At 44.8% G+C, this 144,179-nt stretch overlaps 3 protein-coding genes across 4 annotated transcripts in view; 2 read left to right on the top strand and 1 right to left on the bottom strand.

Moving 5' to 3' along the window:
* The window catches only part of LOC129336086 (sulfotransferase 6B1-like), a 14,883-nt gene extending 9,347 nt beyond the window's left edge, over positions 1-5,536 (top strand). For both annotated transcript variants that reach the window (XM_054989069.1, XM_054989068.1), the window contains exons 4-6: positions 548-642; positions 870-1,056; positions 4,869-5,536. In XM_054989069.1, coding sequence (XP_054845044.1) covers positions 548-642; positions 870-1,056; positions 4,869-4,984 — 398 coding nt within the window. In that variant the 3' untranslated portion in view covers positions 4,985-5,536. The remainder of the gene's footprint in view (positions 1-547; positions 643-869; positions 1,057-4,868) is intronic.
* A 4,577-nt stretch (positions 5,537-10,113) lies between these two features.
* Positions 10,114-32,534, bottom strand: CMAS (cytidine monophosphate N-acetylneuraminic acid synthetase). The gene is made up of 8 exons (XM_054989363.1): positions 32,299-32,534; positions 30,088-30,230; positions 29,553-29,708; positions 29,076-29,209; positions 26,587-26,681; positions 24,362-24,533; positions 22,177-22,330; positions 10,114-13,031 (listed from the first exon to the last, which is right to left on the bottom strand). The coding sequence occupies exons 1-8, from the start codon at positions 32,508-32,510 to the stop codon at positions 12,838-12,840; spliced, it is 1,260 nt and encodes a 419-aa protein (XP_054845338.1). The 5' UTR covers positions 32,511-32,534; the 3' UTR covers positions 10,114-12,837.
* A 12,503-nt stretch (positions 32,535-45,037) lies between these two features.
* On the top strand, positions 45,038-138,567 carry ABCC9 (ATP binding cassette subfamily C member 9). The gene is made up of 39 exons (XM_054988299.1): positions 45,038-45,132; positions 52,653-52,822; positions 56,494-56,635; positions 57,634-57,755; positions 63,975-64,141; positions 71,446-71,688; positions 73,143-73,337; positions 76,989-77,147; positions 77,969-78,124; positions 80,541-80,675; positions 82,365-82,527; positions 83,469-83,509; positions 85,713-85,855; positions 87,716-87,824; positions 89,173-89,283; positions 91,034-91,106; positions 93,016-93,121; positions 96,687-96,725; positions 99,533-99,631; positions 102,002-102,086; positions 103,736-103,816; positions 104,563-104,700; positions 105,916-106,041; positions 108,733-108,829; positions 111,027-111,286; positions 113,883-114,031; positions 114,303-114,372; positions 115,731-115,888; positions 116,329-116,421; positions 121,418-121,520; positions 122,676-122,777; positions 124,813-124,933; positions 125,506-125,636; positions 127,180-127,258; positions 129,159-129,267; positions 132,086-132,189; positions 133,116-133,249; positions 134,333-134,395; positions 138,259-138,567. Exons 2-39 carry the CDS (start codon positions 52,678-52,680, stop codon positions 138,394-138,396), a joined length of 4,689 nt encoding a protein of 1,562 aa, XP_054844274.1. The 5' UTR covers positions 45,038-45,132; positions 52,653-52,677; the 3' UTR covers positions 138,397-138,567.
* Positions 138,568-144,179: the final 5,612 nt, after the last annotated feature.

The raw sequence follows: 144,179 nt of genomic DNA, 5'->3' as shown, positions 1-144,179 counted from the left end.
TCACTCTTCCGCTCAGCAGCAGCCCAATCCTGACCACTTTGGGCCCCTTTTCAGCCATTTTTAGCTCCTTTTTGCCATTTTGGGCCCAATTTCGGCTCTGGCCAGGATTGGGTTCAAAACAGCCATGATAGGTGATGTCGGGGTGTGTGGCATATGCAAATCAGTTATGTTAATGACACACCTCCGGTGCTGGCAAGAGGTGTGGCATATGCTAATGAGTTATGCTAATGAGTTTCTCCAGCTCTTTTTCTATGAAATGACCCCTGGTCACGTAAGCACTGGAAGTGCATGTGCGAAAACAAGCGTGCGAGAGACACAAGTTAAGTGCCAGGTCCCCCCCTCTCCCATTGGAAGGGGATAGGGACCTGGCAATGCTACACTTGGAGCAGTGGCAGGCAACGGATAGAATTCACAGAGGTTTGCCCGCTTTAAGTGGGCAAATGGTAAGCCTAATTTTGAGAGCTTTGTGCAGGTCTTGAAACAGTGGTTTAATGTGGGCCATAGGCTGCACAGAGTTCAAGCAAATCTTGGTTTGCTCTTCTTACAGTTGTCTGTGGATCATGGTTCGATCACATTTTGAGTTGGGAGGAATACACAACTGACAAAAACACGCTGTTCTTGTTCTACGAAGACATGAAAAAGGTAAATGTTAAGATTCCTTTTTTCCTTCTAAAAGCAATAAAATAAAATAAAACCATTCATCCCTTGATAGCAAAACAAATCTGCAAAATCTAACCCATTGTGCCCAACCCCTACTGAAAGGAACGACAACTGTGGTGGTTTTGTGCACCCTCAGTCATTTCTCTGGGAGACTGAGCCGAATATTAGATGATTGATGAATCATGTCATCCGTTGTCCGCACGTTGCAGGATCTTCCAAAAGTGGTGAAGCAAGTAAGCAGCTTTCTAGGGGTCAACACCAGCGAGAGTGGAATTAATGAAATCTGTGCAAAATGTTCATTCAGCGAGATGAAAACCAACACAGAGAAAGAAAACTACGATCCGAATCAGACAGTCTGTGCGCTCACGTCCAACCGGAGGCTGATCTTCCGGAAAGGTCAGTTGGGGCGTCCAGCTAATGAGACTTCACAGGTCACTGCCAAAATTCTTTGATTGCAAACAGAGAGCTGATTCATACATTCTGGAAGGATGTGTGACAGTGTCATTATGTGACTATTCTGTAGGCCCAGTCTGATACTTGGCAAGAGATCTGGATCAGGGAAGATCAAAAAAGGGAAGTTGCAGATGGGAGGGGAGAAATGCTCAACTTTCTCCTCTGCTTTTCCCCACCCAGGGCCAAAGACAAGTAATAATAATAATATTCGATTTATATACCGCCCTTCAGGATGACTTAACACCCACTCAGAGCGGTTTACAAAGTATGTCATTATTATCCCCACAACAAAACACCCTGTGAGGTGGTTGGGGCTGAGAGAGCTCTGAGAGAGCTGTGACTGACCCAAGGCCACCCAGCTGGCTTCAAGTGAAGGAGTGGGGAATCAAACCCAACTCTCCAGATTAGAGTCCCGCACTCTTAACCACTACACCAAACTGGCTCAGTAACTCAGGCCCATAGGCAAAAGAGTCTTAGGCCTCCTCCATAAAAAATGCTATCTATATTTAACAGCATATTCAAGTACACAAACTATCAATATAATAAATGAATGATTTGGTTTAGCATTTAAATGTTTTTATATGTAGAATTTAATGATAAATGTATTAATAACCTTGGTATCCACCCACTAGATAAGTAAGTAGGCTTCCTGTTGGAGTCTGTAAGCCATTGCCCTGAAGGTCTAAGGTGAAAGGTCGGATAGGTGCAACTTTGTCCATGAACCATAGGTAGTGTGAACCAATAGGTTGGGGTCCCTAGTGGATTTTTTGGGGTCGTTTCCCCCCTCCATCTTGTTTGTAACCATCACTTTTCTTGAGCCGCCATAACTGTGTTTGCTGTAGCAGGAAGAGGAAAGTGCAGGGAAGAAGCTGTGTAAGGGGGAAGATTCAGCAAGATCCATTCCTCCTTTCCTCTCACATCTCAGCTCTAAGGGTCGAGCTGCAAGTGACAAATGACACTTGCCTGGCAAGTGAACAGACTCACGTGTATTCCTCCCTGTTCACTTGCCCTCCACTTGTGCTCCACTTGATCACAAGCGCAAGTGGAGGGCAAGTGAACAGGGAGGAATACATGTGAGTCTGTTCACTTGCCAGGCAACGTGTTATTCGTCACTTGTAGCTCGACCTTGAATTAACCCTTCACACATGCTCACTGACCCATCTTCCAGTGCTAGGCCATATGGTGCAGGGCAAGGTTGCTCCGCTGATTTAGAACCAAACACAGACCGGACACATTTCCTTCTACAAGTGGCTTCCATTTTTAAATAGTTAATGTGTTTTATTTTCTACAAAGACATCGAAGTCTACCAGAAGGAGGCGAGCAGGTGGCTTAGGAAGCCACTTCCACAGTACTGATTTTTCTGTGATCTTTCTGTGGCAATTTGCAATGGCAATGAAGCACCCACATGGGAACTTTCCCTGCCTCAGTCTGCCCGAGGCCACAAAAGATGTTTTCAGGCTTTTAAAAAAGAGTAACTGACATATCATTATAGTATTTTAACGCTACAATTACATGGCAATTATCGATTCTTTTTAAAGGCCCAGAAAGCCCTCTAGTGGCATATGGGGGTAACAGCTATAATGGACTGAGCCAAGGAAAATGGTACTGGTACAGGCAAGGGCTGTAAAATTGCACACTTTCCTGTCCACAGTGTGAGTCTCTCTACACATTACTAAGTACCTAGGGATGCTCAAGTGCAAGATTGCATGTGTAGTCCTCAATTCACGTGCAGGCTCTACTCTGTTGGCACACGTGAATGCCGCTTTCGCAGGAGCTCCCTTTGTGTGATCGCATCTGCACGTGATTCTGGAGTGCAAAGCGCCAATTCAGCTCTGTTTTCTCTGTGAGAACAAGTACTGCAGGCTATTTTGACTTGCCAATTTGCATTTCTTTAAGGTGTGAGAAAGCGTCAAGATCTGCATTTCAATGAATGGATGCGGGGGAAATTGGGATACTTTTAGCAGTTGAGGAAGAGCTGATATAGAATGTGTGAATGTATTCATGCGAAGCAAATTGAAGGGTGACTGTGTGTGCGAGTGCATGGAAAGTTGAGTGGGGGAAACGTGAAATGAAGTTCAATTGAGCGTCCCTAGGTACTTCGTAACACATAGAGACTGTGTGTCCAAAGGTGCTTTGACTAAGATTTTCTCCAAAAGTTCATACTGAACTAGATAAGGGAAAGAATGCAGTGAAGTGGGGGCAAATTCAAAGAAAATGGCGGCCAGTGGATGCTCCTCAAAGCAGGGCTGTAGCACAGAAGTTAAGGTGAAGTAAAACATCCCTGTGGAAGTATGTAAGTTTGAAGAGATGGGATGGGAAACCTTAATTTAGGCACAGAGCATATGTGTTTCCCATTGAAGTTCTTGGATTTGGTCCCTGATATCTACAGATATACAGTCTTCATGCAGCAGGATTGGTGTGGAATTGCTGGCTGTGAAAATGCTTGGCGATCAGAATAGATCAGGGTCAGGTTTTGTCTAAATCATCCCATTATATATTCTTCTTAAGCTTCTGTTCCACTGGGATCGCTTGGAATCTAAAATGTATGGGAAAAGATAAGCCGAGAGAATTGTGCTTAATGAAAAGGCAAACTCCTCGATGAATGGTTTTGTCTTCATTTTATTTATTTAGATTATTTCTTGGCTGCCTCTCAAGACAACTGCTCGAGGCAGCTTATGGCTCATGTAATGCAAAAGCAATTCCAAACCATCTTCAGATTAAAGTAACCAAGCCGCAGCTTCCAATCTATAAAATCGCCAGCACAACAGCGAAAAAGGCCAAAGCGACCAAAATCAATATGAAATCTACAAAACGGTAGCCGCCAATTAAAATGATGACAGATAAGAACAGGTGCTAAAATAGCCAAGGCAAAGCTTAATTTTAAAAAGCAGACAAAGAAAATCATCTTTTTCTGGCACCTCAAAAAGATAGTAGACACTCGATGAACTTACAGTGAGACAGTGGTGTGCCACCAGGAAAGCCCTGTCTTTGGTTACTTTATCTCCTCCTCCATAGCGCATATGCTTTGTGTGCAGAAAGGACCAGCTTCAGTCTCCGGCAGGCAGGTTGGTTAAGGAAGAAAATACTCTTGTGTGTCTGTGATCTCTGAAGTTTCCTCTCCTCCACGGGGAGCACTGAAACACGAGATCTTTGCCTAACTGCAAAGGGAAATGGTACTATCTTAGAAAAGCTGTACCATACAATTCTCGTCTGTGTGGATTGGTTCTAAGAATTAAGATGACCTGCAAAATAATAAGTAAACCAGAGCCAGATGCAGCCCCATGTGAGAAATTCATGCGCAATTTAACGGAAAAAAGACATACCTGTTAGGGTTAGTCCAGCTGGGGCGTAACGATCCCCGAGAATAACAACTGATTTCCAAGCTACAGAAATCAGTTCTCTGGGGGAAAAGGCTGTTTTGGAGGATGGACTCTATGGCATTATATCCTGCTGAGGTCCCTCCCTTTCCACACCCCACCTTCCGCCCCCCCCCCCAATCTCCAAAAATCCCCCAATCTGGAGTTAGCAATCCTAGTTCATGTTATGAGTCAGGGGATCATGACCATAAGTTATACACATAGTTTTCTTACACAGAAGTGATAGCCTCCTAGAAAATGGCCCACTGATATTCCTTCTATTTTCACTTTATTACCAAAAATATCGAATTGGAGTTTCTTCGTTTGACCCGTCTCAGCTCAGATGGCCCCTTCAGCCTGCTAGCTGTAGCTCTTCATTTCCCCTTCTTAATTCTTCAGGTGCTGTCGGTGACTGGAAAAACTATTTCACTTCCAAACAGGACCGGGTGTTCGAAGAGACGTTTGCCAAGAAAATGAAATGCAGCAAAGTGGCGAAACATCTTGTTTATGAATAATAATGGGGAAAGTACACCTCAACCGGCTGGTGACAGGCTGATGCAACGCGTCGGCTGTAATATTGTAAATGCATATGCTTTCCAAATTTATGTGCTAGGAAAATTCCCTCTAATGAGGAACGTGGAATGTGTATCTAGCAGGGTGTGAAGACAGGTGATGGGTTGGGTGGACTTAGACCGCTGTTTGCTTTTTGCAGATATAAGTTCTTCATGGCTACCACCGGCTCTGTAAACACTTGAAGCTTTTCATACGTAAGATTATATGTGAGTTAGGGCTGTCGGGTTCCCTGGGGCTCAAAACAGGGGACGCTGGGAATACTTAACTCGTTATTTCTGGTGTGACGTGGAAGAGAACTGGAGCATACAAGTGCGCTCTCTTGGGGTTTCTCAACCTGTTTTTGTGCCTGCCCCCACCAGCCAGGTGAGAGGTGGCAGGAGGCAGAGGCTGGGAGCTGGGATCCTTTACCTCCACTGGAGCAACGGGATCCCTAATGCAAGTACATGCATATTATGTACACAGGTGTTTGTGTAAATGTCTGGATGTAAGTTAATTCCAATTTTGTAGTGGTTTATAATAAGTATGAGTAATGATTAATTAATATATTTATAATATAATTATAAGTAACAGGGACAGCCCAACATTTTTGGCTGTGCAAAATCAGGGTTTTTCAGCCACCCCCTATCTCTGGGGCATAGGAGTAACTAAACTCACAGGGCTGATGGGAAAATGGAAAACTCTAAAGCACTTTGTAATTTTTATACGTTTTATATATGATCAACAGTGACTCCAAATGACTAGGTTATGATTGGTTATTTAATAAATAAAGCAGCCTTGGTCCTGTGAAATTATCCTTCACAGTAATTACGACAATGTACTCGAAATAAAAAACTCATTATCCTTTCTGCTATCTGGAGTTCATGTTGCTCAAAGTGAAATTAAATGCATGTAAATCCTCATTTCGATGAGCAACATTCTTATCTTGGTGTTCCACGCTTCTACTTTGCCCTGTCTGGGCTGCAGAGCTGATAACAAGCCCATTCAAAAGCCATTTGTGTCAAAGCAAGGCCTGGCTGCTATTGTTCGCTTGTTCACTCCCAGTTGGCCAGTTTTACATTTGGCAGTTAGGGTGCTTCCTCGCCCAGCTTTGAAATGGCAACGGCCTCAGCTCCAGCCACACTATCCAGAGGTATCACACTGCTAGCCAATCACCGGGGCTGATTTAGGATGCTGCTATTCCCTCTTGGGCCTGAACTGGGAGTCCAAGCATACAATCTGAGATAGTTCACTAGACTAGGCCCCAGTTTCAGACAGGATCCAAACATAATCTCCCTAAACCCAGTAAACAAACTTATAGTAAGGGTCCCTTTCCCCCAATTCCAACTCATACAATCTTATGGATAATTTAGTATTTCTGAACTGTCAAAAATAAGCAACATGGCCATGGGTAGGCAGGTCAAGCCAAAATTCACTGGTAAAGTGTTGTACCCCTTACTCCTTGCTAAATGCTTGGACCCTGGCCTGAGACCAGGGTGCGTGGATGAGACGATGGTGTAGGGAGGAAGGGTTCAAGTTTGTTAGGCACTGGGATTCTTTTTGGGACAAGCGGGAGCTGTACAAGAGAGACGGTCTCCACTTGTCCCGAGAAGGAACCTGGCTGCTGGCACTTAAAATCAAAAAGGTGGCAGAGCAGTTTTTAAACTAAATGCTAGGGGAAAGCCGACAAGAGATAAAGTGTCTCTGGTTCAGGATGGTTCATCTCAGAGAGATGAAGGGCTAGGCATAACACTTCTACAGGGAGATAGATTAGAGTTGTCAACTGAGATGGAGACAAACAGTGCAGATGACCTAACTACGTCTCGAGGCAAAGTGTGCCGGGGAAGTTACAGGTGTTTATATACAAATGCTAGAAGTGTCCGAGGTAAAATTGGGGAGCTGGAATGTTTAGTGTTGGGCGAATCCATAGACATTGTGGGCATATCAGAAACTTGGTGGGATGAGGAAAATCAGTGGGACACGGTGATTCCTGGATATAAATTATATCGGAAGGATAGGGAGGGAAGGGTTGGTGGTGGGGTGGCTCTATATGTCAGAGAAGGTATACATTCCAGTAAGATTGAGAAGGTAACTGAATTAGATTCGCTTCTGGAAATGCTATGGGTTGAAATTACGGGCCCAAATGGAAACTTAACTGTGGGAGTTTGTTATCGCCCTCCAGATCAGAAAATAGAGGAGGATTATAAAATGATGACAGGATTAAAGATGGCTGCTAAACAAAAAAACTGTGTTGTAATGGGTGATTTTAACTACCCACACATTGACTGGGCCAATGGGTGTTCGAATCGGGGGAGAGAAAGTGAGTTTCTAGACTGTCTCAATGACTGTGCTATGGAACAGATGGTTACAGAACCTACTAGGGGAGAGGTGATCCTGGATTTGGTCCTCAGTAATGCTGAAGACCTGGTGAGAGATGTAAATGTGATTGCACCACTTGGGAACAGTGACCATAATGTTATTGAGTACAACGTATGTATAAATAGGAAATTGCCAAATAAGACCAACACAGCCATGTTTAACTTCAAAAGGGGTAACTTTTCTGAGATGAGGGGGTACGTGAAGAAGAAACTGAAAGGGAAAGTAAAAAAGGTCAAAACACTTGGGGAATCTTGGAGACTATTTAAAGCTACAATCCTGGAAGCTCAAATTAAATATATACCGCTGGTTAGGAAAGGCACAAATAGGTTTAGGAAAAGGCCAGCATGGTTAACAAGCAATGTAATAGAAGCTGTAAAAGGTAAAAAGGATTCTTTTAGGCAGTGGAAAACTAGTCGGAGTGAGGTTGATAAAAAGGAGCATAAGCTGTGGCAAAAAAAGTGCAAGTCTGTGATCAGACAGGCAAAAAGGGAATATGAGGAGCATATTGCAAAGAACATAAAGAAAAACAATAAACAATTCTTTAAATATATTAGAAGTAGGAAACCAGCTAGGGAGGCAGTGGGGCCCTTGGATGACCAAGGCGTAAAAGGATTACTAAAGGGTGATAGGGAAATGGCCGAGAAGCTGAATGCGTTCTTTGCTTCTGTCTTCACTGTGGAAGATAAGAAGTGCATGCCCACTCCGGAAGCACTGACTTTGGGAGGGGTTTTGAAAGACCTGAGTCACATTGAGCTGACGAGAGAGGAGGTTATGCGACTGCTAGATAATTTAAAAACTGATAAATCACCGGGCCCAGATGGCATACATCCAAGAGTTCTGAAAGAACTCAAGTGTGAACTTGTAGATCTCCTCACAAAAATATGTAATCTGTCATTAAACTCTGCATCTGTTCCTGAGGACTGGAAGGTAGCTAATGTTGTCCCCATCTTTAAAAAAGGTTCCAGGGGAGATCCGGGAAATTACAGGCCAGTCAGCCTGACGTCAATACCGGGTAAGTTGGTGGAAACTATTATCAAAAATAAAATTAGTGGGCACATTGATGACCAAAAGCTGATGAGGAAAACTCAGCATGGGTTCTGTAAGGGAAGATCTTGTCTCACCAATCTGTTAGAGTTCTTTGAGGGAGTGAACAAACAAGTGGACAAGGGAGACCCGATAGATATTGTTTATCTTGACTTCCAGAAAGCTTTTGACAAAGTTCCTCATCAAAGGCTCCTAAGTAAGCTCAGTAGCTATGGGATAAAGGGCCAAGTCCTCTTGTGGATTGAAAACTGGCTAATTAATAGGAAACAGAGAGTGAGTATAAACGGGCACTTCTCACAGTGGAGGGTGGTGAGCAGTGGGGTGCCACAGGGGTCGGTATTGGGTCCAATGCTTTTTAACTTGTTTATTAATGATTTGGAATTGGGATTAAGCAGTGAAGTGGCTAAATTTGCAGATGACACGAAATTGTTCAGGGTGGTGAAAGCCAGAGAGGATTGTGAGGCACTCCAAAGGGATCTGTCGAGGCTAGAAGAGTGGGCATCCATGTGGCAAATGAGGTTCAATGTAGCCAAGTGCAAAGTAATGCACATTGGAACCAAAAATCCAAAATATAAATACAAGTTGATGGGGTCTGAACTGGCGGAGACTGACCAAGAGAGAGATCTTGGAGTCATGATAGATAACTCACTAAAAACGTCAGCACAGTGTGCGACTGCCATAAAAAAAGCTAATGCTATGCTAGGGGTTATTAGGAAAGGGATTGAAAACAAATCAGCCGGTATCATAATGCCTCTGTATAAATCGATGGTGAGGCCTCATTTGGAGTACTGTGTACAGTTCTGGTCGCCACACCTTAAAAAAGATATCATAGCACTGGAAAAAGTACAGAGAAGGGCAACTAAAATGATTAAAGGGTTGGAACACTTTCCCTATGAGGAAAGATTGAGGCGCTTGGGGCTCTTTAGCCTGGAGAAAAGACGACTGAGGGGAGACATGATAGAGGTTTACAAGATAATGCACGGGTTAGAGAAGGTAGAGAAAGATGTGTTTTTCTCCCTTTCTCACAATACAAGAACTCATGGGCACTCTATGAAATTATTGAGCAGTCGGGTTAGAACAGATAGAAGAAAATACTACTTTACACAAAGGGTGATAAACACATGGAATTCGTTGCCACAGGAGGTGGTGGCAGCTACAAGCATTGCCAGCTTCAAGAGGGGACTGGACAAATATATGGAGCAGAGGTCCATCAGTGGCTATTAGCCACAGGAGATAGATGGTATTCTCTTTGTGGGGAGGTGGTGCTCTGTTGTCTTGGTGCTGGAAGGAAGGCAGTGGGAGGGCTTCTGGTGTCCTGGCCTCACTGACAGTCCTTTAGATGGCACTGGATTTCTAGCCACTGTGTGTGACAGAATGTTGGACTGGATGGGCCACTGGCCTGATCCAACATGGCTTTGCTTATGTTCTTATGTTCTTATGACCCTAAAGCTTCTGTTTGAAGTTCTAGAGCCCCTGCCAACCACCACAAAGCTGTTGTGAACCTCCATGCCCAAGCATTGCCTGAGCTTAAGAAGCTGTATCACGACAAGAGCCAGTCTTACAATGCCATAGGGATTGGGCCCACATCGGCCAGGGGCAGATGGTTCAGCCGAGAGAAAGCACTGGAAACGTCCTCTCTAAAGGGCATCATTTCAAACAACAAAACATGAGACAGGGTTTTATTTTTTATTCTTGAGTTGGAAAAAAAACCTCGAACAATCCTAAGATTGGTAAATCATTATCTGCACATAAATAATCAACAATAAATCAAGTAAAGTCTTCATCAGTATTGATCACAAATGTGAGTATTTAAGGGTAAAAAAAGACTGAAGATTATACAGTCCGGGTCGGTCCATCAATTGCAGTCATGCAGCCTCAATTTGCCTTGGATCACTACATGGAATGGAGTGGGGGGGGGGGGGTTAACCCTTCAACCTCCAGTTGGTTTCGTTAATCAAAACTGGTTCCAAACTTTGCTATACGTATTTTAAAAAGAGGGGGGAAACAACTTGATTTCCCCTTTAAAATACTGATGATAAAGCAGATAACCCCATATGGGCTAGTGAAAGTGACTAGTGGCTGACACCCTCTCCTTTCCCCCACACGGCCCCACTGCAAAGTGGAGCTGCAATTTGCATTTTATACATGATAAGAGAGCTGGGGTATTCATCTCATTTGTTTTTGCCCCAAGTCAAGCCCCACCCCTGCCCCTAGGAATCAGAGATGCTATCAGTTCGAAGTTGATGTATCCTGTATTGTCTGAATACAGCCTTCCGTTTGCAAGCAATCCAAAGCATTTGCATGTCTGCACATTTCCAACAGGAATGGAATAAGACTTAAGTGCACAAGACTTCTGCGGTTCGTGACCCACCAAGCCAAATGCAGCTTCTCCACCCCAGCCACTCACTGTGCTCCCCCCATCACTTGAGGAAACCTCCCACTTCTACCTGCCTAGAACTCAAGCACCTGGCTAGCGGACCGTATTCAACATGGCAAGTCACAGATTGCGCTGCTACCTAACATGTTCCAGAAAGAAAAGTTCCAGCATTGCATAACTCACCGATATTGAGGGCATACAAAAATTACAGGCAACTCTACAGTATTATTTTCCAACTCCCAAAAAGACAAGCAGCCCACGGAAATAAATTATCATTGCCTTTTGAAAGATACAACAAGCAGTAAAAAGAATAGCAACTTCAAAAAGTATAAAACAAGATTGCAGACATTACATCCACCCTGAATCCCTATTTTCCACCATTACCAACGGGCAGGAGAGATGCCCCCTCTAAAAGTATAGACATAGAAGTAAATATCAAATGGAGAAATTCTCTTATCCAATCCTTCTTCCAAGGAGCCGCAAATGGAATACACGGGGCTTTATTATTCTATCACCTTAACAGCCCTGCGAGGCAGGCAGAGTCACAGAGATGGCAAATACATATCACAAAAAAATGAGAACTGTGGCCAGGGACACAGCAGTGGAGTAACAAACAATATGAGTGGGTGTGGGAACAAGGGGCACCGGCACAGAGCAGAACCACTTCAGGGAGGTGTTGCACAACTGAACACTCCATTTTTTTTTTTAGTTTTCCCTGCCTATGGAAAACTAGTGCTTCAGGGAAAGAAGCTAAGTAAAAAAATGTCTTCTCCTGATGTGCTAGTTTTTTTTAAAAAAATATGGGATATGTTAAAATGCAACCACCCCCTACCTTCAGTGAGAAGTGGTACATACCATCGTGGAGTCTCATGTGATTTTTGTGATGCGTACGTGGCTCACCTCTAAGGGCAGCAGGCCTCGTCTCTAAGAGGCAGAGATCTTGCTTTTTAATTATTCCATTGTGAAAGGTTCTTGCCTTTTTAAGCTCAGCCAGTTAGATTAACTGGGGTGGGGAAAGAGGAGGTGCTGAGAGACCCTATGTGGTTTTGAAGGTGTCTCTCCTCTCGCCCAGTTCTAAGTCCTGTTTGCTGGGATTCACATCAAGCCGGGAATCTAAAAGGGCTTTTCGGGTGAAAACGCTTATCGCCTCCCTTGCCAAAGTCTTTAAGAAGCCTTCAGTTTAGACATAAATGGAAGCCAAGGGTTAATTAAACTAATCATGGTTAGTGTGGTTGTCTGAACACAGGCCACTCAGCAGCCACCAAATCAGGATCTCAAATCATGGTTGGTGTATTTAATCAGAGACCAAACTAGGATTTTACATGATGTGTATCAGTACAGACATTCTAGCTTAACCACGGCTTGCATGGCAATCTCAAGCAAAATTTCACTTTGGAAGAATTTAAATCATGCAATTGCAACCGGTCTTTACTAAAACCCTTGCCCGCTCCCTGGTTACAGAGACACCTGGGTAGAACGAAAGCAATGAAAGCACCATTTGCCGAGGCAAAACAAAACACGAGGGATCCCTTCGGTGCTGAATTCAGGTTTCACAATCCAGCTGTTAGTTCAAATAAACCGTGGTTTCACGTTATGTCTGATCCCGGCCGATAACTTCGGTTCATATGAAAACCCGGCAATCGTCTCCTTTGGCTCTTTTTGAACAGGAAACAAACCCAAAATTATCTTTAGTTAGTTCTATTTTTATAGACTTACCACTTTTCAAAAGCCAGGCGTTGGCGCTGTCAATTTCTTAACCTTTTTACAAGGCTCATCAAGCTACGTTGCCTGGGATCAGCTTGACGGGTGGCAGCTTTTGCACTAGCGGGGGGCTGCAGTTGGAAATTAACGTTTAAGTGCTTGGGGAAAAATATATCATGCTGCACAGTCCTTGGTAATGTTCTTTGGATTCCTGAAATGTCAAAAACCAAGTAAACGACAGAGAGACCAGCAAAGGGAAAGAATAAGGGGACAGTTTTTTCCATCCCCAAGAGAAGCGGCAGCTTTAGGCCCGTATTATCATGGTTTCTTCCCAGCTGAATTTACTTTTTCCATGAGGAGGAATATGTGCTCTGCAAACTCCCGGATTGCGCCACGGCCACCGTTACATTTGCAAATGTAGTTCGTGGCTTTCTGTGCAGCCGGGCAGCTGTCGGCCGGGACAGCGCTCATTCCAGCTTTCTTTAAACACTCCACATCCGATTCCTCGTTTCCTGCACCAAAACATACAAAATCAGTTTATTCAAAGCACGTTGCTAGTAGCAAGCACGTTCCAACATTTGATCACAGGGGAACGGAAGGGGTAAGATAGGGAACGTGGTTATCAGTGGTTGTAATGATTTCAAGTAAATGTGTGCATGTGTCTTTAAATGCTTGGTGTGAGATAGGTGAAGAGTGGGGGTGAAAGAGAGGGATGAGTGAGGGATATGATTGGTTGATGACTGAGAGTGTGGGCGGAGTGAAGGCAGTTTGAGACTGGGAGTGGAGAGCAAAGTTTCAGTCCGAGGAAAGCAGGCTAGCTGTGGGCTGCCTGAGTATGCTGAAGTATTTATGAGAGAAATATAACCTGTGTGGAACCTGAACTGAGCATGTTTGTGAAAGGACACTCAGTCAGGGAAAGAGAGGCCAGCTGTGTGCTGCCTGAGGAGTTTTAAGCATTTCTGTGAGAGAAATATTGAGTCTAGAGAAAGCAGGCAAGCTGTGTGCTGCCTGAGTAACTTTAAGCACGTCTGTGAGAAATACTGAGTCAGAGAAAGAGGCTAACTGTGTGTGAAGCCTTAGAAGAGATCTGTGTGAATGAGTTTAAATGAAGTAACTTTAAGAACCGAGAACTACTTTTATGAAACCGATATGCTTATTGAAAAATAAAAGTTTGTTTTGTTATATCCCAGAGTGGCTGTCATTGCTATATCCCATTCCTATCCTCAGGGCCACATAGAACCACAAAGGAGCCTGACGCTTAGGCACGTTACAAAAGGGAAAATTTAAATAAAATATCTTGGAATATAATATTCCTGGTGGCAGGAATCTACCCAGAGCGTGTAAGGGAAAGATTAAAGGCAAAATCTACCCTAGAGAAAGTGAAGGGTCATAACAGTGGTATAACCACTTTGCTCAGGACAGCAAAAAGGGGAGAAGAACAACCAAGGGTAACCAAGGAGGTTGGAACAACGGGGGGTGGGAATTATGGAAAATAACTTGAAATATGCATTAAAAACACCAGTATAAAGTTTAAGTTATTTCCTTTATTTTTTATTTGGGATATTTTTCAAAACATTTTTTTCAATTGGAATGAATTTGGCTGTATTTCTCCTTTTTTATATGATATAATAAAAAGGTAAAGGTAGTCCCCTGTGCAAGCACCGAGTCAATCTTGACCCCTGGGGGATGTCGCATGACGACGTTTTCTTGGCAGACTTTTTACGGGGTGGTTTGCCTTCCCCGGTCATCTACACTCCCCCCCCCCCCCCAGGAAACTGGGTACTCATTTTACCGACCTCGGAAGGATGGAAGGCTGAGTCAGCCTTGAGCCGGTTACTTGAACCTGGCTTCCGCCAGGATTGAATTCAAGTCATGAGCAGAGCTTGGGCTGCAGTACTGCGGCTTACCACTCTGCGCCATGGGGCTCAGTATATGATATATTGCCCTGACTTTATTTCCTGCTGTTCTGGGGCAGAATTTTTAGGAACTCACTCCATTTTAGTTTCAATTTCATCGCAGCATGAATAATTTCATTGAAATATATTTATTTGATATTGGTTTCTTACTTATTTCCCAGGTTTTAACCTTTACGCGTTTTTGTCCCCCTTTCCTCACTCTGTTCCAGATACTTTGTGTGCTAGGTGATGTATGTTTAATTTATGTATTATATTTACAGGGTGCTCTCTGTGAAATTTTTATACCTCTGAGGAAGGCCTTTGGGCTGAAACGTGTCTGGTTTAATTGGTTCTGTACATATGGCAATGAGTTGTTCTATTACAACTGTAGTAAAAAGTCCAGTAGCACCTTTAAGACTAACCAACTTTATTGTAGCATAAGCTTAATTGTAGCATATGCTTAACTGCAATTTATTGTAGCAAAAGCATAAGCTTTTGAAATCCACAGCTCTCTTCATCAGATGCATCTGGTGCTACTGGACTTTTTACTATTTTGCTACTACAGACTAACACGGCTAACTCCTCTGGATCTATTACATCTGTATATTAGTTATTTTATTTCTATACAAGGTTTTAATACATATATGGAGGACTGCTTTATCCCTTCCTCCCTCAGGTTCCTTATAAAGCTTTGTTGTGGCCAGAGAAGCAAGCCCTTGGGCACGAATCACAGGGCAAGGACCAATGGGATCTTCCCCCTTTGGCTCTTAGCCCTGTGGCTCTCAGCTTGTGACTTTGATCAAGCCAGCCGAGGAATCCAGGACCGGCCTGCAATGTACCTGTTTTGCTTTTATCACAGTGCATTGTTTGATTTATGTATTATTTTTCACTGTTTCTTGCACTGGGGTCCTTTTCAGAAAGAAGCAGGATATAAATACTTAAATAAATATATTACAAACGTCTGAGTCGCCTTTTCAAAACACCCCTTCAGCCTGCTCACAGCGAGGTGGGAAAAGAAATACAACATCTAATCACAACTTTAAGAAAGGTAAAAGTGAGAAAGAAAAGAGAGAGTTCACTTAACACACAAAGCGAAGCCCTTATACTCTTCTAAGTTCCGTTGAGTTAATGGGCTTAGAAGGGTCTAACACTGTTTAGGTTGGCGCTGTTGGACAACAGCACCTGCGATCGCTTCTGAGAACAGAAAAGTATTTACGTGCCAAGAAGGCATAAATGGAACGGAAGACAGCAAATGGTGCAAAGGGAAGAATCTTTAATAACAGTATAACCCCTGTGCATTTCGCATACAGCTTCGTCAGGGGGATCTTCCAAATTCCTATTAGTATCTTTCTCGTATATGCACTACAGCAGAGTGAAACACGTAGGGATTATACTATGATTAAAGATTCCCCCCCCCCTTTCTCCTTGCAGGGGTAAAGGGGGGGGTGAAGAGTGCTTTCATGCTTATGGCCACTACACACTTACTTAGTGTAGGATTCTCTTCTCTCAGTGTGGACTGCTGGAAAAGGGGAAGAGCTGCAGTTATTAAGGCAGCTTTACAGAACCAAACTATTTCTCAGGGTCCTGCTGTCTGCCCATTTCCAGTATTGCATCCGTCAGAATTCAGCCTGTCCCTTGTCTCTTTTTTCCCTCTTCTGTCTTTTCCCCCTTCATTTTGCCTTGGTGTGCCCCCCCTTCTTCTTCATAAGTGGAAGGGGCCACCTGGAACACTTTAACAGGGAGTTCCACGGAATCTATGGCACAAAACTGAGAAACAAAAGACGCTCGGACTTCCTGCTCTTACATAACACACAGGGCCGTAGCTGGATAATGAGGTTTCTTTTGAAGACCACTAAAACCAATTAAAAAGAACAATGTATTGTCGAAGGCTTTCACGGCTGGAGAACGATGGTTGTTGTGGGTTTTCCGGGCTGTATTGCTGTGGTCTTGGCATTGTAGTTCCTGATGTTTCGCCAGCAGCTGTGGCTGGCATCTTCAGAGGTGTAGCACCAAAAGACAGAGATCTCTCAGTGTCACAGTGGGGAAAAGATGTTGGCAGGTCATTTGTATCTACTCCGGAGGGGTGGGGTTGAGCTGAGTCATCCTGTAAGAGTTTCCCAGGGTGTGGAATGCTAATGGCGGGAGGCTTCACTGTATCCTGAGGAGGTTCTTTTGCATATGGATTGGTGCTTGATGTGCTAATCTTCTCTGCAGGGCTATTGTCGAGTATAGAGTGTTTTGTTAGCCTGGTGTTTTTCAGAACTGGAAACCATGCTCTGTTCATTCTTAAGGTTTCTTCTTTCCTGTTGAGGTTTTGCTTATGCTTGTGAATTTCAATGGCTTCCCTGTGCAGTCTGACAAAGTAGTTGGAAGTGTTGTCCAGTATTTTGGTGTCCTGGAATAAGATACTTTGCCCTGTTTGAGTTAGGCTATGTTCAGCCACTGCTGATTTTTCCGGTTGTCCAAGTCTGCAGTGTCTTTCATGTTCTTTTATTCTTGTCTGGATGCTACGCTTTGTGGTCCCGATGTAAACTTGTCCACAGCTGCAGGGTATACGGTATACTCCTGCAGAGGTGAGGGGATCTCTACTGTCTTTTGCTGATCGTAGCATCTGTTGTATTTTTCGGGTGGGTCTGAATACTGCTTGAAGGTTATGCTTTTTCATAAGCTTTCCCATCTGATCAGTAATTCCTTTGATATATGGCAAAAACACTTTTCCTGTAGGAGACTGTTTTTCCTTGGTTGTTCGATTCATCCTGGGTTTGATTGCTCTTCGGATTTCATTTCTGGAGTAGCCATTTGCCTGAAGTGCGTGGTTTAGATGATTAATTTCCTCATTGAGAAAGTGCGGCTCACATATCCGTCTTGCGCGATCCACTAATGTTTTCATTATGCCTCTTTTCTGTCGGGGGTGGTGATTGGAGTTCTGTCGGGGGTGGTGATTAGCTAACAAAACACTCTATACTCGACAATAGCCCTGCAGAGAAGATTAGCACATCAAGCACCAATCCATATGCAAAAGAACCTCCTCAGGAAACAGTGAAGCCTCCCGCCATTAGCATTCCACACTCTGGGAAACTCTTACAGATTGACTCAGCTCAACCCCACCCCTCCGGAGTAGATACAAATGACCTGCCAACATCTTTTCCCCGCTGTGACACTGAGAGATCTCTATCTTTTGGTGCTACACCTCTGAAGATGCCAGCCACAGCTGCTGCCGAAACGTCAGGAACTACAATGCCAAGACCACGGCAATACAGCCCGGAAAATCCACAACAACCAAAAAGAACAATGTTGTACTGCAGCGAGAGGAACGTCAATCCTTGCTCACGTTACGGTGAACGTAGGTATAACCGGCCTGTACATGCATACATCTGTTTTTAAGGAAGAGAAGATGGTTGTTGTGGGTTTTCCGGGCTGTATTGCCGTGGTCTTGGCATTGTAGTTCCTGACGTTTCGCCAGCAGCTGTGGCTGGCATCTTCAGAGGTGTAGCACCAAAAGACAGAGATCTCTCAGTGTCACAGTGTGGAAAAGATGTAGGTCATTTGTATCTACTCAGGAGGGGTGGGGTTGAGCTGAGTCATCCTGTAAGAGTTTCCCAGGGTGTGGAATGCTAATGGCGGGAGGCTTCACTGTATCCTGAGAAGGTTCTTTTGCATATGGATTGGTACTTGATGTGCTAATCTTCTCTGCAGGGCTATTGTCAAGGATAGAATGTTTTGTTAGCCTGGTGTTTTTCAGAACTGGCAACCATGCTCGGTTCATTCTTAAGGTTTCTTCTTTCCTGTTGAAGTTTTGCTTATGCTTGTGAATTTCAATGGCTTCCCTGTGCAGTCTGACAAAGTAGTTGGAAGTGTTGTCCAGTATTTTGGTGTCCTGGAATAAGATACTGTGCCCTGTTTGAGTTAGGCTATGTTCAGCCACTGCTGATTTTTCAGGTTGTCCAAGTCTGCAGTGTCTTTCATGTTCTTTTATTCTTGTCTGGATGCTACGCTTTGTGGTCCCGATGTAAACTTGTCCACAGCTGCAGGGTATGCGGTATACTCCTGCAGAGGTTAGGGGGTCTCTACTGTCTTTTGCTGATCGTAGCATCTGTTGTATTTTTCGGGTGGGTCTGAATACTGCTTGAAGGTTATGCTTTTTCATAAGCTTTCCCATCTGATCAGTAATTCCTTTGATATATGGCAAAAACACTTTTCCTGTGGGAGACTGTTTTTCTTTGGTTGTTTGCTTCATCCTGGGTTTGATTGCTCTTCGGATTTCATTTCTGGAGTAGCCATTTGCCTGAAGTGCGTGGTTTAGATGATTAATTTCCTCATTTAGCAAGTGCGGCTCACATATCCGTCTTGCACGATCCACTAATGTTTTCATTATGCCTCTTTTCTGTCGGGGATGGTGATTGGAGTTTTTGTGTAGGTACCGATCAGTGTGAGTTGGTTTCCTGTAGACCTTGTGACCTAACTGAAAGTTTGCTTTGCGGATGACCCAGGTATCCAGGAATGGGAGTTTTCCCTCGATTTCTTTCTCCATGGTGAATTGTATGTTCAGGTGGATGTTGTTGAGATGATTCAAAAACCTCATCAATTCTTCCTCCCCATGGCTCCAAATGATAAATGCATCATCCACAAACCGGAACCATACACTAGGTTTGTGGGGTGCTGATTCTAGAGCTGTTTTTTCAAAATGTTCCATGTAGAAGTTTGCTATAACTGGGCTGAGTGGGCTCCCCATGGCCACCCCATCCATATGTTCATAGAATTCGTTGTCCCATTGGAAGTAACTGGTTGTCAGGCAATGGTGGAATAAGGCTGTTACATCCTCTGGGAAAATCTGATTAATAAGTGCAATAGTGTCTTTTACTGGAACCTTGGTAAACAGGGATACAACATCAAAACTGACAAGCATGTCTTGTGGATTGAGTTTCAGAGAACTGATTTTGTTGATGAAATCTGCTGAATCTTTGATGTAAGACGAGGTTTTCCCGATGTGGTCCTGCAGGAGATCTGCCAGATGTCTAGCTAATTCATATGTCGGTGAACCAATGGCACTCACAATGGGTCGGAGTGGGACTGAATCCTTATGTATTTTGGGGAGTCCATATAGTCTAGGTGGCTGTGCTTCAGTCTTGCATAGTTTTCTGTGCGTGTCGGGATGTAGTGAGGAATTCTTGATCAGCGCATTTGTTAGCCTGGTGATTTTGCAAGTGGGATCTCGTTTTAGTTTTTTGTAGGTGGAGGGGTCCAGGAGTTCCTTAATCTTCTTTTTGTATTCCTCTGTTTTCATGATCACTGTAGCATTGCCTTTATCAGCTGGTAGAATGATGATGTCTGGATCTGCATTGAGGGTCTTGATGACATTTCTCTCCTTGCGTGTGATATTGCTGGTGGGAAGCTTTGCCTTTCGTAGAATCCTGGCTGTCTCTCCTCTTATTTCCTCAGCTTCCTCTTCAGGTAGATGACGAATGGCAGCTTCTACATTTGCAATGATGTCTTCCACAGGAATTCTGGTGGGGGTGACTGCAAAGTTTCCTCCCTTTGCCAAGATGGAGGTTTCTTCTGGTGAGAGTTGACGGTCTGTCAGATTGATGACAATGCGTGCATTGTCGAGCATGGGGCTTGTCTGTCTTTTTTCCTGTAGTTTGTTAAACTTCTGCTTCTGTCTGGATGTGTGGTTGGTAAAAACTTGTTCCATCTTCCTGTAGGTGAGATTATCAACCTTGTCCCAATCCTGACTTCTCATTTTATGGCTGGTGTTGATATGCAAGCAAAATAGCTCCTTGTCTGTGGCAGCAAGTTCTCTGCGGGTAGTGTGGATTCTCTCACGTAAGAGGGCCTGTTCTAGACGGGCATAAATGCGGTTCGCCTGTGTGGTTTTGAAGATTCTTTTAGTTGTGAGAAAAGATGGAATAGTTCTTGTGTCCCTGCAGCGTAGAAGAAAGGTTAAAGAACAGAGTAGATGTGCTTTCTTGTTCCGAAGTGTTTCCAATCTCCGGGTCTGTTGGAATGTTTCCTCCCCGTAGAGGTGTTCGATGTATTGTCGAAGGCTTTCACGGCCGGAGAACGATGGTTGTTGTGGGTTTTCCGGGCTGTATTGCCGTGGTCTTGGCATTGTAGTTCCTGACGTTTCGCCAGCAGCTGTGGCTGGCATCTTCAGAGGTGTAGCACCAAAAGACACAAAAACTCCAAAAGACACAAAAACTCCAATCACCATCCCCGACAGAAAAGAGGCATAATGAAAACATTAGTGGATCGTGCAAGACGGATATGTGAGCCGCACTTGCTAAATGAGGAAATTAATCATCTAAACCACGCACTTCAGGCAAATGGCTACTCCAGAAATGAAATCCGAAGAGCAATCAAACCCAGGATGAAGCAAACAACCAAAGAAAAACAGTCTCCCACAGGAAAAGTGTTTTTGCCATATATCAAAGGAATTACTGATCAGATGGGAAAGCTTATGAAAAAGCATAACCTTCAAGCAGTATTCAGACCCACCCGAAAAATACAACAGATGCTACGATCAGCAAAAGACAGTAGAGACCCCCTAACCTCTGCAGGAGTATACCGCATACCCTGCAGCTGTGGACAAGTTTACATCGGGACCACAAAGCGTAGCATCCAGACAAGAATAAAAGAACATGAAAGACACTGCAGACTTGGACAACCTGAAAAATCAGCAGTGGCTGAACATAGCCTAACTCAAACAGGGCACAGTATCTTATTCCAGGACACCAAAATACTGGACAACACTTCCAACTACTTTGTCAGACTGCACAGGGAAGCCATTGAAATTCACAAGCATAAGCAAAACTTCAACAGGAAAGAAGAAACCTTAAGAATGAACCGAGCATGGTTGCCAGTTCTGAAAAACACCAGGCTAACAAAACATTCTATCCTTGACAATAGCCCTGCAGAGAAGATTAGCACATCAAGTACCAATCCATATGCAAAAGAACCTTCTCAGGATACAGTGAAGCCTCCCGCCATTAGCATTCCACACCCTGGGAAACTCTTACAGGATGACTCAGCTCAACCCCACCCCTCCTGAGTAGATACAAATGACCTACATCTTTTCCACACTGTGACACTGAGAGATCTCTGTCTTTTGGTGCTACACCTCTGAAGATGCCAGCCACAGCTGCTGGCGAAACGTCAGGAACTACAATGCCAAGACCACGGCAATACAGCCCGGAAAACCCACAACAACCATCGTTCTCCGGCCGTGAAAGCCTTCGACAATACATCGAAGAGAAGATGAGTATTCACTTTGCAAAATGAAACTGAGGATGAGAACCTGGACAAATGTGTGGTTTGCACATGCACTGAATGTAACATGAGAATTACTCAATGCTTGTATGAAGAAAAATCAAGTATACACTGTACATGAATTGTATGTACATTCCCTGTAACTTATGAACAAGGCTCAAGAGACCAAGGGGAGAAGAGGGGTGGGTAGCTGCCCTTCAATCCGAGACTCCTGACCGCTTCCTGGTTTGGAATGAGGGAGGGAAAGCCAGGATTTAAAAAAACCCCACAACTATAGCACTTAACATTTTGAGGCAGTGTTTTAATAAATTAATAAAGACTCTACATGGTTCACTATGTGCCAACATGAATGGGACTGCTAGCACCATATATGTTTAGTTTGGAGATTGAGGGGGGACATGATTGCGCACTTTAAATATTTGAAAGGCTGTCATTTGGAGGAGGGCAAGGAGCTGTTCCAGTTGGCAGCGTTTTTTGTTTGCAAGGAGGGCCTCACCTAAGTACGCCACTTCCTTCCAGCACAAGTTCAGTTCCTTCCTCCATTTCTCGACGATATGTAGCTTGTTGGCCACGCTGACTTCTACGGCACAGCCCAGCTTCATGGCGGAAAGGGTCTTGAGCGAGCAGTCTCTTTCAGAGATCAGCCGCACCTGGATGAACCAAAGAGTATTAAGACAACAGCCGGGAGCATAGCAGAGAAACAAAACTTGTGAAACAGCATTTGGGAGGGGAAAGTATGCCTTGGTGGAAAATCACTGCTAAGGAGACAAGACTGTCCGGAACAGTCAATAATGCTAGGAAAAGTGGAAGGCACTAGGAATAGAGGAAGACCCAAAGCAAGATGGCTTGACTCAGTAAAAGAAGCCACGTCCTCCGGTTTGCAAGATCTGAACAAGTCTGTTAACGGTAGGATATTTTGGAGGTCTTTCATTCATCGAGTTGCCCTAGGTTGGAGACGAGTTGATGGGACGTAACACACACAAAACAAGGAAATACCTACAGGCAGGGGTCATTTCATAGAAAAAGAGCTGCAGGAACTCATTAGCATATGCCACGCCCCTTCATTGGGCTGAAATGGCCGGGATTCAGCTGCTGCCAGAAAGGGGAGTGTTCCCCCACCTGGCAGTGTCCCAGTCAGGGCTATTTTGGCCCCAATCCCGGCTGAAACAGGCCCAAAATGGCCATTTGGGGCATGTTTTGGCCTGGATCAGGCCACAAACGGCCCATATTGGGTTGGTGCCGGGCAGGGGAGGGAGTACCCACCAGGCACTGACCCAATCCTGGTGGCTTTGGTCCTGACCCTGGCCAAAACGGGCCCCAAGTGGCCAAAAACTGCCATTTGGGGCCCGTTTGGGCCCAGAACGAAGCCATGTAATTGGAAAAAGAGCCACTGTGAGGACTCTCTGATGGGCCGAATCTTGGACTTAGCCCTTGGTGATCAAGGGTGCCAGGGATGGTGCAGGTGCCATTAATTGGGCCTTGATTGGGGCCAAAATGGCCCAGATCGGGGCTGAAACGGCCTGGATCGGGTCGGTGCCGGGCAGGGGAACGGCCCCAAATGTCCAAAAGTCAGGTGGGCGAGGCCACCTGACTGTTAGGGGAACTGCTGGAACAGTGTTCTGGCGCATTCCCCCTGGAAATGAGCTCTGCCTACAGGGCATCACAGTGTGGTTGTCTCTATTGTACAACACTCAGGGGCTGGCCCGTGTGCTGCTGAGGAAGCATGTGTGCCCTGTTGTTTGATTAAAGACATCCTGTCTCCCAACCACGTGAGTCTGAGCCACATGGTCAGCTTCTGCTTAAGCGAACCCTGCTGAGCTTTGGGGATTTCTAGGAACGCCATTTGGTACAGAATTCTAATTCTATGAAAATTCACACCATGCCAACTGAAGTTCTGGACGCCCCATTAAAAAAAAACTTCAAAAATTCTGCATCGCAAGAAGCTGATCAGCATGAGCAGTCTGAACAAAAGGTTGTGATGCCATGGAGTAGCCAAAGATGACAAGAGTGTGAGAACGACAGTTTGGATCCTGCATCTGCCAGGAACTTTCAGCCTTGTACCCCACCTCTAATTAGGTAACAACACCGACCTACCTTGAAGGACTGTTGTAAGAATGACAACAACATGACATTATGCGAAGCTCTTTGAAATCTGCAAGTAACTTACATATTACTTTTCTAGACAGATGAGTGTCCCATTCAGAGAAGTGAACAAAGTCAGTGTTGTTATTATCCCTACAACACATCTGGGGAGCTAGGGCTGAGAGGAGGGGCTTACCCAAGGCCACCTGCTGAGCTCATGGCAGTAGTGGGAGTCGAACCAGCAGAATCCTGATTCACAACCCAACCACTTACTCAAGGTCACCTGCTGAGCTCATGGCAGTAGTGGTATTCGAACCAGCAGAGTGCAGATTCGCAACCCAACCACTTACCCAAGGCTGCCTGCTGAGTTCATGGCAGGAGTGGGATTTGGACCAGCGAAGTGCTGATTTACAGTCCCACCACTTAACCGCTCTACTACCGCAGCTCTACCAACAATGATTATAATTTCCTTTCTTTCAGCTAGATGTGAACCGCGGGCCTTGAAGCCCCTCTATAAAACGTTCTTCTCAAGACTGAGATTTCCACAACCATCCCACCCTACTAATTCCCCCCCTCGAACGGTCAGAAGCCAAACGTACTTCAACACCCCTTTTCTGTAGCAAATGAATCCCGACAGCATCCCTGACGTCGTAAGAGAGGACCTCTTTTCCATCTTCGGAAACGTAGATGTGACCGGTGGTCAGGCATCCGTCGATGGTGCAAACCAGCAACTTCACCTCCTTCAGGGCCTCTTTTCCAAAATAGCCAAATCTGGAAATATCAAGAGCAGAAATCAAGACTGAAGAGAGAAGCTGCTCGTAATTTGCCCCTCAACACCCTCCAGAAAAAAAGGTCCAGAGAAAGATACAAAGCCAAAAGCTTATATTTCATTTATACACCAACTTTATCTCCAATGGGGAGCCAAAGCAGCTTACTTTGTTCTCTTTTCCTCCATTGTATCCTCACAACAACCTTGTGAGGTAGGTTAGGATGAGAATACGACTGGCTTGAGGGCACCCAGCGAGCTTCCACGGCAGAGTGGGGACTTCAAACCTGGGCTGCCCAGATCCAACCGCTACACCACATGGAAGCACTGCATTTGGTTTTAAACTGGACCGTTCGGACTGCAGACAAGGGCCAGCCTGGCTTTAAACCTTACGGCCTCACAAGCATGCATGCAATTAAGCTCTTTTCTACAGGCTCTTGTCTAGAAGCCTCCCGCACTCCCAGTGTTGGGCAAGCGGCTATCTAACCATCCGTTTTTATCTCACCCTTCCTACAAGAGGTTCAGGAGGGCATCGACGGTTTCCCCTTCCCCTTTGACCCTCACAACAAGCCTACGAGGTAGGTTAAGCTGAAAGATGGCCCAAGATCACCCAGCAAGAGTCACGGCATAGTGCCATCCCAAATCTGCTTTTAGCTGGATATATGATTTGGGGACTTCCGCTTGAAGATCCCCCCAGAAGGAGGCAGCCCACCGTCCGTACAGGTTGTTCATTTGATCGCTGAAGCGCTTCCACTGTTAGGACGTTTCTCTTAACATACATCCAAAATCTGCCCTCCTGGAACTTCAGCCCAGACACCGTTTCACCCTTTCAATGAGAGCAACGCCAAAGCAGCAGGTGAGTTTTTGCTCTGATCTGGTGGGTTGAGCTCTCTTTTAGCCAAACCTACCTCGCAGGGTTGTTGCAAGGATAAATCCAGAGGAAGCAATAACCCTGTACAGCACCCTGAGCTTGTTGGAGGGTGGGGTAAAAATGTGACAGCTCAACTGAGCTGGTTAATTTTATGGGTCCATTGCAAACATCCATTGGGTTCATTTTATGGGTCCATTGCAGACATGCATTGGGTCCATTTTATGGGTCCATTGCAGACATTCATTGGGGCCATTTTATGGGTCAATTGCAGGTGCAATCCAGCATCCCTCCATGGCAACAGTATTAGATCAAGGCTTCACTGGTCATGAAGGAATTTGGTCACAACTAATTTTTTGCTGCATTTGCTTTTAAGGTTTCCTCACGAAGTATTTTAGCAAGAAAAATCTGGTAAGTTTTTCTTGGCATAATAGTTTTCTAGGTACTGGGGGGGGGGGGGGGGGACATGAACCCCAAGCTCGTGTCTGAAAGAGCCTTGTTACTGGATCATTAATTCCCTTTTCAGTATCAAAATAAGCCCCACCCCACCCTCAGTGGCTGTGCGGAAATTAAGAGACAATCCGAACAAGAGCTCAGTTGACTTCTTCTGACCCTCTAGTAGTTCTGTCAATGAATGAATGAATGAATGAATGAATGAATGAATGAATGAATGAATGAAACAAGCCCCACCCCACCCTCAGCGGCTCTGCGGAAATCAAGACAATCCGGACAAAAGCTCAGTTGACTTCTTCTGACCCTCTAGTAGTCGTCAATGAATGACTGAATGAATGAATGAATGAATGAATGAAACAAGCCCCACCCCACCCTCAGTAGCTCTGCGGAAATCAAGAGACAATCAGAACAAGAGCTCAGTTGATTTCTTCTGACCCTCTAGTAGTCGTCAATGAATGAATGAATGAAACAAGCCCCACCCCACCCCTAGTGGCTCTGCGGAAATCAAGAGACAATGGAAACAAGAGCTCAGTTGACTTCTTCTGACCCTCTAGTAGTCCTGTCAATGAATCCAAGCATGACGGATGCGAGCGATGCACGGTGGAGAGGCCTGGGCATTGAGCTTTGCTGATCAAATGAATTTGCACGTTTGGAACTACACCGGGGGGGCGGGGGGGGGGGCGGAATTACCCACAGTGACAAATCAAAGGGTCAAACAAATGCTGCTTGTTTTTTACCGCAAGACTCTTTGCTCCGCGATTGGCCAGTCGATGTCCACATCGATATCCACGCTGTGTTCAGCCCGCATTTCATAATAAGCCATTTTCCCACCCTGAATAAAATGAACACGTATCAGTGAACAGACAGAGGGGGGAAACAATACTGGAACTCTCTATGGGTCTCCGCTGGGGAGAAAAGTGAAGTATAAACAAATTAACAACATAGGTACTCATCCTCTCAAAGCGGAATTTTTAAGAAGTAGAAGCATTCATTCCATAACCCCTGCAAATCACTGACTTCATAGCTTCTGGATATAGGCATTTTTATACCTATTATATTTTCCTCTCCCCATAATGAGTGCAGAGTGACAAACATGGCTTTACCCTTCTTCGTTTAATCTGCACACCAACCCTGTGAGGCAGGTTAGGTTGCAAGAGAGCGTAACTGTGCTAAGGCTTTAGGGCAGACAGGTATTGCATGAGGAGAAAATGGGAGAGAGCCTCGTATGACATCCTGTACTACTCAGATGAAAAGTTGGATTAAAAAAAACCCTCTGGATACATAGATATGGGCCTAACAGTTTCGCCCATGTAAACTGGAACACCCTGGTATTCTCAAGAACGGGGTCCCATAAGCTGCATTAGGCAGACATTTATTTATTTATTTGATTTGTATTCCACTCTGCCTGCAAGGGGGCTCAGAACAGATCACAATATTTTAAAACAGACAATAAATAGAATAACATTTGCAGCAATATAAACATTAACGACACATCAATTAAAAACAGCCGCACACATTTTGCCCCACCACATCAGACTAAATAACCCGCAGAGCAGGGTGGCCAGTCATAGATGTTTACAGAGCCTGAGGGGGGTATACTCCGCTTGTCAGGCCAACCCAGGACCTGGCTGGATCCTGGGAACCTTCTGTTCATTTCCACCCAGTACAAGAACAAATTCAGAAGATTATTGCTTGCCAACTTGGTTCGACATTTCCTTCTGCTACATTATTGACGGCTTATGAACTATATGGACGCTTGGACTTTGAAAGGACTCTAGAACAAACGGATGTTAACTTGGTTTACTTTGTATTGTCGATGGCTTTCACGGCCGGACAACGATGGTTGTTGTGGGTTTTCCGGGCTGTATTGCTACACCTCTGAAGATGCCAGCCACAGCTGCTGGCGAAACGTCAGGAACTACAATGCCAAGACCACGGCAATACAGCCCGGAAAACCCACAACAACCATCATTGGTTTACTTTGTTCCCAGCGCCGTTTCCTTGCTTTTGGAAGGCACAGTCTGTTGAAATTGACTAAGATGGGTCTCTGTACGTACTCTGTTGAGATGTTTCTTTAAAATTTCTTCCTGACATATGTGAATTATTATTGTTCAGTGTTTAAGAATTATATTTTGTATTTACATTTTGGTATGTAATGTTGTCTTACTGATTCATTTTTCCCTGGGTTTTGGTTTGTTGTTTACCCTGGTTCAGTGAACTTAGGGTTGCCTTTATTGTGTTAGTACTGGAGAGAAAAGCAGTGGCAACCAGATGTCCTTCCATAATGCCCCGATGCAGAGCTCAGTAAACATAGGTATTTTCATTGATATTTGTACCAGATTTTTAATGGTTGTATGCTGCTTTAGGAGGCAGTTTTGGCGTAGGGTGGAGGAGAATGATAAATAAACGTACTGCACTCTTCCTAAAGATTTCCATCCTTTCCACTATCCAAAAGGCACACAAGCCCCCGCTCCGCCGTTCAATTAATAAAGTGGAATATAATTCTCAGTTCCAATAGATGGGAAAAGCTCACTCCTTCTCATGGATGCAGAGGAGTTAGCCGTGTTAGTCTGTGGTAGCAAAATCAAAAAGAGTCCAGTAGCACCTTTAAGACTAACCAATTTTATTGTAGCATAAGCTTTCGAGAATCACAGTTCTCTTCGTCAGAAGCATGGTACAGAAACTGGTCAAGTATAGAAGAGGAGGGGAGGAGAGAGAAGATGCAGTTAGGGGGGGAAAGAGAGGGATGGAACCAAAACATCCCTTTGCTAGTAAATGTAAACATCTCTTCTTGGAATGGAGATTAATTGGCTTGTGTGAGGCTTCAAAGGAGTTTGCCGTGTTGGTTAGTGGCAGCAAAACAACCAGACCATCCAATTCCAATGTAGTATAAGCCTTCGATAACCACAGCTCTCCCCGCCAGATGCATCTGACAAAGAGAACTGTGGTCCTCAGAAGCCCACGCCAGGTGCCACTGGGCTCCCCCAGACCCCGCCTCTGTAAAGGAAATCTGTTACCTGTGATAATGTGATAACCATTCATAGTCCCTATTCATGAACTCCTTCTCATGAACTCTGACTGCACAGATGGGAATGGGCTATTATTTAGGAGTAACTAAAGTGCATCAACTAAACTGCACAAGCAGAGAGGCATCTCACAGCTACCTTGGAACGTCACAACGAAAGCCCAGAAAGTGTGGCTGCCTTTGAAAAAGCCCAGCACCCACCTGTAAATACCCTTTGTCAATCAACGATCTTTTGGCAAAGTAAAACGACCCGTTCTCGTACAGTTCCCCATCCCAGTCCTGCCTCCGGGGACGTTTGGCCGGATTCAGGTTCTGGGGTTTCGTCACATCACAGACTGTGAACAAAAACCAAGAAAACACACTGTTAAAGCTTCCTCCTGTATGTAAACGAACAGTCATCTCTACCTCCAGCGGCAACGAATCCACCGTTTTGTTACCCTTTGAGCAAAAGAGTACTTCCTTTTGCCCAACCTGAAGCTACTGCCTATCAACTTCCTTTGGTCACCTGCGAGTTCTAGTATCCATGCATGCATGCACATCACTTCCTCCCTGATCCTTTTGAGATGCTGAGGATCTGCATGCCAAGCGGATGCTCTACCACCGAGCCATGGCCCCTCCTCTAGCATACACACACAAAACCAATGATTTTACCCTAGTTCAAAACTCAAGGATCCTTACCTCCTTTTTTGATTTCGCTCCACCTAAACTGATGCCGCCTTACTACAGAGAAGACTGAGTCGAAGCCATCCTCTCGAATCATTTTGGCCACTCTGATGAGATCCGTGGGATGCAAGCAGGGAGAGGTGGCTTGGATGTTTCCTACGACGTCGACCTCTGGAGAAAACAACACACCCTCCTGAAAACTATCAGATAAGGTTTGCAGCTTTCAATCATCTGTGGATCACCATCAAAAGACCATCACGATGAAGCTTTCATTACACACTTCTACCCTCTTTTCTCCCTTGCTTTCTACATGTTCCTTTCCTGCCCAAGAAAGACGTTTTCTCCCTGCCTCAGCATTCTGTAATGTGTGAAACTACCCTAAGAGAAGACAATAAAGAAACAAATACACACAGAATTTTCCTGCTTCCACAGAAGTATCTTTTAGGTTGGGAAGTTAATCGGAAACTTTTCTAACGTTCCTCAAGGGCCGTACCCTACAAAGCTTTCCACTTCCTGACAACTTCCCATGTTTATCCCTCTTGGGCTGTACCATCATGATATTGAAGGAACTCCACAATAGCATCCAGAGAGGTAGAGGAATCTTTGGATACTTCGGAGCTTCTTCGGTGGACTTGGGCACCAAACTGCTTGGCCACTTTCTCAATTTCATCGTGGTCGGTGGAAACCCAGATGCTGTTAGCAGACAAAAAAAAAAAGGCAGCATTAGAGATCACCTTGAGAGTCGAGGAGGAGCAGGGCTGATTTCCAATGGCTTCACTGCCTAGTGGGCAAAAGTCAATGTTGTAATACAGCCAGTTGAGAGCAATGGGGCAGTTTTTTAAAACTGGCCATTATCTTTTGATGTATCTTTAAAAGCAGGTGCTATATTGTCATCCCCCCCCATCCCCGCCCACATATTGTCAAGTTACAGTTACCAAGGGGAATACAGAAGACCTCCGTATTTCAGAGATTTATAAGGAAATGATAAGCTTCCAGCTGCAAAAACGCAAAGGGCTAAATCTTGGAAAAGCCAGCATACATCTCAGTTAAATGCTTGGTATGATAGGAAATTTTAACAGCTGACAAAACAATTGGACAAACTGACACTGCAGAAAATCCCTCGCGCAAAAATAACCGTGTTGAAAAACGGATCCCCCTTTTTCATCGCCTGCTGACTCGAATAAGAAATCCAGCACAGATCTTCAAAGACTGGAATCCCAATTACAGATTGGATCAAAAGCAAGAGTTCATGGCAGGTTTGGCACAAGGGATTTTTCCCTTTCTTGAGCAACCTGCCATTTCACCCAAATTCCTCTCTGAGGATCAGGAGCAATTCTTTTTTTTTAAATCCTGCTCATGTCTGAAGAAAGGAGCTCTGACTCTCGAAAGCTTATACCCTGAAAATAATTATTGGTGCCTACTGCAGATCAACGGCTACCCACTAGGATTAGTATCTGGGAGACTCAGGTTTAGATCCCCACTTTGCTATGGAAGCTGACTGGGTGACCTTGAGCCAGTCACACTCCAAGCCTAACCTACCCCACAAGGTTGTTGTTAAGATAAAATGGAGGACTGTGTTGCATCCCCAAATGTAGCAAACAGCAGGATATAAATGAAATAAATACTGCATGCATGTGGACAGTTGGTTTTTCACGGCAGGGATGTAAATAGCATCAACAGCTGCCCGTACAGGTGCATTCTCTGTGGTGGCCCCACCTTATGCAACAGCCTACCTGAAGAGGTCAGGAAAGCTCCCCCCACTCCTAGCTTTCTGTACACTATGAAAACTGAATGACTCGAGATGCCTTTTTACTCAGATAGGAGGGCTGTATTGTAAAGAAATGGTCTCAAAGAGGTGCATTAATAAAAGGATAGCGACTATATGCTTTACTACTATGTACTGTCTGTTATTGTAAGTACAATCCTGCTGGGTAGTTTCTATATTGTTAAATTACCAGTCTTAGAATTGCTTTAAGTTCTGTTTTAGCATTTCTTCAGCTCTATATGGGACTTCTGCTGGTCTAAATCTTTGCAAATTTGCACTTATGGACCCTATTGCATTGTTTATTGAAATCTCTTTGAAACTTATTGTACTGACTCATGCTGTGTAATCTGCCTTGAGTCTCAGTTAGAAAGGTGGACTATAAATAACGTGAATAAATTTTAAAATTCGGTCTTGGAATTGCTTATGTACTTTTCAACATTTCTTCAGCTCTGTATTGGATTTCTGCTGAATAAAATCTTTGTGTAAATTTGCATTTATATACCCTATGACACTGCTTATTTAAATACCCTTGAAACTGATATATTAACTCACACTGTATAAATGAATGATGGTGAGAAAAGTGGACTACAAGTAAGGTGAATAAATAAAATACATTTTTCAAATCATCTGGTAAATAATATCTAATTAAGCCTCTGTTTAAAGGAGCAAGATATTTTCCCCCTCCCAGGTTCCAGACAACCCTACTTTTACAGAATCCATTCATTGTACCTGGCCCACAAAAGCTTATTCTAGAACAATTAGTTTTTAAAGTGCAACAGACCTATTTATACCCCTCTCTATAAAAAACAACCTAGGCCTGAAGATGCATGAATATATCCTTTATTTATTGTTTGGGTCAATCACTGCAACCAGTAAAGAGCCACGTTTCTATACTGCTAACACCACCAACAGCACAGAAGCAAACATAACTCGGATATCCGCTTTGGAAACAAAAGAACCCTACCCCTTTACTTCAAAAAGGACGCATGCGCACACCTCTGGAAGACGCCAGAGTCGAGGGCTGCCCTCAACACCCAGCCAATCAGCGGAACTCCGGCCAGCAGCTTAATATTCTTCAGTGGGATCCCTTTGCTGCCGCCGCGGGCTAGAATGAGCGCCGCCATATGTGTGGAAGACCGCTCCGCATCTCCTGAGTGCTGGGGAACCGCGACAGTAGACGACGAAGACGCTCTAACGGCGGCCGCCATCCTGCTCGACTGGCAACGAACATTTCCCTCCCTGCCACGTCTAGGCCCCCGCCTCCACACGTACAAATCGAGGCACGCACGCGAAGAGCATGCTGGGAGATGTAGTTTTCAGCCGGTAGTATAAGAACAACCCCCCCCCCCCCAGTTTGCCGTGTTGTCTGGAAATGGCGGCTCGGCTCTTTACAATGGGTGATGGGAAATGTAGTTTGTTGGAGCAGAGGAAAAGGGAACTTGCTGATTTTTCCCGCTGGATGATGGGAAATGTAGTTTTCGGTAGGTCACTTGTGTATTGGGCAAGAAATAAGAAAATACTAAACTCGTGTGGCAGGATCAGACCTAAGGACAGGCTGCATCTTGTTTCCAGCAGCGGCCTGCCAGTTTTTTTTAAAATGGGAAGCTGACGAGAAGAGAATAAAAGCAACAGGTCCCGCTTTCATTTACATCTGTTAGAACGCCTCTGAATATGTTCCATTGGGCGGACTGCCTCTGAACATGAAGGTTCCATTAAGGAATCAGAAGGCTGAGCAACAAGAAAATAAAATAAAGTGCAGCTATTTATTATACACTGCACAAAAACTTAGCATTAAAACAACATATACGGTACCATTAAAAACGCATCATAATATATGGTCACAAGATGAAGTTGCACGTCCAATAACAAAGAACCACAGAGGGCGATCTTTGCAGCGGCACATCCCTGTTGAGCGCCCTTTCCTCCCTAAACTGCACCCTCCTCAGGCATCGCCTCAAATCGCCAGGAATTTCCCCAGCTAGTATTGGCAAACCTCCCACTTCCCCATCCCATTTCGTTGCATTCAAGAATATAAGGAGCAGATCTAGCATTGTTCTGGCAATGTTCTTGAAATCCAGCAGAGGGCAGACCGATTGCATGGAAAGACTTGATCATCTATATGTAACACTAAGAGCCAAGCTACAAGTGACGCCTTACACAGGTTGGACACTTGTCAGCTTCCCTCAAGTTTTGATGGGAAATGTAGGCATCCTGGTTATACAGCTTGGCTCTCCATTACAGCTGCAAGACCAGGATGCCTACATTTCCCATCAAAACTTGAGGGAAGCTGACAAGTGTCCAACCTGTGTAAGGCGTCACTTGTAGTTTGGCTCTAGGTGGTCCCAATCGTTTTTGAGAATCAAGGAAGAGGGCATATTACTTCTTCTCAAGTTCTTTCTCACATCTAAATTCCTCCCTCTGCTTCAGTTTCAGCATCTTTTCCTTGTTTCCTCCCGCCAAGCTAAAGTGCGTAAAGAGCCATTAAGTTGCAGCCAACCACAGGGTTGCAAACCAAGAGCTGTTCAGAGGTGGTTTGCCATTGCCTACCTCTGTGTAGCAAACCTGGACTTTAGTGGTTTCCCATCCAGAGCCAACCTTGCTTAACTTCCAAGATCAGATGAGATCCATTTCTCATATTTCCAACTCTCCGTGGTTGAAAATGGAGACAGTGTTCTGACCTTCAACAGGACAGGATATTGGGCTAGACTGAATAATAAAGAGTCCAGTAGCGCCTTTAAGACTAGCCAACTTTATTGCAGCATAAGCTTTTGAGAACCACAGCTCTCTTCATCCTGATCAAGAAAGCTGTGGTTCTCAAAAGGTTATGCTACAAATAAGTTGGTTAGTCTTAAAGGTGCTACTGGACTCTTTACTATTTTGCAACTACAGACTAACACAGCCAACTCCTCTCAGGCTAGACTGAGAGCCAAACTACAAGTGACGCCTTACACAGGTTGGACACTTGTCAGCTTCCCTCAAGTTTTGATGGGAAATGTAGGCATCCTGGTTTTACAGCTTGGCTCTCCATTACAGCTGCAAGACCAGGACGCCTACATTTCCCATCAAAACTTGAGGGAAGCTGACAAGTGTCCAACCTGTGTCAGGCGTCACTTGTAGCTTGGCTCGGAGTCATCCAGATCAGGGCAAAGTTGTGATAGATGATTATTTATATCACGGTGTGTTATGGTGAGGGAAAGTGCCGTCAAATTGCAGCCAACTTACAGCAACACCATAGGGTTTTTAAGGTGAGAGACGTTCAGAAGTGGCTTGCCTTACCTGCCTTCGTGTAGCATCTTCCTCAGTGGTCTCCTATCCAACTACTAACCTGGACCAACTATACTTATCTTCCAGGTTCTGATAAGATCGGATAAAAACTCTCTTGCTCATTTTTCCAACTCTCCAACATTTCATGGGTGAAAATAGGGACATTCTTCTGTCCTTGAACATTTCATAGTCTCACACAAGAATCAACATCCAGTCAAATATGTATCGCTGAAAGATGACAATAGGGTACATTTGTGTATTCTGCTATAACTGGGTATATTTGTCCAACCCACTATGTACAGTTTCACCATTTTAAACCTTTTAACTTAAATGAACTTAAAAGGGTGTAGGTAACGTTGCCAAATCTGGGTTGGGAAATTCCTGGAGATTTGTGGGTAGAGCCAGGAAGGACAGAGTTTAGGGAGGGGAGAGAGGTCAGCAGGGATATGCCACGGAGTCCACATTTCAAAGCTAACATTTCTTCCAGGGTAACTGATCCTTGTAGTCTGAAAATCAGCTATAATTCTGGGAGAATGCAAGGCTCCACCTGGAGGTGCTTATGATCGCACTGTTAGTCAAGCAAAAATATCTGTCTTCAAAGGTCAGCAAACCCAAATACCTTCTGTTCTTTTGCCACTTTTCTTTGCACTTCTGTACACTATACTGCCATCCTTTTTCACAACTACTGCTGTCTCGATGTATTGTCGAAGGCTTTCATGGCCGGAGAACGATGGCTGTTGTGGGTTTTCCAGGCTGCATTGCCGTGGTCTTGGCATTGTAGTTCCTGACGTTTCGCCAGCAGCTGTGGCTGGCATCTTCAGAGGTGTAGCACCAAAAGACAGAGATCTCTCAGTGTCACAGTCTGTGTCACAAGATGCCAGCCACAACTGCTGGCGAAACGTCAGGAACTACAATGCCAAGACCACGGCAATGCAGCCCGGAAAACCCACAACAACCATACTGCTGTCTCGTTACTGTTTTTTAAAACCTTGAAAGGACATTAACCACGAGTTTTCCCTGACCCTTATTGCTACGGAGTTTATCTGCATACTGATACATGTTAGAAGCCTCTTTTTATATTTATTAAGAATTTTATATAATAATGACAACAAAATATAAAAGGACATTTACACAAAAACTAATCAAACAAAAGATCAGCTAACAAACAGAAATAACAGGACATACAGACGAAACAGAAAAAAAGAGAAAAATAACTATATAAACTAAAAGAAAGCTTCCCATTTTCTCCGCAACAAATATAAGTATCATTTTCAAATTGTCTCTTACTCTTTGTTGAAGATAAAGGATCTCTTTTTTTTTCTAATGTCGAAATTCCTTAGTTCATAAATCCACAACTCATCAAATCATTCTTGTCTGTCTCATGTAGAAAGTCTACAACGAGTTTCCATTCAACAATAAATGAGCTTATTGTTAATAGACTTTTAAAGCCCCCTGCTGTGTCTGATGTACTTAAAAGCCCGGTCTTGAAAACAATCGCAGACTGAAAAGACTGTTGTTTAAATTCCTCTTGTGGTGCGCTAGTTGGTTTATTGTATATAGCCTTTGGCTGTTACAAGATTACAAAACCTTCAACAATGAGGGGTATGAATTATATGCAAACAATAGATCAGTAAGTACACAAGAAACAAGATGTAAAAGTGGAAACCGATTTTAAAATATGACTACAAGCTCAGTACAATAGGGATAATAAAAAGAACAATGATCTAAGTAGCCTCCCTTCACGTTGCCATTTTGGAGTGTATTTGCAGCAAATGATGGGACTCTATAGGACATGTAAGCATCTGTGTCGGATAATAAGAATGAGATTTTCTTTCCCAGTGAGTGTGACTTTAGTCCGGATAAGATTCCTGCCATTACGTCCCCTGCAAGGTGTTGTGCTCTGCAGACAAGCAACTCCTGGTGGTCCCCGGCCTGAAGGACATCCGTCTGGCCTCAACCAGGGCCATGGCCTTTTCTGCCCTGGCCCCGGCCTGGTGGAACGCTCTCCCGCTGGAGATCCGGGCCCTGCAGGACCTGTTACAGTTTCGCAGGGCCTGTAAAACGAAGATGTTCCACCGGGCCTTCGGCTGAGTGCCAGCGGGTGTCCTCTTCCTTCCATCTAAGACCACCACTTCTTCTGGGGCTGCCCTCAGCTGTCTGCTATGCCCGTATACAGACTCCCAATATTTGTCTAAATAGCCTGCTCCTGGACTATTTTAATGATTTTTAAAAAATTATTGTTGATTTTATGTTTTTGTGATTTTAATGTATTTTTTAATGTTGTTAGCTGCCCTGAGCCCATTTATGGGGAGGGCGGGGTATAAATTGAATAAAATAAATAAATAAATAAAAACTTGTGGAGCACTAATGCACATAAAAGTTTAGATTATCTTTTTTTTAAAAAAAATCTGGTAATTCCCCATAAGTATTTTCATGCCTTTTAATCCCCCACTCCAGATACTACTGAAATGGCCGTGGGGGACTTTTCAGTTAATGAAGAAATATTAAGGAAATTTTCTGTTTGGCAGTCATCTTAATATGCATTAATTTTTGTATCCCGTCATTTCCCCACAGTTTTCCACCACAAGTCAAGGAAGAAACTTTTTTTTAAAAAAATGCTCTTCTTTAGTCTTCCTTTGGGTGTCAAAATATGTGAGAAAGGGTGCAATTAAACATCACTATTTGAAATGAAGGCTATTTTGGGTACTACTCAGCCTTGGTCGTCAGCCCCTGGTACAACCCTGAAAATAACCCTCGAGCAAAGTAGTTCTGTCAGGTTGGATAAATAGCATGGCCAGGTTGTAATTTTCCTTTGGAAAAAGCACACTTGAAAATCCTGGCAGACTGAAGGAAGTTAAGCTGAGGTTTATTAGAATGTCAATCAGAGAAACCCCCTTTGAAGTGAAGCCCTAGCAAGCCAGAGGTCGCCTAAAACGCAGGATTGCTTCTGAAAATTATTTACTTAAAATATTTGTATGCTTGCCTCTTCAAGACCTTTTATGCTCATACCATAAACATCTAACATCATCAAATGTAAAAGCATTAAAATTTACAACCATTAAAAGCTGGCCAATAAAACCATGAGCTATAAAAGCACATTATCAACACAGAGTATACAAGATTTGTCCTCATACTGTCTTCAGGTGAGTCAGGCTAGATAAAAGCAGATTGTAAACGCATTACAAAATATCAAATCCCTTGTAAAAGTCTGGGTTAAAAAAAAACAGTTTTGGCCTGGGGTCTCAAAGAGAGTAGCATAGGTCCCAGAATGGGCTGCCGGGTCCCCTGGTGAGGGTGAGGGATTCCCTGCTCCCAGCCTCCACCCCCGCTGCCACTAACCTGTACTGATGTCATCACGTAGGCTCCCGTGCTTTGCACTGGGCCAGTTTTGGCTCCAAACACTTCGCGGACATGCAAGGAGTGAAAAAAGGTGAGTGCTGGGTTCCCCCACCTCTTACTGGGCAACCCCAGCCCCAGATGAGAATGTGCAGAGGGCCTATCTCTCATCAAAGGAAATAGGAACAGTTCTCCAAACATTTGAATTCAGAAAGAAGACTATTGGGAAGACAGCCCCATATCCAGCAGGCAGAACTTTACAAAGTCCATCTTTACCAGGCCTGATAGTGGGAGCCAAGGATGGGGAGGGGGGGGGATGGAATGTGGCCATTGGTGACTGTGCAACGTCGTTTCCAGGGAAAACCTAGATCTCCAGAAACTCTTACGGTAAAACCATAGCATTTCCATCAATTCCGAGAGAGGACTGAAGTCCTTCCTGGGTTCTCCTGGAAATGATGTCACATCTGCGGTCAAATGACTGTTTTTGAAGTCCTTCACTTGGCACCTCTCTGAGCAGTAAAATCAAATGCGAGAATAAAATGGAAGAAAGGAGACCTATGTATCCCCACCTTATGCTCTTTCCCCCCTCCAAGGGCTAATAACAGTGTTATTGGCAAACTATTATTTTTATTATTTATTTAAATATTTATAGCCGGCCTTTCTTCTTGGCCGAAAGTAGGGTTAAACCCTCTCTTTCCTCCCCTTGCAGTGTTGACCTTTTTAAAGACAAACAAAGATCCATGATTTTCCTCACCCTGAGATAAAATAGTTGGGGAGGGGTCCTCTAGCACCTCCTATAGTCAGAATTAAGCATTGCAGGCTGTTTAAAATGATAATAAACACAAGGAGAAACGGTATTAGCTTTAAATTAGATATTAATTTTGTAATGGTTGGATCTGGGAAGTTTATTCCTTCTCATCCATTCTTGCTTGCGAAATGAGAATCGCTCCTCTGGGATTTTTCATTGAAGATCTGCAGAGCACTGATAGATGCATTGTGTCAAGAAGCTGTGCAGCCAGTTACCTCACAACGGCAGCTAAACCTTGGCTCGGGTGTGTGCACTAATTCAATGTACATGTCACAACAAGGGGTGTTCTGTCAGATATGTTCTCATGTTGTGATGGATGTGGTGAGATTGTACTTCTTTGAGATTAGCCCAATGTTTTTGTCCTCTGTTTACAATCAGAGTATGGCACAAAATCTGAATGCGCGGTACTGGAAAAGGAGACCACGGCATCCAGCATTTGTGCTCGCTCTTCAAAAATGAGAGATTTTTCAAATCTGCTTCGCTTTGGCTTTGAGACAGAGAAGAATCTATTCAGACAGACAGCCAAAAACAGTGAGCAGCCACCTTTTGATTCTAGGTCGAATACAGCCCTGTGCATCTCTGTCCCACAGTTAAAGTTACTTAAAGTCCCAGCAGGTATACGGAGTTATTACCAGTCAGTTTCTCAAGCTTCTGCCTTTTGCCATACCAAACGATTGCCCTAAATCTTTCATCGTGTCTAATCCTGAGTATAGAATAGCTGTCAGGAAGCGGAATTAGGGTGAGTCACAAGCAGGGTTGGCAGGCTGAGCCGGGCAACTGGTGGAAGGGTTGGAGGCAGGGACATGGAGGAAAGCGATGGCCATAGCTCTAGGAATTGTCATAGGAAACCCTATGGTTTTACCATTATGTTGCCCGAAACTCTGTGGTAAAACCATAAAGTTTCCAGTTGTTCCTAGAGCTACTGCCATCGCTTCTGGGGTTTCTCACAAAGTTACATTGTTGTGCACTAGATGCCAATGCATTTAAAAAAACAAAACCCTCTTCTGCCACTTGAAAAAACTGCGGGCAATGGGAGTTCAGAGCAGGAGAATCCCTACAGGAGGTTTGGCAGTTCAGATCTTGAGCCATTAGGCTTCGGTTCCTTTATTTTTTATTTGTTGATGCTCCTCTTTTCTTCCCGGTGGAGACCCAAAGCAACTTACAACATCGCTCTCCTCTCCTGTTTATCCTCCATCCTGACGACTATCCTCTGGTTAGGCTGAGAGAGAATGACGGGCCCAAGGTCTCCCAGTGAGCTTCCATGGCAGAGTGGAGATTCTAACCTGGGCCTCCTAGACCCTAATATGGCACTGTACGCCATGCTGGTTGCCTCCCTTCCGTATGTATCTATTTATCTACAAGCCAAAAATGCTAAATTTTTCTACCACTCATTTTTGGGCATATGTGGGGCCAGATCTGTATATATAAACATACCTTGTATAAAGTAAATAATCTTGCAAAAACCTTTTAAATGTTACAATTATACAAAACTGTGCTGGTTAATACAAATACAGAAATTTAGAGTAAAGGGACAAACATAATACAGTATTCTATTTTGAGGAGGGGAGGAATCTTCCTTCCTCCTTCCTTCCTCCTTCCTTCCTTCCATTATATATAGTTCACCTTTCTTGCTGAGACTCAAAGCAAGTTTAGATGTTGTGTAAAGATCTCATCCATAGCCTCTTATTCTTGAAGTAGTTCTGGAATTAATTCAGGCCTGTTCTTCATTGGCTTGACAGCAGTAATTTCTACAGGTTTTAGAACCCCCACAGGTTCCTGCCAGATAAAAGAAGACAGGGAATTCCATAACTAAGTGTTTAAAGTTGCAGTTATTAAGTTCCAAACAACCTCCATGAATTCCTGTGGGCTAAGAAATAACCCTTTTTTGCTCAGATGCTGCCCTTTTGATCTTGAAAAGTCACTTCCGGAGAGGAGAGAGCAGGAGTGGAGAAGAACAAGCTGACCCACCCTGTGCAGTCCTTCCCCCCAGCCCAAAGGGTCTATAATGTAGGAAAATGTGCATTTAAAACCCATTGGAAAGAAAATCCGCTGTGGGGGAAGGTGCAATTCCAAGAGAGAAACAATGCTCCCTCCCACTCCTGTCTGCCATATATTTTCCCTTTCCCAAATGTCCTTCCATTTTAAAACACATCTAAAACCATGTTTTTAAAACATGTGCTCCTGGCATGGTTACGAACTTTTGGTAGACAGGTCCTTTTGCCCTAAAGAGTTTCTCAATAAGCATTCCCCTCAATTTCTCAGGGAAAACGATGACTTAAGTTAGGAGGGCTGAACAGAAGCTGGAAGGGTTTTTTTTTTTAAGCTGATTGTTTGGTAGGGTGGTTGCTGACATTAGCTGGGAGCCTACAGGGCATTCTCTCCATCTGACAGTACACTAATGGTAGATTAAAGTTTAACATGATTCCCTTCTGGTAGCTTAATATGCACAAAGCACAATCCATCATTGCTTTCCAGGTCTAAGCACTATTCGCGGGGAGGGGGGGGAGCTCCCTGCTTCTTCTCCCTCCCCTCAACTGAGAGAACCATTTTAACCTTCTATTCATGATTCTCAAGCATCTGACATAACAGGTGATATCTGGCTAAGGTTACCAACATCAAGGTGGGACCTGGAGTTCACCCAGAATTACAATTGATCTCCAGACTACAAACATCAGTTCCGCTGAAAGAAACGGCAACTTCAAAGGTCAGAATTTATGGCATACCACAGAGTCTAGGAGAAATGGAAGTCCTAGAGTGATATCACATCCCTGTTGAGTTCCTTCCCCTTCTTAAACTCCCTGCTCCCCAGATACCGTCCCCATCCAAGAATTTCTCAAGCCAGAATTGGCAACCCTGCTGGCTGCATTACAATACACATTTTCAAGCAGAGGTGGGACAGCCTTCAGTCAGTATTACTGTAACTTTTGATCTCCTACGTGTAGAAGACGGTTGGACTCTGAGGTCCTTTCTAACCCTAGAATTCTTTATGAAGCTGCCTCATGCCAGCCATTGGCCTCTCCTCAGCTGAACAGGCCATTTTAACCCTGTATCCAAGATTCACAAGACCCATCGGTCCATCTACCTGAACGATATTGTCGTGTACATGTATCATGTCGTGAACGATATTGTCATGTGTCATCTCAGCTGCAATTCATTTCAGTGGAATCAATTCCTTTAAATGCCCTGATGGCCATTCCAACTTCACCATTCAAAAGAAGCTCTGATATGAGACACACATTAAGGAGGGTTCATGGCTCAGTGATAGGAGAATTTGGCTGGCATACAGGAGGTCCAAAATTCAGTCCCAGGGATCTTCAGCTGAAATGATCAGGTAATAGGTGACATGACTCTATCTGGGACTCTGAAGAGCTACTACCAATCAGAGTAGTCAAGACTAGAAGTGGGCACGAACAGCAATACGGGGAAAAAAAGCCACAAACAGCCCGATCAGCTGTTCGTGAGCAAGCTGTTCGTGAGGCCCTGTTCCCACTGAACATGTGTTCATTCCAAGCCCTGTCCGTGGTGTTCATCAGCCATTCGTCAAGCCAGACAGTCTGGTACCTTTCAAATAATTCCCTTGGCAACAGTAGGCACGGACTTTCTGAACTCTGTCTGAACTCCTGTTGCCCTGGAAACCCCAATCTAAGCCCAGGGGCACTTCACCCCTGACTAAGCCGCTTGTCAGGGAAACCCCTGACAAGTGGCTGAGTGCAGCCTGCCAGGGTGAAACGCCCCTCTCCCTGCTGCTGCACAGCAGCAGGGAGAGGGGCACTTCACCCCCAACTCAGCCGCTTGTCAGGGGTTTCTTGACAAAGTTTCCCCCCCTCCCTTTAGCCGGTTGGAAGGAGGGAGACTATGAACAGAAAAAGGTTCCCCACATCATTTGCAAACGGCATGGGGAACCTTCTTCCCTTCAGAGTCTCCCCCCTCCCTCCCATGAACAGCCAACCACGAACATGTTCATGAACAGTGTCATGTTCATGGTTGTTCGTGATTCTCTGTTTGTGAATGACAACGAACAATGAACATTGTGTTCGGTTTCTTTTCCTTTTCGTGCCCACCTCTAGTCAAGACTAACCTTGATAGTGCCACCCTAAGCAGTTTCAGATAGGTAGCCATGTGGGTCTGCAGTATTTGAGTCCAGTGGCACCTTAAAAACTAACAAGATTTTCAGGGTAGAAGGTTTCACGAGTCAAAGCTCCCTTTTTCAGATATCTGCTAGCCTAAGCAGAGTTTCACCCTTCTAAGCCCATTGATTTCAATAGATGTAGAAGGGTGTGACTTTGCTTAGGATAGCACTATGCCTGACCTTTTTATTGTATTTATTTAAATATTTATAATCTGCCTTTATTACTGAGGCTCAAGGCAGATTATACAATGTAAGACATGCTCTCAGTAGGATGAGACATTCAATAAGCAATGCGATAGGAACAGGATGCAGAAATTAACACCAAGTAAAAATCTGTGACAAAGCTGCAACAAAGTGTAAATATTACCATGGCACATTAAACAATGCAGAAATTACATAATAAGATAATACATGCAACAACAGGTAGCGTATGCTGCACACAGTAGTACAGTCTGCAGTCCCTTTCCCTTTATTAAAGGATTCTTCCTGAATCAGTTTGGTGTAGTGGTTAAGAGCGGCAGGACTCTAATCTGGAGAGCCAGGTTTGATTCCCCACTCCTCTGCTTGAAGCCAACTGGGTAGCCTTGGGTAAGTCACAGCTCTCTCAGAGCTCTCTCAGCCCCACCCACTTCATAGAGGGATTGTTGTGGGGGTAATAACAACACGCTTTGTAAACCACTCTGAGTGTGCGTTAAGTTGTCCTGAAGGGTGGTATATAAATCGAATGTTGTTGTTGTTGATATTGAATCAACCTGTTGAAATAATGCCCTATTCCCATGTAAACATGCGCTCTCGAATAATTCACTTTTGCGTAGTTGGCAGAATGCTGGGGTAGAGGGGCTTCAGGCAGGCTATTTCATAAAGTGGAGGCCACAACAGAGAATGTGTGTGTACAAGCAATTGTTGATCTTGCTCACTTGCAGAGAGGCACCTGGAGAAGGATTCACAAAAATAACGTGTAACCTGGCCCTTGAAATTCCTAGAATATTAGCAGTGCCAGTTCCAAGATTTCTTGGGGTGAAGGATGCATTGGAAAGATGCCCACAACTGGTAACTCTCTCTTAGTGGGTCCACTTATTTGTCACTGTCTGCTGATATGACCACCCTCTCTGGACCCTCCCTCTAGCTGCTTAGAGGGAGAAGTGACCCGGGTTAGCTCCCTTCTTCCACCCCCTCTGGCCCCTCCCTCTAGCTGCTTAGAGGGAGAGGTGACCCGGGTTAGCTCCCTTCTTCCACCCTCTCTGGCCCCTCCCTCTAGCTGCTTAGAGGGAGAGGTGACCCGGGTTAGCTCCCTTCTTCCACCCTCTCTGGCCCCTCCCTCTAGCTGCTTAGTGGGAGAGGTGACCCGGGTTAGCTCCCTTCTTCCACCCTCTCTGGCCCCTCCCTCTAGCTGCTTAGAGGGAGAGGTGACCAGGGTTAGCTCCCTTCTTCCACCCTCTCTGGCCCCTCCCTCTAGCTGCTTAGTGGGAGAGGTGACCCGGGTTAGCTCCCTTCTTCCACCCTCTCTGGCCCCTCCCTCTAGCTGCTTAGAGGGAGAGGTGACCAGGGTTAGCTCCCTTCTTCCACCCTCTCTGGCCCCTCCCTATAGCTGCTTAGTGGGAGAGGTGACCAGGGTTAGCTCCCTTCTTCCACCCTCTCTGGCCCCTCCCTCTAGCTGCTTAGAGGGAGAGGTGACCAGGGTTAGCTCCCTTCTTCCACCCTCTCTGACCCCTCCCTCTAGCTGCTTAGAGGGAGAGGTGACCAGGGTTAGCTCCCTTCTTCCACCCTCTCTGACCCCTCCCTCTAGCTGCTTAGAGGGAGAGGTGACCAGGGTTAGCTCCCTTCTTCCACCCTCTCTGGGCCCTCCTTCTAGCTGCTTAGAGGGAGAGGTGACCAGGGTTAGCCCCCTTCTTTCTTTTCCATAGAGGTAAGCAGGCTGTGACCACTAAAGAGAGAGACAGCTGTATCAGGATTGGCAGTGCCCCCTGCTGGTGTGACCCAGCCCCAGCAGAAGAGCTATGCTGAGTTATTCTCATCTGTTTCAATCCTTGGGAAAAGCAATCTTTTTAATCAGTGAGGGAGGGAGTGTGCCCTCGTCTCACCTCCGTAGGATGTCAGATGGCTGAGGCATAAAGCTTGTGCTCTGGCATTCAGGGCTTTTCCTTTACAGGCACGCATATGATGGCTTTGGATAGTTTCTGCTTTCCCGTCTCCCTGCCTTGAAAAGCGAAAAGCGCTCTTTGCTCTGTAATCAACTGCAGACTGCAATCCTTTTAACATGGCATCCCGTGGCAGATCGCTGCAATAGGTTCTGGTAAGTCCTTTTCTTTAAGCAAACAAGAGAGGTGGGTAGGGGACGAAAAAGCTGCCGAGGATATCTGAGAAAGGCGGAAATCTTTCTCGTAGCACGGTAGTTATGTAATGTGTGGGAAATGGAGCGTGTCATTAAGAAGAGAGTGTGATTTTCACAGAGGTAGGCAGTTTCATCCTCGATTCTCGTACTTTGCCCCACATGCTTGAACTGCTCTGGAAAATGCAATCCCCTAGTTTACTCTATCATCTCCACTGCTCTGGCACCACAGAGAGACTGCAGCATAAGGGATGATCATAAAACAGGATCATTTGTTAACTGCATCGTGAATGACAGACATTTTGAGCATAACTTGGGGCCAGTTGCTTTCTTTCTGCCTAACCTACCTTGCAGGGCTGTTGCGAAGACAGGAGGGAGGAGGGAGAATCAAGCATGCTTCCACGAGTTACTAGAAGGAAAGGCAGGATGAAAAAATGACAAATCAATAGAGCTTTTGGCACGTGACACTAAAAGTTCGTACCATCCTTTGCAAAAACGAACTTTTAGAAATTAATGATTTGTATTGATTTTTGAAATATATACAGAATATGTACTTGAAAATACATTAAAGAGAAGTGTTGTGTAGAAGCTAAAAGTTACAGTTTGGGATGTCTCTGGTTTGAAACTCTGCAACAGACTTGGTTGATGGCCTTAGGCAAGCCGCTTCCTCTCAGCCAGCCTGCCCTGTAAATAAATAAAACTGGGGCTTTCTAGCATCTGAACATGTCATTTCATAAATTACAGAGAAGCAAAACTGATTTTATCTCAGAACGTATACATGGTTCCCTGATATAGTTGTATGATGCACATTTTTACAAGCCTTAAAGTGTTGCATTCATACATCATACATTTAGGCAAGTACTTGAAAGATCCTCCACCACCAATCTGAAGAGTGGCTTTTTAATTTTTTTCTGTTCACCCATAGTTACTTACAGTGGTGAGGGATTCTCTCTCTCTCTCTCTGGCTATGTGTATTTACATAAAGAGCAGTTAGCCTGTTGATCTCTTCCTAGTTTCCTGCCTTCTTGAGTGTGTGTGTGTGTGAGAAAGACAAGAAGAATTTGTACACTTTGGAAACCCGATAGGCGGCAGCAGCTGATCTCCTCATCTGCCTAAAAATAATCCACTGGGGGCTTGCGCTGTCTTCTTGCTGCGGAGTGGGTCGCTGCTGTTTGAATGATAGTTGCCACACCAGGAGAAATTTTGCTTGGCATTGGACTTGGGTGTGTGTGTGTTTGTGAAGGTAAGAAGCTCTACAGAATTTGATCTAACATGAAACCAGATGTAACCCCCTCCCCACCTCCCACTAACCTCTCTCTCCGCCACCCTTTTCCTTATACCTTCTGGGTCCTCTTCCCTTTTTGTACGGCTCTGGTCTTCCCCACTGCACACTCTTTTAACTTTTCTTCCACTTGCTCCACGGAGGCACTTTGCCATCCTATAGAGTGGGCAATAATATTTCTTCTTACCAAAGTTATTCCAAGAACTTTTTTTGCTTCTAGAATGCAAAGCCTGAGATCAGTTTGGAGTCAGACAATGGAGTGTGAACGCATTAGAAGAGCTTTTTTTTAAAGTACATACTTCTAAAACTATTTTCAAAAGTTTGCTTTTCAGTGTGGCATTTGCGTTCAGCAAAGATGCGGCTGTTGACAGATTTCTGTAACTTTTTAGTGCTAGATCCGGTTAGATTCTCAAAATATACAGAAGGTATTATCCAGCCAGAGAAGCAAAGTTCATTTGAAGTTGGTTTTATGGTTAAATAGTTGTGCTATATTCATCTAATGATCTATTTTGTGAGCTGCTCCAAGAGCTTTTTTGCCTGAGGGGTGAAATAGAAAGTTTTAAAATAAACGAATAAAATATAGAACTGAAGAAATTATATCAACATTTGCTGAACTTCACTTCTTGAAGTCAACTGGCTTTTAAAGTCCTTTGATTTGGCTTTCTATCCTCCGGAAGATGACTTAAACTCCAGAGAAATCAGTGGCAGGGAATTCATTTCAGTGTTATTTGTACGCACATATTAAATACAAAATAATACTTTAAAAGGGGGGAGGGGGGAGATAAGAATAAATTACTGTATTTGTTCCTGGTCTGTAACTGACAAATCTAAACAATCCATATAAGAGGTTTTGTTTATAAATTAAATAAAATAGTAGGCGGTACATAAGAGATATAGGATTATTTTTTGAGAGAATACCAATTCCAAGAATATATCCTGTAAATATATACTGAAGCTATTCGAAAAATTAGGTTGAATGAACATAGAGAAAGTGGATGCCATAAAGCAATGAAAATGTTACCAAAAATCGAGATATTTATATAAACATAATCACAAATGCAGAGCCCCGTGGCGCGGAGTGGTAAGCAGCAGTACTGCAGCCCAAGCTCTGCTCACGACCTGAGTTCGGTCCTGGCGGAAGCTGGGTTCAAATAGCTGGCTCAAGGTTGACTCAGCCTTCCATCTTTCCGAGGTCGGTAAAATGAGTACCCAGTTTCCTGGGGGGAAAGTGTAGATGACTGGGGAAGGCAATGGCAAACCACCCTGTAAAAAGTCTGCCAAGAAAATGCGACGGTCCCCCATGGGTCAGTAATGACTTGGTGCTTGCATATCTTGTTTTACACGTTCAGTGCAAGAAACATAGTTTACAGAATTCAGTGGTTAGAAGCCTTCCCCCCCCCCTCAGCTGCCACAAATGGCAGACGAACATTATCCTTAAATGCAGAAAAGATATTTGGCTTTTGCCCCTGGTTTTTAAGGATAAGGTACAGCAATATTCTACTTGTCTGTTTATATTAGAAACTGTTCTCTTCCTGCCTTTCTTTTCCATGGAATACACTGCCTTACAGCTATAAAACAATCTGAAGGCCAAAACATTATCAATTAAATCAAAAGAACAGCGACTAAGACAAATGATTTAAAACTTATTTTGAAAACCGAATCCATTAAAAATAGTAAAAAAAACACAGCAAACGAGATTTCAAATCTATAAAATAATGCAGACAAGGGAAAAATCAATATTCCAAGGCATTCTGGAACACTGCCTCTTTAATTTACTTCAGAAAGCCAAGAGGAAGGATGCTGGCTGGGTACCACTGAGTGCAAGAATTCCAGAATCAGGGGGCAGAAACTGAATCTTTTCTTCCCCCTGAATACCTGACAGGAAACTGCTGCTCAATTCAGACATTGTGCAAAATCATGCTTTAATTAAACTAACATGTGCTAAGTGTGGTTGTCTGAAGGCAGGCCACTCCATTAGCAATAGTGAGGGCCCATCAAACTAGGATCGGAATGAAGGATGTCAGAGTCCCCCCTCAAGGGGGCTGGGGTTCACACCACTGCTCGCCTAGGGGGAGAGGGGGAGGTGTGAGGAGGCTGGCTGTAGCACATGGTGGAATGGTGTGCACATGCTCTGTGCCGCCCCTGATGACATCACTTCTGGTTTAAACAGGAAACTACAGGGTCTCAGCGGGGCTAATTCTATCAGCCCAAAACATAGCAAAAAATGCTATGAAACAAAGAAGAAAAGCAGTGTCCCCTGCTAGGCACCCCCCCCCCCCCCCATGGCTCCTGTTTTCAAAGAAGGCAGACATGGCAACCCTGAATGGAAGCCAAGGTCTCTAAGGACTGATTCCATCTATTGAGGCTTCACCTGGTGTGACATGGTGTTGTGGTTAGAGAATCAGACTAGGATTTGGGAGACCCAGGTTTGAATCCCTGCTCTGCCGTGGAAGCTCACTTGGAGTAGTCATATGCCCTCCACTTAACCTACCCCACAGGGCTGTTGTGAGGATAAATGGAAGAAAGGAGAGCCACATAAGCCGCTTTGAGAGAAAGGTAGGGTGTAAATGAAGTAAGTAAGTAAATAAATAAAATCTTGGTTTAATCCTGGGCTTGTTCTTTGGCGATACCCTCACAGACTACAGAGTGAAAGAGATGATACCTTTATTGTTGAGGCAAGATCTGAGCCCTCCCCGTCAGAGTGGTCCACCATCTAGCTGCTGTCTGGCATATTAGCCACTATATTGAAATTTTAAACTGTTTTATTGCTTTTATGATGCAAATTGTATGAATTGTTTTGATTGAGGTAATCCGCCCTGAGCCTGCTTAGGGGGAGGGAGAAATGAAATTCTACAATAAAATAAATAAATAAATAAATTTCTGTGTGTATGTATGTATATACGTGTGTGTGTGTGTGTGTGTGTGTGTAAATATATGTATGTATGTATGTACGTGCATATGTACACACGTACTCATGTATGTGTGTTTGTGTATGTATAACCCTAACGTAATGGACCAAGTATTCTAGCTAGTTTGTCTGTGATTTGCTACTTTTCTATCATGGGTAGAATATATATCTTTCTTTTGTATGGAGCCTCAGCTTCATGATGTGGTACCCTCAGGGAACAGGTTTATCACCTCATCTAGTGTTTGTACAAACTAGGCCTGATATCAGGTTAAAGGCACAGGTCATATGCCGCAGGAATAGCCCCTTGAGGATAGTAAAGTGGGGTATATATTTTAAAAGAAAAAGCAATAAATGAATGCCGCGATGCAGGATACTTTCCTAGCATTGTATGTATTTTAGGACTGATAACAAGTTTGGGCACCGTTAAGGTAGTCAACATTTTTAACAGCCTCTCGTCCTGTGCTTAAGAACATCCATGTTGGATCAGACCAATGGTCTATCTGGTACAGTGAATACCCTCAGACAGCCTATAAGCAGGGCACAGACGCCCAGGTCTCTCCAGCGGTTGCCCCCCCCCCTCAGACATTTGCAAGAGCAGATTTGAACCCCCATCTGCAAAGTCCCCGGGCTGCACTGGTCACCTGCTACATTTCTACTGGTTAGCTTGTTGTAAAAGGCATATAAAAAACCCTGCAGGCATGACAAGAGAAAAGAAACGTTTCTAAAGCTGGAGACAGTTTTTAATAGAACCAAAAATGTTTTGAGAGGCTTTTCTTTCCCATGGTGTACACAAATATTTCTTTTGCCCTGTCACCTCTGGTCAAATCTGCTGTAGCATAGTGGTTAAGTGGTTTGGCTGTGAATTAGCACTTCACTGGTTCAAATCCCTCTACTGCCATGAGCTCGGTAGGTGGCCTTGGATAAGCCACTCCTCTCAGAGCCAAGCTACAAGTGATGCCTGACAGAGGTTGGACACTTGTCAGCTTCCCTCAAGTTTTGATGGGAAATGTAGGCATCCTGGTCTTGCAGCTGTAACGGAGAGCCAAGCTGTAAAACCCGGACGCCTACATTTCCCATCAAAACTTGAGGGAAGCTGACAAGTGTCCAACCTGTGTAAGGTATCACTTATAGCTTGGCTCTCAGCCCCAGCTCCCCACTAACTTGTTCACTGCTCTGGGTGAGGCACTAATCTGTCTAGAAGAGTGGTATATAAGCGCAGTTGTTGTTGTTGTTGTTGTTATTTTGCAGGGTTACTTACTGAAGGTGAAAGTGGAGTCAGTTTCTCTATTAAGTTTCACCCTCTCTCCAACTGCCTTCTTGATTCTGAATGCTCCCATTTTAAATAAATGGAGGCATCAGGTTGCACTTGGAAGCCATCACCAGGCCAGGAAAGCCATCCTCTTCAGCCTCAGCCCCTCATTGCATTGCTCTGAACGGTTCTGAATATTTGCTTGCCTCCTGCAGTGAGCGCTTGATTGCTTCCCATTCACTGCTTGACTCTTTAAACAGAGCCGGGAACCAAGAGTTCGCTGAGAATCTTAGTCTTATTTTAGCAGGCTGCTGAAAAAACATGAGGAATAAAGGGAGCACGATGAAAGGTCCTATCCTTTACTGTCCTGAAATGAGATCTTTGGGTGTGCCCAGAGGACTGCAGGAGTGTCCTTGCTAAAGCATGTGCCTCCTTAGCTGAGAGGAAAATGACTCTGCTTTGGCAGGGAGTCCTATGCAATGATGCTGGGCTATAGCCCTACTGTCTTACAGCAACTGATTACTTAAGATGCTGCAACACCAGAGTTTGCTTCGGCTTGGGTGCTAATTTAGCAGGTTCCCCCCTCCCTCCCCCATGGTTTCACCCTGCATCATGGTGGATTCCTGCACCTTCTGGCTTCCCCCCAGCTTTTCTACAATCTATTCTAAGCCTGCTTTACTATGATTTGTTTTGAAGCATCACAGCAAACCAGGGGCAGATGCCACGTGGATGGGAAGGACTGGCTCTAGTCCCACATACATCAGCATCATTTCCCATGCCCCCTTCCCTCATGGTGGCCACCGTCCCACCTGCTACCAGATGATATCTTTGACTTTTTAAAAAGTTGGAATTCATATTGCTGTAGCATTATAACACTATGGAAACTCACTATGCACCATATCCCCAATCAAATATGCTCCTGCCTGCCTTAAGCTTCAGTAGGGAAAGAAGACAGGCACAATATTTGTCTTTTTTCCATACCAGGACTTAAAATATCTGGTGAGATGCATTTCCATTTGGGGTATGATGCAAAGGAGAAGAGTCAAGCCCCTATTTCCACAGTGCCATATGTCCACTCTTCCATGGGTTTTTTTTGAAAAAATAGCCAAATAATACATCATGAGTTCCAATCCCAGAATGCCAGGATAACTTAGAGCGTGGCTCTTTGTCGCCAATCTATAGTGGCAAAAAATGGTACTAAATTCCCAAACAGGATGCCAAGAGAGAACTGCTGAGAGAAATAAGACAGCTAATAAGTCAAAACTCAAAGACAAAATCCACAGAGGGGGCTGTACACTGGGTCTCCGGGCTTCCCTCCTTCAAATCAGATTTTTGCAGGTATGGAGTGGAACTGGAAGAGTAATTCTGTTGCCTCTCTTTATATGATGTGGTTTGACTATTCTGTTACCATTATCTATTAGTCCAGAGTTGAAAAGGATTGCCTGCCTGTAAAGAGTCTGCATATGGTATCTCTTCATGAGTCATTATTCTGGTTATACTTCCTTCTGATCAGAGGGCATGCCCAGAACAGTAACTCATGCAGAACACATGAAAGATTATTCATTTCAGATGTAAAAATGAAATCTGCGCCCAGTTTTACCTCACAAAACAATCAGCTTCAATGACTGTGAAATACTGAGGTAGTAATGGATGGCCAATACAACCCAAATCTTTAACTCTGAAGGGATACAATTCCTCATGAATTTAACTATGCATGTAAATTGGAATTGCTGCCTGAAGGCCATATGTTGTGCAAAGGACTCTTGTGGTTGTTTTCTGAAGTTTTGGCTGAAAAGTGTTGTCTGGTAGTTAGACTAGGACTGGGATGACTCAAGTTGAAATCCCCACTGAACCCTGAAGGTCATGAGGCGATTTAGGGCCTGTCTCTCTCTCTCAGCCTGATCCACCTCAAGGATTGTTGTGATGATAAAATGACCCAAGTTCCTGGGAAGAAGGATGGGGTAAAGATGTACTACGTAAAAATAAATGAATAGGAAACTGATTGTTTCCCACACTTTTAAAAACATTTGTTTTGCTTTTGGCAGCGCAACCAACTGATCGCCGGAAGCGATGAAAGTTGCATTTTGTGGCACTGACAATTCTTCTGCTTATGATATCAGCGGTGGCTTCTTAAGGAATGTCTGCTTTCTGGATGCCCTCAACTTGGTACCTCATGTTTTCCTCTTATTTATCACTTTTCCTATTTTGTTCATTGGTAAGTAATCCATTTGTCCGCTTGCTGCGGTGTAGGTACCTACACTGTAGCTTAGAGCATTCCTTTATAATGCTTTCCTATTATTATGTGATATGTATGCTTATGATACTGTTTAATATGTCATGCTTGGCATTCTTCCTTTGTATACCCCGTCACACATGCTTTGGTCAACTCCACACTAGGCTACTGTAACAAGCTCTATGTGGGCCTGCCCTTGAAGATACTTTGAAAATCATCATCCGTACACAAGTATTCTAATCATGAAGCACTGACATAATATAGCTGCAGCTGGACTAGATTCCAGGGGGTTTTCTGGCTCAATTTAAGGGATATCTTTGAACTTAAAACCTGAAATTGCTTGGGTCTAGACTAAAGGACCAATAAGAGAGCTTCCACTTATATCAGGTTGCCTGCCCTTTTCCACTTGGAACTATGGTATTATGGGGGGGAACCCCGTCTCCTTCCTCCCCAAGTAGAGCTCCCAGGTACTCATCGGTGGTGGGCAAACCCCCATTGCCTGCCAATCTGCCAGCAATTGGTGGGAAGTAGCAAGCCTCCCAGAGGTTGCCTGCCAGTGGCCCTGGAAACACACGCAGCATGTACGCTCCCGAGGGTGTGTGTGATGACATCACTTCCTGACATGGGCATGCTCCCACGCTTCACTGGGGCCAAACGGACCAGAATTAGCCCCATGTAGAGTGCAGGGACTCACCCATGGCTGGTGCGATGATATCACTCCCGGAAGTGACATCATCACACGTGTGCCTGGAGTGCTCATGAGGACCACGCCAGAAGCACAAGGGAAGGGCCAGGCCCCCCTCCCTCTGGGAAGGTATAGGGACCTGGCAACCCTACCCCCAAGCCATTTTCAGAAGCTGAAATGGACCCCATTAGGAAGTTATTTCCATAACTTTGGAGCACTACATGAAGTATTCTGAGCAAATGAAGCTCTAAAGATTGTAAATGACTTGCCAGGAGGCCATTTCAGAAAACAGATTGGGGGGGAGCCCCTCCTTCCCCCATTCCAAGGTTGCAAGTAGAAACTGGCTCCCTTGTGATTTTTAAAATGCCATTCTCTGAAGTTGCTGTATATGACTGCAAAGGATACAAGTTGGGTCCAGGAAACCCAGATACAACTTGCCCCCCAAAGTCATGTTTAGTTTGGCTAGAAAGGGAACTGAAAGGAGTTATAATAACAGGGGTGAGTGTTCAAGTCATATAAAACTGAAAGAAAGAGAAGTTATTAAGTAAGTAACCCTCATTTTTTAAAATCCAAGAGACAGTTAAAATGTATTTACCTTCTCATTTGACACAATACCCAAAGAACCTTCTGGTACTTGAAGATGTATTTTATTTCATAAATAAAGGGTGTGGGTGAGTGTGATATAAAACAAACGCAGATAAACATTTATATGAAACTGAGAACAAGTATATGTTGGAACTGAAACCTGAGATCAACAGCGGCCTCCCATTTACAAAGCTGACAGGGATGGGTGGACTGCCCAACATCTGAATTCAGAATTCATTTGCATGTATTATTGTGTATTTTTATATTGGAATGTAAAAGGTAAATCTAGGTACAGGGGATTCAAAATTAGTAATTAAAAAAGCAGTATTGAACTCTTTAAATTACATTCATTTGGAGGGTGTCATTGGTTGCCCAAACTTACTGTTACTCGAATCTAGGCCCTGTGCCACTTCCAATTAGCAATATAAAGTGTGTATAAGATACAGGACTCTCTAGGAAAGAGGAGAGGGAAGCTAAGTCAGGTGAAAATTGTAATTGTCTGAATAAAATGTTTTAAATTGGGGAAAATGTTTAAATACTTTGAATAAAGTGAGAATTTTTCAGAGCAATGATAACCGAGTATTTCCCAATATGGAGTCCCAGACCTGTGCTGCACTTGGAAAAGTTGGGCTACGAGGGGGTATACCAGGGCTTTTTTTCTGGGAAAAGAGGTGGTGGAACTCAGTGATGGAACTCAGGACCACGCAATGATGTCACTTTGGGTTAGCTGGAACAAGGGGGGAGTTTTTTAAAGTTTAAATCACCCTTTGTGAAAATGGTCACATGGCCAGTGGCCCCGCCCCCTGATCTCCAGACAGGGGAATTTCGATTGCCCTCCACACAGCGGTGCAGAAGGCAATCTAAACTCCCCTCTGTCTGGAGATCAGGGGGTGGGGCCACCAGCCATGTGACCATTTTCAAGAGGTGCCGGAACTCCGTTCCACCGTGTTCCTGCTGGAAAAAAGCCCTGGGGTATACTATTATATAATAAATATAAAACAAATGCAATGTCATGCTAGTTCTTCTCATTCCAGACATGGAAGCCAGCAGGAAAATGGGTGAAGAAATGTTGTACAGATTTGTGTCTGATAAACACCAAGGGGTGCAACAAATAGTTGTATTAAAGGCACTGTTCCGTTTATCCACTGTGCTGGCAATGGAGATACCATCTGCTAGTAGAGTGTGCACAGAGAAGGGAGTAGAGAAGGTATTGCCTGTCCTTTAGTGAGGCTACCCCTCCCAGCAAAGACCACCTTGTGTTTCAAGAATCCTGGACTTTGAGCATGCCAAGAGAATAATAATTTAAGAGAATTAAGAGAACAGTCCGAGAACATCTGCCGTTGTTCTAAGATTGCTAACGTAAGATGCAGGAGTCTCAGACCAGGAGCCGTAGTAGCAGGGATAGTAGTAGCAAGTCGCCTTCCTCTTGGCAACACTTTGTGTTTCCTCTGTGCTTTGCCAGAGGAAAGAGTGCCGGTTTGTCCTCCACCATACTTCAGCACCACCACTGCAAATGGACAGAAGGTGGTATTGCAATCACCACCGCCCTAACCTTCAACCAGGTCCCAGACAGGGCAGAACCTGGATGGGAGACTGAGATAACTGTAGGACCTTACTCTTTTCGACTACTTTTAACTTTCCCAGTACATGTACATGGAGGGGGGCACATTTTGCAAAAGCCCGTTTAGCGATATAACCTGTAATCAAGGATTTGTCCTCTACATCGGTCCTCTACATCAGAGAGACAAGGCAAGAAGCTATGAAGAGTCTGATGTAGAGGACAAGGCAAGAAGCTATAAGAGGAAGGGGAATGTCTTGATGGCCTGAGTCCACCCTGAGTTGCCATTACTATGGTTGACAGCTCCAGGTTGGGAAATCCTGGAGATTTGGGGTGGAACTGGGGGATAGCAGGGTTTGAAGAAGAGAGGGACCTCAACAAGATATAATGCCGTAGAGCGTCATCCTCCAAAGCAGGCATTTCCTCCGAGGAAACTGATTTCTGTCCAGAGATCAGTTGTAATTCAGGAGATCTCCAGGACTCACCTGGAAGCTGGCAACCCTATCCATTACTAATCTGGGCATGAAGTCCTATCCAGGAAACCCTGTACCTAATCAGTCTAGGCAGACTGTTGTAAACCACAGAAGCAACCTTAATACTCTTAAAATACAGTCTGAGTGCTTCCCAAACTGGGATTTTGCCCTTTTGAAATGGAAGCCAGTAATACCAAGCTTGACTAAATGTTCTGAATATAGGCCTGGTTCATTACAAGGTGCAGAATTCTGAGTATTCTAAAGTTGAAGTGGGACATAATTGTGTGAAATTGGGAAAAAATCCTACTTGTCTGGGTGCCTTCTCTATTGCATTTCAATTTGTTTATTCCAGGATGGGGAACCCAAAGCTCAAAGGTCCAGATCCATCACAATACATGGCTACACTTCCCTGGGCACAATTTACGATGGATCCTGACATTCACCTTGCTGTTTGTGCACGTGTGTGAAATAGGCGAGGGCATCGTTTCCGATACGTAAGTTCATGGGCTTGGGACCAGTTAAACAGCAAGGCCGATAACAAGGTGCCTGCATTTTCTAAGGGCGATGACTTCACAAAAGCTTTGTGGCTTCCAAAAGGTTTACTTGGTTTTGATTTTGCTGCTGCAATTTACACTTTGGTGCAAATGCCTGATTGATATTCTTCTCTCATCTGAAACTGTCCCGGTCCTTTATTGCCTTTATGATAATGCAATCTCAGTCTGTAATGATGTTCTCCCTTCTATTCGGAGACTTTCTTGTCCTTGGAGTTTATATATGAGATAGCCTACGCTAATAAAATATCAGTCACTGTGATTGGAGGAGGGTCCAAGAGCGGGCCATTCCTCCCCCCCACTCTGTTTTATAGAATTTTACTTAATAAAAAAGACGAACATAAATATACAATTACACAAAAACTAGCCAAACAAAAATAACAAAATATACGGACAGAACAAAAAAAGAAAGAAAGAAAAGAAAAACTAGATAAACTATAAGGAGGCTTTCGATTTTCTCCCAAATATAGGTATATTTTCAAATTTTATCTTGCTCTATGTTAAAGATAAAGCCTCTCTTTTTTCTAAAGTCCCGTAGTCTATAAATCCACAAATCATCAAATCATTATTGTCTATTTCATATAAAAAGTCTATAAGCGGTTTCCATTCGACAACAAACATAGCTATTATCTTCTCTCTGATCAATGAAATAAGTTTTTCCATCATTGCACCAACACTTTTATCAGCCATTCCTCCATTGCAGGCAGTGTTGGACTCTTCCAATTTTGTGCATATAATAGTCTTGCTGCCGTAATAATATAATAGTCTTGCTGCTGCCATAATCATATATAAAAACAAAGTTCCAAAGCTTCTTTCCAACTGAATAGCTATCATTCCCAACGAAAAGGTCTCTGGTTTCAATTGTATTTTAATCTTTAAAATCTTTCCAATTACTCATTGGAAACATAGTCATTCCTGATGTTCCATTTGTTTCCTTCCAGATACTTAAAGTCTCGCCATCTGCACCTCTTCCTCCCAGCTATAATGGGATTTGTAGCTGCCACGACATCTATAGTCTATTACCACAATATCGAGACATCAAATTTTCCAAAATTACTTCTGGGTAAGGAGCTACCATTTCCTGTTCTGTGTTCAAAAAGCTGGTTTCACAAACCGGGGAGTCTTTGGGGAGTCACTCGGTATGATCTGAGAAATTCTGCATATGTTTTGCTACTTTACTTCTTGAGCAGGTACCCCCTGGTAGATAGTGTTGCCAACCTCTAGGAGGAGCCCAGACATCTCCCAGAATTACAACTGATCTCCAGACTACAGAAATCAGTTCTCCTGGAGAAAATGGCAGCTTTGGAGGGTGGACTCTGTGGCAAATTCTATCCCCACCCTACCAAGGCTTCAACCCAAATCTCCAGGAATTTCCCAATTTGCAACCCTAGTAGTCGATTTTGTACTGGCTGCCTCCTCCCTCCAGTTTTCGAGATGCTTTTGCTGGCCAGAGGGAGGAACTGCAGGCAGTACCAGTTAGATGACCTGCATAACAGCCCGTAATCCTGCCCTGGGAAACTGGGTGATATCAGACAAGGAGGAATCCAGTGCTGCTGAAAGTATACAAGCTTGCTCCCTCAGTCTGAAAAAGCAATCTTGGAAAAACCCATCCAGCTCTCTCTCTCTCTGAACACTGGACTACTGGTATTCAGCCACCCCAGTCACCACCCTCTTTGTCTGTAGTCCATCTCCAGGTTGTCTCTGGCCTAGCTATCTGCAGCTTGCCTTTGGCCTTTTGCCAAGGTAGGCGTCTGCTAGGGTTGCCAGCCTTCAGGTAGGTGTACTAGAAAAAGAGTCTCCCCTAGAGGAGATAGGCTGCTATGCTACTCAAGAAAATCTCCCACTATCTCAGTTTATTAAGTATTTTTAACAGTGTGCAAAGTGCATCTAATAAATAGTACAAAATACATACAGTCAATAATAAATACAATAACATGAGTAACAATCCAATTACAAAAGTTCATTAATTGCATAACAGCATAGGGTAAATCATCAGTACAATCCATGTCAGTTTCAAAGGTCGTCTCTGACTGGTTCTTCCCGTGGTTCCCACTATCCTTGGTAAATGGTATTCCACCGAACACTGTCTGTAGTAGCAAATTCTTATATCCTGGCCTTCCAGATGGAAATCAAGCTGTGGGACGCCCCCCGGGAAGACTCTGCCCAACAAACTGCTAGCCACATTTGTTTTGCCCATTGAGCTTCTTCAAGGGCAATTATCTACAAATAAAACAGCAGACCGACCTAGCAAGATACCCTACCGAGGCCCCTCCCCTTCCCAAATCCCACCATCCCCAAATTTCCCAACTCTAGTCTGCCTTGAGACTGGAACAACTGACTTTATTTTAGCCTTTTGTAATCCAGTTGGTTACTGCAGTTTCTTTCACCAGCCTTCTAGTAATTAATTGTGACAGTCAAATTCCTTCTGTTTGCTTCTGGCTCGATAAAGGACGATGTGGAAATTTTCCTTTTGCTTGCCTTTGCAAGAAAAGCAAAACCCCAAGTCACTTGAGCATCCATCTACCCCCTACCCCCGCTTCATTTTAATGACTGGATCTGCCCTGTGCAGTAGGGATGTGCGTTTCGGCATTCAGAATGCCGAAAGAATGCCGAAACAAAAGTGTTTCGGCTTCTTTCGGGGAATGCCGAAACGTTTCGGGGAATGCCGAAACGTTTCGGGTAGCCGAAAGAAAAAAGCCGAAACGTTTCGGGATTCTTTCGGCTTTCTTTCGGCTTTTCTATGGGAAAATGCCTCCGTCTTCCAGGACGTCTGGAGGACACATTTTCCCACCGAATAAGCCCAAAATTGGTGGGGACCTTCCTCTAACCCTTCTCTAACAACCACCCAAGTTTCAGACAGATTGGACTTTGGGGGGCCATGTTATGGCCCCCCAAAGCAGGTCCCCCCATCCTCCCATAAGAAAGCGAAGGAGCAGCATATTGTTAGCATGCTGCTGCTGATCTTTCTTCATTATTTCCTATGGGGAAAAAATGAAGAGGCAGGCTTCCTTTGCCAGGGGTGGCATTTTGCATGCAAAATGCCCCCCAGCCCTCAGGGGCCCTTCTCCCACCCCTCCTCCCACCCCCCACCAAGGCTCAGCCTGCTCCCACTTGGGGGGGCCATTTCATGGCCTCCCCAAGTAGGTGCTCTAATCTCTACCACTGACAGCTGGGGGAGGCTTGTGTTGCCAGGGGTGGCATTTTGCATGCAAAATGCCCCCCAACCCTCTGGGGCCCTTCTCCCACCCCTCCTCCCACCCCCCACCAAGGCTCAGCCTGCTCCCACTTGGGGGGGCATTTCATGGCCTCCCCAAGTAGGTGCTCTGCTCTCATCTCTACCACTGACAGCTGGGGGAGGCTTGTGTTGCCAGGGGTGGCATTTTGCATGCAAAATGCCCCCCAGCCCTCTGGGGCCCTTCTCCCACCCTTCCTCCCACCCCCCACCAAGGCTCAGACTGCTCCCACTTGGGGGGGCCATTTCATGGCCTCCCCAAGTAGGTCCTCTCAGCCCCTAAAGTCCACCCCTTACAGCCCCACACAAACCCAATTCCCCCCCAGCTGCCACACACAGACCCAAATCCCCACATTAGCCCCTCACAGACCCAAATCCACCCCCACCTGCCCCACACCCATAACCCCAGGAACAGGCTGGCAAAGGCCAGCCCTCTCCCTTTGTTCCCTATGCTGGGAACTTCTAAACTCTCTTTCCCTGGGCAATTCTGCACAGCCCAGGGGTGCCACAATGGTGGGCACACTTCTGAGTGCCAGCTGGTCCCTGTGAAAGAGCACCTGAACCACAGACACCCTCCCTCAAATTCCCCCACCACCTACAGAGATGGCTGGCCAGCCAGCCCCATTGTTCCCTATGATGGGAACCAACTGCACAACAAAGAATAAAACAAGAACAACACAAAATAAAGTTTTAAAAAAATTATATTCTCCCTTCCAAAGTACAAGTAGGCAAAGCATTATGACACATTACACCAGCAGTCCCCCACACAGAAAAATTAAAACAAAACTCACTTAACATCAGAGAATCACAAAGCATGATTCCTGTCAAAAACACTTTATTTCTTGAACAGCTTTAGGTTACACAGCAGGGGGGAACACCAAAGGGCATGGCAGCACTATCTTACACAAAAATAACACAACTCACTTCACATCAGAGAATCACAAAGCACAATTCCTGTTAAAAACACTTTATTTCTTGAACAGCTTTAGGTTACACAGCAGGGGGGAACACCAAAGGGCATGGCAGCACTATCTTACACAAAAATAACACAACTCACTTAACATCAGAGAATCACAAAAACACAATTCCTGGCAAAAACACTTTATTTCTTGAACAGCTTTAGGTTACACAGTAGGAGGGCACAACAGGGCATGATAGCAATGTACTGCAAAAAATAATACAACCCACTTCACCGTTTTTGACAGCAATTGTGTTTGTGTGATTCTCTGATGTGAAGTGAGTTGTGTTATTTTTGTGTAGTACACTGCTTTCCTGCTCTGTGGTGCCTTCCTAAAGCAGTTACAGAAATAAAGTGCTTTTGACAGCAATTTTTTGGGGTGATTCTTTAATGTGAAGCGAGTTGTGTTATTTTTGTGTAAGATAGTGCTGCCATGCCCTTTGGTGTTCCCCCCTGCTGTGTAACCTAAAGCTGTTCAAGAAATAAAGTGTTTTTAACAGGAATTGTGCTTTGTGATTCTCTGATGTGAAGTGAGTTGTGTTATTTTTGTGTAAGATAGTGCTGCCATGCCCTTTGGTGTTCCCCCCTGCTGTGTAACCTAAAGCTGTTCAAGAAATAAAGTGTTTTTGACAGGAATCATGCTTTGTGATTCTCTGATGTTAAGTGAGTTTTGTTTTAATTTTTCTGTGTGGGGGACTGCTGGTGTAATGTGTCATAATGCTTTGCCTACTTGTACTTTGGAAGGGAGAATATAATTTTTTTAAAACTTTATTTTGTGTTGTTCTTGTTTTATTCTTTGTTGTGCAGTTGGTTCCCATCATAGGGAACAATGGGGCTGGCTGGCCAGCCATCTCTGTAGGTGGTGGGGGAATTTGAGGGAGGGTGTCTGTGGTTCAGGTGCTCTTTCACAGGGACCAGCTGGCACTCAGAAGTGTGCCCACCATTGTGGCACCCCTGGGCTGTGCAGAATTGCCCAGGGAAAGAGAGTTTAGAAGTTCCCAGCATAGGGAACAAAGGGAGAGGGCTGGCCTTTGCCAGCCTGTTCCTGGGGTTATGGGTGTAGGGCAGGTGGGGGTGGATTTGGGTCTGTGAGGGGCTAATGTGGGGATTTGGGTCTGTGTGTGGCAGCTGGGGGGGAATTGGGTTTGTGTGGGGCTGTAAGGGGTGGACTTTAGGGGCTGAGAGGACCTACTTGGGGAGGCCATGAAATGGCCCCCCCAAGTGGGAGCAGTCTGAGCCTTGGTGGGGGGTGGGAGGAAGGGTGGGAGAAGGGCCCCAGAGGGCTGGGGGGCATTTTGCATGCAAAATGCCACCCCTGGCAACACAAGCCTCCCCCAGCTGTCAGTGGTAGAGATGAGAGCAGAGCATCTACTTGGGGAGGCCATGAAATGCCCCCCCAAGTGGGAGCAGGCTGAGCCTTGGTGGGGGGTGGGAGGAGGGGTGGGAGAAGGGCCCCAGAGGGTTGGGGGGCATTTTGCATGCAAAATGCCACCCCTGGCAACACAAGCCTCCCCCAGCTGTCAGTGGTAGAGATTAGAGCACCTACTTGGGGAGGCCATGAAATGGCCCCCCCAAGTGGGAGCAGGCTGAGCCTTGGTGGGGGGTGGGAGGAGGGGTGGGAGAAGGGCCCCTGAGGGTAGGGGGGCATTTTGCATGCAAAATGCCACCCCTGGCAAAGGAAGCCTGCCTCTTCATTTTTCCCCATAGGAAATAATGAAGAAAGATCAGCAGCAGCATGCTAACAATATGCTGCTCCTTCGCTTTCTTATGGGAGGATGGGGGGACCTGCTTTGGGGGGCCATAACATGGCCCCCCAAAGTCCAATCTGTCTGAAACTTGGGTGGTTGTTAGAGAAGGGTTAGAGGAAGGTCCCCACCAATTTTGGGCTTATTAGGTGGGAAAATGCCTCCTCCAGGCGTCCTGAAAGACGGAGGCATTTTCCCCAAAAAAAACCCCGAAAGAATGCCGAAAGAATGCCGAAAGAATCCCGAATCCCGAATCCCGAATCCCGAAAGAGATTCTTGTTTCGGCTTTCGGCTTTAACGGTAGAGAATCTTGTTTCGGGTAATCCCGAAACAAGAAAGCCGAAAGTTTTTTCCTTGCACACCCCTACTGTGCAGTAAAAAAGAGCAAGAGTCCGGTAGCAGCTATGAGACAAACAAAATTTGTGGTAGGGTGTGTGAGCTTCCATGAGTCACAGCTCACTTCTTCAGATACAGCTAGCTGTATCTGAAGAAGCTGTACAGCTGTATCTGAAGAAGCGAGCTGTGACTCACGAAACCTCATACCCTACCACAAATTTTGTTAGTCTTATAGGTACTACTGGACTCTTGCTCTTTCCTACTGCTATAGACAGACTAACACGGCTCCCTTCTTGCCTGATGCACTTCAGAGCTGATATATAAAGCTTGCAGTTCAAGAGTAAGACCCTAATCAAGTAAATGCCGTTACTATGATTAAACTGACCCTATTGCTTCTATACTGTATGTTGAGTTGCCTTCAAATGCTCAGTAGACTGAAAAGTTGTTTAATGATGCATGCATGTGAAGGTGTGCTTATCTCAGCCTGGCCTAGCGATGTCTCCAGGGAAAACATAATGTGTAAATTGCCCCTGTACTTCAGCCATGCGGTAAATTTGACAGCCAAAATTGCAAATCAAATATTCTTCCAGTATGTAAAAAGCTACGATGGTTTTGGTAAATATGCAAATAGAAATGTGCAGAATGCTTAATCAGTTAACTGGTTAAAAGACAGATGATCTTCAGATCTGGGGGCAAGACTAACAGAAGGCAAAGCAATGAAGTATTTGATTAAAAGATGCAGTTGTAAAAGTTCCCTCTGTAGTCTGTGTTCTGTTACTTTTTCCTGACCCCTTCATGGTTGTTTGAGATCTACCAGATAAACTTATCACAAGATAGTAGTCAAATTGATTTGCCTCCTTTTTTTGTCATTGTTCAAGGCTTCATTGAATGAATCTGCTTTACGTTTACTGAGCTGGCAATTGGCAGGCCCATAAATAAAGCAAAATTTGCAACTAAACCATCAAAAAAAAAGAGGTGTACTTCATTCATTCATTCATATCCACCCCGCAGCTCTCTTCCTGTACTGGGTCATGGCTTTTGTCACCAAAACCATCAAGCTGGTCAGGTATTGCCAAGACGCGGTGCCGTTGGTTCAGCTGCGTTTCTGCATCACCGTCATCATGGTTGTGCTCTACGGGTTGCTGATGGCGGTAGAGATCAACGTCATCCGTGTTCGGGTATGTGTTTCTCTCTCTGATCCTTTGCGGTGTAGACCTCAATCTCCTTGAGTTGGGTTGCCTGAATGTGAGGCTTTGAGTCCTTGATGAAGTCAAGGGTTTTGTTCCCCCGCCCTCAATTTCTAGGATTTTTTTTTTAAAAAAATAATTGATTTACAGCATGCTGTTTTGTGATAGTTCGGTTGGTTCCTAATAAAATGGTATTAGCCCATTACCAGAGATGGGGAATGAGGTGTGGCTGTCTCCATCATGACCTGATTGTGAGCATCATTCATACATCCGAGCTGAGAACTCTGCTTCATCAGACTAAAAATCCCCTTAGTCTAGCATCCTTCTTCCACAGTGATTTTCTCCTGTTTTTCCGAGCACCTAATATTCAGATATAGACCCCTTTGGAACCTGAAGGTTCCATTAATAACTGTTGATGGATCTTCACTAACTGGTCTAATCCCATTTTACCGCTACCTAAGACTATGGCCATTACTTTATCTTGTGTCACTGAGTTCAGAAGTAAATTTTACATTGTACGAAGAAGTACATTACTTTGAGTCTCTCTACACATGACTAAGTACCTATGAACATTCAAGACCAGGATTTTATGTGTGATCCTCAATTCACGTGTAAGCTGTTCTTGCTCAGCACCTGTGCATGCCGCTTTCACGGGAGCTCCCTTTGTGTGATTGCATCCGCAAGTGATTCCAGAGGGCAAAACGCTAATTTAGCACTGTTTTTGCTGCGAGAACAAGAACTGTAGGCTCCTTTGACTTGCCAATTTGCATTTCTTTGAGGTGTGAGAAAGTGTCAAGATCTGCATTTCAATGAATGGATGTGGGGGGAACTGGGATACTTTTAGCAGTTGAAGAGGAACTGATATAGAATGTGTGAATGTATTCACCTGGAGCAAATTGAGGTGTGACTGTGTGTCCTGCTTCCAGAGGTTGCCGAGTCTTAAGAGTGCTGCTGACAGGTAACGAGGTCCAGCTGGCAAGGCGAGGAATGTGCAAAGTCCGTAAATCAAGGGAGTAGTCGAGGACAGGCCGGGTCGGAGGTCAGAGAGACAGTTCCAAGGAGCAAACACAGGCAGTACAGGAGCAGCTTAGAGAACTCGTTGAAGCCACGCTGAAGGGAGCCCTCCCTCTGGCTTTTATAATCTAAGGGCATTCGGTCAGCTCGCACAGCTGCGTCAAGTCTCCTCCTCTGAAGCCCCTCCTTCCTCTGAGAAGGCTGGCCTGTTCAGAGCCCGGAGGCGTGCAGATTGACGTCGGGTCTGTAAGTCTCTTCTGTCCCTGCTACGCCGACGTTGCTCTCGGTAGTCTGGAGATGTTGGAGGGGATAAGGAAGCTGGCTGCATCTGGGCCGGTGGCTCTGGGTGGGGAAGGGGAACTTCTGGCTGGGATTCAGCCTCTGACTGTTCAGCTGTGGTCGGCTGCTGGGAGACAGGCTGCTCCCCCCCAGGAGGAGCAAGGCTGTCAGCAAGCGTCAGCTGTTCCAGTTCCTCCTCCTCAGAGGACTCGTCAAGCTCAGGCTGTACTATGACACCATCCCCTCCCCCAGGGCCCCCCACACTGGATGGGGCCGGTTTCCGTGGATAGGCCCGGTGGAAGCGGCGCACCAAGTCGGGGGCATGAAGATTCTCCGCAGGTTCCCAAGAGCGGTCCTCGGGTCCGTACCCCTTCCAGTCCACCAGATACTGGAGTTGGCCACGTCGTCGTCTGGAGTCCAATATTTGCGCTACTTCATATTCCTCCTGGCCCTCTATCATGACAGGTAGTGGTGGCGCCTCTGGATCTCGGAGAGGATGTGGGGGGGCAACGGGAACAAGGAGGGACCGATGAAACACAGGATGAATACGGAGCGTAGAGGGTAGCTGTAACCGGTAGGCCACGGGGTTGATTTGGGCAGTAACTAGGAATGGGCCAATAAAGCGGGCATCCAACTTTCGGGAGGGCCTCTGACTGCGGAGGTGTCGAGTTGAGAGCCACACCTTGTCCCCAACCTTGAGAGTCTCTCCTGGCTGACGCCTACGATCAGCAGCCTCTTTGTATGCCTCTTTGGCCTGGTGTAGTTGGTCCTGCAGGACCTTATGCAGTGCCTGCAATTCCTCCACAAAGTCATTGACAGCTGGTACTGGTGCAGTGGGCATGACCGGCGGGAAAAACCGGGGATGGAACCCATAATTGGCCATGAACGGGGTCTGACGGATTGAGGTATGCACTGAGTTGTTGTATGCAAACTCCGCCAGGGGGAGCAGTGGGGCCCAGTCATCCTGCTGGTGGTTTACATAGCACCTGAGATACTGTTCCAGTGTGGCATTGGTGCGTTCCGTCTGGCCATCAGACTGGGGGTGATAAGCGGAAGATAAGTGTACTTGGGTGCCCAGTAGGGTGTGTAGGGTGCGCCAGAAGCGGGAGGTGAACTGGGTCCCCCGATCAGAGATCAGGTGTTCTGGCAATCCGTGGAGGCGGAAAACATGGTGTAAGTACAGCCGGGCAGTTTCGCGGGCAGTTGGGAGTCCGGAACAAGGAACAAAGTGAGCCATCTTAGTCAGGAGGTCCACCACCACTAGGATGCTTGTGTTCCCTGCAGAAGTAGGGAGGTCCGTGACGAAGTCCATGGACACAGCTTTCCAGGGGCCATTAGGAGTGGGCAGGGGGAGCAATAGTCCTGTAGGCCTGCCAGGGGGATCTTTGGCTCGCCTGCAGGTGCTGCAGGAGGCTACGTACTGGGCTACATCGGTCTGTACATGGGGCCACCAAAACTCCCGGGTCAGCAGATGTGCTGTCTTATACCGACCAAAGTGTCCAGCGGGTTTGGTGTCATGCGCTAGTTGCAGGACTTCGGTCCGTAGTGGCCCCGGTGGCACATAGACCCGGTCTTGGTGGGTGAGCATCCCCGCCTGCTCTCGGTAACCCCTGGGGGGATTCTGCGTAGGATCACGAAGACACTGGAGCATCTTCATGGCGAAGGGGTCACGTAGCTGTTGTTCCTGGATCCGTTCCTGGAGCGAGGCAGTAGGGGGCACGGCAGCAAACACTTCCGGCGGTAGAACTGTGGATAGAAGCGGCTCCTTAAGGGACGGGGAAGCGAACTCAGGTTTTCGAGAGAGGGCATCTGCCCGCTTGTTCTGGGAGCTGGGAATGTAGGTAATGGTAAAGTTAAAACGGGAGAAAAACAGGGACCATCGAATCTGCCTCTGGTTCAATCTACGAGCAGTCTGTAGATACTCAAGATTCCGGTGGTCTGTGCGAACTTGCACGGGGTGCCGGGCACCCTCTAGGTGGTGCCGCCAGACCTCAAACGCTGATTTAATCGCCAGGAGCTCCCTCTCCCAGATGGTGTAGTTTTTCTCGGCTGCATTGAGTTGCCGGGAGTAGTAGGCGCAGGGTCGTAGAGGGCCCGCGGCAGTGTCTTGCTGGGATAACACAGCGCCAAGTGCGACACTGGAGGCATCAGTCTCGACCACAAAGGGTATGCTTGGGTCTGGGTAACGTAGGAGCGGTTCCGTTGCAAACCGGGTTTTTAGCTGCTGGAAGGCCTGTTGCGCTTCTACTGTCCAGCGGAAGGGTTCTCGGGGCCGTAGCAACTTGGTGAGGGGCACTGTTAGGAGGGCAAAGTTTGGGATGAATTGCCGATAGTAGTTGGCGAAGCCAAGGAACCTCTGAATGTCTTTCCGATTTCGAGGTGCCTGCCAAGACAGCACTGCCTCCACCTTTTGGGGGTCCATCCTTATGCCCTGTGGGGTGATGAGATGCCCTAGAAATTCTACAGTGTCTAAGTCAAATGCACACTTCTCCAACTTAGCATACAGGCCATGTTGCCTCAGGCGTTGGAGGACAGCCCGAACATGTTTGGTGTGTTCAGCGGGGTCCTGGGAGAAGATCAGGATATCATCAAGGTAAATTATCACAAAGTGATCCAGCAAGTCCCGGAAGACATCATTCATGAAGCGCTGGAACACAGCTGGGGCATTACAGAGGCCAAAGGGCATGACTAAGTACTCATACTGGCCATACCGGGTACCAAACGCAGTCTTCCACTCATCTCCAGGGCGTATACGCACCAAATTGTAGGCGCCTCGCAGATCGAGCTTGGTGTACCTTTGGGCCCCCCGTAATCGGTCCAGTAGTTCTGGGATCAGTGGCAGTGGGTAGCGGTCCCTTATGGTGATGCGATTGAGGGCCCGGTAATCATTACATAGGCGCAACTCCCCGGATTTCTTTTTTACAAACAAGACAGGGGCTGAGGTAGGGGAAGTGGATGGACGGATGAATCCTCTTTGCAAATTCTTGGCCAAAAACTCTTGTAGGGCTCCTCGCTCAGGTTCTGATAGGGAATACAACCGCCCAGTGGGCAAGGGGGCATCAGGAATAAGGTGGATGGCGCAATCATATGGCCGGTGTGGGGGCAACCGGTCGGCGCCTTTCTCTTGGAAGACATCCTGGAACTCTGCATATTTGGCTGGGAGTGCAGACAGATCTGAACTGGTGCTCCCTCCCAGGAGCACAGAGGGCGCCTCATGGGGACATGGGGTCTGGAAGCGCAGGTTCTGCTTGCTCCACTCAATCAAGGGGTCATGCTTCTTCAACCAGGACATCCCCAGCACTACCGGGAAGCGAGGCATGGCAGCGATGTCAAAGCTGAGCTGCTCCTGATGGTTCCCTATGTGCAGACCTAGAAGGTGGGTTTCCTGAGTAACTGGACCCGAGCGTAGAGGCCGACCATCGATGGCTTCCACCAAAACTGGCGTCTTTTTGGTGCGTGTCGGCACTTGGTGTTGCCTGACAAATTGGGCATCCATATAGGACTGGGCAGCTCCAGAATCCACCATGGCGTACACCAACAACCAGCGCCCCTCTGGTAGCTGCAGCTTCACGGGGATCAGAAGATGCTGGGGCCCAATGTCAGGAGGCTTTTGGTGTTCTATGGGGGGTCCAGAATGATAGGGGTGGCCTCCCCTTAAACCCTGGGGTGTAATGCTGACAGCCGAGGCTTCCACTTCCCTGGGCTCTGGGGTCAGGCTTCGGGACAAGTAGGAGCAGGGGTTGGATCCCACAGCAGGTGGTTGGCTTTCGGAGTGGCAACGTACTTCCTTGCGGCCCTGCCGTCGACTCTCCAGGCGACCGTCGATACGCAGGCAGAGTAAGATCAGGGCTGGGAGATTTGGAGGGCGCTCAACTCGGGCCACTTCATCTAGCACCTCCTCAGACAAGCCCTCCAGGTACTGGTCCATGAGTGCGGCCTCATTCCAGCCCAGGTCCTGTGCCAATAGCTGGAAGTCAGTGGTATAGTCCCTCAGAGTACCTGGCCCCTGCCGCAGCCGCCGAATGCGGCGGTTGGCCCGCTCTGCCTTCAGAGGGTCTGCAAAGATAGCCTTCAAGTGTGCCACAAAATCAGCAAAACTACTCAGCAGTGGTGAATTCATGAGCAGTAAAGGTGTCACCCATTTGGCAGCGTTCCCCTTTAAGAGGCTTAATACAAAACCGACCTTGGTCTTGTCATCAGGAAAATCTTGAGCCCGCAGCTCCATGTAGAGCTGACACTGTGCCAGGAATACAGGGAACTCTTCAACATTCCCTGCAAACTTCTCTGGAGGCTGCACTGGGCATTTCCGGGGAGGTGCAGGACCTGGCCTCAGGGTTACCTGCTGCTGCAACAAGGCTATGGTCTGGGTTAATTGCTGCACCTGTGTCTGCAGCCACTGGGTCTGGGCAGCAAGGTCAGTAGCAACAGCAGTGCCTTCCTCCATTGTGCTGGAGAATTTTGAGGGTGGCTTCAAACTGTCCTGCTTCCAGAGGTTGCCGAGTCTTAAGAGTGCTGCTGACAGGTAACGAGGTCCAGCTGGCAAGGCGAGGAATGTGCAAAGTCCGTAAATCAAGGGAGTAGTCGAGGACAGGCCGGGTCGGAGGTCAGAGAGACAGTTCCAAGGAGCAAACACAGGCAGTACAGGAGCAGCTTAGAGAACTCGTTGAAGCCACGCTGAAGGGAGCCCTCCCTCTGGCTTTTATAATCTAAGGGCATTCGGTCAGCTCGCACAGCTGCGTCAAGTCTCCTCCTCTGAAGCCCCTCCTTCCTCTGAGAAGGCTGGCCTGTTCAGAGCCCGGAGGCGTGCAGATTGACGTCGGGTCTGTAAGTCTCTTCTGTCCCTGCTACGCCGACGTTGCTCTCGGTAGTCTGGAGATGTTGGAGGGGATAAGGAAGCTGGCTGCATCTGGGCCGGTGGCTCTGGGTGGGGAAGGGGAACTTCTGGCTGGGATTCAGCCTCTGACTGTTCAGCTGTGGTCGGCTGCTGGGAGACAGGCTGCTCCCCCCCAGGAGGAGCAAGGCTGTCAGCAAGCGTCAGCTGTTCCAGTTCCTCCTCCTCAGAGGACTCGTCAAGCTCAGGCTGTACTATGACACTGTGTGAGCGAGTGCATGGGAAGCTGGAGAGGAGACACATGAAATGAGGTTCACTTGAGCATCCCTGAATCTATTGCTCATCGACTTCATTGGGTGGGTGGGAGTTTTAGTTCTCTGGGAGAGGGAGAAAAGGCTTTTTAACTGTTTTCTCTGCACCAAGTATAATGTTATATCCTTGGGGTATCTGTTTGGTCACAGAATACTATGACAGATGGACCTTTGGTCTGACCCAATAAGGCAATTCTTACATAGAGCAAAGCTACAAGTGACTTTCTTCATGTAGAGAACACTTGATTTTTCTCGCAAGTTTACCTGGGAAGTGAAATCCGAGTGGTCCTTCCCCTCTCTGTTAGAATTGCTGCCTGAAGAGCCACAAGAGGGCTTCGTTTGGGGATGGGCAGCTGCTACTTTCTCCCAGGGTGTCCTGTGGGCTGCCTGCTCCCGGGGAGCTGCTCTGGAGAAAGCGGCTGCATCGGTGAAGCTTCAGCCGCAGCGACAGTGGAAGGAACTGCTGCCGATTCTTCCACTGTCGCTGCGGCTGAAGCTTCACCGATGCTTCCACTTCCAGAGCAGCTCCCCAGGAGCAGGCAGCCCGCAGGATGCCCTGGGAGAAAGTAGCAGCTGCCCGCCCCCAAATGAAGCCCTCTTGTGGCTCTTCAGGCAGCGATTCTAACAGAGAGGGGAAGGACCACTCAGACTTCACTTCCCAGGTAAACTTGCAAAAAAAATCAAGTGTTCCCCACGTGAATAAAGTCACTTGTAGCTTTGCTCATAGTCCCTCCACAATTAAGAGCCATTTGGGGAGCAATTAATGTGGAAAACGTAATTTTAGAGAAAACCGTCTGTTTGTATGAGCCTCAGGAGAGAGACTTCATCACATACTGTTTCTCTCTGCTGTTTGTTCCCAGAGATATGTGTTTTTTACAAACCCCCAGAAAGTAAAGCCACCGGAAGATCTCCAAGATCTGGGAGTGAGATTTCTTCAACCCTTTGTCAACCTGGTCTCCAAGGCAACGTATTGGTGGATGAACACGCTGATCATATCGGCTCACAAGAAGCCCATCGACCTGAAGGCCATCGGGAAGCTGCCCATAGCAATGCGGGCACTTACAAACTACGTCTCCTTGAAAGACGCATATGAGGAACAAAAGGTAGCCCATTGCAGGGATGTCGTTTCATATCGAAAGGGCACAATGTTCCTCGCCCATTTCTGAGCCTCTGGATGGTTTTCAGACTTTCTGCCTGGGAGCTGAAATTGGCCTTCAAGAATATTATTTTCATGCACTATGGACTTACATCAACTGTGAGACAGAACCCCCTATCTTGTGGGGAGTGGTGGTATTAAACGACATAGGAACTGCCCAGTAGGAACATACTTATCACAATAGCCATGAACTCCTCCCCCAGGCACAAAATTCTGAGGGGCACAAAATTTCTCCATCCCCACCTCTATACCCTCCCCAGGGCAGCCAAGGCGAGTCCCTCATATCTGTTGGGGACACCCGTTCCTCACAAAAATCCAGCCTCCCCTCCCTGAGCAGCCTCTCATGCCGGATCTACATGCTGTGCCAAACAGAATTTTGCACCTGGGGCAAGAGGTGCCGGAACTCTGTTCCACCGCGTTCCGGCTGAAAAAAAGCCCTGCTTGTATGTTTACACCAGTGGGGCTAAGATGACCTCCCTGGGCTATTTTAAATCAGAAAGAATGGCATGTAATGGAGTCTTAAACCTCTGTTCTCTATCATTGTGCTGTTTCATTACCATGTATAATCCTGATGTGTATTGTAATCTATTGCGTTTAAGGGAGCAATTCGAAGCAGGTCTTCTTGGAAAGAACAAGGTATCACACACACACACACCCCTGCTGCCACCTTTCTCGGGTGGGCTCAGAGAGTTTTTACTTGCTTGAAACTCTATCCCCTTATTTTCATGAAATAAAAGCTTTTCCTCTTCAAAGTTCCCCAGTTTTAGTGTAATTATTGGGCAAAAGCACCAGGTCATAACGACCTGCATATTTGCAACACAGCCGGTTTTATCACTCCATCTCACCCATTTGCCTTCCGTTCAACAGCCCTCATCCCACATGGCTTTTGACCATGCCGTTGTGGATTTCAATGCCAATAGATGTACAGATGGCTTTTATAGGTGATTACTCAGATTCTTGGAGGAGAGCTCCATCAGTGGAGCCACGGTGGCTAAAGAGTACCTCCACGTATAAAGGAAGCAAACGTCCGAATACCGATGCTAAGAGGCAGCATCAGGGAAAGGCCTCGACCTCTATGCCCACTTTGCTGGGCTGTCCATGGCCTTTTTAATAGTTGAAAGGAAAATCCTCCTCCATCTTTCGCTAGTGGGAAAACTGGTTGGGTCCAGCCCTGGTTTATCAGTGCTGGCAGAATCCATATCCGTCAACTGACCCAAAAGCCCGCAAAGCACAGTGAGGCGTGCCAGGTTCCATATTTGCCAAAGTAAAATGGGAACACTGTATGTATAACCCTGAACTTCTGGGGAGAAGTCAGGAGTCAAACACGAACCGCTCATATAAATATTCTTGAGGAAGCATCCTCGTGCTTTTGGTGAATGTCCTTTTGACTTTCTTTTCCAGAAAAAAGTGGCTGACCAACCGAATCGGATCCCGTCCATTTGGCTCGCCATGTATAGGGCTTTCGGCCGGCCAATCCTCCTTAGCAGCATGTTTCGTTACTTGGCTGACCTTTTGGGGTTCGCTGGACCACTCTGCATTTCCGGTATCGTCGATAGTTTCAATAATAGTGAAATCAACGCTACCAAAACCCTAGACGTAAGTGTCATATACAGGGGTCATTTAGTAGAAAAAGAGCTGGAGGAACTCATTAGCATAATCCATTAGCATATACCACACCCTTTGCCATCACTGGAAGTGTGTCATTAGCATAACTGATTTGCATATGCAACATCCCCTGACATCACCTATCCTGGCTTTTTTGGACCCAATCCTGGCCATTCAGGGCCGAAATTGGGCCCAAAATGGCAAAAAGGGGCTGAAAATGGCCAAAAGGGGCCCAAAATGGTCAGGATCAGGCTGCTGCTGAGCGGGAGAGTGATCCACCACCCGTCAGAGGCCCGATACAGGCCGTTTTGGCTCCAATCCAGGCCAAAATGGGCCCAAAATGGCCGAGAGTCAGGTGAGTAGAGCCACCTGACATGACCTCTTTGGGGAACTGCCAGAACTGCGTTCCTGTGCATTCCCCCCTCAAAATGAGCCCTGGTCATATATGCATCTTGCTTATCTGTCATGAATGTGTATTGGTTTTGCCTCTGGTCTCTTGAGAGTATGGGAAGTTCTTTATTGCTGTAATGCCAGCAGGTTATCTCGCAAGTGTTTACATTCTCTTTCTTGCTCCGCTGAGCCAGTGTCCTTGACTGCCAGCTGAAACTGGCTTAAAATGTATCCATCTTGAGAACCAAGGATAAGTTCATTTTTCTCACTGTCTACTCTAAAACAATGTCTCACCCAACCACCCAACCCCGTTAATGGTCTTCTTTCTGAAAGGCGGGAATATTCCCTATAACTAGCAAACCTAGCCCCACATATGTCACTTCTGCCAATTCCACTGTCTGAGCACCTTGTACTGAATGGATCTCTAATAAAGTTACTTCAACTGGAACACCTGTGTGTTGTGGAGAACTTGGGGACCTATGCCAAGGATTGACAGTAAGTGAGCAACGATGACTCGCTTGGAGTCAGTGAATGATGCATTTGTCTATGTTGATATCTGGGTCATTCCATAACCCAAGTATGGAGGGAGCAGAATAGTATCACTTATCGTTATCTGTCATCATTATCTGGAAGGATACAGTCCTATGACTCCTTTCTGTTATGTCTTTCTCCAGTGAGGAAACACTTCCCACAGTGGAGAAAGACGTCCTGCACTGGAGGCCTAACAGAAAGGAATTATTGGGCACAACTAAGTTGGAAGGAATTGTTGGATCCAATCTGCCCTATTGTAACACAAGTGTTAGAAAATGTCACATCTCTAAAAGAGAACTCATGAAGCTGCCTAATACTGAGCGAGAGCCAAACCACGCGATACGAATTACACGTGAATGACATGAAAATGCACTTACATGTGTTCCAATGTCGTTTTCAACTACATGTGCCAGGAATGCAGCACTTTCTTGCAAAGTCCAGCATTGGGTTTACTGCAATATAGCTTGATTCCAACAATATGCAAGTGGAAACCTCAACCGAAGTGCAGTTCCAATGACGCACCATCTTGCGCCACTCCTAGCACTTTCCTCTGTTTGTATTATAGTGCCAAGGCATCGTTTGTGCGATATCCTCCACAAAAAGAAATCCAAGTGGGATCGCAATAAGTTTGACTTGGCACTAGCAGCTACTGTGGTCTTTTCCTTCCATTTCCTCTTGTGCAAGAACTCAAAGGGTATGAGTGCAGACATCAGGGGAGATGCATTAGAAGGAAGTCAGCAACAGTGGACCCCGCCAGAAGCCATGCTCTCTGGGAGCTGCCTCACACTGCCATGTGCTGATGACCCTGGAACTGTGTATAATTTGCTCAAGGCGATACAGGGAGTTGGACTGGATGCCAGATGTCCTTTTGTTCTCTGGTTCTACCACTGGGGAGATAAGCAGACAGCATAAAAACAGATTCAGTGGAGTAGTCAAGCACCCAGAGAAACCACGGCAAGGATCTCATCTGTATAACATCTGAGAAGATGTTGTTGTTGATCCTCAGCTTCTCTTTGATGTGGCCAACACCAGGTTGAAAATTTCATGATCAAAGTTGATCTTCTTAATTGTAGTCACTGCCAACAGGCCTAGAAATGCCTCAAAGGCACCACTCCATCCTCAACCCTTGCTCTGTATTCTGGTACAAAATGAACAGTGCACAAAACAAAGTCTTTTTTTATTACCAAAACAATAAACAAAGCAAGGAAGCATACTGTTCGTTCACCTTTAACTGAGGACTGACAAGTCCCATTTGTGGGTCAGTTCAGGCATACAATTCTTACGCTATTCAAGCTATTTAAATTAATTGGGAAGCAAAAATTATTTAACCTCCAAGTGTTTACCAAAACCACAAGTGACACAGATGCTATCTTATCAGAGTCATTGTCTCTCTCTATCCTGTAGTTATGCAGGAGGCAATACTTCTTCTAAAACATTTCCTTCCTGCAAAACATGGAACTGTCTTGGTTCAGACATACATCAAACCACGAGCTGCTTCCACACCAAAGATTTCCCACATTTCAGCCACCCAAGTGGTGATTTTTTTCATGTTTCCACATAATATCCTCTATTTGTACATTGACCGTTTACAGCCCATTCTTTCCATAGACACACACACAAAATCTGTTTTATTTTAAACCTTTTTAAAAAATCAGAGTTTTGGGGCAGGACACAGTCCACACAAGCAGTTTCTCACGCCTGAAGAGGAAACAGAGTAATTGCAAGACTTCCATGAAGAGCTGCTTAGTTACTCTTCTCATTTGTCGATGATCTCTAGGAGCCAGACCCCGGCAACAAGCAAAAGAGAATCGCTTGCCTTTTAGACAGAGGGGAGGGTATCATCAGAAGCTCTGCGAATATGAGAGTTTTTTTTTTAAAGATTGTTAAAGGTATTGCGCAGTTCCTGTCCAGTATTACTTATGCAGGGAGCAGATCACCAGAGATATCTGCAAATATGTAGAGGTTTTTAAAAAGGTTTTTAAAAAGGTACTGCAATAGGTCTTTGCTGTGCTACATTACCCATGCTTCTCAAACCAATAAAGAAAATTAAAATAGAGTGCATACAGCAGCGTGGAGGCTTCAGTGCACATCGGGAAGCCGCTAAAAACTGAGATAAAACAAATTACCCTGGGCTGTCTGGAATTTCTGTTGCAAGGCAATTTCTCACAGAATTGCATCAGCAACCAAACTACTATGGAAAATCACCCAGTGTGGAAGCAGCCATGGTCTATTTTATCTACGGTTAGTTTATGAAATTAGGATTTGGTTTGCATGGAATTCTTGTTTGCCTCAAAAAATGCTAGTTTATTACCTTTGCTTTTTCTAGGAGTTCCCTGTAGAGACCCGTCAGTCATCCCAGTCCATCGTGCAGCCAGGATTGCATCATGGAACAAGCCAGAATTAAGCATTCATTCATCACAAGAAACCACTGCATTTAAGAAGTCAGATTCAAACCATGGTTTCAGATCCTGGTCTAACGTACCCTCACTAACCATGGTTTGTGGAATTTGATGATCACACTGACCATAGTTACTTGAAAATAAAGCATGGTTTTGTGTGATGTCTGAGCCAAGCCTTTGTTTGTTTCTTCATACCTATCATTTCTCCATATGCAAATTAAGTCAACTAAAACTGTCTTTAATAGGCCATAATCATTTTTGCCTGTGGTTGGTTGAGCGCTCTGAAAGCTCTCTGAGATCATCTTTTTTTTTTACTCTGTAGGATTTGACGCAACCATACCTCACCTCGCACGATTTCCTTAAAACTGCTTATGTCTTGGCGATTCTTCTCTTCCTGGCCCTCATCCTGCAAAGGACATTTCTCCAGGCCTCCTACTATGTTACCATAGAAACAGGCATTAACCTACGAGGAGCTTTATTGGTGCATAAAGATATTACTTCATTGGCTTGCATGCTGTGAAATGTCTGGATAAGGGTCTTGAAATAAGTTTTCTTAATTTAGTTTTTTTCCCCAGAACAGTAACAGGCAGAGTAGGACAAAGATACAAGACAGGCCAATATCTAAAAAAGCTTTTTATATTAGGATTGCCAACTCCAGGTTGGGAAATTCATTGTGATTTGGGGACAGAGGATGGAGTTTGGGAATGGAAGGGAGCTCAGCAGAGATGAGGTGCCATAGAGTTCGCCCTCCAAAGCTGTGAAATCGATCTCTGTAGTTTGGAGATCAGTTGTAATTCTTGGAGATCTCCAGACCTCTCCCGGAGGTTTGCAACCTCATTCCACACAGTGAAGTGAACAAGTTCCATGAATACATTGGGAAGCATTATGTCATAGCTCTGGTACCATTCAGATATTATGGCTGTAGCAAGGCCATAAGGCTGTATGCAAGGCCATACAGCCAATTAGGTACCATTCCGATATTATGGCTGTAGCAAGGCCATAGAGCCAATTAGGGTTGCCGGGCTGAGCCTAGCAATCAGCAGGAAGGCTGGGGGCAGGGGCATGGAGTATGTGACATCAGTGATGTCACTACGTCACTTCTAGGTACAACCCTGAAGTGAAAAAGGGTAGCTTTAGGGTTTTCGGTGATTCCTAGAGCTACCCATTTGCACTTCCAGGTTGTATCCAGAAGTCACTATCCGTTTTCACTTCTGGGTCATACCGGTTATAGGAATGATGGTAAACCAGCCATCTTGGATACTGTCATCTTTAACAGCTGCTCACTTTTGCTTCTTTTCCTAGGCAATGATCTATAATAAGATCCTAAGGCTGTCCACATCCAACTTGTCTATGGGAGAGATGACCCTGGGGCAGATCAACAACCTGGTGGCCATCGAGACCAACCAGCTCATGTGGTTTCTGTTCCTCTGTCCCAACCTATGGGCTATGCCTGTTCAGGTACAGCATCAAAGTAAGGGGTTAATTTTTGAAAGAAAAAAACCCCAATTTGTTTATTTGTTTATTTGAATTATTACACCTTCCAGATCTGCCCAGAATAAAGGCACGTTGCAGAGCTGGCCTGCCCAGTACTCTTGCAGTATTGTTTTTTATTCATTATTTATTTATTTACTTCATTTATACCCAACTTTCTCTCCAATGGGGACTCAGAGTGGCTTATGTCATTCTCACTACACCAGTTTGGTGTGGCAGGACTCTAATCTGGAGAATTGGATTTGATTCCCCACTCCTCCACTTGAAGCCAGCTGGATGACCTTGGGTCAGTCACAGCTTTTTCAGAGCTCTCTCAGCCCCACTAACATCACAGGGTGTCTGTTGTGTGTGTTTTTCTTCTTCTTCTTCTTCTCCTTCTTCTTCTCTTCCTCCTCCATTTGAACCTCACACCAACCCTGTGTGGTAGGTTAAGCTGAGTATGTGACTAGCCCAAGGCCACTCAGCAGGTTTTTGTGGCAGACTGAGAACAGGAACCCGGGTCTCCCAGATCCCAGTCCAACACTCCCTTATGGCAGGGTTTTCTGCACAAACAGCCCATGGCACCGTGTGCATACACTGCCATGCCACACAACACCATCATTTTGAGAGTTTCTCTGCCTTTGCTATTGGATGTCATTGACATGGTGAAGACAAGACAATTTGCTGCTCCCAGCATGGACTGTCAGAGCACATGTTTTGCCTACAAAAGATCTCAGGTTCAATCTCCAAATCTCAGGTAATAAATATTGAGAAAAACTTTTCTGTGCCTGAAACTCTGGCAAACACCAGCCAGTCAGATTATTAGATCAAAAGCTAAGTGCAATAATGGTTTGACTTGCCATAAAGCAGCTTTGTACATTCAATCTCATGTTTGGGGTTCAAGGGTTGAGCCCATGCGAAAGGTATTCGATTTCTTCCTCAGGATCTTAGAACAGTGGCACATAGCAAATAGGAATGAAAGGAGTTGGCTACTGACCATCCAGCACAAGGGTCCCATTGGGTGCTTGCCTGAGATATGAGTATTAAATTACACCAGAGGTCATTTCGTAGAAAAAGAGCTGGAGGAACTCATTAGCATTACTCATCAGTGTAACTCATTAGCATATGCCATGCCCCTTGCCATCACCAGAAGTGTGTCATTGGCATAACTGATTTGCGTATGCCACACCCCCTGACATCACCTATCCTGGCTGTTTTGGACCCAATCCTGGCCATTCAGGGCCGAAATTGGGCCCAAAATGGCAAAAAGGGGCTGAAAATGGCCAAAAAGGGGCCCAAAATGATCAGGATCGGGCTGCTACTGATTGGGAGAGTGTTCCACCACCTGACAGAGGCCCGATCCGGGCCGTTTCGGCCCCAATCCAGGCTGAAACGGGCCCAAAATGGACAAGGGTCAGGTGGGCGGGGCCACCTGACATGTGACCTCTTTGGGGAACTGCCGGAACTGCGTTCCTGTACGTTCCCCCTTGAAATGAGCCCTGAATTACACATATATCAAAAATATACATATATAATTAAAGCTGCCTTGTATGGAGTGTTGTTTTATGCTTCGTTTTTTAAAAACTTGTGGCTTAGTGCGCATTCAGTGATAATATTGCATACTTGGTGGGCAGCAGAAGTTGCGAACCACTTGGGTCAACAGTCCTGGGCTAAAATAGACTGATACTCTGTATAAAGCTGGTTCATAGGTAAACTTTATCGCTAAGGCATGTGACATTCAGGAATCCCACGTAACTCTTGCCATGTTACAATCCCATATGGCACTCTTAGACCCTAATGCATTTCAAGGATCAAAGTGGTTCAGAACGATGACAAACTGCAGATTTCATGGGATTCTCTCCTGCCTCGAGATGGTCTTACGATGTGATTCAAGGAGATGTGGCATTTGGGCACGAAGCTGTATTGGTGTCTTCTGTATTTATGGATCACGGTAATCCGTTGATCTGTTTATGGCACAGAACTGGGTGTCTGTTTGCCTTCATCTCTCTTGCTTGTGTGAAGCAAGCAGGAATAGACAGTTTGCATCAGTGTTTTTAAGCTGGGCTGTTTCGATCTCCTGGTGGCATTTCAAACCTTTTAAGCATTATCATTTTAGATGCTTCTGGAATAATTATTGGCTCTGGTTTTTCTGTTGTGACATGCCCATAATCTTTGAAAGAAGAATTTCTGCTGAATCCTAGAGCAGTGTGATGTCACTTCTGGGTTTGGTCCAGAATTGACATCTCACTGTCGACCCAACAGCATCCCCATGTCGCTGCTCTCCAGTCTTCCATTGGGTGCCAGCCATCACCCGGCAACCCTACTCCCTTTCCATTCAGTATACATTGAAGTGTACATCTAATGATACTTCCTACATCTCTGTGTTTCTTTTCCTGTTCTGTAGATCATAATGGGTGTGATCCTTCTCTACTACTTACTTGGGAAGAGCGCCTTGGTGGGTGCTGCTGTTATTGTGCTGCTGGCTCCGATTCAGTATTTTATAGCGACGAAGTTGGCGGAGGCTCAGAAGAGCACCCTTGTAAGTCATCGGAATTTCTTATAAGCTCCCTCCCCCTCTCCACTGTATAAAGATCTGTCATGTTGCCGTTTCCTGCTCCTGAACTTACTGTAACTGAATGAGGGAAGAGAAGTTGAGAATAAGCAGAGAGAAAGAACAACAAGCAGGCAAGGAGGAAGGGAAAATAAAAGAAAGAAAAAGAAGACAGGAAGACTGAGGAAATGAAGAAGAAAGAAAAAGAGGGGGGGACAAGAAAAAAAGGAGGTGCCTTGAAAAGAAAGAGGGAGTAAAGGGACCTCTCCTCGCACCTAGATTATTTGGGGTGAAGGAATTTCCCTTCAGTAGCCTGCATTTGGATACTGAGACCCCTTATGCCACAGAAAGTATAACCGAGGGGCTGATCCCCCCTACCTTTGTGACAAAATGGTTCTTGTCCCAATGAAACCTGTTGAAGGTTCTTTTTTTCAATTTATTGTATACAAGGAGTTAACTGGAGGCTCTTGCCAACCCCCAGGTGGGGCCCGGAGATCTCCTGGAATTACAACTGATCTGCAGGCTACAGAGAGCAATCAGTCCCCCTGGAGAACATGGCTGATGACGACATCATACCCCAAATACACCCTCCCTTGGCTCCACCTCCCTCCCTCAATCTCCAGGATTTTTCCTAACCCTAACCCTAGAATAACGCATCTGACTGTTCTTCAGTTTGTCTGGAGGCCGTCTGCTTCTTGGTGTGTGATAAAATTGCTAACTTCAGTTTGGGAAATTCTTGGAGATTAGAGGTGCTGCCTTGGGAAAGTAGGATTTGGCATCTGCGGATATGCCATAGAGTCCACCATCCAAAACAGCCATTTTCTCCAGGGAAATTGATCTCTGTTGTATGGAGATCAGTTGTTATTCTGGAAAAACACCACACCCTACCTTGTGGTTGGTAACTAGGGTTGCTAATCTCCCGGAATTACAAATGATCTCCAGATGTCCAAAGCCATTTCCACATGCCGTTAAAGAGATAGCCCACTCACTGAACACTGGCATTTTTTTTCACTCACTCCATATATATCCAATTTCAAAGCGGAGGCAGGCAGTTTGGCTTCCGTTTTTTTTTCAGCGTCTTTTCTGAGAACAGAATTTTCCACACTTTTCTGTGCCAGCTAAAAGTCGCTGAAAAAATGGAAGCTAAACTGCCTGCTTCCTCTTTGAAATCAGATACGTATGGAGTGAGTGAAAAAAGATGCCAGAGTTCAGTGAGTGGGCCGTCTCTTTAACAGCGTGTGGAAACAGCCCAAGCTCACTTCCTCTGGAGAAAATGGCTGCTTTGGAGGGTGGACTCTATGATGCTATAACCTCCTAAAACCCTGCCTCCTGCAAGCTCCAGTTTCCCAAGCTATAGCGGGCAACCCTATGCTAACTCTACCTGCCTCATTTAATCAAGATTTCATCTTATTGGTTCTAATGATACAGTTGTAATTTCAGGGTTGAATTTTTCTTTTCTCATAACCTCAACCTGATAACTTTTTCAATGAAAAGTGGGGGGCAGCACCTCTAATCTCCAGGAATTTCCCAAACCGATTTTAAATGGTGTGTGTGTGTGGGGGGGTTGTTAAAATAAATAAATAACTTTCTCAATATCATCTTTTTCTTATTTTGCATTTTTATAAGTGGAATGTAATGCAATTTTTCCCTTATGTTCTATGTTCACTTAATGCAAAGGATTATTCTACGGAGAGGCTGAAGAAAACCAACGAAATCCTGAAAGGCATCAAACTGTTAAAATTATATGCGTGGGAGCACATATTCTGTAGAAGTGTGGAGGACACGAGAACGAAGGAACTCACTAGTCTCAAAACCTTTGCACTATACACGTCTCTTTCCAGTGAGTAATGGCGCCCTTCCTGTGGCCAGTAAGGAAGATTTGTTACCAGATGTAAAGAACTGCTTTACTGTCACCACATCCTAAGTGGTTCCCTTCAGAGATATTGTGTCTGTATTCCTGTATCTTATGAAAACTCCAGGGTCTTGGGTGCCTGCTCTTGTATGAAAATCCTCATTGTGTAAACGCACTCATAACCACTACACAAAACTGTTTTCTTCTAACCCTTTTTTAGAGTCCAGAGATTGGAAGGAAGGTCTTGAAAAGGATAATTTTCCTCAGCTCCTTGTCCATTCCCTGAGTTCACCAGTTTGGGAAACGAGGGATCACATTCCGTAAAAGAGGAGATCTCTGATCTCTGCATTTTCTTCTTTGGCTACTTCCCTTTCAACGGGGAATAAAGCTGTGTGAAGCTTACAAATGCATGCAACTCAGTGCTGTTGGTCCAATAAATATATTCCTGTAACCTCTTCTGTCTTTCTCAGACTCTCAAACAAATGAGCTGACAAGAAATAACCCTCTAAGCTGAACATCTGTTAGTTTATCCGAATAATTACAGAGATAACATCTGTGGATCTCGTAAATTAGAGTTTTAAGTAAATTACCATCCTAAGACTTCAGTTGACCTGTAACTTATAACCCCAATATTTTTTTTTAAACCATCCTTTTACATACACAAAGCAACACTTTAATGATGGTACACAACTTGACAGCTCTTTGGGGAATATGTTCCCCAGCTCAGGAAAATATACAAACGATAATATTTCCAAGTTTGTTTTTGTTTAAGATCTAAAATGGAAACTATTTTTCTGACCTCTGAGGGATTATGGGTAAGAAATTATATTCAGAGGAAAGTTCATAATTCTTCCCTAATTTTTTCCTTTAGTAGACTCAGGTCCAGTTTGGTGTATAAAGGGCATTAATGGTTGTATTTTTTCCCGCAGTATTTATGAATGCAGCTATACCAATCGCAGCCGTTCTCGCGGTAAGCATTTGTTTCTGTTTATAATTTTCATTAAGCAAACTTGGATCTGTGCATGCAGTGGAACGAAATGGGAGAATGGCGCGATGGGAGAATACATTGTACCACTTCAGTCTGCCAGGATTGTCCCAACCTGGCAGACTAAAGCGGTCCCTGTCTCAACCAAAGCATCTCTCTGAGCTATTTCTTATGACACAGCGTGATAATCTGGGTAGAAGCCCTCCTGAATAATTCAGTTTTGCGTAGTTTATGGAAAGCTGGAAGAGTGAGAGCTTTCCTGACCTCCATATGCAGGCCATTCCATAAGGTGGGGGTTACCACAGAGAAAGCACATGTGTGGGCAGCTGTTGACTTTGCCCAACTTCAAGGTGGTATTTGCATATGGCCCTGCCCAGATGAATGACACTGCCATGAAGGAACATAAGGGGAGAGGTGGTTGCACAGATATGAGAGGCCAAGGCCATGAAGGGGTTTGAATGTGATAGTCCTGACTAGAGATGGGCACGAACAGCAATATGAACAAAAAAAGCCACGAACAGCCCAATCTGCTGTTTGCGAACAAGCTGTTCATGAGGGCCCATTCTAAACGAACAGGTGGTCATTGCAAGCCTCGTTCGTTGCTGTTTGTTGCTGTTCATCAAGCCAGACAGTCCGGCACCTGCAATCAATTCCCTTGGCAACTTAGGCAGGGATTGTCTGAACTCTGTCTGAACTCCTGCTGTTGCCCTGGAAACCCCAATCTAAACCCAATTTAGCTTGATAGGCAGGTCTTCCTTTCAAGTGTGGAGCTCCAAATTTGTTACAAGGGACCAAAGACCAGGGGAGAGGGGGGCTCCCAGCTCTGACTTTGCAGACAGTGGAGAGAGAGTTGCTGTTGGCATTTTGATAGAGAGAGTGCATTGGAGCTTGAATTTTCTTTGTGTGTGTTGGGATAGGGATCTACCCCTTCAAGTTCCAGGGCTGCTGCCAGGCTCTGGACCAAGCTATTATTTATTATTGGTACCTTTTCTGCTGCCTGCTCAAGTCAGGTGTCTGGGAGTGGTGCAGTAGGGATCTTGACTTGGATGGTGGCTGGAGGAGAGCCTGCTGGCCCCCACGAACAGCCAACCACAAACGTTCATGAACAGGGCCATGTTCGTGGTTGTTCATGAGTCCCTGTTCATGGATGGCAACGAACAACGAACATCATGTTTGTTTGTTTTTTCTCTTCGTGCCCATCTCTAGTCCTGACCTTGAATTGAGCCTGGTACTGATGGGAAGCCAATGGAGTGACTGCCAAATGAGATCGATATGCATGCTTTGTCTAGCTCCTGAGAGTAAAGAAACTGCAACATTCTTCACCGGCTGGAGTCTCTGAACTGGCTTTGAGGGGAGACCTATCTAGAGTACATTATAGTAGTCTAGTCTTTATGTTACTGTGGCATGAACCCAGGTGCCCAGATCAGCCATGTCAAAGTAGGGAGCAATCTTCCAGGCTAGTCTGAGTTGGGAGAAGGCCTTTGTTGCACCTGCATTTATTTGCTTCTCTAGCAGCAGTGTTGGGTCTCGTATAACCCTTGGACTCTTAAATGAGTCAGCCAGGGTCAACTGAACCCCATCAAAGGTTGGAAGCACAATGTCCTTCAAGATCTGTGCTTTGCCAACCAACATCACTTCTGTCTTGTCTGGGTTCAATTTCAATCCGTTGGCTTTTAGTCAACCGACAACAGAATTTATGTTGTGGCATCAGGAGATCACTGTTTGGGCAAGTCCCATCCCTGCCAGTCACCTGGGTCTGGAAACCGTACAGGAGATACTTGGAACAGTGATTCGTAGGGCCAAACTACAAGTGATGCCTGACACTAGTTGGACACTTGTCAGCTTCCCTCAAGTTTTGATGGGGGAAATGTAGGTGTCCTGGTCTTGAAGCTTGGCTCTCCGACTGCTGTCCAATGGACTTTTCAACTGTCACTTGTCCAACATTCCACCAAGCTGCCTACATTTCCCTTCAGAACTTGAGGGAAGCTGACAAGTGTCCAACCTCTGTCAGGCATCACTTGTAGTTTGGCCCACAGTCTTCAGACATTCTAAACTAAGCATCATCCAACAAAACCCTACAATGCGACTGGAACCCAACTGTTTGGCTCTAAATTGAACAGAAACGGCTTTCTCTAATTCTGTTTCCCCAAAGTCACCTCGGCTCCTTCCATCTCTTCTTCACTGACAGACCTTTGTGACTCACACATATGCAGAAGAGAAATCACCAAGTCCAGCCCAGGCTTTTGCATCTCTGTCGTTGTTCCACATCCTGGTCACGCCACTGTTCTTGCTCTCCACTGTCGTTAGATTTGCTGTCAAGGCTGTCATAAGGTATGTGGCTTTGTGAACGTCAATGCAGGTAAATGCCTCATAATCACTCGAGTCAAATCAACAATCCAATAGAAAGCCAGTGTGCATAGTGGTTAGATAGCCAGACTGGGAGCCCTAACGATTGGCCCAAGGTCACCTGGCAATCTTCTGTGGCACTGTGAGGATTTTAACCTGGCTTTCCTAGATCCTACTCTGACATGCTAACAATTACACCCTTTGTTTTTCACTGTGAAATGACTAAAACAAGCAAAAGAGAGCATGCCAAATTTGTATCATTTATAGAAATTACAGCATTCCCTGAGCTTTGCCACATAACTTTTCGGTTTTGATTCAAAGCAGAAAATTAGCTGTGCAAAAAGAGAAGAGGAAAAGCAACACAATGGATGTTTTAAGGGGGGAAGCTTCTTTCAGTCCTAAATATGGCATTTAGCCACAGCTCTTTCCAGCAGCAAAGATTAATATTCTCTCCTTTGTTTAAATTTCCAGTCTATCTCTCTCTCTTTCCGTACTATATTTAGTACAGCTGTTAACACCCGAAAAGCACATTGATTTTGCTTTTCTACATCTAGGTCATTGAATCTTAGGTTTGACAGAAGAAATCTCAACCCTTTTCAAGTCGTATTCCTCTCATCTATCTCTTTCAGTGCAACAACCTCCCCGGCAATGGATAACTCATCCCTGGCCATTCTCTCCCAACCCATTATCATCCATCAAGTTAGCACAGAGAATTAAGTGCCTGTTCCCATGGTAGTTAAGTAGTTACATGTTTATGCCAAACACTTTCAGTTCATTTTAAGGAGTAGCCCCATTCAATTACACTATCCCGTAAAAGGTTCCTCCCTCCCCATTATGTGGAGGAAGGAACTTTTTACGGGATAGTGTAATTGAATTGTAGAGTCAAAATTGATGAGATGTTTGGAAAACTGTGATCCCATTTAAATTGCTTTGGAGGGAACCTGAACTGCATGGTGAGGGGGAAGAAGGTGTTTAACTCCTATGAAGAAAGGTTGAAAGAGCTTGGTATGTCAGTGATGTCTCATATCACTGAGAGGAGATATGATAACCATCTTCACGTACTTGAAGGGCTGTCATATAGAGGAGGGTGTGGAGTTGTTTTTTGTTGCCCCAGAAGGTTGGACCAGAACCAATGGGTTGAAATTAAATCAAAAGAGTTTTCGCTAAACGTTAGGCAGAACTTCCTGATAGTTAGAGCGGTCTCTCAGTGGAACAGGCTTCCTCGGGAGGTGGTGGGCTCTCCTTCTTTGGAAGATTTTAAGCAGAGGCTAGATGGCCATCTGACAACAATGCTAAATCTATTAACCTAGGCAGTTCATGAGGGGGAGGGCAGGAAAGGTTACATCAGTGCTTAGTTCTCATGGCCCCTTCTTACACGCCCACGGTAATGCTGATTGTCACTTTGGGCTCAGGAAGAAATTTTCTCCAGGCCAGCTTAGCCAGGGATCCTGGAGGTTTTCTGTCATCTTCTGGGCATGGAGTGTGAGTGGGGGGAGGTAGCTGTGAATTTCCTACATTGTTCCAGGGGTTGGACTAGATGACTCTGGAGGTCTTTTCCAGCTCTATGATTCGATGATCCTCCCCCATGTGGTTTTGGCAATCAAAACAAACCCCTCCTCCTTTTTTACATAGCTACCATATATGAAAAGGTGCCCATTTTCTCTTTACACTTCCAACACTTAATGGGTACTTCGGGGTACATCTTTGCTAATTTTTCTGGTGTCACATACCACCTATAAAACATTTTATATAGGTTTTCTTTAAAGGTGGTTGATTTTGTTATTTTGATGTTTGCTCTCCGTGTCTGTAGCCATTGCTCCAGAAACATTCTCTTTCTCTCTCAAGTGTACAAAAACTGAACGAATTTCTCATAAGCGATGAGATTGGAGATGACAGCTGGAGAAACGGGGATAGCGCCATAACCTACGAGTCTTGCAAGAAGCACACCGGACTCGTAAGTGCGCCGCTTGTGAAACTTCAAGTTCCAAGTTAAACCTTGCGTGGATGGGCTTACAAATCAATGAACACATGGATAGGAGAATGCCAGACGTGCTCACAGCCCTCATTGGACAGCCAATGTAGTGCAGCAGTTAGGGTGCCGAACTAAAGTTAGGAAGATTTGGGTTGTAGTCCCCATTTGGCAATGCATCTCGCTGGGTAATCTTTGGCCAGTCCTTTCCTTACAGTGGATGTAGTGACGGCCCAAAGCATAGAAGACTGTAAAAGGAGGTTAGACGGATTCACGGAGGTCCATCAATGGTTGCCAGCCACGGTGATTGAAAGGAACCTCCATATTTAGCAGCAGCAAACCCTGTGCTAAGAGGCAACATCAAGGGAGGCCATGGCCTCTGTGCCCTGTTCATTGGCTCCCAGCAACTAGCTGGCCGCGGGGTGAAACAGAATGCCGGACTAGACGGACTGCTGATCCAGCAGGGCTCTTCTGTTCTTATGTAGCCTAACTACCCTACCGTAAATTTTGTTAGTCTTAGAGGCGCTACTGGACTCTTGCTCTTTTCTACTGTTACCTCACAGGGTTGGTGTGAGACTAAAAATGGTAGAGGGAAAATTATGCCCGCTGTCCCTTGGAGGAAAAGAGAGATAAAAAAAATCAATAATAAATGCATTTGAGTTCTTGTTTGCACAGGACCCTATGCATGTCGGGTTTGCATACGAACGGGGAATGGGACCAGTCAGCATAACCAGCTCCCCCCTGCAGATGTGCGTGACTGCACAGTCCTACAGGTTATGATCTAGAACAGTGAAGGCCAAACTATTATGATCCCTTTTTAAAAAACGAATTCGCTGCAAAAGGCAAAATGTACATCGAATGGATGGGGTCCTTTGTAGTAAACATGAAATCGGGGACCTGATTCTCTCCCTGTTATTGTTTCCTTTTTTATGATGGGGGCAAGGGATAAGGGAGGGCTAGAAATCACTGGAAGAGATTACAGCCTGATTTAGATCTTTCCCATGCAATTCTGCATGCCGCTCCAGCATCTCATTTAAACGGGGAGCTTGGTTGCTTTGTGTGCACAGCTAGGATGCCAGAAATCCGTTATCTGGGCCAGTGTTGTGTTGGTTTTGTAAATCTGCACGTTGGCCAGCATCACAAGTATAGCAGCACAGTTTGAATGAGAGGCTGGGTGCGTGTAAGATCCTTACGCTTGCCAGCGTCTAGTTTAAAACAGATCTAGTGTAGGATTTGTGTGTGTGTCCAGTCTTAAGGAAAACATATGAATTGTTGCTTTCTTGCAGAAATAAAACTGGTTTTCCTTCTTCTCCCATGATTGTAACCAATATAGCACCCCAAAGCTATAAATCGGAAGCATCCCATCAGACAGCAGCTGGACAGCGGTGAACAATCCATGAGGGTACCGACCCGTCGTATAGATATAGATGACTACGCCATCAAGGTAGCCAATCACTTATTTTTATGCCCATCGACTGCCCAGTTTTCAACTAATTGATCAAAATGAACTGACCACCTTTAAACACATTTATATATTGCCTAACATTAATGGAAACATTTGAGGAGGGGATAGGATTTTGATGGGAAATTATAATTGGACATCAACAGCTGTTATAAACCAGGTTGTATGGAGGTGGTTGGCAGGGGTGTACAGTGGTGGCATTCTTGGGGGGGTGGCACGGTGGTGGCATTTCCATCTGCACACACCATCCAGAACCATTGGGGAACCCTGGGTAGCAACCTCCAGCCCTGCAGCTGACTCACCTGCTTCTGCAGCGGCAGCCCAACCCTAAGCAGGGAAGCCTCTGAGGAAGCTTCAGCAGCAGCAGGGATGAGCCAGACAGAGACCTGAGCAAATGCCCCACCCTAGGCTGGGGTGGGGCCAGAGAACGGCAGAGGCCGCCCTGCCGTCCCCATCGATAGGCTTAGAGCCAAGCTACAAATGACGAATTACACAAGGACTGCACGTGAAGGGAGTTGCAATGGTAGCCGGGAAGCTGAGTTTTAAAAGAGATCAGAAGGCTTTGTCAATTTCGCCTCTATACAGAGCCAGGGAGATCTCTGCTCAGAGGGTTTGTTAATTGCCTCTTCACCTCCTAGAAGGGAAGGTGAAACTGACAGAGCCTTCAGGAGGCAAAGAGGAAACAAACAAATCCTCTGAGGAGTGATCTCCCCTGCTCTGTAGAGAGGGGAAATTGACAAAGCCTTCTGATCTCTTTTAAAACTCAACTTCCCGGCTAACATTGCGACTCCCTTCACATGAAGTCCTCATGTAATTCGTTATTTGTAGTTTGGCTCTTAGAGAAGGGCTAATCAGGAAGGTTGCGTGGAGATTGGGAGAAAAGCCGGGGAGGTAGGAAAGGAGAATCTCTTAAAAGCAGGTTCCTGTGAGGGCTGAGAAGGAAGGCACAGGAAGAAACAGCTGGTGTGTGCCACTGTTGCCAGGACAGGAAAAGGAACAAGATGGTGCAACCCCCTTCCCTGAGGAACACCTGCCTTTGGCATTTAACTGACCAGCCGATAGCCAGACAGGAGCACCGGTGAGGGAAGAGCCCCGCAATCAAATTGAGTAATCCTTTATGCAAAACGGTTAGAAGATCCTAGAGAATCCTTTTGGAAAGGACTGTAAAACTTAGGATTTGGAGGGACTTTCCGGCTATCAAATGAACAAATGTCAGAGAATTTTCATCTTTTTATAATAAATGTATGAAGAACTTCTGTCAATAAGTAAAGACAATACTGGGCTAGGTAGATATATGGTCGAATTGAGAGCAGTTTCTTATACTGAGCTGCCAGGCTGGCTGTGGGAAGGAGGCACCAGGGCTGACACAGCCCTTTTGGGGTGGGTGGGACATGTATCCAACCACATTTTTAACACTGAAGACATAGGGCCAAGCTACAAGTGACGAATGGCACTTGCCTGGCAAGTGAACAGACTCACATGTATTCCTCCCTGTTCACTTGTGCTCCACTTGCACTCCACTTGATCACGTAGTGATCACTTGTGCAAGTGGAGCGAAAGTGCAAAGGGAGGAATACACGTGAGTCTGTTCACTTGCCGTTCAAGTGCCATTCGTCACTTGTAGCTTGGCCCACTGAAAGCAGATCTGAAATACAGAGATTATTTATTGTCTCCTCGACTTGTAATTCTTCTATCTGCTTTTTAAAACATTTTCGGTGGGATTATGTTGCAGGTCACAAACGGATATTTCTCATGGGGAAGTGGTTTAGCCACATTATCGAATATCGATATCAGAATCCCAACAGGTAGGATGAATCACTTTCCATATTCAACATTGTTTGGTTCAATGTATTCTTCCATCTTATCTTACAACCTCAAGGTTTTTTTCAAATTATATTATGTAAAATAAATACGCCAAACATAATTCTTCTTGATTTCAATGGGAAACTAGAATATACTCAGCAATACAATCCTAAACAGAGTTATACCTAAATACATCATAGTCAATGTACTTAGAAGGGTGTAACTATGCTTAGGCCTAGACTTCTAATCTCTTACACTGAAATTAGTGGAACTTCAAAATGCTACATGTGGGGTTTCAAAATCCCGCTATGCATCACAGTACAACAGGGGTTCCCAACTTTATTGAGCCTGTGGACACCTTTGGAATTCTGACAAGATGGTGGGCGCAACCACAAAATGGCTGCTGCAGGAGGTGGAGCCAGCCACAAAATGCTCTAATAAGTAACTCTTCAACAATTCAGACAGTTTCTCTGCTTAATAATATGCCTCTTTAAATGAACAGACAGCTAACCTTCAGTCACACAGGGAATAATAATAATAACATTCGATTTATATACCGCCCTTCAGGACAACTTAATGCCCACTCAGAGCGGTTTACAAAGTGTTATTATTACCCCACAACAATCACCCTGTGAGGTGGGTGGGGCTAAGAGAGCTCAAGAGAACTGTGACTCGCCCAAGGTCACCCAGCTGGCTTTGTGGAGGAGTGGGGAATCAAACCCGGCTCTCCAGATTAGAGTCCCGTGCTCTTAACCACTACACCAAACTGGAAGATCCTTGTACCGTGGCGGCAGCTGCTGCTGAAGCAATTTTTTTTTAAAAATCCACACAGCTAATTAGATTTCCAAAGGCCAATCAGAAGCACAGGACAAGAAAGAACCACATGGCCCCACCCACTTTCTAAAAACTCTTGTCAGCAGGCACTGTGGTACTCATGAGTAGGGGTGTGCATGCAAAAAAGATTTGGGTTTCCTGCTTCAGGTTTACCTGAAGCGGGAAAACAATTTGGAATAACTTGAATCAGTATTTTGGTTTTTAAATACCTAATTCAGTATTTAAACCGCTTCAGTATGCTCTGTAAAGGTTCAGGAATCTTTACGGAGCACACTGTAGCTCAAAGCAGCACTTTTCTTGCCATTTGCAAATGGCAACAAAAGTGTTGCTTTCAAGCTTCCCTCCATACTGCCTTTTTCACCCGATTGGATGAAAAGGCGGCACGGCGGAAAGCTTGAAGCTTGAAAGCAACACTTTCCTTGTTGTTTGCAAATGGCAAGAGAAGTGCTGCCCTTTTGAGCTTTTTTGAGTCACGACTCACTACAACCCCCTCCTTCCCCTCCCATCGGGTAAAAACAGGCGGGAAGCTCAAAGCAGCACTTTTCTTGCCATTTGCAATCAGCAAGAAAAGTGCTGCAGCTGCTACCACTCTACACAAAGCTTTCCGAAGCGTTACGCAGTGCTTCAGCTTTCTTCGGTATTTCCAAATCGGCTCAGCAATGCTGGGACCGATTCAGAAATACCGAATCTACCCGAATCTGGCCCAGTTCAGAGACCTGAAGTACACACCCCTACTCACAAGCACCACATTGGGGATCCCTGCAAGAGAACTTTCCTGTTTAACTAGATGGGATTCCAGGAGATTCATGGCTGGATATCCCTAGCAGTCCTTAAATAACAATATCCCTGATTGGGATTGGCTATTGTAACCTTCCAGCCCCACATAGTTTCACTAATCAAAACTACATTAATTCCTATGAGGACAAAGGTGGGTAAATAAGGAAAGGAAAGGAAAGAGGAAAGGAAGGAAGGAAGACAGGAAGAAAGAAAGAAACTATTCTCTACATATTATGGTTATTAAACTATCTACCAATTTTCCATTCTTAATTAAATATGGGTCTAATTGTTCCTTTGTAGGCCAAATGACAATGATCGTGGGTCAGGTTGGCTGTGGCAAATCTTCTCTCCTTCTTGCTATCCTTGGAGAGATGCAGTCTCTGGAGGGGAAAGTTCATTGGAGCCGGTAAGTTTTCAAATGGCTTGCTGCCTTGAAAATAACATTTCTATTAAAAAGGGATGAGAGCTCTGTTTTAGATCCATGGGCTGTAAGGTCGCCGCCTATTAATTCAACAAATTGTGGAGAACCCAGTCAGTAGTTAGCATCTTGCTTTGCCTAGTCACAACTCACACAAATAAATGTGGTTGTGTTTTGCTGATGATTTCAGACTGCCTGACAGAGAGGTGATTGCAGAAGGATACTTCAGGTATTATTAAATTAGACACTGTTGGCTTCAGTCCTCTGCCGTAATAATCAAGGTTCTAACAGCTTCCATCCTCCCCTTACTATGTAATTCTGCATGCTTGAGTCTAATACCCACCCAGTGATCTTTCAGAAGCAAGAGAACTAGCAAAGGGGGAGGAGTGTATTACAAACCACCAACACCACCAGAAACTTTAATGCAGATTTTTCATTGTTTAGGGCCATATTTTACCCCCTGTGCTTTTTATACACGTATTGTATTCCATCCTTTGGTCATTCTACTGAGACATAACAGACTTACTCAGGGATAGTAGAAAAGAGCAAGAGTCCAGTATAAGACTAACACAATTTGTGGTAGAGTAGGAGCTTTCGTGAGCCACAGCTCACTTCTTCAGATACAGCTATAATGTGAGTCCATTTGTCCTTGTATCTTGGGGAGTGGAGAGAGGTAAATGACAATAGCTGGTGAATGACAATAGCAGGTGTGATAGGATAGGGTGGAGCATGTAGAGGAGGAGTGGGGGTGGAGAAATCAGCATAGGTAATGAGACAGAAAGCCTAGGTCTTTACTCTGTCCAGGTGGATACATTGTCTTGAGCTTCATTGTTAGTTGCAATTCAACAGCTGTCTGAATTGCAACTGATAATGAAGCTCTAGACAATGTATCCACCTGGATTGAATCAAGACCTAGGCTTCCTGTCTTATTACCAATGCTGATTATTTCACACCTATTACCTCTCTGAAAATCCCACCTAATCTAATCATGCCTGCTATTGTCATTGTCCCTGATGCATATGTATGTCTTCTGGAAAAGAGATGTGAGATAAGTGAGAATTTTTCAGAAGATATACATATGCACAATATCTTTATTCCTGCAAGTTATCAAGGGATTGCCACTTGAAGAGAAAATTTGGGTTCCAAGGTCCATAACTCAGTGGAGGAGCTCATGCCTTACATGGAGAAGGTGCAGCCTAATTAAAAGGATCTTTGATAACAAGGCTAGACTTCTGTTGGAGAAGCTGGACAGGCACTGCTCTTCAGAGAAGATGGCACTGGGTTATAAGAACTAATAGTCCAAGGCAGCTTTGTAGACTTAATGGTTCGTCAAGCTCCTTTCTTGCTTGCTCACTATTTCCTCCCAGTCACCATGTTTTTAAAGTGATTGGCAAAAATCTTCAGATTTGCACTTAATTTCTGGGCTTTTCATGTAATATTCCAGCAAACATCCCTAAAATGGTTACATCAGCTAAAGCCATCTGCATTCTCTGGAATCCCGATTATATTTTTATCTCACCCTTCCCCCGAGAAGCTCAGTGCAAATTACTTCATTTCCCCTTCTCCATTTTATTACAACAAGCTTTTGAGGCATATAAGCCTGAGAAAACCTCAACTTTCCCACAGGACCCAATCCACAAAATGTTGTGGTTTCCACACTGTAATGTCACTATGATGTCATTCTTTGCTAAATTAGAACTGATTGAACTGAACAAGATGAAGATTCCCTTTTTGCAGCACACGTTCTGGGAAAATCAAGTCCTCAATCTGATAAAAGGCGACAAACTATTATAAATTTCTTATTGGGGTTTCGAGCCACATAACTTGCGAGTGTTAAAAACCGGTCCTCATGTTAGCAGGATTCAGTTAAGGGGTTGATAACAGCTTACATGCTTCTCTTGCTTTGTCCATGGTCCTTTTCTTGTTCTAAAATTTCATCTCATTCTCCTGGAATTTTTTTAAAAAGTCCCTATCCATGCAAGACTGAATGCTGCTTTTTATGCTTTTTATACCATGCACATTTCCATCATCCAGGTGTGAGTTTCTCCTCAATGCTTGCTGTAATGAAGTTCTGTTCCTTATTTGTATTTAAGCTGGGAAGTCTTATGTATCATAATGTCTATTGCATGCTGTTCTAGGAATCTGGGTTATTATGAGGAATGGGAAGAAAGAGATGTCGCAAGGAGACTGAGCTTAAGTGCCAAAAATTTATTTTTTAACTGGAGTTCCAAAATAGGGTGGGAAAATCTGAAATAAAACTTACAGTGCAGTTCTAACAGAGTGATTCCACATACATTGGATAATGCACTTCCAATCTTCTTTATAGATCATTTGGAACGAATTTTTCTGTGTGCAGAACAAAAAATCCACCTCAAATGATTGATAAAGTGCATTGAAAGTACATTATCCAATGTGTGCGGAATCAGCCAACAGTGGGCTTAGAAGGTCATAACTCTTCTTGAGTTATGTAAATCACCAGCAGTGCACATCACAAAACCATTTGCACGAATGGATATGGCTGGTAGCAGTCACATTCATAAGAAATCAAAGGACATCGCAGAATGATATTATATCAACCTGAGAGTAAAACAGAAAGAATCAATTATAGTGTTGAAGACGATCTCAGTCTCTCTCATAAAACTCTTGCAAAGATCTCCCTACCTTGTGCATGGAAAAGGATGGGATTGCCCAATATGAAGTAGACGAGCCCAGGCCCCAAGGTCTCAAAGGGAGTCGCCGGACGTAGGGCCTTGTCACTGGAAGATCTCCAGGGGGAAAATGGTCATCTCGTGACTCAAGATCATGAAAAATCTCATGAGAATGGCTCCAGGACTTGGGATATCCATGTAGAAAGTCCATGGGCTGGGAAACTTTCCAGAACATGTACAACAATATCTCATGAGGTTTCATAAGATTTAAAAACACACGAGACATTAGAAGAAAAAAAAAGGGTGGGATAAGAGCCAGCCCAGCACGCACCGTGTTAGTTAAAGTTGTTAACTTGTCCAATCAATGGCTATTCTTACTTGTCTAAAGGCCACCGTTTGCCCCACTGGAGTACAGATACAGATATTCATGTCAACTGGAGTAAATAATGACTCCCAGGGTTCATATCAGGTCAGGAAAATAGCGCAGGACAAAGCGTAATGCCCCATTTCCCACCATGCCATCAGTCAGATGATCTTTATCAGGGCCAAATGTGCCTGATAACTGGATTTAAAAGCCTGGTGAAAGCTCACGTTATGGAACTCCCTGCATCTCATTTTGTTTGTCAGACTTCCTGTGCTCAGGTTCCATTAGATTGCAGGCAAGTCTGAGTGATAGTCATGTCAGAGGAGCAGAACTGGACAGAATTTCTACCAGTAATCCTGTAAAGCTGAATCGGATTAGTTTGTTTATATATAACACAACATGGGTGTCTTTCTTCCTGTGTTTCAGTATGAGGATTTTGCTATATTTTCATTTTGAAATATTGCCCCCCAGAATGTGACGTTTGCTCACCAACTTGTTATCTCTTTCCTAATACTAAAATATTGTTTACCATAACTTGCAGCCTAAATGAAACTGATTCTTCTTTTGAAGCAAGCCGGAGGTATTATTGCGATTCTTTTACGGGATGTTTTGATGCAAACCATTTGCCTCTTCGGGATCATCTCGAATCTCCACTTTTTGTACTCTACAGTCAACACTTTGTTTCACTCCTCTATGATTACAACAATTTGCTAGACTAGTATTAACAAATAGACTTCTTCAATGCAGTGGTTCCTACTCTTTGGGGGTAATAGGTTTATCCATCTTAATTCCCAAACAGGTAAATTTTGGAGCACTTGCTAACGATCCAGGGCCGACAGTTATCAAGCCAGCCAGTGACTTCATATAGTTAGAGGTGAAAACAGATATCCTTCACCGTATATGATGTGAGTTCTATAGAGGGTGCCTAGGGTTGCTGGCTGATAACTAGAGATGGGCACGAACTGGAAAAAAATGAACTGTGTGGTTCGTGGTTTCTCACATTTCATGAACCACGAACTTTCATGAACCTGCCCCAGTTCACGAACCGATTCGTTTGGTTCGTGAAAACTTCACATCCAGGTCAGCAAATTGTCACTTCCAGGTCAGCAGAAGGTCACTTCCAGGCCAGCAGAAGGCCACTTCCGGGTCAGCAGAAGGTCTGCAGGAAGTCCATCCCCTGTTACCTAGGAAACTGATTGATTGGCACCAGGCTGTTTGCAGTGACGAACAAAAAAATGAACCAAATGAACCAGCCTAAAGTTCGTGGCAGTTCATCAAAAATGGGCTCTAATGAATCGTTGGTTCGCGAACCATGAACCAGCCTGGTTCATCATGAACTTTGGTTCATATTTTGGTTCGTGCCCATCTCTACTGAAAACTGGCGGGAGATCACAGGGGCAGGGACTTCCCATTTCTGGAACTGGATATCAGCCAAAGATTCATGGTTCACTCAATTTCATTCCAAATTCCAGTAATTCAAACATACAGATGTTCACTCAACTTATTTGAAATTTCACTTCAGCTTTAATTCATAGCCCACGTGGAAATGATTGGGAACCACTGGGTTGGATCCAGCCCACAGTTTGACAGTAGATAACTGAAGGGCAATTATTAACATAGTTCAACAAGTTTTTTTTAATGCTTTCTAAATACTTAAAATATGGGAAGTGATGGGGTTACTTCATTCGCTTCTAACCAATGTTCTGTTTTTCCTAGCACCCATATCTTTTTTTTTATCAATTTGCAAAGAGCAACCACTGAATCTTATCATAATTTGATAGATCAGAATAGTACTCTCCAAAACAATCAAGAGCTAAATAAAATATTGATAAATATTCAAAAGTGTAACAAATTTACCATATTTACCAATTCACCAGGCAAATTTTGAGTGGGAAATTTTCAATCCTGAATTTGAATTTACCTTTTGAATGTGACCTTTTCACTTTGATATGTGATAATACTTTCGATTTTTTGGCCTTATTGGTTTGGGCTTTACATATAAAATTTCATAAAACATCAATGATTAAAAACTAATCACCATCGTATATTATCTATCCAGTACTCTTGGATTAACAAAAATAATTAGAAGAGTAAGATTCAGGACCAGTAGTACCTTAAAGATTGACTAGACTTCCAAGGTACCAGCTTCGGGAGTCAAAGCTCAGATCTGACGAAGGAAGCTCTGACTCTCGAAAGCTAATGCCCTGGAAATCTAGCGGGTTTTTTAAGGTGCTACTGGACCAGAATCTTGCTCTTCTACTACAGAACAGTAAGGCTACCCACCTGAAATAAAAAAAATATAGTCCAATAGAACTACCATTGCATCGAAGATTAAATATCATAGGCCAGTGGTTTTTCAAATTGTCATCTGCAGACCCAAATTTGGAAAGTTTTAGATTTAAAATGGTGGACAAGATTTCTCGAAAGACAGACGGTCCACCATGTTGGTCTTCCTCTGCAATGTGCAGCGATAGGAGAATATTGGGTGTGTTCTCAGGTCTTAATGTAATCAAATCACACTCTTGAACATTCTTTGGAATCCTCTACAGCATGCTCAGACAAATCAGTGTGGGAAACGTGCCTTGCAGGTACATCGCATACAAACAGGGCCCATACCTGTTGGGCTATGTGCATGTATACTCCATTCCAATGTTATATCTGATTCCCACATTAAGTGCGCTCAGCCTGATTTAAAGCTGAGTGCAGGGCCGGCGCCACCATTGAGGCTGTGAGGTGCCGGGGTGCCGGAGGGGGCACCAGAGGGGCTACTGGGGGCGGAGGCGTGTGCCACGGAGCTGGTGTGCCTGCCCCGCAGCTGCTTCAAGCTGGCCAGCCCCACACCGCCGCCACCACCACCACACACCCCGGCTGGGCGCAGCAGCCATGGGGCAGGCATGGCAGGCGGCCAGGGTGGCGTGCGGAGCGCAGGCAGCCTCTGCGCGCTGCCCCAGCCACCCGCCAGCCAATGGGCCCAGCTTTGCAGCGTGATGAAGTCATAATTTGATGATGTTATCATGCAGTCCAGGGCCTGCATGTGCACTGCGTGCTCGTGCGCACGCGTGGGGCTGGCCACGGGTGCCAGAAACCCTGGCGCCGGTGGTGACTGAGTGCACAATCCTCCTCCCTCCCTTGCATGTTGTCTTTATGTACTTTGAAGTAAGTGCAGATAAACAAGACAGCTTTACAGTCCAAGGATGGGGGAGAAAACTCATGGCAAAGATTGGGTGCTTCTTTAACATAACCTTTTCCTTCAGTCCTTTTCTCCTTGGTTGTAACACTTGCTAATTGTTAGTGCGCTTCTGCCTCTTACCAAGCTCGGTGCACATCAGCCAGAAGAAGCCCCTTTACCATTACTCATCATGTATTTGTATGCACTTCTTTCATCAGGAGCAGGTACTCGGTGGCTTACGCAGCCCAGAAGCCCTGGCTCCTGAATGCTACGGTGGAGGAAAACATTACTTTCGGGAGCCCTTTTATTAAACAGAGGTAACTCCCAATTTCTCTTTGCTTTGAACAGCTTTCAGGGTTCCGACTTCTCTCTTGATAAAGCTAGAAGACAACTTAGCTTGGGTGGAACAGGCTGATGGAAAACACAAAACTTCATGCAGGGTTGTTGTTTTTTAAGCTAGAAGACTACTTAGTATTTTGTATATGATGGAGCAGAGCACATCAGGAAATCTTCCTGGACTCAAAAGCTCAACTACACATCGTGATTTCATCCTTGTTAATTATAAACAAAGTTTTTTTCTTTCTCAACTGCAACCTCCTTGGTAGCTTTATCAAGAAGGAGAATGGCACATGGAGAGAAGAAAAAACGTCAACCTCAAAAACATTTTACTCCTGCTGATCTGTACAGTTTTCTCTATTGTTTCCCAGCTGGGGTAAAAGAAGCTCAAAGGTAGCTTTTCCTGTGAGAAATCAGCAGAAGAGGAAAGGGTTAAAAGTTTCCCTCCCTGCCCCCCCCCCATAGTGTTCTGCTTGATAAAACAATCCTGGAAGCTAAATTTGCTAAAGAAAAAAAATTAAAATAGAAATGGAAGTGAAAGGTTAATACTGCTGTGTTTGTACTAGTCTTTTGATTGAAAAGTGAATATGGTTGTTATTTTAATCGAAAATTTAATTTAATTGTTACACTTATATTCCGCTCTTCCTGCAAGCATGCTTAAAGCAGGTTACATCAGAATATAAAAACAGGTAGCAAAATAAATAAAACAATTCCAATTCCATCTTCCATTTGAGAAGGAAGAGCTAGGGTCAGGGCTTTTTTTCAGCAGGAATGCGGTGGAACAGAGTTCCGGCACCTCTTGAAAATGGTCACATGGCCGGTGGCCCCGCCCCCTGATCTCCAGACAGAGGGGAGTTTAGATTGCCCTCTGTGCCGTGCAGTGCGGAGGGCAATCTAAACTCCCCTCTGTCTGGAGATCAGGAGGCGGGGCCACCATTTTCGCCGAGGGCGATTTAAACTGACTCAAAGTGACATCATTGTGCGGTCCTGAGTTCCACCACTGAGTTCCACCAGCTATTCCCAGAAAAAAAACCCTGGCTAGGGTAAAATAATACTAATATTTTTTTTGTTTTGATGATTTCATTTGTTTTGTTCTTTCCTCCTTTTCCATTAAGAAAAAACTATTGAGTGTTTTATATGGCGTTTGGTTCTTTATAGGTTAAATCCTTGTTTTTTCTTCTCTTACTTTGATTGCATGGATGTGGCCATGCTAATGTATTTGATGTTTTGATTGATTTATGTAATAGAATATTATTAAAAAATAAAAGATAAAATAAACATGGAAGAAATTTTAGTGTGTAGGTGAACCCCCAGGCTGCATTCAACAAATTGGAAAAGCTGCTGGAATTTTGTTTTGAAAATTATTAGTATCTTTTTCACATAGAGGGAAGGCAGCATAGTATGGACGGATTTTGTCAGATCTCTGAAGCTAAGCAAAACCAGCCCTGGTCAGTACTTGGATGGGAAGCCACCAAGGAATCCAGGGTAGCTATGCAGAGGCAGGCAATGGTAAACCACCTCTGCTCCTGACTTGCCTTGAAAGCCACTTGCTGAGGTCATCATAAGTGGGTTGCGATTTGGTGGCACATATGTAGATATGGTATCATTTTCACTCAGTGCCACACTGTAGCCAGGAAACCAACAGAAGCACACTAGGGAAACAGATTTGTGGGTGGAGCCTCAGTGCACGATTTCCCATGATGCCGTTGAAGAGGCAGAGTGCCTTTGCGTGCATGTGCTCGGCAGAGCATCATGGCAACTTGGCAGTGGCAGCTATACCCGTTTCTCTCACCACCACATCTTTGCATATACACTCTTACAAACAAAATCAAAACAACATCTCAGGCTACTGCCTCTGCCCGTGCCAACCACAACAGGAAACAAAATCAAAGAGTCCAGTAGCACCTTTAAGACTAACCAATTTTATTGCAGCATAAGCTTTCGAGAATCAAGTTCTCTTCGTCAGATGCATGATACAGAGACTGGTCAAATACAGAGAGGAGGGAAAGAAGGGGAGGAGAGAGAAGAAGCAATTAGGGGGGGAAACCAAAACATTCCTTTGCTAGTATATGTAAACATCTCCTTTTGGTGTGTGGATCAGTTGGCTTCAAAGGAGTTTGCCCTGTTCGTTTGTAGCAGCCAAACAGCTAGACCATCCAATTCCAATGCAGTATGAGCTTTCATTAGCTATTCAAACTTATGCTCTGCATTTCCCCCCCAACCATTTCCTGCCCCCTCCAACTTCCCCCCCCCCCTTCCAGGACCAGATTTTGGAAAGCAAACATTGGCAATGCTGCTGTTTAGATCCAATACAGTTGTGCATCAGATGATGTCTGCTGTTCCTTTGACAGGTACAAAGCCGTCACAGATGCCTGCTCACTGCAACCCGATATTGACCTTCTGCCTTTTGGAGATCAGACAGAAATTGGAGAAAGGGTAAATAAAGAACAAGGAAATTGTATTTATGGTCTTGTCCTGATGACCCATAAATGCCACTGCTTTCAGAGGCGATACTGTCTGAGGCAGCTTGTCTGTAGAACCTACAGGGGGGGGGGCTTCTACCTTCTAATCTAGACTAAGCTTTCACACATGCTGAATAATGCTCTATGACAGTTGCAGGAACTTCCAGTCAGCACATTGGGACATCAGCCACTTTGGGAATTTAGGAAGCTTGATGAGCTTCCGAATGCAGAGTGGGCATTTGATCTTGGGTCTCTGTAGGCTTAGCCTGATAGTCTAACCAGTTCAATACATTGACTTTCTTTAATGTTTTCAGAAGTCAACTTTTGATAGAGAACAAAAACATTTAGGATGTTTTGTTCTTAGTTTGATGGTTGAGAAAGACTCTCATTTAAGATGCTTGGCTACCAGGTGTCCCAAAATACAACATACCATATTATAAATACATGAGATTTTTAAAATTCTAGTGTATTTTTTTAAAAGCTATAAACACAGTTGCTGAAACAAGCCACTACAGAAATACATCTAAATCAGATGCATATACAATATATGATCAGCTTTATAATAATATTAAATGTTCATATTCAAATGTAATCATTTATACATGTGTACTATAACAAGAGTTTAATAATGTTCCAGTTTTCAGAAGAACCCTCTTCAGAGGATCTTTGTAATGAGAACTTTTGAATCTCTAATTATTAAATACAGCTTATTGAGCAAGCCTACTTATAACTAGGGGCGTGCGCTTCGGGTTCCTGGTTCAGAAAAAAAACCCGAACTGGGCCCGATTAGTAAAGATTCGGTATTTCTGAATCAGGGCCAGCATGATGGCCCTGATTTGGAAATACCGAATCAAAGCTTCCCAAAGCAATTCGGATTGCTTCGGGAAGCTTTAGGGCCTTTTCAGAGGGTGCCTGCCCTCACACCACCACCCCACTTACCTGGGGCATCCTTCTAGCGGTGGAAGCAGCGGCATTCCCTGCTGCCTTGCCAGCCGCCACAGAGGCCAAAGCAGCGGCGCAGGCAGAGGAGGCACAAGCTGCAGCCTTCCCCACTGCCCTGCTGGCCACGGCGGTGGCAGAGGCGCCTGCTCCAGCCTTCCGAAGGCAAGGGGGTTGGGGGAAGGGGGCTCAGGGGGGAGATGGGAATCTCATTTCGGTATGCTCCGAATCATTACAAAGCATATCAAAGCTATTTCCGATAACCTGAACCTGAAGCGGCTTGCCGCTTCTGGTTTGGGGTTATTCTAGATCATTTTGGGTTATTCCGGATCAAACCAAATATTTCCCCGCTGCACATCCCTACTTATAACTAGGTGTAGGGGACATCTTAAAAGACCTCCAGCAAGAGAAACCCTGACCCTGGTTAGCTGCAACAAACACTGGAAATAATTACTATAAATACACAATCACAGCTGGCTCTTATGAAGTCATTCATATACATAGATATCTGGTCTGGATTTTTTTTGCAGCAGCAGCAGTGTGTTTCAGTATCTATGTTTATGGTTTTCTACACTATTGTTATGTTGTAATGGTTTCTTTTACACACCGGTATGGGTTAAGGTCTTATCCATACAAAAGTCATTGCAGTTATTCGAGAGACTGATATTCATTCTCTTTTATCAGGGAATTAACTTAAGTGGAGGCCAAAGGCAACGTATCTGTGTTGCGCGAGCGCTCTACCAAAACACCAACCTCGTCTTCCTGGTGAGATTTTCTCTTTCAAATATTAATATTTTTTTGCTATTTAAGTTTTCAGCCCTTGATTAGGAAAGCAGAGAAGTTACAAATCAAATCTCAACATGGAATCTGCTGAAATAAAATGGATCCCTCCAGTCTGTTCTGTTAGCAGAAGCTCTTTCTGCAGGCAGGTGAAACATTACCCCAATGCTTCCCTTTCCCCTAAGGCTGAAGATGACCGGAGGGGTTGGGTAGGTTCATATGAGAGAAAACAGTCCAGTTATTGGAGGAAGATGTAACAGAGATAATAATAATAACTGCACTTACATACTGCTCTTCTAGACACATTAGTGACTCCTCAGAGCAGTGAACAAAGTCAGTGTTATCATTATCTCCACAATACAGCTAGGGAGGTGGGGCTGAGAGCAACAGCTTACCCAAGGCCACCTGCTGAGCTTGTGGCAGTAGTGGGATTCAAACCAGCAGAGTGCTGAGTCACAACCCAACCACTAGTGTCCTATGGATTAAGGCAGTGCTGCTCCAAAAACTGGACTCTGGATATGGTCTAGAGTGGGTTGGGAATCTTCATCCAGCTGTTTGATGATGAGGCCATCACTGTATGTCATCCTAGGGGATTCAGTCCCTGCCGTGGTATTCCCAAGATTCATTCTGCGACTGAATGCAGAAACAGGTGGCTGTTCAGCTTTTATGACATGCTTTTTGTGAAGCAACGGCATCTTCATAACGGTCTTTTCCCATCTATGTCATTTCAGGACGACCCGTTTTCTGCCTTGGACATTCATCTGAGTGATCACCTGATGCAAGAAGGAATCCTAAAGTTCCTCAAGGATGACAAAAGGACTCTTGTGTTAGTGACTCATAAATTGCAGTACCTGCCACATGCAGACTGGGTAAGAGAGAATCTACTCCCGTCTCCAGCTATTGCAGAATTACTTTATTAGGTCTGAACAAGCATCCTCCTTGTCTAGATCTCTGACTCCAAAACTGACCAGCCAGTTGCCAGCCAGTGATGCCCAGCATGACTCCCACTCATGTGTTTCCTGCCTCCCACATTGGTCTTGAATCTTGGGAATAAAATCTAAATGGTCTTGAAGCAAATAGGGGAAAAAACCAGGAAGTTTTGGGTTGCTCCCTACCTGCTGATTAACTATCTGCTCATCCCTAGCAGATGCATCAGAGCTGTGAGCCTTTGACTTGGCCATAGATGCAGGCTATGATCTAAAACACTCCAGAACTCGAGAATGCTGGTTTCTCCCCTCTATCCCCCCGCCGTTAGCTGTTCTCAACATTCACTTCTAGAGCATTTCAGTCCTCCTCAGACCATTTTAAGGGTTTCTTTTTTTTCTCTTTGATTCATTTACTAACTTATCTTTTTACTTCTTACTGTTTTTACAACTTGAGTCATAAACAGCAGACCCTCATCCAACGGGAAGAAAACCTAAAAATTAATTATCATGTAACTGAACGACAGCTGCTAAAAATTCGCCACAAGCAGTCGTTTATCTTTGGCTGATTCCGCATATGTTGGATAATGCACTTTCAATGCACTTTAGCAATCGTTTGAGGTGGATTTTTTGTTCTGCACACAAAAAAATCCATTCCAAATGATCTATAAAGAGGATTGGAAGTGCATTATCCAACGTGTGCGGAATCACTCACTGTCTCTGAGTCACCAAGAAGATTTCGCTTCTGGAGAAAGAGAATTCTGATTGAATAATGGGGAGATCAATTCAGACCTTAATTTTGAAAATTTAAGACAATCAAAGAAAATGTGGTCTATAGAGTCAATTTTATGGCTACCCCAATTGCAGAGTCTATCTGAATAGGGAATTCCATTGAATCTTCCTAGCATCACAACTGAAGGAAGGACATTCAGGCGCGATAGCACAAAAGCTCTTTTATCTTTTTCTGTGTATCTGGGGAGTCTTTTGTGTAGGCAAGCGCCAGTTTCTTGTCTACGGGAGGCCTTACTGTACGGTTTCTGCCATTTGCACAGAGACCAGTTTACTATTAGATGCAGGGAGTATAAGCATTGCCTAATTTCCAAAGAAGTGAGTAACCGTGTGTTATGGTGGGATAGCTCCCTTAGTTGTCCTTCTTCCTAGATCATTGCCATGAAAGATGGAACGGTGCTTAGAGAAGGGACACTGAAGGACATCCAAAACAATGACGTCGAGCTGTATGAACACTGGAAAACTCTGATGAATCGCCAAGACCAGGAATTAGAGAAGGTAACTGTAAACAGATAAGTAAAGCCTTTTGATTCATATTTTGTGCATCATATACAGAGGGATGATGGTGTTTCTCTTGGAAGTAGCTACCACTAAAACTTCCCTGTGTCCCATGGTCATCTGATTTCAAGATAGGTGGAAGTGCTTTGGAGGGGGTTCAAAAATTCTAAAAATGTCCAGTGACTCGTGCAATACTCCCGGATGACAGCGTCTTCCTGGCACAATTTCGCGCAAGAAGACACTGTCTTCCGGGTGTTTTGCGTGTTGTTAGGTAAGACCCGTGAAAACGGCCCATATCTTCTCTTTTGTTTCCTGATACCTTTCTGTAAGACTCTTTGTGTAGCCCTGTTCACAAGTTGCAATGAACGTACATCCAATCTGCATACGGTATACACTTGATTTTTCTTTACATGTAAGTTGAGTAATTCTCGTGTTACATACTCAACATATGCACAGCTGAACGTGCAGTTGAAAGCCCACATTTATCCAGGTTCTGGTCTTTGGTTTCACATGTAAAGTGATCACACATTGGGTCTTTCTTACAAACAGATATATGCAAGTCCTTGCAGAATGTACATGTGTTCACTGTAATATGTGAACAGGGTTTGTGTGCAACCAGGGATGCTGCAGTCAGGCCTTATTATCTGCATAGTGTACCAGATGAGGGGACTACCAGCCTGCTTTCTGCTGCCCTTCAGTGCCCTCAGGATTGTCCAACTCTAGGTAGGACATGGAGACCTCCCAGAATTACAGCCAACTGCCAGATCACAGAGATCAGTTGCTCTGGAAAAATGACTGCTTTGGAGGGTGGACTCTATGAACTGAGATACAAGTGACGCCAGACACGTGTTTTTTAATATGTCAGGGATGCAATTTTACCTGGGAACTGTAGTTGAAAACAGCATTATGTACCTAGCGCGGGGAGGCAGGGGACAGTTTCAAAGACAGTTTTCAAAGACAGACCCACACAGGTTCGCTGGGAGAGAAGAACTTTGCAATTGTTTTCTTGCAATCTCAACAGAGAACTACCAGCTCTTCTCCTCCCGTGCCGTCCTGCATAAGGGATAGGGTCCTATATTCCTCTCCCCGTTGAGATTGCAAAAAAACAATTTTAAAGTTCCTCTCCCCCAGCGATCTTGCACGGGTCTGTCTTTGTAAACTACAGTTCCCAGGTAAAATTGCATCCCTGACACGTTAAAAAACACATGCCCGACATCACTTATAGCTTAGCTCTGTGTCATTCTATCCTACGGAGGGCCCTCTCTCCCCAAACCCTGGCCTCCCCAGGTTCCACCTGACCAATCTTTCCCCAGCCTGGAGTTAGCAACTGAAAGTGCCCCCACTTTGGTGAATGGCCAGACAGTGGTATTGCTGCTACCAATCAGAACCAAGTCAAGTGACGCAAGGAGCCAATAAGATTACATCTGCTCCTGGCCCTCTCAAGCTGCTTTTGCCGGGATCCTCAATCCGATTTTTCAGTGAGGCACTGAATGAAATTCACACAACTTCTTGGCTTCGAATTAGTGGCCTGCATGCTGCTAGTTCTGATACTTTCTTTAGATATTATTTCTTCCCCCATCCTCTTTCTGTCTCCAGCGATGAGCAATTTTGCTATTTCCTCCTCGTCCTGTTTCCAGAGATCTGTTATCACTTTCCCCAGTGTTTTCTTCTTGCTTCTCTATTGTGGAAGTACTAAGTCTATGGGAACATGTGCGATACAATGGTTAGAATGTTAGACTAGCAATGGGAAGAGCTGGGTTTGTTTATTTATTTATTTAGGATATTTCTATGCCACCTCTTCCGAGTCTTGCTTGAGGAGGCTTACGAATTAAAACAACATAACGATATAAAAACAAGCTATTGGACATAAACAGCATTAAAAAAAAATCCATAAAACAGAAGCAGAGCATTAAAAAAGCTGGTATGATAAAAGAAAAAGCTGGTGAGAACCAGTTTGGGGTAGTGGTTAAGAGCGGCAGGACTCTAATCTGGAGAGCCAGGCTTGATTCCCCACTCCTCCACGTGAAGCCAGGTGGGTGACTCTCAGTCAGTCAAAGCTCTCTCAGAGCTCTCTCAGCCCCACCCACCTCACAGGGTGAATGTCGTGAAAATAATAACACACTATGCAAGCCGCTCTGAGTAGGTGTTAAGTTGTCCTGAAGGACTGTATATAAATCAAATGTTATTATTATTTTTAAAACTCCTAATTAAAACCCTGGGCAAAGAGATACGTTTTGGCCTGGAGTCTAAGGGCCAAGCTACACATGACGAATGACACTTGAACGGCAAGTGGATTTAGTGGAGGGCAAGTGAACAGGGAGAAATACACTTGCTGTTCAAGTGTCATTCGTCATGTGTAGCTTGGCCCTAAATGACAGAAAGTAAAGGGGATGTCAGGTGATCCTGATGGGGGAGGGTGTTCCAGAGCTGAGGAGGGGCTCAAATTCCCACAATGCCATGAAGGTTACTGGGTAACGTTGGGCCTAACCTACCTCACAGGGCTGTTGTGAGAATAAAATGGCAGCGAGGCGGAATCTTTTATACTGCCCCGATCTCCTTGTTTGAAAGTTGGGATAAAACCTAATAGAAAAGCATTTTCCAAGCAGACTGTTAACTGTATTCACTCAGCAAGCCAATTCTCTTTTGTGCCCTTTGCTTCAAAACTTACAAAGTTTAAAATTTGGGTGGCAGGATATGGAAGCTGACCAAACGACTCTGGAAAGGAAAACTCTCCGCAGAGCCATGTACCCAAGAGAGTCCAAAGCTCAGCTAGAGGATGAAGATGAAGGTGAGGGTGAGACATTTTCGTTATTCAGATGGGCGGGCTGCATTCAGATGTCGTGCTTAACCACAGATAATTAAAAATGCTTGGGAACCTGGCTTGTTTCTGGGTCTTGAGTCCCCTGGCTCCTTCCTCTCCATTCTCATTCAGAGAATTATGGTTAAAAACTAACTCTGATTACCTGTGACATAACTTTAGTACATGTGTAGATTAACAGAAGTTAGTTTGCCCGCCCCCAATAACTGAAATTGTAAGCTTGGATTAAACTCTTGTTTAGGGCCAAACTAGACATGATGGCATCTATAGGTCCAGCCTGTGGACATAGCCACCATTTTAAAGGCATTTTAGGTGTGCAGTAGTTTTGTCTTGAACAGGTGTGGGGGGAAAGAGAACAAGAGAGTCTCAGCCCGTCATAAGCTCACAGCATTTTAAAATCCCTTTAAAATGGTGGCAGGTGCATGGGTCAGACCCGTGGATGCTGTCATGTCTAGTTTGGCCCTCAGGTTTGGGAACAGGGAAGAATATATTTGCATTTGTACATCACAGGGAACTGGAATTAACTTTTTACTGCAGTTCTACATGCAAGAAGGGAGGGTGGGAAAATGAGAAGCAAGACATGTGTGCAAATCCCAGCAATAATCCCAGCAATAATAATACTTTGTAAACCTCTCTGAGTGGGTGTTAAGTCATCCTGAAGGGTGGTATATAAATCTAATGTTGTTGTTGTTGTTGTTGTTGTTGTTGTAATAAGCCAGGATCACACATGCAGTTTGTTCACCACTGTTAAATGCAACATCTGACTGCAACCTAACTTTCCTCTTTCTTTGAGAAAAAGCAAAGTATTACAATTTGTTCACTTGGTTATTTATACAAATGCCCTGTGTGTATCTAGACACATAAAGGTGCTTCGCCTCATTCTTTGATAGTGTGATCTAAAATCTTAGAGGTGCTTCTACAATGGGGGATCCGATATTGTTGAGCTTGCTGGCTTTTTGGGAATTTGAAAAAAAAAATCACTGGGTTCGACTACAAAATGGCTAGTATGATTGACAGGGTCAATCACAAAATGGGGGCAGTGAAGGGGGGCAGTAATGGGCTTAGATGACTCTCTGGGCAGAGATCCACATGTATGAAACAGCCATTGCATCCACCTCAACCTGTGTGCCATTTTTGTACAAATTCGGTGGACCAGAATCTGCTTTGGCAGACTGTGTTGACTGCAAAAGGATTGTGGTGGAATGAAACACAGGAGGTAGCAGACTTTGGAGAAGAGTCCATGGCTCAGTGTTAGAGCATCTGATTGGCATACAAAAGGTCCCAGGTTCAATCCTTGGCATCTTCAGTTAAAAAAATATCAGGCAGTAGGTGATGTGAAAGACCTCCACCTGAGACCCTGGCAAGCTGCTGCCAGTCTGAGTAGACAACACTGACCTTGATGGACCAATAGGCTGATTCAGAAGAAAGCAGCTTCACCCATGTTCACTTTGAGAACTGTGCCCCCATATTATCAGCTGATCGTTATTATTAGTTGCTATAGTTACTGCCCACTATTCTCTGACTTGTTAGACCTAAGAGGGATTACCAGTCAAAGAAGCTAATGCCATAATGAAAACTATACTTTGGGGAAGAGTGTACATATCTTATGAAAACAACAGAGTCCAGTAGCACCTTTAAGACTTACCAACTTTATTGTAGCATAATCTTTCAAGAGCCACAGCATGCATCTGACAAAGAGAGCTGTGGCTCTTGAAAGCTTATGCTACAATAAAGTTGGTTAGTTTTAAAGGTACTGCTGGATTCTTTGTTATTTTGCTACTACAGACTAACACAGCTAACTCCTCTGGATCCATATCTTATGAGCCACTCTAGTTCACACATGCTTATATGCTTGTTGATTTCTACACGCATCATACTCAAAATGGCAGATGTGCGATATGAATGTTCTGTTTACAGTGTTACATCTGTGACGGCACATTTATGCACTCATCATCTCAAGATATTTCAGTCTACAAGCAATGAACACATTTGTGGGAACCAGCTTGTAAATTCTTAACATTCTTGCACACATCCTCAACATTCCTGCACACATCTTCAACACTCCTGCACATGCAGGAATACAAACTTCTTATGTTATAGAGATAACTTGTGAATCCAAGATACATAGGACAGATGAACTGACTAAGTTACATTTGTGACCCATCAGAGGAAGAAGAGGAGGAAGATGAAGATGACAGCATGTCTACAGCAATGCGACTCAGGACAAAGATGCCTTGGAAAACCTGCTGGCGATATCTCACTTCAGGAGGATTTTTCTTACTCTTCCTTATGATCTTTTCTAAACTGTTGAAGCATTCGGTCATTGTTGCCATTGATTATTGGCTGGCACAGTGGACTTCAAGGAATCAAAACCAGAACCAGATCCAGACTCTGTGTTCTGTGAATGGTTCCATAGAAGAGACCAAGGTAATAGTTGGCCAAAAGTTTGACTCAGGGTCAGGTTGCTTATGATATGCACAAGAGAGAGTATCATGGAGTATCAAAGGCAAATCAGAACAACAAGCCATGAAAACTAATTAAGTCACAAGTCAGAAAATATCTTAAAATTAGCTTAATGAAATATTTAAGAATCCAGAGGCAATGGAATTTAGAAAATATATGTTTAGTCCTTTAAGGGATTTTTTATAACTAACAAAGTTCTCTAATAATCCAACACACACTTTTCAATAGCATAGCAAGTCTAGGTTGAGTAAATTTCAAAGCCACTCAAAGTGCTATGTAAGCCTCAGCAAGTGTTAATAACAACGTATCCAAAGCTTCTATGACCAACAAGAGTATCTCAGACCAATAAAGTGCTAGTGCATTTTGACATTCACAAATTATACAATCAATGTATACAATCATATATACAGTACCAGTTTGTAGGAAAATATTTCATTAAGCTAATTTAAGATATTTTCAGACTTGTGACTTAGTTTTTACGTCTTGTTGTTCTGAGGTGGCTTATGATGGCAACTCGGTACTGCAAAACATTTATTAAAAGGTTGTGGACTTGCAATGACATTAGTCCTTGAGGATGTATCGGTCAGCTTTCAATGAAGCTGTCATTCATAGGTCTTTAAATTGGTACATAAGTGCAGTCAAACCTAGATTGGCTTCTCAAATTGCCGAGTATTGACTGGGTTGGGTAAAGGTAGTCTCCTGTGCAAACACCAAGACATTACTGACCCATGGAGGATGTCACATCATGACGTTTTCTTGGCAGACTTTTTGTGGAGTGGTTTGTCATTGCCTTCCTCAGTCATCTGCACTTTACCCCCAGGAAACTGGGCACTCATTTTACCGACCTCGGAAGGATGGAAGGCTGAGTCAACCTTGAGCCTGGCTACCTGAACCCAGCTTCCGCCAGGATCAAACTCAGGTCGTGAGCAGAGCTAGGCATGCAGTACTGCAGCTTACCACTCTGCACCATGGGTGTCCTCCAATTTATACTACAGGGATCTCTGGAGCCCAGTTCATAGATGAGACAATAAATTGTTCCTAAGTTTTAGCTTGGCTGTGAGATAATTCCATGATTGGATGCTTGAGCATTCAACAAGCAGCTTTGTAGTCTAGTCTTCTCCCTGATGTGCTAGTTTAAATATCAGAGGGTTTTTTTTCTCCTCTTGGGAAGCCCAGCTGGAGACCAATACCTGGTTTATACATGCAGGAACAACATTTTGCCTTCCCTATGTGGTGTATCCTGTTACAGCTACCTATTTCCTGAACTTGCTGTGCAATGTGTGTGCCACCAGTCTCTTGGACACAAATACTCACTTGTAGAATCCTTCACCATCTAGAGATCTTAAGTGTACTAACTAGAGATGGGCATGAACCGAAATACGAACCAAAAGTAAGCACAAACCAGGCCGGTTCGTGATTCACGAACCGTGGTCCACGAACTGCAGTTCATCAGATCCCATTTCTGATGAACCGCCACGAACTTTAGGCTGGTTTGTTTGGTTTGTTTTTTGGTTTGTGACTGCAGACAGCCTTGTGCCAATCAATCCATTTCCTAGGCAACAGGGGATGGACTTCCTGCAGACCTTCTGCTGACCTGGAAGTGACCTGCTGGCCCAGAAGTGATGGTTTTCTGACCTGGATGTGACATTTTCGTGAACCAAACGAACCGGTTCGCGAACCAGGGGCAAGTTTGTGAAAGTTCGTGGTTCGTAAAATTTGACGAACCACGAACCGCATGGTTTGGGTTTTTTCTGGTTCATGCCCATCTCTAGTACTAACTGGCTGCTATAGGCCAGTCAATCATTCTCCTCTTGAATGTAATCTATGCACATGTGTGAGATTGGCAAAAGGATCCCAAAGGAGTACATTTGTGGCCTCTGTGGATGTGGTGAGTTCAACCTGCTTCCTGCCCTTCATCCATCCTACAGGAAGGTGCTCAGTTTGTAGCAGCTCCCAATGACCCCAGCTGTAGGAAACAATTTTGTTGTGCAAGAGATGTAAGCAAAGTCCTGCCCTCTTCTCCAGATGCTGTGCTGGTCAAAAATGTAAATGAAATAAATGTAAATATTACACTTTCCAGATTTAAATATCGCTTTAACGGCCAACAGGCCACAAGCAGCATTATACCAAGACAGCCCTTTGATTATCCCGGCCTTCCAAATTTAGATTTGAGGCCAAGATTTTTCAAGCTTCCTCATTAGGAATATTCAACATGCAAACTGGAGATCTGAACTTTTGAGTGAAATCCAGTGAATGCCGCAATCGTTTCAACACTTAATTTATAATCCAGCTTCGCAGTTTCTCTCATAGACACTCAAAATAGATTACAAACCTGTATTACAGTAACAAATTTCATTCCCCCCCCCATTGTGCTATGCAAACATTCTACTAATTTAAACAGGAAGTTCATGGACTACTGTAACAGAAGTCTTCTGAAATTATGAAATGTTCCGCACTAGAGATGTCAGCAGCATCATTCCTTTGATGGCATTTCATAATCAAAGGAAAATAAACGGGCTCTTTCCCAGGATCAGAAATATGTTTCTTGTTGTTTTAACAGAATTGCTACATAGCCGTATTCAGCGCCCTCAGTGCTGCAGGGATTGTTCTTTGTCTTGTTACCTCTTTGACCGTCGAATGGATGGGTCTCATGGCGGCGAAGAACCTCCATCATAATCTCCTCAACAAGATCATCCTTGGCCCCATCAGGTACAGCCAGGATGAAACAAACCCAACCAAAAAAGAGCTACTTTGGGGAACAGAACAACAACTAAATACAAAGTTGTTAATAAATAAATACATTAAATTTGTAATATGGGAGTGGAGGATTGCAGCTGATACACATAGGTCAGAAGAAAAATAGACTTATTTCCCATAATGATTTACACTGAGTAATCTGGCTTGAATCTCAGTGAGAAAGGTGAACAATAAATAAAATAAAATAAATAACTTGTTTTGCTTTGTTTTCTGCGTCCAATAGATTCTTTGACACCACACCCTTGGGGCTGATTCTGAATCGCTTTTCTGCGGATACAAATATTATTGATCAGGTGAGCTCATTGATTCGGCCTTCGGCAGAATTCACTGATCCATTACATGACATAATGTGGAGGTTATCTTTCCATCTGTTTGTATCGGCTCCCTGTGTGTTAAATGGAAATTTTAATGATTTCCCAGGTTTCTTGTGAGAGTGCCAATTACAAGATGCAAAATTAAAGCACATGAATACTGGCCATAATGAGGATACGGTAGAGCCAACACTGAAATCATATTCTTGTGAGATCTCTTGATCCATTTTAATGGACCGTAGATCGGCAGAGGTTTACATGCTGTTTTACATGTAGATAGGCTTACATTTTCAAGCGGAAGCACGTGCGCTTAAAAGTAAGTTTTAATCTAGTTGTATACCAAACCTGTCTGGTCTCTTGTGAGAATATCTAAACTAGAAACATAGAACTGGAATGAACCCCAAAGGTCATCTAGTCCACAATGCAGGAAATTCACAGCTATCTCCCCCCTCACCTCCCCCAGTGGCATTTCCAGGGCTTTTTTTCAGCAGGAACGCAGTGGAATGGAGTTCCGGAACCTCTTGAAAATGGTCACATGGTTGGTGGCTCCACCCCCTGATCTCCAGACAGAGGGGAGTTTAGATTGCCCTCCGTGCCGCCAAGCAGCGTGGAGGGCAATCTAAACTCCCCTCTGTCTGGAGATCAGGGGGTGGGGCCACCAGCCATGTGACTATTTTCTCCGAGGGCAACCCACTGAGTTCCACCACCTCTTTTCCCGGAAAAAAGCCCTGGGCATTTCCAAATAGTGGGTGATGTTTGAGAACAGCTCTAATCAACCATGTTGGCTTTGAGTGTAAAGTGCTACCCAAATGACTTATGGAGACCCCATAGGGTTTTCAAGTTAAGAGAGATTCAGAGGTGGTTTTGCCATTGCCTGCCTTCATGCAATGGATTTCCTTGGTGGTCTCCCATTGAAGTACTAACCAGGGCTGGCCCTGCTTAGATTCTAAGAACTGAGAAGATCAAGCTAGCCTGACCCATCAAACTCAGGGCCATGTTTTCTAACTTAATATGTATTAAGAAGAGGGTAGGGGAAATGTGACCTGACCTGGATAGCCCAGGTCAGCCTGATCTTGTCAGATCTCAGAAGCTAAGCAGAGTTGGCCTTTGTTAGTAATTGGATGGGAGACCTCCAACAAAGAGGAAGGTTGCAGAGGCAGGCAATGTCAAGCCACGTGTTAGTCTCTTGCCTTGAAAACCCCACTAGGGGTCGCCATAAGTCAGCTATGGCTTGACGGCACTCTCCACCACTACCACGGGAAATGTACATTTGCTTCCTGAAATGCTTGTTTCCAGAACATTGGTCCTAACATAACGTTTGCAACCCATCTTTGCAACAGCACATCCCTCCGACGTTGGAGTCCCTCACACGGTCTACCTTGCTCTGCCTGTCTGCGATTGGGATGATTTCATACGCCACTCCTTTCTTCCTCCTTGCTCTTGTGCCCCTTGGGATTGCCTTTTATTTCATTCAGAAATACTTCCGAGTAGCATCCAAGTAAGTATCCCAAGGTGCCCAATGTATTTCGAGTAGGGTTGTCAGCTGCAGGTAGGGATATTCCTGGAGATTTGGGGTGTGGAGCCTGGAGAGGGCCTGGTTTGGGGAGGGACCTCAGCTGTATATAAAGCCATAGAGTCCACCTTCCATGGATTCCATTTTCTTCAGGGGAAGTGATCTCTGTTGCCTGGGGATCACTTGTAATTCTGCAAGATCTCCAGTCAGCCCCTGGATACTGGCAATCTGTTTACCAATCAATGCCTATCCATTGATTCTGTCACCATTCTGCTATCAATTGCTATTGTCATTTTGTCTTTTTCAAGAAAGCAAAATTCAACAAACAAGTTTAAAACAAGGGTTATTTCTTTGCCGTAAGCTGCTGTTTTTCTGGTTGTTGTTTTGCTAGTCACTCCTCTGTTTCCTTCTGTGCTTTGGCGCAGGGACCTTCAGGAGCTTGACGACAGCACCCAGTTGCCCCTCCTCTGCCACTTTTCCGAAACTGCAGAAGGCCTCACCACCATCAGAGCTTTCAGGTTTGTTCTTGACTTCTCTTTGAATTTATGTTAAGATTTGACGTTGATCCCCAACATGGTGTCCGTAAGTCTATGATGCCTGCTTGTGTGTATCCTTCGTTTAACATGCATCTTGAGTCCAACTTTCCGCCCCTATGCTCCAGCTCCCACCACTGTTTTATGGTGCAGTAGGGAGGAAAAATGAGGGTGGGGGGAACACAGCACAAATGTCATTTGGTAGCTTCCATGTATGAGCTGGGTGACATCGCCATATCTGCAGTGCTGTCTAAGAATTCCTCAAATCTCTATGGTAATTACCATAGAGATTTGGGGAATTCCTAGAGCATCGTGAACACAGCAGCATCACTTCCAGCCGCTCAGCCAGAAGTGTGGACACCATATTTGTGACTCTTTCCCTCCACAGACTCTGCCCACAAAAGTTCTCAGGAATTGCCAGCAACCCTCTTTGATAACCTTGTAAAAAATCCTATACCATTTCTCTTCTGCTTCACTCTAGGCTTTTCTTCTTCTTTTTGTAGTTCTGCAACTGTCATGCTGCAACAACCCCATTCAATTTCTTCTACCTTTTCCTGCCTCTTCGCCTCTTTCTTCCTTTACAGAGCTTTGTTAGGAAACCACAGTCCGGTGTATAAGCCCTTCCTTCTGAGTTCATTATGTACTTATCAAGTGGTAATGAACTCCCTCCACCAGCTAACCACAAAGTCGCACCCTCCAATTAGAATGGGATTTCATTGACCTTTCTGTTCCTCATCTGACAGGATAAAAGTCTAGGAATCTGCAGAAGAAAAACTGGAAGGGGATGAAAAGAAGACAGATGAAGTGGGTCAGAGTTTCCATTAGAAGGAGGTGGGGGGGGGAGGGGGAATAGAAGTGTGACTGCCAAAAAGAAACAGACCAGGGCGAGGAGCAGATAAGAGGTTTTGGTGTGTGTGTATTTTATGGAGAATTGAAAGGGGCATAAGAGAGGCATTCTTAATTGGCTTTTGTGTGCTCGCACCTTTTCTTGCATTACTGCCTTTGATTTAAAAAGTGTCAATGTGTTGCAAAACACATCAGATCTGGGCCCTATCATACTTTTACTATCATGTATGAAAAGGTTTTAAGATCAATTAGAATCTTGCTAGCACAGTCTGTGTTCAAATGTAGGGATGCTAGCTGCAGGTTGGGAAATTCCTGGGAATTTGGGGACAGAGCCTGGGGAGGATGGGGTATGGGGAGGGAAGGGATGTCAGCAGGACATAATGCCATACACATGCAGACAACTCTCCAAAGCAGCAGCCGTTTTCACCAGAGAAATGGATCTCTGTAGTCTGATGAGAGCCAGTTTGGTGTAGTGGTTAAAAGCAGTGTGACTCTAATCTGGAGAACCAGGTTTGATTCCTCACTCCGCCGCTTGAAGCCAGCTGGGTAACCTTGGGTCAGTCACAGCTTCTAGCTGTCTCAGCCCCACCCACCTCACAGGGTGTTTTGTTGTGGGGATAATAATAACATACTTTGTAAACCACTCTGAGTGGGTGTTAAGTCATCCTGAAGGGCGGTATATAAATCGAACGTTATTATGATGATGATCACTTGTAATTCCTGGAGATCTCAAGATCCCACCTGGAGGCTTCCAATCCTAGTTGTAATCCACACAGCCATATAAGGTGGGCCAATATTATTACCCCCCTATTGCCGATGAGGGGCACTGAGGCAGAGATAGCTTTGTCTTACGTATAATGGGTGCCTTAGTGGCAGTGCTGAACCTTGAACCGATGACTTCCCAGTCAGTACTTATCACCACTATGCTACACCAGTTTGTATAGATCACATTGTTATTCCATGTGTCCTCCAGGCAGCTTAAAGCAACTTCCCTTCATAGTAACCCTAGGAAGTGAAAAAATGAAATTCTGCCCTCTAGTCATCGTTGACTTATGACGACGCCTGGTGGGGTTTTCATGGCAAGATACTAACCGAGGCAGTTTGCCTTTGCCTGCCTCTGCAACCCTCCTCTTTGTTGGAGGTCTCCCATACAATTACTAACAAGGGCCAACACTGCTTAGCTTCTGAGATCTGATGAGATCACCTGGGACATCCAGGTCAGGGCAACCCTATGAGGTAGGCCAAAATGTCTTCACCCTGACTCAGAGTGAACCAGTTTTCTTCATGGACAGGTAGTTTGTCGAATCAGGGTTTCCTCAGGCCTAGTGCCGCACACTAATAACTAGACCTTCTTCTATCGCGCACAATTCCTCTGGTGAAGGCCGAAAAATGTTTTCCCAACATGAAGTTCTATCAGACCTGACTATTCATATGATTATATGCACACATGAAGCTGCCTTATACTGAATCATACCACTGGCCCATCAAAGTCCGTTTTATCTACTCACACAGGCAGTGGTACTTCGAGGTCTCAGGAAAATGTCTTCCATATCACCTGATCCTTTTAACTGGAGATGTGGGGGATTGAACTCGAGACCTCCTGCATGTCAAGCAGATACTCTGCCACTGAGCCACAGCCCCACCTCTTTAATTACATATATCCCACCCTTCTTCCATCATGAAACTCCAGGGGGCATTTCACATAGGATTCCCAAGCATTTTCCCCATGCAGGTATGGACCAAATCCAAGACTTGTTCGTTTGTGGCAAAGCCGTTTCTGATTTTTAAAATGGCTCCCTGCTCACCACCCCAGAAGCGCAGCTCTGACACGTCCACAGCAGCCGCTGGCCTTCTGCCAGCTGACATCTCTGCTTGCAGCAGCCTTGTAGTTCCGGCTGAACTTTCCCCCCTAACTGAGAGCAGAACCACAAGTGACAAAAGGCACAGATTGGACACTTGTCTGCTTCCCTCAAGTTTTGATGGGAAATGTAGGCATCCTGGTCTTGCAGCTTCGCTCTCTGACTGCTGACCAATGGACTTTTCAACTGTCATTTGTCCAACATTCCGCCAAGCTGCCTACATTTCCCATCAAAACTTGAGGGAAGCTGACAAGTGTCCAATCTGTGCCTTTTGTCACTTGTGGTTCTGCTCTGAGAAATGTATAGATGATGAAATTGCTGTGAGCTGGGTTTGGGGGTGGGGAGTAGTAGCTATGTTAAATCCTAGCTACTGCTGAATGACGAGTAGTCAAAAAGAGTGCTGTCGGTCTGATAGCATCGCTTGTGGAATTTTGGCTGGAAGATGGAAATCCCAACTCCTCCCGTGCTCTAGAGGAATGAACTTGTGCTACTGGCCTATCCCACTGTGTTGGGTAGGATGGGAGCATGGGAGAGTGTGCAGAGCCAGAGGAGAGACAATATAATGCTGGACCCTCCTCCACCCACCTGCTCCAAAAACAGCAACCGTGAACATGACATTCTTAGGGTTTCATATTATCAGTGTACCGTGAAGGTCAACTAGGGCGAACAAAGGCTGGCAAGCTGTACTGTGAACCCTATCTTTGATGCCAAAACCACATGTCTTTTTCACCAGTTGTGATCATCAAAGTTCCAAGTTGCTGTTTGGTTCTTATTCCCTAAGCAGTTGGCTGAACCATCTTGAAATCACAGGGGTGGGAAACATTTTTGGTCCAAGTGGCACCACAATCCCATGTTTCTGGCCCAGTTATCTCGCATACCATAAGAGTGTGTTATCTGCAATTGTCTGAGTATATGCAATCATCATTTTGTCTGAAAAAGGCAACACTTGGGTTTTAAGAGTCTCTATACATACGAATGTGTATCCCCTAAAATCTAGTTCTCTGGTTGCGTAGCACATTCTCCTGGTATGTGAGATAGTGGCACCAGAAATGTAACACCTAAAAAGGGCTATAATCTGTGAGGTTCATTTATTTTATTTTATTTATGTCATTTATGTCCACCTTTCTCACTGAGACTCAAGGCAGATTACATAGTGTGAGATTAGTACAATCAGTGTCAAGGACATTTCCATAGACAATGCCATAGGATAAATAGTTACAGTTTAGAAAAACATAGCGATAGTAAGGATCCAATACAGGGTTGAAGAACTGCTGAAACAGAACACAATCAGTTCTAGGACTGACATTAGACAACATGAAGCACAGATAGTATATAGGAGTACAAATGTAAAGCAACAGATAATATGTAAGGTAACATAGTGGTGAAGTCTATGTTCCCTAACTCATTAATGAAGCATCTGAGACTCCCTCCCTACAATAGCCCTCTAGAGGTGGGCACGGACCAAAAAATGGACCAAAATTTGACACAGACTGGCCCGGTTCAGTGTTCATGAACCGGCGGGTCGTGGGACACCCATTTTTCACGGATGCAACAACTTTTGGGCTGGTCTGTTGGTCCATTGGGCTATGAAACCAGACATCCTGGAGCCAAGTAATCAATTCCCTAGGCAATGTAGAGGAATAGCCACAGAGCTTCTGCTGCTGTTGGAACACACCAATCTTAGCCCTGAAAACCTTGATAGGCAGCTCTGGCTGCCAACCAAATAGTTCCCATTATTCTCTATGAGAGCAAGCAGTATATGTAATACCCAGCGCTGAGCTGCGGTTTCACTTTCCAGCTGGTTATCAAGCATCTTTCTAGATGTCTTCTGGTCCTCTTCAGGTCAGCCAGCTCCGTTGTTGGTTGTTGGTGTACAGGCCAATAAAAGAAGGGGAAACAAAGATTGTACAGAACCTGACATACCAAGCTGATCTCCAGTACTCTGACTAAATCCTCAGAATCTCCAGTTAAAAGGATCAGGTGGCAGGAAAGATTTCAGCCTGAAACCCAGGCTGCTCTGTCTGCTCTGATGAGCAGCTGCCCATCAGAGCAGGCAATGCTGACCTTGATAGAGTATAATCGTCTGACTCAGGATAAGGCAGCTTCATGTGACCTGATTTTTTTTTTAAAAAAGTGTTTAGCACAACATCTTGTCAAATGTAAGTTCAATCAGTGAGTGTGAATGACTGAGATTCTGCAATCTTTTGTGCTTGTTGTCACATCAAAACTGTGCAAAATGTTAATTGCTAACACAAGAGCCCTTTCCTCATCTGCAGGCACGAGGCCAGGTTTAAACAGCGTATGCTGGAACTGACGGACACAAACAACATTGCATACTTGTTTCTGTCGGCTGCCAACAGATGGCTGGAAGTCAGGACGGTACGTACGGCACTGTCTTTGCGGTGGTTGTGAAATCTTTCAACCGAACAGTTACGTTGCTTGATGCAGAAGAACTGTAGCTGGGACACATCTGGGAAACCCAATGAGTTCATGTTGAATAGTCCTCAAAATAGCTCGGTCTTGAGTTTGTTACGGATTGCTTGGCAATGCCAAAATATCTTCATTGGCTGCTGCTGTGTTGACTTTCGTTTGGAAGAGATTACACAAGCAAGAAACTGCCGGTGTCTGTAGCAAGGGTTTCATAGTGTCAAAGCTAGAGTAGTGAAGTGGTTACAATGTCAGAAAAACAATCTGGAGACCTGGGCCATTTCCACACGGCTTACCTTTGTTCGGAACGACCCGGAACATCGCCCCAAAAATGCGGAAGATTGTGTTTTCTTGCGTGAGAAAACCCGATCTTTCGCGTTTTTTGCACGATGTTCCAGATCATTCTGAGCAAAGGTAAGCCGCGTGGAAACGGCCCTGGATTCAAATTCCCCACACCTCAATGAAGTTCACCAGGTGAGTTGGACCAGTCACTCCCTCGGCCAAACTTCCCTAAGGATTGGTGGTGTGAGGACAAAATAAGGAGGCAGAACCATATACACCACCCTGAGGACCTTGGAAGAAAGGCAGGATAAATATATGATAGAAAACCGAAATTTTGGGGAAAGGGCCTGTTAGCTGATCAGCCAGGCATTCATACTAGGGGTGTGCAAAGGCACACTGTTTCGGGTATACCCGAAACGAGAATCTGTTTCGGCAACCGCTTCATACTGTCCTTCCATTCCTTGGTGGAATTCCTTGGTAGTCTCTCATCCAAGTACTAACCAGGGCAAATTCTGCTTAGTTTCTGAGATCTGATGAGATAGGGCTCACCTGGGATATCCAGGATGGGACAGACTTTGATGACTTACATAAATTTCAGCCTTCTCTTTACTAATACATTGAGGGCTATCAATTCTTGAGACTACAGATACCCCCCCCCCCACCATCACATCAGTATTCTGCATGGAGGAAGTCGGGTCAAGACAGGTCTACTGTGCTAGTTGAAATGTGCAAGTGATGTATGGGATCTTACATTATCGATATTTAATTTGCTTTGCTCTATAGCACAGTTTCCCTTTATTCAATGTATTTCCTTCCTCTTCTCAGGACTATCTGGGTGCGTTCATTGTCCTCACTGCGGCGGTGGCCTCCATTGCTGAAGGTCCTACTTCCGGACTCATGGGTTTGGGTCTTCTCTATGCCTTGACAGTAAGTACAAAAGCATAGCTTTTGGGTTTAATCCATCAAGAAGTTCCCTAACATAGGCTCCATAGAATTGAAGAAGATCTGCACAAGGGCATTTATTTTGATAGGTCTTGTGCTGTAGCATTCCATGTTGGGAACCTTGAAAGTCGTAGTTCTCTTCCCAGCTTTCTCAAGATTAGAAGAAACAATCTTGCAAGTTATGGATTCAAGCCAGGATCGAGGGAGTTTGGAACAACTTGGAGTGGCTTCAAAGTTTATGAGCCAATTAAAAAAAAAACATGCAAAGTCACAAAGATTCCCAGGCCCTGAATGCTCCCCGTAAAAAAAAGCCTGCAGCACTTACTGAAATTTCAGCATACTGTGTATTCCTATATAGCGATCTTTAGCCTTCTCAGACTCGACATGAGACTCACTTTGAATATCTGAAATATTACGTTGCTATGTTGTCACAAGATGCTTCAGAGAGGGCTAATGTCAGTTTAAAAGTCGGCTGGGAAATTTTAAGCACATGAATGGATAAATAATAAAATTTGCCTTTACTCCTATCTGCCTATCTCCCTCCCTGGTTCTGCTGGACAGGGGAAGTAGCAGAACTGGTAATGGAGGACTTTTCCACTCTAGGTTATTGCTGCAGCTCGGCTTCTTAACTGCATTGTCAACCCCCCCCCCCCCGCCCCACAAACTCCTTGCACACAGTACTGTTTGCCAATCATTGCTGTCCCAATTGTTCTTCAGGTTTCTTTCATGTCTTGTTAAATAGTCTGAAAAAAATAGGAAAACTCAAAGAAAAACTGAGAGAGCAATGACCAGCAAATGGTACAGAGTGTAGGGAAAGGGAAAATGATGCAACAACAACAACAATTGTGCTTATATACCGCTCTTCTAGGCAAATTAGTGCCTCACCCAGAGCGGTGAACAAGTCACTGTTATTATTATCCCCACAATACAGTTGGGGAGCTGGGACTGAGAGTGGCGACTTACCCAAAGCCACCTACTGAGCTCATGGCAGTAGTGGGATTCGAACCAGTAGAGTGCTGATTTGCAGCCGATCCACTGAACCACTGTGCTACAGCAGTTCATCTAAAGCAAAAGCCTGGGGTGGAAAAGCTAGTCTGTGGGTTGAGGGACTCAAAATTGCAAGAAAGGGGAAGAGGGGAAGAAAGATGTGTCCCCTCTTCTGTACCTCTCTCTTTTCCTTCTCTCTCTCTCTTTCTTTCTTTGAAAGACAGACACTGATATGATTTCCTGTAGGTCAGGATGTTATACAGTTGGGAATCAAACTCTCTTGAAGGCAAAGTACTAGAAAAGGCAACGTACACTGTTGAGGCTGCAACTATATAGAACCTGATATCGCTGCTTGTTCCACATGTCAACAAATAGGCTTGTTCATAAAGTGTGTCATGCATCAAGTGAGAGGGAAGAGGCAGCAATTCTGTGATAAGAGAGGGACGGTCTATTGATTGGCAAGTGAGGTTCCTCTTTTGTCTTTGTTTCGCCAATGCAAGTATTTTGGATATTGATGATTGTTGTGGGTTTTCCGGGCTGTATTGCCGTGGTCTTGGCATTGTAGTTCCTGACGTTTCGCCAGCAGCTGTGGCTGGCATCTTCAGAGGTGCTACACCTCTGAAGATGCCAGCCACAGCTGCTGGCAAAACGTCAGGAACTACAATGCCAAGATCATGGCAATACAGCCTGGAAAACCCACAACAACCATAGTTCTCCAGCCGTGAAAGCCTTCGACAATATTTTGGATATTTTTCGTAGGCATCAGTGTGTTCCTTTCTTGACACCTCATCTTTTCACATGATCTCCTGCTTGATTCCATCTTTTCTGGGTCTGCCCCATGTTCCCTCTTTGCTCTGTCGTGGTTCTGGATTTAGGAAATATAAATGTTCCTTCCTTCCTTCCTTCCTTCCTTCCTTCCTACCTACCTACCTACCTACCTACCTATTTCTCTTCTGCCGTCTCTTGTCATGAGAGACAACACAGTCTGACAACACAGTCTACGTCCTTTCCCTATTCTCCTGTTATATTTCAGATCACAAACTACTTAAACTGGGTGGTGAGAAACTTGGCAGACCTGGAAGTACAAATGGGTGCGGTGAAAAAAGTGAACAGTTTTCTCAACATGGAGTCTGAAAACTATGAAGGCAGCATGGGTATGATGGCAGGATCCATTGCATGTTTTCTGTCCTACTTTTTCATCTTCCAGAATATGGTCATATTGACTAAGGCCTAGTGTAAACAAAGACCAGAGGTGGTCTCTTTTCCAGGTTTTTAAAATTAATCTCTCTATACTTAGAAAACTGAAAGTTGGGAAGCAGAGTTTAAGCCTAGCTGATATGATCATCTAGAGGGATTATTTTCTTGAGGAAAAGTTAAAAATCTCAGGAGTTTCTCCATCTAAAGTAAGATGGACGCTCACAAAGGGAAGGACATTTTTGTTGTGGCACCTTTTCTGTGAATGCCCTCATAATCCTTCACCTGGGGACAAGCCTCTGAACTTTCCAACGACAGTCCAAAATTTTGCTGTTTCCCCAGACATTTATATGGTTGACTGGCTTTGGCCTTACATAATTCAGACTTCTGCTGCTGGCCCTTTTCATTTATGGTGACTTCGTTTTTGTTGTTTTTGTGCTTTTTCTGCTGATTTTTCAATTATTGCATGATAACTGATAAGGTGGATGTAACTTGAAAATATTTCATGTTTATCTTATTTGCCATTTTCCAGACGTTTCTCAAGTCCCCAAAGACTGGCCACAAGAAGGGGAAATCAAGATTGAAAATCTGTGTGTCCGTTATGAAAACAACCTCAAGCCAGTCCTCAAGCACGTCAAAGCTTACATCAAACCTGGCCAGAAGGTTACACAACTCCTGTCATATACTCGCTTTTATCAGCAAGATTCGAGTCCAGTAGCACCTTAAAGACCAACAAGATTTCCAGGGTATAAGCTTTCCAGGGTATCAGTTTATACCTTGGAAATCTTGTTGGTTTTTAAGGTGCTTCTGGACTTGAATCTTGCTCTTCTACTGCAGACCAACTCAGCTACCTGCCTAAAAGTCCCTTTTATCAAAGAAAGTGAAGAATTATTGCAGTTCCCTCAGTTCCCCTTGATGTTCCATGATGAAGTTGGTTGCAAGCACAGTTCTGTGTCGAGCAGCTTTGGGCCTGCACAGTAGTGCTCGGTTGTGCTTTTGCCAACCATAGAAAAGAGAGAATCTTATTTACCTGAGAACACCCAGTATGCTCTGTGAACCAGGTTACTTGGCTCATTAAAGAGCATGGGTTTGCTTGCAGTTCATCCTTTCTAAGTGCCAGTGTGGTGGAGAAGGAGGTGATATGAAAGACCTTCACCTGAGTCCCTGGTGAGCCGTTGCCAATCAGAGTAGACAATACTGAACTTGATAGACCAATGGTCTGATACAATGTAAGGAAGAGGCCATGGCTCAGTGGAAGAGCATCTGCTTTGCATGCAGAATCCTAGGTTTAGTTTGTTGGTATCTCCTGTTAAATGGATCAGGGAATACTAGCAGGTGATGGGAAACACCTCTACTTGAAACTAGACATGGGCACGAACGGGAAAAAAAACCCGAACACCCTGTTCGTCGTTTGCACGAACAACGAACAATGAACATGGATGAACATGAACTGTTCCCGGACATGTTCATTGTTTGTTGTTTTGGGGGGGCCATAACCCCACCCCCACTTAGCACCCCCTCCCCTCAAACCCACTTACCTGGCCCTTTAAAGATCCCTTTAAACTATCAGCTGGCAGGCAGCAGGGAGGATTCCCCCCTGCCACCTGCCAGCTGATAGTTGAAAGGGCCCTTTCCTGCCACGTGCCCTTCCTGCCATGTGAAAGGGCCCTTTAAACACCCCACAAACTGACCTTCCCAAAGTCCAATACCCACCAAATTTGCAGGGGACATAGTCCTCACTGTCCTCTGAAGACTCCCCAAGTTTCAGAGAGATTGCACCCCAGGAAAGGCATGATCGATGGGTCCTTCCCTTTGTTGTTATTTTTTGTTCTCAGTGGCAAAAATGGGACTCTCTGGTGGAAGCTACTTTGAGGGGTTAAAGCCAGAAGGAAAGCCACAAGGAGTTCCCACAGTCCCTCCTTGCCTCTGGTTGCCAGGGGGATTGATTGCAGCAGGTGCCAGACTGTCTGGCTTGCCCAACAGCTGCCTTCAGGACCACCTGTTTGTTTAGGATGGGGCCTCATGAACAGCTTGTTCGAGAACAGCAGATTAGGCTGTTCATGGGTTTTTTTCTGTTCGTAATGCTGTTCATGCCCATGTCTACTTGAAACCCTGGAGACCTTGGAGAGTTAAATGAGTTTTGAAATCTCCCCATTGGGTTTCCCTCAACCCAAAGGAATAAGCTATAATGAACCTTCTCTCCCAGGTTGGCATCTGTGGTCGCACCGGCAGTGGGAAATCATCGTTATCCTTGGCTTTCTTCAGAATGGTGGACATATTTGATGGTAAGGAAGGAACCACAAATAGTTCATGCTTAGGTCAGCCCCGCATAACTTGAGACTCACCAATCTGAACACAACCACATGTGGTGGACCTTCAAAAGTTTGATAAACTTCTCTTTTTTTCTCTTTTTGCAAGTCTAATTTTAGAAAGGCTACCTATTTTCACTTACTGGTACCGAATTTTTAAAATCCCCCCTCCCCCCCAGTTTCCTCTCAAAATTCCCTGTTTCAGTTTTGCTTCTCCCTTGTGCAAATGGAACCCGGGATTCTTACTTTTCTCATGATTGTCTTGAATCAACATTTTTCAATTACGTATATTTGTAAGATTTTTTTTTAAAATCTATTGAGTATAAATGGTGTAAATATGGTGCAAGTGACCCAGACAAATCAGGATTACCAGCAATAACAAGGATAAAAACGCTCTCAGTGGCAATGTAGATAACCAAGAAAGAGGTGAAAAGGGAAGATTAATTCAACCTTGGCCGATTCCAGATGACTAACCTTAAGGCGTTTCATGCCGCCCTCTTCCGGATCGCGACGGGGAAAATGCGAAATATCGCGTTTCCTCGCGCGAGTTTTGCGCGACGACGCGCAAAACTCGCGCGAGGAAACGCGATATTTCGCATTTTCCCCGTCGCGATCCGGAAGAGGGCGGCATGAAACGCCTTAAGGTTAGTCATCTGGAATCGGCCCTTATTTCCCGGATCCTACCTGGCATTTCTATCATACAAACTCATTTATAAGACAAGGGTGGCTGAACATTTATTTTCTTTCAGGCTTCCACTTTGTCTCTTCCTGCAGCTCCAGGCTTACGCCAGCCTGTGAGCTCAAATGAAGAGGTGAAATAGGCAAGAAACCAGATACTGTTCCAGGGTTGAATCAGCCTCCAATAATGACAGCTACATTCTCTGCTGCTCTCTCTCTGCTTCAGTACCTTCATTAATCATGCACCGCAGAATCAAAATATTTCCTTTATGGGAAGCAGAAAACAGAAGGGGAGAGACAACCAAGTGGGGGCATCGGTCAATAATTCCGTTTTGTTCTGTGTTGGATCATCTGGCTGTGCAAAAACCTGGATTCGGAGGCAACACATGGCTTTGACTGCTGCTAATCTTTATTAAGCGTTTGGGTTTTATTTTGCTTTGGATCCAGAGGAGTTAGCGGTGTTAGTCTGCAGTAGCAAAATAGCAAAGAGTCCAGTAGCACCTTTAAGACTAACCAACTTTATTGTAGCATAAGCTTTCGAGAGCCACAGCTCTCTTCGTCAGATGTTTTGTTTTGCTTGTTCTAGAATTGTCCTGTGCAAGGGATTATTAGAGAAGAGACTGGAAATAAGATGGCCGATATTGTAATAAGATAAAACAGAAGTCCAACTGTGTCTTAAAGACTAATATAATTTATTCCTGGAAGGTCAGTATGGTGTAGTAGTTAAGTGTCGGATTAAGGTCTGGGAGACCCAGGTTTGAATCCCCACTCTGCATGGAACCTTGCTCGAGGAGCTTGGACCAGACATACTCTTTCAGCTTAACCTACCTCTCAGGGTATCTGTGAGGATAAATGGAGGAGAGGAAAATGTAAGCCACTTTGGGTTCCCATTGTGGAGGAAGCTGGGGTATAAATGTAATAAATACATTCCAGCAATCATTTTCATAGACTCATGAAAGCTCGTACCGGAAGATATTTAAGGTGCTACTGGACTTCTGCTTTATTTTGCAAACATAGACAAACACCCTTCTGGCAATTCTGTGAAGCCTTTATGTAAATCTATGGCCCAGTCTAAACTGACATCTCAGATAGTTTATCCCTGCTGCTGTCCACCTTTTTGTCTGTTTCTTATCAGGACACGAAAACGCCACCTGTTTCATTCTGAATTTCACCCACTTTTTTTTGTCATTCCAAACAGGGAAGATAGTTATTGATGGGATTGACATTTCAAAGCTGCCCCTCCATATGCTGCGCTCCAGGCTGTCTATAATCCTTCAAGACCCAATATTGTTCAGCGGTTCCATTCGGTAAGGACTGGTTCTGAAGGCTCAATATAACCCATGTGAAGTAGCTGTCTCCATTCTCGGCCAGTTCTTTGCTGCTGTAGTCAAGAGGCAATAAGAGAATGAGTGAAAACAGAATCCAGATGCTGGTTGGTGATGTATTAGTATGGATTAGGTTACCATCACTAGATGGGGTTTCTCTATCATGAGCCAGTGTGGTGTAGTGGTTAAATGATCAGACTTGGGTCTGGAGAGTCCATTCATTCATTCATCCATTCATTCATCCATTCATTCATTAATTCATTCACACTAAGGCTGCCTGAGTGGAATTTATTTACGGCATTAATATGTGTGTGTGTATGTGCTATCAAGTCACCTCCGACCTATGGTGACGCTATGAATGAAAGATCTCAGATACCACACCTTAAATAAATTCTATTCAGGCAGCCTTAGTGTGAATTTGAGAACCAACTGGGAAATGGGCCCCATTGTCCTAACCTGGATAGCCCAGGCAAGTGCTTGTCAGATCTCGGAAGCTAAGAAGGGTTGGTCTTGGTTAGTAATTGGATGGGAGACCTCCAACAAAGATGAGGGTTGCAGAGGCAGGCAATGGAAACCCACCTCTGTTACTCTCTTACTTTGAAAACTTCAGCAGGGGTCGCTTTAGGTTAGCTGTGGCTTAACGGCACTTCCCACCACCAGCATACCCCACCTTAATAATAATAATAACAACAACAACATTCAATTTATACACCACCCTTCAGGACAACTTAACGCCTGCTCAAAGCAGTTTACAAAGTATGTCATTATTATCCCCACAACAAAACACCCTGTGAGGTAGGTGGGGCTGAGAGAGCTCCTAGAAGCTGTGACTGACCCAAGGTCACCCAACTGGCCTCAACACGAGGAGTGGGGAATCCCGTGCTCTTAACTACTACAACGAACTGGCTCCCCAATAGGACCCACAGCGGCTTAGGTCACTCTCCTCTCCTCCATTTTATCCTTAAAACAACCTTGTGAGGTGGGTTAGGCTAAGCGTACATGACTGGTCCGAGGTCAGCCAGCAAGATTCCTGGGAAGAGTGGATTTGAATCTGAATCTCCCAGATCCTAGCCTTTAACCACTACACCACACTGGCCTTCCTCATACCACCTTTCTCTCAGGCTAAAGGAGCTGTTGGTTTAGGTATTACTCTCAGCTTCAGGAAATGAAGGTGTAAATATCTAGAAATCTCTGCTTCTTGGTCCTGCCTGATTATCACAGAAAAGCTGGCCCTGTGTCTCCAGTGGAGGAAAAGAGAAGAAAATGGAGTCTTGCACAAGCATGCCTAATAACTAGCATATCCTTCAACTAGAAACGCCCAATGAGGAAACAGTGGCACCTATATAGTGCAGTGTATTTCTTTGCCCTTAACCTGAATTAGAGGAATGGTGAGAGCAGAAACATACACCAGGAAAGAAGCAGGAATGGAGAAGTGCATTCAGTTACATGGGAAGTCTCTGCTATCCATCATCTTCCAATGGAATGGGAGTGCAGTGAAAGGGCAGAATGGGAGCATGCATACCGATCACTCATTCCAAGATCTCTCTTAGGACAGAATCTGTTTCCATCTGGATGCCTGTTCCTAACTAATGTACTCTGCTCTGGTTAGACCTCACCTAGAGTATTGTGTTCAGTTTTGGGCACCGCAATTTAAGAAGGATATAGACAAGAGCAGGGCTTTTTTTCAGCAGGAACGCAGTGAAATGGAGTTCCGGAACCTCTTGAAAATGGTCACATGGCTGGTGGCCCCGCCCCCTGATCTCCAGACAGAGGGGAGTTGAGATTGCCCTCCACACCAGCAGTGTGGAGGCCAATCTAAACTCCCCTCTGTCTGGAGATCAGGGGGCGGGGCCACCAGACATGTGACCATTTTCTCTGAGGGCAACCCACTGAGTTCCACCACCTCTTTTCCCAGAAAAAAAGCCCTGGACAAGAGGGAACATGTCCAGAGGAGGGCAATGAAGATGGTGGGGGGTCTGGAGATCAAGTCCTATGAGGAAAGGTTGAAGGAGCTCAGAATATTTAGCCTGGAGAGGAGACGACCGAGAGGTGATATGATAACCATCTTCGAGTACTTGAAGGGCTGTCATAGAGAGGATGGTGCAGAGTTGTTTTCCGCTGCCCCAGAAAGTCAGACCAGAACCAATAGGTTGAAATTAAATCGAAAGAGCTTTCAGCTAAACATTAGGAAGAACTTCCCGACAGTTAGAGAAGTCCCTCAGTGGAACAGGCTTCCTCAGGAGGTGGTGGGCTCTCCTTCTTTGGAGGTTTTTAAGCAGAGGCTAGATGGCCATTTGACAGTAATGCTGAATCTGTGAATCTAAGCAGATCGTGAGGGGGAGGGCAGAAGGGGTTGCACCAGTGCTTAGTTCTTGTGGCCCTTTCTTACACACCCGGGGTAGTGCTGCTTGCCACTTTGGGGTCAGAAAGCAATTTTCCCAGGCCAGTTTGTCTGAGGCTCCTGACGGTGTTTTGCCATCCTCTGGGCATGGAGCAGGGGTCACTGGGGATGTGGGTGGGTTGTCCTCACTCTCCCTGCCTGGGCTCCTAGCCTCCCACTGGAGGGTGGGGCTAGCTGATTTCCACTTGCCCCATCTGAGGCTTGGGTGCTTCGTTCCCTCCCTCTGTTGCTGGCACATTCTGGACCTGGGTGTCTGTTGGGGTGGCTGAGTAGCTGTCTCCCATCCCCCGTAGGTCCGGGGCCTAGGCCTCAGACCCCGGACATGCCATACCAAAAAGGCCTACAAGGACATATGTTTAATAGCAATGGCTGAGCATTCACAAATGTCTTTTCCCTTAGCTTTAATCTGGATCCAGAGTGCAAATGTACAGACGATACACTTTGGGAAGCTCTGGAGATTGCTCAGCTGAAGAACATGGTAAAGTCATTGCACGGAGGTCTAGGTGTGTATATTTTATTTTGCTCTACCAACATGCTACATTAAAAACCAGCATCCAGCATGTGAAGGAATTGCTTGGCTACTGGAGGTTACAAAAAAAATTATAAGCAGCTGAATTGGCCCATGCCAAATTCAAAACAACAACAACAAAATCCATCCCATTTAATGGAAACATAAAGGCCAGCGAAAGCCAGATGTCACTCAGATGAAAAGTGCAGTTCTTTTCGATGACTGGCAGCAAAGGGAAACATTTGGTAGTCTTTATATTAAGAGTATTTGAGATAGTTTTAAAATGGCTCAAACTGTTGCTGGGTGAAGTGTCCAGAATAGGATTTCCCCTTGATGAAGCACATGTGAAATGCACAAGGCTCTCAGAGCGAACTCAGATTAATTTCCCCTCTGCACCAATTGTCTCTTGGGCTTGGTGCAGCTCTGCTTTTCTTTCTGGCTGTTATTTGGTGCCCCCTGCTCATGTTCATTAAACGAAGCCCAGAAAAAAACGCACTGTCTGGAGGAAACACAGACACCTGGCAACCTTACTGAGAGCCAGTCTGGTGGAGTGGTTAAGAGCAGCAGGACTCTAATCTGGAGAACCGGGTTTGATTCCCCACTCCTCCACTTGAAGCCAGCTGGGTGACCACAGGTTAGTCACAGCTCTCTCAGAGCTCTCTCAGCTCCACCCACCTCACAGGGTGTTTGTTGTCGTGGGCGTAATAATAACATACTTTGTAAACCGCTTTGAGTGGGCATTAAGTTGTCCTGAAGGGCGGGATATAAATCAAATGTTGTTGTTATTGATAGTTAATTATTAGGACCTCTCTGGACAGGAAGATAAAGATTACAGCTGTGGTCTACCGTGGGTTCAATGGGATTTCTTAGGTAGTTTCAGCAAGTGCTTTAAGAAAGATTCTTGACTTCAACTCTGTCCAGATGCTGTGGTCACTGAAGGAGGAGAGAATTTCAGCGTAGGCCAGCGGCAGCTCTTCTGCCTGGCCAGAGCCTTCGTCCGTAAGAGCAGCATCCTCATCATGGACGAAGCCACGGCATCCATCGACATGGCCACAGTGAGTATCTTGCGGCTTTTGCCCATTGGACTTGTTCGTAGGCAGCAAGGTTTTCATGTCAGAATTATATTTTCCCTAAAATCTAATTCCAAAATATAATCTGGGGACAGCACAGTGCACGATTTTTCCCATCCTAAGTTCAAGAAGTAAAGAAATGCAGAATGTGGCTTTAAAATTCAAGCCAAAGAGTGAAATGAAGTGTTATCAATGAGTCCTTGGGGGCATCCCTGTCGTTTCATGACTGCCATGATTGTGCCAGTGAGTGAGAAGATATACAGGGCTCATTTCGAGGGGGAACGCGCAGGAACGCAGTTCTAGCAGTTCCCCAAAGAGGTCACATGTCAGGTGGCCCACCTGACTCTTGGTCATTTTGGGCCCATTTCAGCCTGGATTGGGGCCGAAACAGCCTGGATCAGGCCTCTGACGGGTGGTGGATCATTCTCCCACTCAGTAGTGGCCCAATCCTGACCATTTTGGGCCCCTTTTCTGCCATTTTCAGCCCCTTTTTGCCATTTTGGGCCCAATATTGGCCCTGAATGGCCAGAACTGGGTCCAAAACAGCCAGGACAGGTGATGTCAGGGGGTGTGGCATATGCAAATTGGTTGTGCTAATGACACACTTCGGTGATGTCAAGGGGCATGGCATATGCTAATGAGTTATGCTAATGAGTTCCTCCAGCTCTTTTTCTACGAAATGAGCCCTGGATATATATAAAGGTTGAGGATAGGATCCAGCCCCTGAGCAGTTTGCCAAGGACAATTCAGGAAATAGTTAAAGAAATGAACTATGATCCAGGAGTCCTCTGGTTCTGTAGCATAGGGCTGATATTGACCTACCTTGCAGGGTTGTTATAAGAATTCTAATAAGATGAATACAGAAAGTGCTTTCCAGGTGCTTATTATCACTGGGATTTTGTCTTCTTCAACAACTCTCTTGATTCTACCTGAGTCAAGCCTCATTAATGCACACAGTGACCCATAGGAGCACTCTCTCATCCATTGACCTTTCTCTTTAAATAGCTGAAGAAAGCAGGGTAGTTTAGGCTATTCCAGTAAGTAACTCTTGTATCCCTTCTTTGCTAGGAAAATATTCTGCAGAAGGTTGTGATGACTGCCTTTGCCGATCGCACAGTTGTAATAATCGCTGTAAGTATGCGGTTCTCTTTCCCCACTGTCCCAGTTGATATTGAACGTGTTTTATAGAGGATAACAGGTCTAAGGGAAACGGCATCCGTTTTAGTCATACTTCCCCAACAAAGAATTCTCTTCCACGTAGGAAACTCTAAAGATCCTGGGAACAGATCATCATTCATGATTATGCTGAGACCATGCAAATTTTTGCATATGCTGACAATCTCAGGTTTGTTGCAGCTCCCCAGAGAATGGATACTCAGGGCCAAGCTACAAGTGACGAATGACACAGGTTGGACACTTGTCAGCTTCCCTCAAGTTTTGGTGGGAAATGTAGGCGTCCTGGTCTTGCAGCTTGGCTCTCCAACTGCTGTCCAATGGACATTTCAACTGTCACTTGTCCAACATTCCGCCAAGCTGCCTACATTTCCCGCCAAAACTTGAGGAAAACTGACAAGTGTCCAACCCGTGTCATTCATCACTTGTAGTTTGGCCCATAGATATTGGCCCATATGTAGGACCATCATCTGGAAGAGCCATACCATTGTGTAATGTTTGAAACAGACCATAGCATCTGAAGCATTCTGCAAAATAAGTTGCTAATGCATGGAAATAATGGGACGGGCACCACGGTGGATATAACCGGGCAGACAGAAAGTCTAGTTCACATCTAGATACATCTAGTAAACCTGAGGAAGGAATTACGGGAATGCGTAAATACTGCTTTCTTGGCTTTATATAGATTACTGCGCTTGGCTCTGTTAACGCTTTTTAGTTCTTTCCTCTGTATGTATCTATTTATATTCAGATTTCTTGTTCCTCGCTTGGTGCTCTCTTGGCATTGTGTGCCTCTTCTTCTGACCTTTCTTTCCTTCTTCTTTCCTTCTTCCCCTTCCCACCTTTTCTGGACTTCAGCACCGAGTCTCTCAAATCCTGGATGCCGCCATTGTCTTGGTCCTTTCGGACGGAAGCCTTGTTGAGTACGACAGTCCTGCCAATTTGCTCCTCAAAAAGGACGGCTTATTCACCACTTTGGTGAAGACCAACAAGTAGATACTGTCTGCCCAAGACTCTTGCTTCTGGTATTGCTGCCTTTAGCTCTATCGGCTTTTCTTCTTCCTTCAAGCATGGCCACCCGTGGTACCTGGTGCCTTAGGCAATGTGACATTCTGGAGGAATGTTTCACAAGCTTTTTGGATCGAGATTGGAGACACATATTTTCTTACATATTTTCGCAACAGTGTAATAGCCCTGTTAGTCCGGTACTCGGCATCCTACCTTCCTCTATGCTCAGTTAGTAAGAGCTAGCAGGCTGCAGTGATACATCAGGGATTCTGCTGCAGCTAACATACTGGGAATTATGGTACCTCTTTACTGCAAGGAAACATGGTTGTATATTACCTCTACTTGTAATAGCTTCGGACAGCATGGAGTGAGATTAAGACTGAAAGGAGTTAATCTATAGTTGACCCCCATTTATATTTCCTTTACTGCTTCCCTTGGGATGATGTCATTGCCCGTGTTACTGTGAAGAAACGGGAAGAATTCGGGGAAGAATTAATGCCTAATGAGACATCCTCATTCCAATGGGCATAGAGTATCAGATGCAGCCAATGTGATACCTCCCTATTTTCAACGCACATTTCAACAAGTTCAAGCAAACAGTTAAAATATCCAAATCGTACCGTAAAAAAAACCCTGACATGTGTGAATCAGCCAATCAAGAACCCGAGCCTTCTACTGTTATCGTTGTTGTTATTTATAACCCACCTTTCTCATGGAGATCCAAGGCAGATTACACTGTGAGAGTGAAAACACAATATTTTTAGGCTGCACATTGTGCCCTCTTAAACCAGTGTTCTTTAAAGCAGTGGTTCTCAACTGCTGATACATGAGCCACTAGTGGGACGCAGAAATAATTTAGGTGGGACACGAGGGTTTCATAAGAATGATTAAAAATTCACTCTCCCTCAATTCCCCATGCCCACCTGCAAGTGGGCCACCTCCTGCCTACCCCACCTGCCCGATTGTCCATCGATGACCTTTTGACATGCTAACAGTAATTTTGGACAATTCATGTTTCTCTTAATTCCCATGTCCATCTAGCCACCATCAAGTGTCTGTAATGTGCTACATTCTGCCAACCCTAGCAGCCAGGGGTTATCCATTATGATTCTGTGGGTTTTTATGTCCTTATAACATGCTATCAATGATAAATTTAGTAACGGAATGCCTGTAATGTCCTTCTCATAAAAAGTTATTCTTTTTGTTTCTATCATGGTGGGACGCAGGATATTTGATGGAGTGGTTGGTGGGATGTAAGATATGAAAGACTGGGAACCACTGCTCTAAAGCAAATGAATTGGATGATTTAAAGAAGCACTATGTTAATTTAATAATAGATCCGATTTGATTGGAATGAACCAGTTACGTAACATATACATGCCTCTCTATCCCTACTGAAAAGTAACCCCAAAATAATACATATTGTTGGGAATAAAAGCAGGGCTCATTTCGAGGGGGAATGTGCAGGAACGCAGTTCTGGCAGTTTCCCAAAGAGGTTACATGTCAGGTGGCCCCGCCCACCTGACTCTCAGCCGTTTGGGGCCCATTTCAGCCTGGATTGGGGCCGAAACAGCCCGGATCAGGCCTCTGACGGGTGGTGGATCACTCTCCCACTCAGCAGCAGCCCGATCCTAACCATTTTGGGCCCCTTTTTGGCCATTTTCAGCCCCTTTTTGCCATTTTGGGCCCAATTTCAGCCCTGAATGGCCAGGATTGGGTCCAAAACAGCCAGGATAGGTGGTGTCAGGGGGTGTGGCATATGCAAATCAGTTATGCTAATGACACACTTCCAGTGATGTCAAGGGGCGTGGCATAAGCTAATAGGTTATGCTAATGAGTTCCTCCAGCTCTTTTTCTACGAAATGACCCCTGATAAAAAGTATGAAGACTGTAGCATGCAAGGCAATCTAAGGGTTCCTTCCTGCCTGCATCTTCATTACTGATTGATTACAGCATAAAGTGGTCGCTTGCATGTAATTGCACCACTGTAGATATAACACCGCAGACTGAAAGTCCAGTTCATACACTTACCTGTGTAGCAATGCGTTATATATGGCTATCTGTATCTATTGGCTATGACGGCTAAATGGAATCTCCAGAGCTCTGAATATTAGTTGTAAAGGAGAAACACTGGTGCTCTCGCAATCATCTTTATGGGCTACCTAAAGATGTGTGGTTGCGCAATAGGATGCTGGGCTCGATGAAATTTCAGTCTGATCCAATGGGGCTCTTCTTATCCTTGGAACATATGATGCCATTCCCTACAGAGGTTCATAGCCTTGATGGCCCAATTTTCATTATTATCATTCCTCCGATAAAGATGGGGGTACAAAAATTGAACCATCACATATGCATGTGCTTTTATAGGCAGGGCTTCTTTTCTGGGAAAAGAGGTGGTGGAACTCAGTGGTGGAACTCAGGACCACACAATGACATCACTTTGGGTCAGCTGGAACAAAGGGGGAGTTTTTTAAAGTTTAAATTGCCCTCGGCGAAAATGGTCACATGGCCGGTGGCCCCACCCCCTGATCTCCAGACAGAGGGGAGTTTAGATTGCTGGCGCAGATGGCAATCTAAACTCCTCTCTGTCTGGGGATCAGAGGGTGGGGCCACCGGCCATGTGACCATTTTCAAGAGGTGATGGAACTCCGTTCCACCACGTTCCAGCTGAAAAAAAGCCCTGCTTATAGGTAATGTAAGGCGCACGACCTTCTTTACCACGATAACTATGTGAACTAGATCCTGATCATATAAATAGACAATGATATAATTAGACCCCCACAAAGGTAATGGATATCTGTGTTAATTTCAGCATCGGGTTCACACCATCTTGACTGCAGACCTGGTCATTGTGATGAAAAGGGGGAACATTTTGGAATACGACACACCTGAGAATCTGCTCGCTCAAGAAGATGGAATCTTTGCATCTTTTGTTCGGGCTGACATGTGAACAAGCCACTAAACTGCATGTCATTGGCTTTTTAATGGCTAATCTCTTTCAACAAAAGGGGAATAAAAAGATCTTTTTCTATTTAATTTAGCAGCACTGCAAACTTCGCCAAGGAATTTGCATTTGTACGTTTTATAAAGTAGAAACCCATAACGTATGCTTCGAAGCAATAAATTCTTCTTCACAAAACGTTAGAAAAATACTACCATTCTTTTCCCTTTGACCTCTTGAACAGAAGAATAATGACATCCTCTTTAAGTGTTAAGAACTGAAAATTCCCCTTATGATGAGCTAAAACGTTTGCTGCTCTTTGTGGTACACATGATGGATGGAGTTGCTTGTAAATGGAGAAAGTCTGTTATACAGAGAGAGGTGGAGGGGGGTCTGGGAGAGAAAAGGTGGGAGTCATGCTTATCAGGTCTAATCCAGCCAAAACTAATTACGACTAAAGAAATGAACTGAGTCAGGCAGCTTAGAAATAAGTCTCGCTCTTTTCAGTGGAGCTTACTCCCAAGAAAGCCTGCACAGGAATGCAGCCTACAGAACGAAGCTGAAGTTGGTTCCCAGTTCCCAGTTCCTTATTCACAGTTCCTAGCTCCTCATTCACAGACCAGTTCCCAGTTCCTTATTCGCAGTTCCTAGCTCCTTATTTGCAGAGCAAAACACAAAAATGGGGGGAAGTCGAAAAGCTCTGTACCCCAAAATAAAAACTGTAGGAGCACATATCATACACCTCCATATTCAGCGGACTCTCCCCTCTAATTGGACATATACTGGGTCCTCCTACAAAGCCCAGTTCTTGAGTTAACAGCTTCAAAGCAGGGTAAGAGATACAAGCCCTCCGTACCCCGAAACTGTCTTTCATGGCCCCAGATCACACAGCCCTGCACTCACCAGACTGGCCCCTACAACCAGACAGCTGCTGGTGCCCCTCCAAACACTGGTTCTGGAGCTAGGACCTCCTGTTTGGGCTGCCTCTCAGAAGCTGGTGTTTGGAACAGCCTTAACGTCATATTTTGATCACTAGTATAGTTTTATTTCTGCAATTACCTCCTTCTGGTTAACTTCTTGAAAGGTGTCAGGGACTGTAAGCTTTAATCAAATGCTTATCCGAACCTGCTCTGATCCAGTGTCCGGTAATTCTCACGTCAGTGGGAAAATGGTTGTTTGGGCTGTTAATTACCAGCACAGCACTTTTAACATCTAGATGCCAGAAATCAGACAAGGGTGACTTTCATTCTTACTTTCATTTTCTTTGGACTTTCAGAGGAATTAAAAAACCAGTATTTTTCTTACATGTTCAGTTGCCTAAAACAAAACATTATTATTTACTTCTATTCCATCTCGCCAGATGTATGGTGACCCAAAGCACCATACATCATTCCCTCCATTTTCCCCTCACAACAACCCTGCAAGGCAAGCTATTCTGAGAGCCAAGCTACAAGTGATGCCTGACACAGGTTGGACACTTGTCAGCTTCCCTCAAGTTTTGATGGGAAATGTAGGCGTTCTGGTCTTGCAGCTTGGCTCTCCATTTAATTGAACTTTACAACTAACTAACTAACGTGTTGGTTTGGGCAGTCTCACACAAGCCTCTTTTGGGAAGAGGAGTGTAAGCAGAGTTGCCTCTGCCAAGTCACACACTCTCAGCCTAACCTACTTCACAGGGTTGATCTGCTCCAAAGTGGGCTTCCCCCAGGAGAAATGCGCAGGCAGGAAGAGTGAAGATTGCACCCCCAAACAATCTTTGGGAAAGTCTAGTGAGTGCAGGGCTACGTGATCTGGGGCCATGCGAGATTGTTTGGGGGGTGCAGAGAGCTTATATCTCTTTCAGTTCCCTATTCACAGCTGTTCCTAACACCAGCTTCTGAGACGCAGCCCAAACAGGAGGTCCTATCTCCAGAAGCTTGCAAGGTGATCTTAGGAAAGTCACAGTCTCTCTGCCTAGCCTACCTTTCAAGGCTGTTGTGAAGATAAAAGGGGGATGGGAGAATAGTGTGCGCCCTGCTGAGCACTTTGGAGGGAGGATGGGGTAAAAATGTACAAGACAGACTGTAGTATTTCGGAGAGGGGAAGTGTTGGTTGAGTTTACAATGCTGTCTTCTATAGTTAGATCATTGTTTCCTCTTGCTCAGAATAGTTTTAGGTGCATTGGTCTGCAGCAGAACAGAAGAATTTGAGTCCAGTGGCCCCTTAGAGACCAAGAAGACTTTAAAGAGCATAAGCTTTCAAGAATCAGAGTTCCCTAGAAGGGAGAAAATATTGTTGGTCTCTAAGGTGCCACTGGACTCAAATCCTGTGGTCTTGCTCAGAAATGTCTGTTCTGATGGGCAGGTGCTCTTCATAGTCCCACAGGACAGAGGTCTTTCTAGCTGAGATTCTTTAATAGGACCTCTTTCATATGCATAATGTGTGCTCTATCAGTTGATTCACAGGCCCTCTTGCTGGGAATGTGTGACAGAAGGGACACATCCCTTGACACTGGTCCCCTCCCCAATCTAAGAGACCATAGATTTGGAAACCCTTTGCCCTTTGAAGCTAAAACGTCTGGGTGCTATTTGAAGTGGCATACTTCTTCAAGCACCCTGTTCTGAGATGTGACAATAATAAAGCCCTATCGGTTTATATATTCTATGGCATTGTTTATGGAAATATCCGTGATACTGATTGTATAATCTCATACTGTGTAATCCACCTTGAGTCTCAAGGGCCATTTCCACACATGTTAAATAATGCACTTTCAATGCACTTTCGCAATCCTTAGGAAGTGGATTTTTTGTTCCACACATGGAAAAGCAGTTCCAAATGTTCACTAAAGAGTATTGAAAGTGGATTATCTAACGTGTGTGGAAGCAGCCAGTGAGAAAGGCGGACTATAAATGGCATAAATAAATAAAAATATTACCTCGGGTAGGTTATATTAAAGTTGGATGATGGCAATTTATTGTGACATCCAACAGATATATTTAAGATATACTTTTTTTGTACTATGGTGTCAAAGGGCAAGATATAAACATTGAAAACAATACTAGCATGAAAGTATTGCATTGTGAGGTCACAATCCAGCAGGTGTTACGCTCGCATCTCAATCGATACTGAACCTATAGCTTTACGGTTAAAATAATACTGTATCACCTATAATTAACAAATGTGTTAGTTATATTTGTGGGTGTAAAATGCTGCCAAGTCCCAGCTGACTTACGGCAGCCCCACAGGTTTTCCAAGGCAAGGGATATTCAGAGGGGGCTGGTTGGCCGTTGCCTGGGTCTCCATAGCAACCCTCCTGGCCTTCCTTGGTGTTCTTCCATTCAAATACAAAACAAGGCCAATCCTGCTTAGCTTCTGAGATCTGATGAGATCAGGCTAGCTTGCACCAACCACATGACAATAATTAGAAGTAATCACAACTAATTATAGTAGTTAGTATTAAATTATAATGAATTCTGTTTATTATTTTTAGGAAGAGCTGAATGTAATAGGTTGGTGGTGTCTGTCCAATTTACTGCATCCAACTTCTGCTGTCAAAAAAAAAATTTAGGAGGTCATCCCAATTATTATCCACACTAGGGAGAAATGGACCATTTCCTCTTCATTCCTTGGTTTCTGTTCTTCAACTTGATGAAATTCACTGGAAGATCTTGGAGTCAAATCCTCAAGAATATAGAAGGATTGAAGGCTAAATGAAATGAAACTTCAGAAAACCATTTGTTCCTAAGTCATACTATCGAAGAAACTGGCTTCCAGACACGAAATAAAGACACGACACAAATATATACAGTTAAATCATTCAACTTTATTGAATGAAGATTAAAAAATTTTGAGAGGCAGCCCTAAACACCCACCTGGGCTTAGCGACACATGATACTGTTTCTGAGGAGAACCTGGAGACAGTATGATGTGTAGGAAAGCCCTGAGTTGCCAGCCAATGGGGCCGGCACAGCATACAATGGAGGCAGTGCAGAGAAGGCAAAAAACCTGCTGCCCCCACAACCAATTTGGGGCAACAGGGAAAAATTCCTTCTCGGCTCCAATTCCGGCAACCAGCTACGCCTGCACTGCCTGGTTAACATGGTGGGTGGGGCCTTTTTAGCTGGGCCTGACCTTACCTTATCAGGCCTCTTTGAGCCATTGTTGTCCCTGAGGGGGCTCACACCTGAGTGAGTGTCCCCTCAGGGAGAACAATGGACCTCTTTCTGAAGTAGGACAGCTCCGGTCGCCTTTATTTCTTCCACATTCCTCCATCGTGGTCTTGCAAGATCTGCATCCAGTGGCGCCTGAAAGACAAACAAGATGTTCAGGGCCTCAGCTTGAAGAGTCAACCTCCTGTCCTCAGAGTCTTGCTGTTCTAGTGCAGACCAACATGGCCACCCTCCTAAAAATGTCATAATGACCTTGAAGCTGGAGCTCCAGCGGAGACAGAGAGGCGCGCCTGGTCCTTCCGCCAATGGCTGTCCTTCTCTGCCCTTCGTCCTCCGGATCTTCTTCAGACGATTGGGAGGGGGGAGGGAAGAAGAAAGGGATGTGGGGGGAGGGGGGAATTTTGAAGACAAAAGCAGGGAATGGATGCAGGGGGAGGGGCAAGAGGAGGAGGGAAGGGATGTGGGGAGGAAAGTGGGGGAGAGATTTAGAGCGAAAAGGGGGGAAGGCATGCAAGGACGTTGCCTCTCAGAGGGGAGAGAGGGCCTCTCATGCCAGAGAGGGATTCTGCCTCCTTGGTGAGAGACAGTGGAGGATATAACCACTCTTTCGAGGGCTTTTGCTTCCTCAACTTGGCTCAGGAGTTGTGGCCTTTTTATAGGCAGAGGGATTATGACCTAGGAGGGTACAGGGCATTGTGTGTTTGAGGAGGGGGGCTGGCCTTCATTGTGACGGGAGGGAGAGGCTGGGCCTTTTTTACATAGGCAGTTTTGAAGCCCTTTGAGGGCCACATATGGTCATAATGGGAGAAGAGAAACCTAGGAACATGGAGATACAGGGAGAGGTTTGCCCCACCCAAATCATGCATGTTCATTCAGAAGTGAGTCCCACCAGTTGCAATCGGGCCGATTCTCCTATTTGAAAATATTTGCCCTCATCCTAGGAAGATGCTTGGCTTGGGACCTGCCAGCATTTTGTGTTTGCCTCCTTAGCAGTAGTTTCATTACTGGCCTAGCATTATTGTCTTTTCCAGAGAGTCTTGTCTTCTCAGGACGGGGCCAGCAGGCTCCTTTCTGTCACTTTCACTCCTAGGGACAATTCTTCAGTCCATCACACCTGGACCGTTTAGCTGGACATGGAGGGAATTGAACCTGGCAGTCTAGTCTGCACACAAAGCATTTTTCGAAGAAGACCAAATTTTTTGAGGGGGTGGGGATCCTCCTTGCTTAATCCCAAACATTTTATTTCTTGAATATGATTTATTAGGCACAATTGGAAAGAGATGTGCAATTAAAAAATTCACCCATATTTTACATTGTTTTCACTGATTACTATTAAGAGCAAATAAGTGTGTACTGAATTTCAAATGTGTATATGTATCTGTACAGTACCATCATGGCAATACGAACATACTTTGTAAAGAGCTCGAAATGAGTGTTAAGTTGTTCTGAAGGGCGGTATATAAATCGAATGTTATTACATAATATTATATTATAATAGAATTCCATTTATTTATTCTATTATATAATTCTATTTATTCTATTTACATTTGTATGCTGACGTAATACACATCTTAGAGTTCCCCAGGTGGCAAACAAGCAATCCCAACAATGTTAAAATACAGATAGAAAGATACAATACGTAAA

The sequence above is a fragment of the Eublepharis macularius genome, chromosome 9, assembly GCF_028583425.1.
Source record: "Eublepharis macularius isolate TG4126 chromosome 9, MPM_Emac_v1.0, whole genome shotgun sequence".
Taxonomy (NCBI): Eukaryota; Metazoa; Chordata; class Lepidosauria; order Squamata; family Eublepharidae; genus Eublepharis; species Eublepharis macularius.
The sequence above is the reverse complement of the archived record's forward strand: the minus strand, read 5'-3'. Positions and strand labels throughout refer to the sequence as shown.

What these genes read in the sequence shown, in the direction of transcription:
- ABCC9 (XM_054988299.1), top strand. Translation starts at nt 52,678, where the DNA reads ATGAAAGTTGCATTTTGTGGCACTGACAATTCTTCTGCTTATGATATC. An exon ending in CAATCGCAGCCGTTCTCGCG is followed by an intron (nt 83,510 to 85,712) that starts GTAAGCATTTGT and finishes CTTCACTGACAG; the next exon opens with ACCTTTGTGACTCACACATA. An exon ending in ACATCAAACCTGGCCAGAAG is followed by an intron (nt 125,637 to 127,179) that starts GTTACACAACTC and finishes CTTCTCTCCCAG; the next exon opens with GTTGGCATCTGTGGTCGCAC.
- CMAS (XM_054989363.1), bottom strand. Translation starts at nt 32,510, where the DNA reads ATGGCGGCCGCCGTTAGAGCGTCTTCGTCGTCTACTGTCGCGGTTCCC. An exon ending in GTTCCTTCAATATCATGATG is followed by an intron (nt 29,709 to 30,087) that starts GTACAGCCCAAG and finishes TGTTTTCTCCAG; the next exon opens with AGGTCGACGTCGTAGGAAAC. An exon ending in TACAGAAAAGGGGTGTTGAA is followed by an intron (nt 22,331 to 24,361) that starts GTACGTTTGGCT and finishes TGGTTCATCCAG; the next exon opens with GTGCGGCTGATCTCTGAAAG.